This window comes from Neoarius graeffei, chromosome 24, assembly GCF_027579695.1.
Source record: "Neoarius graeffei isolate fNeoGra1 chromosome 24, fNeoGra1.pri, whole genome shotgun sequence".
Taxonomy (NCBI): Eukaryota; Metazoa; Chordata; class Actinopteri; order Siluriformes; family Ariidae; genus Neoarius; species Neoarius graeffei.
Window position 1 is genome coordinate 9,721,480 of NC_083592.1, and position 133,734 is coordinate 9,855,213.

The 133,734-nt window shown below is 46.2% G+C and overlaps 3 protein-coding genes across 7 annotated transcripts; all 3 read right to left on the bottom strand.

Moving 5' to 3' along the window:
* Positions 1–3,672: 3,672 nt before the first annotated feature.
* Positions 3,673–9,352, bottom strand: LOC132872889 (putative nuclease HARBI1). The gene is made up of 4 exons (XM_060908006.1): positions 9,340–9,352; positions 6,801–7,220; positions 6,603–6,712; positions 3,673–3,765 (listed from the first exon to the last, which is right to left on the bottom strand). Exons 1-4 carry the CDS (start codon positions 9,350–9,352, stop codon positions 3,673–3,675), a joined length of 636 nt encoding a protein of 211 aa, XP_060763989.1.
* Positions 9,353–20,642: 11,290 nt separating this feature from the next.
* On the bottom strand, positions 20,643–76,503 carry LOC132872930 (vesicle-associated membrane protein 1-like). Of its 4 annotated transcripts, XR_009651506.1 has the most exons (6): positions 34,158–34,284; positions 31,833–31,898; positions 30,925–31,086; positions 24,962–25,105; positions 23,007–23,137; positions 20,643–21,224 (listed from the first exon to the last, which is right to left on the bottom strand). XR_009651506.1 is itself a non-coding variant. In XM_060908067.1 (3 exons), the coding sequence occupies exons 1-3, from the start codon at positions 75,977–75,979 to the stop codon at positions 21,063–21,065; spliced, it is 309 nt and encodes a 102-aa protein (XP_060764050.1). In that variant the 5' UTR covers positions 75,980–76,503; the 3' UTR covers positions 20,643–21,062. The 4 variants fall into 4 exon arrangements, 2 of the variants coding, with proteins under 2 accessions (XP_060764050.1, XP_060764051.1); XR_009651507.1 differs by lacking the exon at positions 23,007–23,137 and having other exon boundaries at positions 34,158–34,280; XM_060908067.1 differs by lacking the exons at positions 23,007–23,137; positions 24,962–25,105; positions 30,925–31,086; positions 31,833–31,898; positions 34,158–34,284 and adding exons at positions 59,479–59,622; positions 75,977–76,503.
* Positions 76,504–103,588: 27,085 nt separating this feature from the next.
* Positions 103,589–118,208, bottom strand: LOC132872642 (vesicle-associated membrane protein 4-like). Of its 2 annotated transcripts, XM_060907599.1 has the most exons (3): positions 117,536–118,208; positions 106,889–107,032; positions 103,589–104,249 (listed from the first exon to the last, which is right to left on the bottom strand). In XM_060907599.1, exons 1-3 carry the CDS (start codon positions 117,674–117,676, stop codon positions 104,130–104,132), a joined length of 405 nt encoding a protein of 134 aa, XP_060763582.1. In that variant the 5' UTR covers positions 117,677–118,208; the 3' UTR covers positions 103,589–104,129. The 2 variants fall into 2 exon arrangements, 1 of the variants encoding a protein (XP_060763582.1); XR_009651465.1 differs by lacking the exons at positions 103,589–104,249; positions 106,889–107,032 and adding an exon at positions 115,134–115,652.
* Positions 118,209–133,734: the final 15,526 nt, after the last annotated feature.

A 133,734-nucleotide genomic window follows, 5' to 3' on the forward strand; every position in this document is an offset into this window, starting at 1 on the left:
CGGAACAAGTTACGCCTGGAACAAGTTACGCCTGGAACAAGTTGTGCTCAGAACAAGTTGCACTCTGAACAAGTTATTCTTGGAAAAGGTTGCACATAGAACAAGTTATGCCTGGAACAAGTTGCGCTCAGAACAAGTTATGCCTGGAACAAGTTGCACTCCGAACAAGTTGTACTCTGAACAAGTTATGTCTGGAACAATTTGTGCATAGAACAAATTGCACCCAAAAAAAGTTGCACTCGGAACAAGTTGTGCTCAGAACAAGTTACACTCAGAACAAGTTATGCCTGGAACAAGTTGCACCCAGAAAAAGTTGCACTCGGAACAAGTTACACTGGGAACAAGATGCGCACAGAACAAGTTGTACCTGGAACAAGTTACACCCAGAATAATTTGCACTCTGAACATGTTGCGCTTGGAACAAGTGGCGCCCGGAACAAGTTGCACATAGAACAAGTTGTACCCAGAAAAGTCACACTCTGTACAAGTTATGCCTGGAACAAGTTGCACTCAGAATAAATTACAACTGGAAAAAGTTGCACTCTGAACAAGTTGTTCCCGGAACAATTTGTGCCTGGAACAAGTTGCGCTCACTTTTTTCGTGTTTACATGCTCACTCTCTATGGGTGGCAAACCAGAGGTTAGAGAGATAAACACAAAACTGCACATGCGCAAATGAGTGATCAGAAGCTTGTTGTTAACTCACTTTATTGTCCTCTTGCTGCTCATTTCTGTTTAAACACTCGGTGATTTGGTGGTAAATCCAACTTTCACTTCCAGAAAAGTGATTGACTCTGAGTGATGTGTTGTTCAGGGAATGAATCGACTGTTTGGGTCAGCTCTTTCAGATGAATTTTAAATTGAAAAAGCAAACAATGATCTGTATGCCAGCACAACTAGATGAGGGTAAGAACTTCTTCTTCTTCTTTAGTCCAGTTATTACTGGAATTGGCTTAGGAATCACTCGACTCCATCTTGGCATACACATCAGCCAGGACCTGTCATGGACCACAAACACTTCAGCACTGGCTAAAAAAGGTCTTCAGAGGCTCCATTTCCTGAGGACCCTGAGAAAAACACAACTGCTTCAACAGCTGCTGCTGAACTTCTATACGTGCACCATAGAGTCAGTGATCACATACCGTACTGCATCACTGAGTGGTACTCGGGCTGCACTTTGGAGGATAAGAAGACCCTGCAGCACATCATAAAAACAGCTCAGCAGATCACAGGCACTCCACTTCCATCACTGGAAGAAATCCATCACACCTGGTGCACCCGAAGAGCCAAAAACATCATCAAGGACCCAACCCATCCTGGACACGGACTCTTTACGCTTCTGCCATCTGAAAAGTGCTACAGACCTGCACAACCTGGCTGAGGAATAGGTTTTACCCCATAGCTATCACATTACTGAACTCACAGCACTCACTGCCCCTCCCAACTAATCCACAGGTCTGAACAGCACACCTCCACTCACTCACTGCTGCTATACTACTGTGCAATACAGCCCATTGCATTTGACCGGTTCTGTATATTCATATATATTACTGTATATTCTGTGCTGTATATTACTATATCATTATTAGTGCAATGACATACTAGTACAATATTCCTCTACGTGAAATACTCATGCACTTTATCATACTTGTACCAGTGTTATAGTCGAGTCACTAAAACTCGAGTCCAAGTCCAGTCTCAAGTCCCCAGTGTTCAAGTCCGAGTCAGGTCCAAGTCATTAAAAAAATTGAGTCGAGTCCACTATTGATCCGAGTCGAGTCCAACACTCCAACCGCACCATTTGATGGTAGCTGTTTTAGCGCCATTAACATTAGTTTGTTCCTGAACATGACGTATGAACAGGTGAATGTGCTTCTCTTTGTCAGGGAGTGCGAAGTATTCTGTCAGAGATGGTTGGGAGACGGATGTAAGTGCAGAAGGTGTGTTTATTAATACAAGTGAAGACGGTAAACAATCCAGAACAGCAGGCAAAATCATAAAACAGTGAAACGGGCAACAGGTCGAGCGAGGCACAAACAGGCTATCGTAGACTCGGCAGAATCAAAGATGAGAAACAGGAAATCAGGGATCAGGAAACCAAACAAGGAAATAAGGCTCGGTAACGCGTCAGCAACGCAACTCAATACTTCGCAAAGTAAGTGTGTTTTCACAGTTTTTATATCAGTGCGCTGATTGCGCCTTAATCCTGTGCAGGTGCGAGTCGTTTATGGTACACGTGTGAGAGTCTGCTTGGCGCGCGCGCACTGTCCAGAGCGCGCCCGAGAGTCTATCTGATGCACATGTCAAGGCGCGCAGGTGTGACACTTTTGCACGAAATTAGTACGAAATTAATGTAGATATATTTATCTTATGCCAAAATGCTATGTTATGTTACAAAAAATAAAGAAAAAAATCAGAATCCTTGTCTCCAATTTCCGAGTCCTAATGCAGTTAGTGCACGAGTTCGAGTCCAAGTCATCAGTGCTCAAGTCCAAGTCGAGTCACGAGTCCTTAAAATTAGGGCACGAGTCGGACTCAAGTACTACAAGCCTGACTTGTACAATATTTCTCTATGTGCAATACTCATGCACTTTATCATGGACATAATCTTACTCCTTCGTTTGTACATCTCATCTCATCTCATTATCTCTAGCCGCTTTATCCTGTTCTACAGGGTCGCAGGCAAGCTGGAGCCTATCCCAGCTGACTACGGGCGAAAGGCGGGGTACACCCTGGACAAGTCGCCAGGTCATCACAGGGCTGACACATAGACACAGACAACCATTCACACACACATTCACACCTACGGTCAATTTAGAGTCACCAGTTAACCTAACCTGCATGTCTTTGGACTGTGGGGGAAACCGGAGCACCCGGAGGAAACCCACGCGGACACGGGGAGAACATACAAACTCCGCACAGAAAGGCCCTCGCCGGCCACGGGGCTCGAACCCGGACCTTCTTGCTGTGAGGCGACAGCGCTAACCACTACACCGCCGTGCCGCCTCGTTTGTACATATTACCTCAATAATTCTGTTCTACCTCAATAATTTTACTGTGTATATTTGTATTACTTTTTTATTGAAGTACTTTTATACTTTTATAAATACTTTTAGTAAATTTAACTGAGCATCTGCTGGCTTGTTCCAAATGACATCTCACTGTATTTGTACAGTGACAATAAAGGCATCTTGTATCTTTAAAGGCGGAGAAGTTTGACAAGAAAAAGCACTTGAGAAGAACTGATCATTGAATTTGCTGTAACGCGGTCTTGTCCAGATGATAAATGACCTGGATGAATGCTACTGCACACCCGTAAGCCGTCCTACTTGCCACCGATTGTGTTTAGGTGGTAAGTGGGAACAAGTTGCACCCAAAACAAGATGTTCTGGAACAAGTGGCACCACCTCGTAAAGTGACACAAGTTGCGCCCACCAGTGTCAAATTGGTCCGGAACAACTCATGTTTAGATGGGAATTTGCTCTGGGGCAACTTGTTCTGGTGCAAGTGCCAATGTAAAAGCAGCTTTATTGTTGTGGGATTTTTTTCTTTCTTTCAGAAAACCAGTCAATCTGGCAACCCTGTACTTCCCTTTGTCAGTGCCGAGGTGGAAAAACCCCAGCGAGGGGAATTTCAGCCGTTAAAGTAATCCCAATGGATCAGAGTATTACATCACTCTGGCATTTCCTCCAGTAAGAAGGGTTTAGAAACTATAACTTCCTGAAACGTCACTATATTCATCTTTATCTTCACATCACCTAATAGCTGATCACAGTTTACATCAGAATCATGACCACACGGGATTCTCCAGAGTTCTTCTCTCACAAGCACAGACTGCAGACTGCATCTGTGATAACCCTGGCTGTCATCTTCAATACCGGATCACTCAATCATGCCTGCCGACCACTTTTCCATCCTTCGCATGGACAGAACCGAGGATTCCGGGAAATCCAAGGGCAGGGTAGTTTATGACCAATAACAGGTGGTGTGAGCCGAGGAACATCACTGTTCTCTCCAATGCCTGTACTCCTAATTAGGAACACTTGTCTATCTTATGCAGACCACACTTCCTGCCCCGTGATTTCACAGCAGTTATTATGACTGCAGTTTATATCCCCCCAAGTGCAAGCACTGATATCGCCATATCTGGGCCCTGTACTACGAACGGAGGTTAATCTACCCAGAAGTAACCCAGGGTTCCCCTGCTAAACCGGGGTTGACAAAACCTGGTTATCTTGTTTGGGGTTAAACGGTACTACGACGCTAGTTATGAAGTTGATTTGTTGAACCTGGTTTAACCTAATCAGGGTTAATGCGCGTTCACGTTAAAGGGGAGGTTATCAGCGCAAATCACCACTGTTCACAATGGCACGGTCGCCGTACTTCACGGAGGAAGAATGCGGTGTCATAATGCAAAGCTACGAGGAGTTCAAAACAACATTAAGGCCCACTTTACACGGGGACGGTATAAAACAAAAACGCAAAAGTCCGTTTTCGTTCTCACTTTTTTCCGCGTCTACACGACCGTTTTCAAGGAGGAAATCTGCGTCTATACGGTGACGCATAAATGTCTCCGCTATGTCTGCACGCATGCACAACGTCTTCCGTCTTGTCTGATCTGCACATCTGCGCCGCTGTTCTGTCAAGTTATCCTACCAAGCCTACTACGCATGCGCGAAATCCAGGAGGGTAGGAAAATTCAACAGTAGTTTTGTCCCACCGATCAGCTGGGCTGATAGAAAATCGGTGAGAATTTCATGTATTTGCCGATTTTTATGTTTTGTGCGTATTGGTCGAGTCTTTGGCCGAGTCAAATAATTTGTAATGACTTGTTTTGAATAATAAAACGGTCTGTATGAGAACTTGCTAGGATAACTTTACAGAACACCGGTCCGGCTGAGGTACTGTAGTGCTCGAGGGAGGAGCAGGAGCAAACCGAAACTCTTTTAATCTGCCTTTATTAAGTAACACTCACTCTTGTTTCGGTGAAGAAGAGAAAAGGCAGTGTCCATCTCAGCAAAATAAACCCGTTCGGCTGCTAGTTTTGTTTTCAGTCTCGGGTTTATGGTTTCACGAGCGGCTTGAATAGGCGGCGCGCGCGTGCGTAACTTGGCAACACCAAACTGAGGAGCTCCAGCTGGGCGGGTGAGCAGGAAAACACATCTACTGCATTAAAACACAGAGCAGCTTGAAGGTCCGTTGGATCGATGTAATCAGACATGCTCTTACTTTTTTACTTACTTTCTTACTTCCCGGGCTGGCATGTACAGTATATGACACATGTATGACGTAAACGCGTACCCGACGTGAGCAGATCCGAGCGGAGTTTCGCGTATTGGTTAGTTTAGACGGATACGCAACGGGGGCCGTTTTTAAACTTATCCACTCTGGAAGGCGTTTTCAATTTTATCCGTTTTTCAGCCTCGGAAACGCCGTCCTCGTGTAAACGAAAGGCACTTCTGATAAAATATTTAGTCGTTTTTACCCGACAGCGTCCTCGTGTAAACGGGCCCTAAGAGCAAAATCTAACACAGCGGCTGCCAGTAAGGAGCGGCAAGCATGTTGGCAACGAATTGCCAATCGGGTAAATGCGCAAGTACATTCTCCCTTCTACATGCTCCAGAACAGAAGTATAGGATGAGAGAAAGCTTCATGATCAATCACAAGTCACAGAAAATGGTCCTTCGACGTGGCCCCAGTCATATATAGCTTGTTTAATGTCCGAAAAATCCTGAATAAAATTTGGTATGGTAAATTCATGGAGTAGCCTACTTAAGCTGATATGTGCACAGAGTCACATGAATTAGGATGACTGACTGACTGTTCAGTCCCTTTGACTAAGTTGGTGTATGTCCTGTGAACATTTCGGAGGCAACAGCAGTGCCAAACGCACCTGGCAACGGGTGAAAATGAAATATAAAAACATCATTCATAATGGTGTGTGTGTGTGTGTGTGTGTGTGTGTGCGTGCGCGCGTGCAAGCAACCATTCATTTGGCTTTTCTGTCTTTTCTTTTCAGGAACGGGAGAACTTGAATAGGCGGCACGGTGGTGTAGTGGTTAGCACTGTCGCCTCACAGCAAGAAGGTCCGGGTTCGAGCCCCGTGGCCGGCGAGGGCCTTTCTGTGCGGAGTTTGCATGTTCTCCCCGTGTCCGCGTGGGTTTCCTCCGGGTGCTCCGGTTTCCCCCACAGTCCAAAGACATGCAGGTTAGGTTAACTGGTGACTCTAAATTGAGCGTAGGTGTGAATGTGAGTGTGAATGGTTGTCTGTGTCTATGTGTCAGCCCTGTGATGACCTGGCGACTTGTCCAGGGTGTACCCCGCCTTTCGCCCGTAGTCAGCTGGGATAGGCTCCAGCTTGCCTGCAACCCTGTAGAACAGGATAAAGCGGCTAGAGATAACGAGATGAGAGAGAGAGAGAACTTGAATAAATAAATACAGTAGGAATGAGTGGTGATTTTGGCTTTTCTTTATTTTGTGTTACTGCCTGAAAAATTGACATCACCTAACGCAAAATGGGACCAGTACTGACAGGTTGATTTGAGGTATGGACATGACCTATTTGAATGTGGGCCTATATGAAGTAGACCTTTTCCCTGTACGTTGATGCTATGGAAGGATTTTCTATTCACATAATCCCCCTCATGCTCTCCCAGGGGTGCACTGATTCGGATGTGAGTGCAGTCAATGGCTCCTATTACTCTTGGGAAACCTGTATATTTTGTTAGTCATATCAATTGTCAGTCACAATTGTCTCTATGAGAGTAGGCAAACAGACACAATTTGATATTAGTAATTACCTGCGATTGCATAAAACCCTTCTTTGATCTGAAGTGCGGTTAAATGCCCAGGGAACACGACAAATGCATTCAACAGTTTGGTTAGGGCAAGTACCACTTTGCGAATCATACGACATACAGTGTTCTTACTGAGGTTTTCAGCATCACCGATGGAATACATATATTGTCCACTGGCAAAGTAATGCAATGACAAGTGCATAATTTGCTCGATTGTGAGGGCCTGGCTTCGGCGGGTTACATCGCGGACGTCTGCCTCGATCAGCTGGCAAAGGTAAGGAATTCCCTCAGCTGAGAATCTATATCGTTCATGAAGCACATCGTCCGGGTATGCCAGCGGATTCTGGCGGTCTCTAAATACCCTCGCCCTCCGGAGAGAGCCCCTCACAATCTGCGCTAGTGTTGTGACTCTTGAGTCTCGAGCTGGGGGAGCCGTTCTTTCTGTCGTTCTTTTTCTTTTCAGATGAAAAAGCTTTTGCCCAAGGACAAGAAGTAGGCTAAACAGCATTTGCCTTTTATTTATTCAAGTTTTATCTGTTTGCCTAATAGTTCAAACTCATCTCATCTCATCTCATCATCTCTAGCCGCTTTATCCTTCTACAGGGTCGCAGGCAAGCTGGAGCCTATCCCAGCTGACTACGGGCGAAAGGCGGGGTACACCCTGGACAAGTCGCCAGGTCATCACAGGGCTGACACATAGACACAGACAACCATTCACACTCACATTCACACCTACGGTCAATTTAGAGTCACCAGTTAACCTAACCTGCATGTCTTTGGACTGTGGGGGAAACCGGAGCACCCAGAGGAAACCCATGCGGACATGGGGAGAACATGCAAACTCCACACAGAAAGGCCCTCGCCGGCCCCGGGGCTCGAACCCAGGACCTTCTTGCTGTGAGGCGACAGCGCTAACCACTACACCACCGTGCCGCCAATAGTTCAAACTGTTTTGTATATAATTAGTTTATAATGTTGTGTGATATTAATGATAATATTGTGGGAAAACTACTTTGCACGGACGTTCATTTAATTTATTCTATCGTCTTTTTTTTGTTCTATTTTTGTGTATTTTATTTATCTGTTTGTCTAGTTGTATCTATTTTTCTAATAATATATTTTTTGCATTAATAGTTTGTTTTTTCCTATTAAAATAATCTTGTGTTCTTGTTAACTTTATCTATTTATCTGACTGTTTAGTCGTATCTATTGTTACAATTTCAATATTTTTAATATAGAAAGTTTGTTTTTTTCTATTAAAATGTTCTTGTGTGATAACTCGTTCTTGTGTTATATTTATTGTAGTTGTATCTATTTTGTATCTCAGACTTAAATATTTTTGTAAAACAAGTGTTTTTCTATAAAATATTCTTGCGTTCTTGATAACTATGTTCTTGAGTGGGTTCTTTTTTTTTTTTTTTTACAGAAAAGCCGTTCTGCATGGACATTCATTGAAGCCCTCATTTGTTTTTTAATGGTTATTTATGAGCGTTTAGGGGTTACAATAATGTAAGTCTAGGTTGCTTTATATAAAAGGTCTCATCTCATCTCATTATCTGTAGCCGCTTTATCCTTATACAGGGTCGCAGGCAAGCTGGAGCCTATCCCAGCTGACTACGGGCGAGAGGCGGGGTACACCCTGGACAAGTCGCCAGGTCATCACAGGGCTGACACATAGACACAGAAAACCATTCACACTCACATTCACACCTACGGTCAATTTAGAGTCACCAGTTAACCTAACCTGCATGTCTTTGGACTGTGGGGGAAACCGGAGCACCCGGAGGAAACCCACGCGGACACGGGGAGAACATGCAAACTCCGCACAGAAAGGCCCTCGCCGGCCACGGGGCTCGAACCCGGACCTTCTTGCTGTGAGGCGACAGCGCTAACCACTACACCACCGTGCCGCCCCTATATAAAAGGTATGTCCAGAAATAGTGATGTCACTGTCTAAGCAGAGGGATCTGGCTTCTTTAGACGCTGTCTTCTTAAAACTGAATAAATATTTAAAAAGAGCCAAATGAGCCAGTCTTTTGAACGGCTCTTTTCAAAGAACGGATCACAAAGATGCGGATCCCATCAAAGAGCCATAAATCCCATCTCTAATCTGCGCTCCGATATCGCACGGGTCATCCAGGTACGCTGGCATTGTCTCTAGAGGAAATGTCGGTGGAGAGGTGGTGTTTAAAAAGGGTTTGGTTAATCGGAAACCTCGGGTTAACCAAGAACATAACCTGAGACGAGCAGGTTTGGCAGCATACCTCGGTTTGAACATAGCCAACTTTCGTAGTATGGGTTAATCGGGAAGTTACGCTGCACGTGATCAAGTTACTCTCGAAGTTACCCTGGTAAGCCAGAAAACCCGCTTCGTAGTACAGGGCCCTTGCAGGAAGCACCAGTGACGAAAGCAGTACAACGTTGGACTGACCAATCAGAAATGTTGCTTCAAGACGCGCTAGAGAACACGGATTGGGAGATTTTCCGGGTATCTTCAAATGACATCAGTGAATATGCGGACGCGGTTGGGAGCTACATTTACTTGGGGGTGTCATGGCTCAGATGGCTAAGGCACCATACCATAAATCCGGGTTCAATTCCGACCCGAGGTCATTTCCCGATCCCTCCCCGTCTCTCTCTCCCGCTCATTTCCTGTCTCTCTACACTGTCCTATCTATAAAAAAAAAAAAGAGCTACATTTACTTCCTTATCAATGACATCATACAAACTGTCAAAATAAAAGTTTACCCAAATCAGAAACCCTGGGTAGATAAAACTGTGAGGAAAGCACTTTCAGCTCGAACTGCTTCATACAAGGCTGGTATTCTATCAGGGGACATGACAGGCTATAAATAAGCAGTTTATGGCCTAAGGAGGACTGTGAAGGCTGCAAAGCTCCGCTACAAGGACAGAGTGGAAGCTGACTTCCAGGCTGGTGATCCTGCCAGTGTGTGGAAGGGCCTTCGGGTCATGACAGATTTTAAAAACAAGCCCAGCTCCATGCATAGCTCTGACCCCTCACTTGCTGATGAGCTAAATACATTCTATGCTCGCTTTGACCTTGCTAACCCCATGGTAACTGTGACTGAAAAGTCTAGTGGTAACGGGACGCCTCCTTTCATTATCAGTGAGAGTGATGTGAGGGGAGTGTTCAGAGGCGTAAATGGGAGGAAAGCAACAGGCCCCGATCAGATCCCTGGCAGGATTCTGAGATCCTGCGCTGATCAGCTAGCCCCTGTTTATGCTGAGATCTTCAATATGTCACTGGCTGAAGCCGTGGTTCCATCTTGCTTTAAAAAATCAATCATTGTTCCTGTGCCTAAGAACAGCAAGCCAGCAGGCCTGAATGACTACCGCCCAGTGGCCCTTACATCAGCGGTAATGAAGTGCTTTGAGAGGCTTGTGAAAAAACACATATGCCACACCCTGCCCAGTTCTTTCGATCCTCACCAATTTGCCTACAGAGCAAACAGAAGTAGGGACGATGCCATCTCAAGCCTACTGCACACTACATTGGTCCATCTGGATGAGCGGAGGGGAAATTATGTGAGAATGCTGTTCATAGATTATAGTTCAGCATTTAACACCATAATCCCCCTTCGCCTGGCTGATAAGATGAGGGCGCTGGGATTTAACACCCAGTTGTGCAATTGGGTGCTCAGCTTCCTCACGGATCACCCCCAAGTGGTCAGAATAGGGGGGGGGTGTCACTTCAGGGAAGTTGACCCTCAACATTGGCTCACCCCAGGGTTGTGTTTTAAGTCCATTGCTCTATAACATCTACACACACGACTGCACAACCACCAGCAGTTCCACTTCCATCATCAAATTTGCTGACGACACCGTGGTACTGGGTCTCATCTCACAAAAAAACGAGCAGGCTTACCTGAAGGAGGTGGCTGACCTAGCACTGTGGTGCCAGTCCAACAACTTGGCCCTGAATGTCAGCAAGACAAAGGAAATGGTGGTGGACTTCAGGAAGGTGCAGAGCAGGACATATACACCACTCACCATTAGCGGGGAGCCTGTGGAGAGGGTCCCCAGCTTCAAGTACCTGGGGGTACATCTGACTGAGAACCTCTCCTGGTCACTACAAACACAACACCTCACAGCGAAATCCAGGCAGCGGCTGTACTTTCTCCGTCGACTGAGGAAGTTTAAGGTCTCCCCTTCCATCTTGACCACATTTTACTCCTCAGCGGTGGAGAGTGTCCTAACAGGCTGTATTATGGCCTGGTTTGGGAACTGTACAGCATGTGACCAGAAAGCACTGCAGAGAGTGGTGCGCTCTGCGGAACGGACAATCAATGCCCCCCTACCGAGTCTGATGGACATATACACAAAGAGGGTGGGAGCTAGGGCCAGGAAAATCATGCAGGATGCCTCACACCCAAACTCTAACCTCTTTACCCTGCTGAATTTGGGCAGACGACTACGAAGTCTCCATGCACGAACAGAGAGACTGAGGAAGAGTTTTTATCCACAGGCAGTTAGACTGCTAAACTCAGTACATTTTAAATAATCCCTTTTACTACAGTTTTTATATCAGTGTTAGAGGACTCATTTTCTTCTTTTTAACTGTGCACATTTCATTTTTATCTTGTTGTTATCCCCAGGCTATTTTAACTTACTCATTAGTATTTTAGACTTATTTTTTACATGTCATGCTTCAGGAGTCATCTTTTACTTTTCTAGTGCGGTTACTTATTTGCATATGTTGTTTTTATTCTTATTTATTTATTTATATGCTGAGCTGATGACCCCTTTAACATTTCACTACATGTAAAATGTATGTGACAAATAAAAGCACTTGACTTGACACGCTCATTATGTAATGGATAAAACACTCTGCCTCATCTCATCATCTCTAGCCGCTTTATCCTGTTCTACAGGGTCGCAGGCAAGCTGGAGCCTATCCCAGCTGACTACGGGTGAAAGGCAGGGTACACCCTGGACAAGTCGCCAGGTCATCACAGGGCTGACACATAGACACAGACAACCATTCACACTCACATTCACACCTACGCTCAATTTAGAGTCACCAGTTAACCTAACCTGCATGTCTTTGAACTGTGGGGGAAACCAGAGCACCCAGAGGAAACCCACGCAGACACGGGGAGAACATGCAAACTCCACACAGAAAGGCCCTCGCCGGCCACAGGGCTCGAACCTGGACCTTCTTGCTGTGAGGTGACAGCCCTAACCACTACGCCACCGTGCCACCACACTTTGCCTCATGCAGTTATAGGAAAATAATCAACAGTGGAAGATACCGAAGTCGACTGTGATTAATTTCCTATATCATCACATCCCAAAGGCTTTCATTCTCTTATACTACAGTCATTTGCCAATGATTACGATTTTAATGTAGCTATATAATATTTATAGTTATGTTTAATGTTTTGTGGAACATCTATGAAACAAGTTCATTTCTGTTCTCACCAGTGGCAGCTGGTAATCTTTCAAACAGTCGGTTTGGGGGCTGGTCGGTTACGTTATTTCCAGATTTTAAAAGAAAAAAGAAAAAACACATCAATTTTGCCCATACTCTTGGCTCTGATCTGGCTGATTGTTGGCAGGGTCACAAACTGTGAAATAACAGGTTCTTTTGGCCCATTAGCCTACTGTCCAATATACATGATGGTGGTGTTGGGGGGGTATATTTTAACATTTTATATTTTAAAATTGTGGCATGTTTAAAAATTGATCATTATTGAAAGCAGCTCTTTGTCAGGAACCTCAGCAGTAACAGCAGAGTGTTCTGGAATAGGCACAAGCACTGACCTTGGGGAGCCAAACATAGAGCTGGGTGCCACACATTTCATTCAATGACACTTTCCCTATATTTTACTTATTTTGACTGAGAAATGTTTTATTGACAATTTTGATAACCCTTCACTTTTAATCCAGGTCTGTAGTGTGAAATGTTCTCGGCAGTGTTTTTGTTTAAAAATGTTTTCCAAATTGTAGCTGTGCTTAATTCATATCCAGAAAAATATATATTCCAATATAATATACTCAGCATAAACATTTTAAATAGATTCTATATTTTTGGTCCATCCATGACATATTACTAAAGTAGCCTATTTACTGTTGTTGATGTGGGTCACTTGCTGTTAGCCAATTCACTTTCTCGTACCAGGAGAGCTGAAAGGAACGAGTATTATTCCCTACCTTTTTCACCAAGTCAATTTGAGGCGTTGGTCTACCCTGCTCTTTAATTTTAATTTTTTCCTTGAAAGGAAGACTGGCAAATGGCTTCGCCAAAATTAAATCAGCAATGCTTGGCATCCGTGCGCAGCTTTCTTGCTAGCTGACTAGCCCCCTCAAGTTCAAGTTCAGTCACTCAAATAAACGAAATTTCTGGAACTAAGATAGCAAACTTGACAACACTATATTTACACTTTATTTACAATGAAAATATATACAAACTAAAAAAGCTGGTAGAAACCGTATGTAATGAATGAAATTGAAATGTAAGCTGATCTTTTACAATACACCACAGCACTTGTGAATCCACATGGGACCGAACTGAAATTCGCCACTGCCTGTTTATATTTGAAACGAGCTATCAATCAAAGAAAATATCCGGCCGCTTTCACCAACCACCAGTTTCCTCGTGGAAACTGCCATGTCCCTCCCACTGTGAGGCTCGGAGTCCGTGGGCGGGCGTTTTCGCAGTATTTGTCCAATAACCGTCTTGCATTTTGAGATTGACAAGCGCATAGCTCCCAAATGCCATTGAAGTCCACTGAGGCTGGGAGTCCGCGGGCGGGCGTTTTCGCAGTATTTGTCCAATAATCGTCTTGCATTTTGATATTGAAAAGTGCAGGGCTCCCAATGCCATTGAAGTCCACTGAAGCTAGGCTGCATCGCGCTGTCACGAGGGGGAAAAACTCACGCACACATTAGGCGAACTGGGGAAAGTTATAACGGAATGATTTCGCACTGTAGTTGGGTTGAGCACATATATTTCTATGATTCTGGATCTGAAATAGCAATGTTATAAGGTCGGCTATAACATAAGCCTAGCGCAATTCATCCTACACGATGTTCGTCATTTTTAGAGGAGGCTGAGCCTCCCTCGTTGTCTTAGAGCAATCGCCCGTGGTTCTCACTTACACTAGATCATCTTTAAACAGACATTCACCTTCACCAGACTGTCAGACTGTCATGAAGTTAGAGCTTGTTAGTTATCTGGTTAGAACTCCAAGACGAGAATGACAATACCCATCATCCCCTGTACATATTAATGCATTTACATATTAATACGCAAACACACAAACAAAGACAGGACCAAACAGTAGAAAAACAACAACAACAACAACAACAACGTCGAATTTCACAAATAATCCCAAACAGTCTGAAATCTACAAGGAAGAAGAAGTCGTCCAAGTGGAATATTAGCTAATGTTTAATGTTTAAACTGTACGTTGGTTTAACCACAAAAAACCCCATCGCACCTCTTCAGATTCAGCATTATTCTGCAGTATCAGTTCTCCTTTTGACTTCTGCTCAAACTGATGCTGCGATATTACATGAGGAATAAATCAAACACTCCGGGTGGTGCTGTTACGGGAAAATAATCACAGAGTTACAGATTCTGCACCACTGTTGATGATTTTCCTAAAACAGTGCATCCTGGAGTGTTTTATTCCTCTTGTACTACATAAACTGAAAGTCATATTCCCTTCTTTTCTTTTAATCTGTACAGTTGTATTGTCATGACTGTCTATTCTATTTTAAAAACTAAATAGAATATGTATAGTATTTTGTCATATTCTTTTCTACGTCTTCAAAATGCTTTCTATTCTATTCTGTCATATTCCCTCCTTTTCTCTTATAATGCATTCTATTATATTGTCCTAATTGTCTATCCTATTCTATATTGTCATGTTTTCTACTGTTCTGTGACCATCAGGGCAGGAATTTCACGAGGGCCTCAAGGGCCATGGCCCTCGTGCCCTCTCAATTTGGCCTTGTGCCCTTGGAAAAAAATATCTGCCATAAGGCCACAGTGGCCTTGATGCCCCAGGGGCGTCGTAGAGGGGGGTAAAGTAGGACTGATTCACAGGGTCCTGACTACAGGGAGGGCCCCTGGCTGGGAGGTCCCCAAAAGGAGTCTATTTTTTCCCCTTTCGTTTTTTTTTTTCTCAATAATGTCAATGGTATTTCATGCAAATTCAATGTTCTCTGGGAATACATCGGTTGAAATGTATGTCCCAGCCTGCAAATAGTACCTATATCAGACACCCCCATTATCAATGCACATTGGTTTAGTCCGCCCTCTCACGGACTTTGGATTGTATGCGCAACGGATTTTTTCATGCTTCGGCATGAAACGCAGCAGGCAGTTCTTATACCAACAAGGATCAATGTCGTCAGGCTTTCAGAAAAGAAAGGCAAGAAAGGCAGAGGAAACAAGATGAAGGAAAGCAACTGCTTACTGATTTCTTTCCCAAGAAAGGTGAGCCCAAATGTGAAAATTAACAACAGCTAACTGGTTATCCTGTTCAGTTGCATACCACCATGATAGTAGCCTAAATCAAATAATTCGAAATGAAATAATCTGTCATTTTGTAGGCTACCACATAATTGTGATAGAAGCCCTATTCTTGTCTTAAATTTACAACCCCGATTCCAAAAAAGTTGGGACAAAGTACAAATTGTAAATAAAAACGGAATGCAATGATGTGGAAGTTTCAAAATTCCATATTTTATTCAGAATAGAACATAGGTGACATATCAAATGTTTAAACTGAGAAAATGTATCATTTAAAGAGAAAAATTAGGTGATTTTAAATTTCATGACAACAACACATCTCAAAAAAGCTGGGACAAGGCCATGTTTACCACTGTGAGACATCCCCTTTTCTCTTTACAACAGTCTGTAAACGTCTGGGGACTGAGGAGACAAGTTGCTCAAGTTTAGGGATAGGAATGTTAACCCATTCTTGTCTAATGTAGGATTCTAGTTGCTCAACTGTCTTAGGTCTTTTTTGTCGTATCTTCCATTTTATCATGCGCCAAATGTTTTCTATGGGTGAAAGATCTGGACTGCAGGCTGGCCAGTTCAGTACCCGGACCCTTCTTCTACGCAGCCATGATGCTGTAATTGATGCAGTATGTGGTTTGGCATTGTCATGTTGGAAAATGCAAGGTCTTCCCTGAAAGAGACGTCGTCTGGATGGGAGCATATGTTGCTCTAGAACCTGGATATACCTTTCAGCATTGATGGTGTCTTTCCAGATGTGTAAGCTGCCCATGCCACACGCACTAATGCAACCCCATACCATCAGAGATGCAGGCTTCTGAACTGAGTGCTGATAACAACTCGGGTCGTCCTTCTCCTCTTTAGTCCGAATGACACGGCGTCCCTGATTTCCATAAAGAACTTCAAATTTTGATTCGTCTGACCACAGAACAGTTTTCCACTTTGCCACAGTCCATTTTAAATGAGCCTTGGCCCAGAGAAGACGTCTGCGCTTCTGGATCGTGTTTAGATACGGCTTCTTCTTTGAACTATAGAGTTTTAGCTGGCAACGGCGGATGGCACGGTGAATTGTGTTCACAGATAATGTTCTCTGGAAATATTCCTGAGCCCATTTTGTGATTTCCAATACAGAAGCATGCCTGTATGTGATGCAGTGCTGTCTAAGGGGCCGAAGATCACGGGCACCCAGTATGGTTTTCCGGCCTTGACCCTTACGCACAGAGATTCTTCCAGATTCTCTGAATCTTTTGATGATGTTATGCACTGTAGATATGTTCAAACTCTTTGCAATTTTACACTGTCGAACTCCTTTCTGATATTGCTCCACTATTTGTCAGCGCAGAATTGGGGGGATTGGTGATCCTCTTCCCATCTTTACTTCTGAGAGCCGCTGCCACTCCAAGATGCTCTTTTTATACCAAGTCATGTTAATGACCTATTGCCAATTGACCTAATGAGTTGCAATTTGGTCCTCCAGCTGTTCCTTTTTTGTACCTTTAACTTTTCCAGCCTCTTATTGCCCCTGTCCCAACTTTTTTGAGATGTGTTGCTGTCATGAAATTTCAAATGAGCCAATATTTGGCATGAAATTTCAAAATGTCTCACTTTCGACATTTGATATGTTGTCTATGTTCTACTGTGAATACAATATCGGTTTTTGAGATTTGTAAATTATTGCATTCTGTTTTTATTTACAATTTGTACTATGTCCCAACTTTTTTGGAATCGGGGTTGTATTTTCATAATTACTATTATAGATACAGTGTGTGTCCCAAAAGCCTAACATAGGGTCGATGTTGGTTCAAAATGTTGTCCAAATATTAGGAAAGCTAATTTATAAAATGAATCCCACTCAGTTTCAGAAAATGTCACAGAACGTGATGATGCCCCAGCCGCAACAGGTGTCAAGAACTTGAGAGAAGGTGAGCCTATCTTAGCCTAGATGTAAGGAAAAGCACACTATAAACCTTCTCCACCGGTGTGCGATGCCGCGCGCCCTCCTCAGGGGTGCCATAGAAACGTGGCTGACACTAAGATATAAAATGAAATGTAATCTAAATGATTACATTTATTCAAATTATTTAAGGTCAACAATGAGCCAGGAGAGATTAAACAGCCTTGCCCTTCTCTCCATTGAAAGTGAATTAGCAAGACAACTGGACTTTAAGCACCTCATCTGTGATTTTGCCACCAAGAAGACCCGTCAGTGGGCATTTAGTGGAATATAAATTACAATTTTTCCTACAACTTGTGAAAGCCTGTTTTCTGTTTTTCCATGTTCTCAAAGAAAAAAGATCAGTCAGTTTAATCATTATTTCTTATCTTTTAATTGTGCTGTAAAAAAGCTTTTCATGATTGTGGAAATCAGACTGCCATTTGTTCTTTTTTGAGGAGTCCCCACTTCAATGTTGTACTGCCTCTGGTGTTAATTATATATATATTATGAATAAAGAAAATGAAACAAAAAACTGTGCATGTGCAATATTTTCTGAGGAATCAATGCAATTGCAGCGGGGGGGTCCACGGAACTGGTGGTTCCTGGGGCCCCAAATTTGGTGCTACGCCCCTGTGATGCCCTCCAGTTTTGCGGTTTTGTAGTCTGCCTCATGACTCCCAATAGGCTTTAACATCACCTGCGTCTATTAAGAAAAAAATATGTCTTTTGATGACATTCTGGATTCTTATTGGGCAACTCATCAGTGGTTGATCGGACTTGAGCCTGGCATGAACCGCTCTGATGCGCTATAATGGCACCAATCTATCACCAGCCAACCAGGAGACTTAATCAAACGCATCCCCCGCCCACTTGTGTCCGCATCTGAGATATTGAATTTTCACAGAAGGAGGGAAGAAGTTGACTGAGATAAGACTGTGTGATAAATTAACCAACGAATAAGACAGGAATTTCAACATATACCTGTAGGGCTTAAGTTTGTTACCGTTAAATAAGCATTGCTTGTACAGTAACGTTATGTCATTATAATGCTGACCCACTTTTAATGTGCCGAGTACCGACTGTAGCCGGTAACAAATGCTAATTAGCTTGCTGTCAAGTTTTTCCTTTGTCGAGCTTTAAGCGTAAGGTTGTGGATGTTACTACTGCTTGTTCCTGCCGGAATATGATATGTGATATGTGCTGTTGTCTGGTCATAGCCACTTTTTTAATCTATGCAGTTAGCATTGATTAAAAAAGTGGCTATGACCAGACAACAGCACATATCACGTATCATATTAGTCCAGTTATATAATTATTGGTTAACCAATTATAAGTTATTTATCAGTCCTCAGAAAGGGATGCCTTGGACAGAGCAACATGGCGAAGCATAGTTAGAAGCTCAGTGTCTAAAATTGAAGACAAGCATGAAAGGGAGTATACGAGAGCTCCTGAAACCAGACATTCCATAGCAGCTCAACCAGGACATTCATGCCACCACTGAGAATGACTCTGTCACTCTGGTATGGGCCTCGCAGCCCATCTGTGTTTCTGCGCATCCTAATGAAGCAGTCATCATCACTAGCGATGGACAGCGGACGACTACATCAACTATTATTTATTATTTATTAAACTTGTAATGAGATTACTTGCATTTAAATTGTATGAATTAAATGTATTTATCTCAGAGATTTTATTGGACCAAATAAACAAACAGAGGCTTCTCGTATAGCTGAGCATTCATGTTCTTTAAGAATTCACCCTGAATTTAGCCTGGCAAGCCAGACTAAATGTGAATATTTAGTCTGGTCTTGATCGTAGACATTTCCGAAGGGTGTGGGTAGGGACAACCCGTTGTCTTTCAAACTGTCTCTGTGCGTATAGGCCAATGCTCTGACCAATCAGCGCAACAGTGACTGTGACATAGTCAGAGCGACAGAAAGCAGTGGGGGAGGCCTTGAAATAAATAATTTTTCAAAATGCGTATTAATTAATAAACAGGTTCTAGATATTAAGAAGTTTGGAGATAATGACCACAAGTTTGGAGTCTGTACCACATACTTAACTTATTTTTTTTTCAAGTGTTTTTCAAGGGTTTCCTTAAACTGTTTTTGAGTTTTTATTTTTATTTAGTGGTGTTTGGTGAAATAATTTCCCTTAAATTTAAAATAACAGGAAAATAAGAAACAATCAAAAAGTAATGTTTCAAAGCTGTTTATTAATTCTTCGTACTGCACAAACTAGCCCCATCCTTTTGGGTACGAGCAGAGCCAGCTGGTAGATCAGACTTTTGCCATAGCCGGTCGGCAAAACAGCGAAAACGTCGTTCTTGAAAAGGAATGAGCGGAGAGCCTCTTCCTGCTCATGTTTCAACGAAAACTCCAAGCCTAATTCTTCTAAAACTGATTCCAAAGCGGAGTCAAACAAGCGCTGTTCACTAGCCGTAGCCATCTTTCCTGTTGTGCTTTCTCCAGCGTCGCGCGGCCTTGTCGTCACTCTTGCAAAAGCCTGCCGAAAGAATCCAAACAAAAATCTTGCGTTGTGATTGGCGGGCACGATTTGATGCCCGGGGTGTTTTGTTGATATGGTGCGAGGCTAGACCCACTCGTAGGCAAAAATATTTCTGGCCGCTAGGCGAGTGGGTTTAGTTTACTAGGCTACCCTGACTTAGGAAATAAAGAGGAAATGATTGATGGAAAAATTTCCAAAACATTTTTGAATCTGCTTAAACAGAAGATCTGCAAGAAGACATGTATTACTGCTTATGTGACCTTCTAGGATTTGATATGCAGGGTGCCCAAGGTCATTTGAGGTCACTCCTCAACTTGAAATTCTGTAAAACAAATAATCTATTCGAGGGAAACGGTATTACATGCAGTATTTAATACAAAAGTCAGCAAGTACATTTTTAAGGAACTAAAACAGATGTGCAGCAGCTTCTTTCCCCTAAAATACCTTGAGTTTATTGTAAAAACCCTGCAGTTTCCTTCAGGTTCTCAGGATTCCTTTCACTTCTCAAAAACATGCCAGGATATGGATGGCTTCATGCCAGAATTGCCCCTAGGTGTGGATGAATGTGTGCATGCTCTGGCATTCTGTTCAGTATGTATTCCCACCTCACATGCAGTGTTCCTAGGATAATCTCCAGGTTCACTGCTACCCTGATCAGGATAAAGCTCTGGCTACATGAGAAGTGAAAAAATACAACCTTCTGGAACGACTGAGCTCCAAACCCTGGAGTCACTGTCACAAGCTACAGCCGTGGTTCTGTTTTTTTTTTTTTTAATAAGTAAGATTTGCCATAAGCTTGGGGTTGAGTTAGATGATAGGGTTTGGGGTTTGTTTAGCAAAATGGGAAGCAAAATTTCACCAAGGGCAAGTTTCCTCCAGTGTAGTGACAAAGAGGCAAACAATGTAGTCGCTCTTAATCTTAAGTGTTTAATTCATTCATTCAGAGCATATTTTACAAAGACACTGGCTCATTTATTTGACTGACTGTTAGATCTATTAAAAAACAAAACAAACAACAACAACAAAAAAAAAAAACCCAAAAAACCCCCCAGAGGTGACAGTGACAAAGAAAAACTCCCTGAGACTTCAGGAGGGAAAAAACCTGACCAGGAAGTAGACTCAGACTCAAACAGTTATCAGTACCAGTACTTGTACATGCACAAGAGTAAACACAAAGAGTATGGCGTGTGAGCAGAAGTAGGCATGACATGATGTGTCCTTCAGACCTTTTTGTCTTTTGAACACATAACTTAGCCTTTAAGCCCATCACTTCTTCTTAATCTCCGGCTTTTCGGCTTTTTAACCAGAGTCTCTGCTGTGTCTGTCCTTACTGTAGCCGCGATAACACACTACTAATGATGATGATGATGACCAGAACAACTGCTCCGACAATGATCGTGGTCCTCTGCTCTTTCTTAAATCGCAGACATGTGTTCTCAGTTTCCATCTTTTCCGCCACTTTCCTCGTTGTCTTTTCAAACTGTTTGCTCTGTCAAAAACACAAACAGGATTAGGTATAGGCTAGTTACAGTTTCAATACTATGACAGCAATATTTTATTTGCTTTGTCTTTCCCTAGCTGTTTAGTGCACCAGTCCTTCGAATGTTCTGGATGGATTTGGTTACACCAATAGTGTGGTGTCCTGAGAATTTTTTCACATGGGCTGCATCCAAATACTCATCATTATCTCATCACCTGACATCCAGCAGGCCAGTGACTTGCAGAGAGATCTTTGCCCAGGCCTACCTGTCAGCCATAGCTGCCTTGAGGTGGTCACTCAATAGGCTTACTGTATGTCCTTTTCAAGTAGGGGAGAGCGGGGTAAGATGAGCCACCCCCTGTTTCTAAGAAACAGTAAACAAATGTGACCATGTGACCACATTCAAAGGGGGCCGGGACCATTTACTTACACTTGTGGAGAGGAGCACCACATGTCAAACTAGGTGAGGGAGATATTTATAAAAATGTGTTTTTGTGCTTTCTAAGTCAATTCCATGTTTGTCCACAGTGAAGATGATTTAGAGAAGACAAAAGTAGAATAATATTTAGACACATTAGGGTTAAGTTAGTGGCTTTCTAAGCTATGATATGAATGCTAATAAAAATAATTTTGATTAGCCTAATCCCCTTTATTAGCATTTTTCTACAAAATGGTGGCCATGGGGTAAGATAACCCATTAGATGTGGGGCAAGTTGAGCCACTGGCTCAACTTACCCCATTGGTGGCTGAGCTTACCCAATATGGATGACACTTAAGTTTTCACATTTACTGGTCATATATGACAACAACATATATATATATATATATATATATATATATATATATATATATATATATATATATATATATATATATATATGACATCAGATGAGGAAGACCAGTTGTTAGATGTGGGGGATTATGTTGTGGCAAAATACACGGGGAAGAAGAAAGTGCATTTCTTCATTGGCCAGATAATCAAATTGGATGTCTTCGAAATAGAGGCAAGATTTCTCAAAAGAAGCCAGTCATGCCATGGCTCTGCAAGAAAGCCAACCTTTGTCTTCAAAGAGAAAGATGAGGATGTCCTGTCAAGACAGGATATTGTGAAAAAATTGCCCCGCCCCTTTACTGTTGGGGGGACAGCACGGAGGGAGAGGCAAATGGTGTTCCCTTGCCATTTGAACGCTTGGAACATTGAATAATGATGAAATGATTGAATGATTGATGGAATGATTGCTGCATGTTTTAGCAATGTTTTAACCTACTGAAAGAAATAAGATTCTTTTGGCACTGTTCTACTGTTTTAGTAATTTCTATAATATAGTATATCTCTCATTCCCTCTCTAACCATCCCTCTTTCTATCTATCTACACATATATCTCTCTCTATCCATCTATCTATCCCTCCCTATCCCATCTCGTTCTATCACCTCTCTCTTCATCTCCCCTTCTCTATGCAACGGCCCTATCCCCCACTTGATTGACTTGACTTGATTCATTGATTGCATTTCTAATAATAAAAGTTGTTTACTTTGTTAACCTAACATGTTTTGTGTTGGCTCAATTTACCCCACACAGTGGCTCATCTTACCCCGTGCATGGGGTAAGTTGAGCCACTTGACATTTTTTTTTCAAGAGGTAATATCACTCTAACCATAAGAGCTTATCAATTATGTTTTGCTCAGATAGTAACAGTACACTTTGAAATTTGGTATGGTGTGTAGACTGGAAGCAAAAATGGCTTTAACATGTAGTTATGATGAAAAATGTAAAAAGTGGCTCATCTTACCCCACTCTCCCCTACCATCTTCAGAGTGGTACATGGCCGGCCAAACTTGCACTTTGTGTCAGGCTCCCAGAGCAACACTTGCACCGCAGGTTGGTCGTGCCACATAATGTGATCGCAAAAAGCATCACTTCCTGATGATACATGAGAGGCGGGGTAAGTTGTCAGAGAGCTGATTATTGGACCAGTGATCATGCCAGGATACATTTAGGATTCTTCACAGCATACTAGTATAAGTACAATCCAGGGACTTTTCCTGAGCTTTGGTCAAGGACCCAAATTCTGAGCCATATAACAATATGGACTCGACTGACGCATTAAAAACCCTAATCTTAGTTTCCCTGGTCAGAGGTTCAACACAGACTTTGTATAGGGCATTAAGGGCACCCACTGATTTGGCTTTTTGACTTTCAATATCATGGGGCATACTTGTCCAACTGTCCAGGGACTTAAAGTCATTGACTTTCTCTATACTCGAGTTGTCAAGAGCATGAAGGGGGTTATTAGTCAAGGGGTTCAGGTGCATCACTTTGGTTTTCTTTGCATTTAGCTGGAGACCAACAGCCTGAGAAGCCAACTCGAGACAATGAAGAAGAGCCTCGACAGAACTGACAGTGTCTTCAAGGAGTGCGATGTCATCGGCGAAGTCTAAGTCGACAAGGTGGACTGTAGAGTGACGGGAGCTTCGTCTGCACTAAAGTACACATACTTCCATATGATTAGTATGCTAAAAGCAGTATTACTCTCTATATAAGTAGGGTGTCCGAATACTCAGTAGGCACCTGGATGATCTACTACATCTGTAGTATGCAAATGTACCACACTATGCTGTCCCATAATTCAGCTGAAATCTCTGATAACCAAAGAAGAAGAATTTCCATGGGGAAAAATATCCAGGTCAGAGGACAGGTAAGATGATGGTGATGGAGTTCATCCGAATTGTGTCCTTACTACTTGCTTGCATACTTATAGAACGTACCACAGTTACACTCGGGTACATAATGAGCATTGGGGTGCAGCCATGGGCAAATTTGGGCATTTTCTACTTTACATAGTTCTCAAATATGTTTTTGTTTTGCCAGTCTAGCAAACCTGAAAAATTATAATTCAAGATTTCGTTCCAGTTCCACTGAAAGACACCCTGCGGTCCTACCTGCACATTTTAATCTAATCTACCTTAGGAAAAACAACTTTACTGGCAACCTGTAAAGAAAAAATAAGAAGTTTATAAGATCATATCTCCTGAGATAAAAGTCACTTGATGCATTTAAAGACGTATCTCATTGTCATTTCTTCGCGCCACTGATCTCTGTATTGCAACATCTGGAACGTCATTCAAATGGTGGGACAATAAGTGCTGATTCATTCACTCACTTCTGTTCTGTTGACTGAATTCCTTGTTCTGTTTTGTCTCATCTAATTATCTGTAGCCGCTTTATCCTGTTCTACAGGGTCGCAGGCAAGCTGGAGCCTATCCCAGCTGACTATGGGCGAAAGGCGGGGTACACCCTGGACAAGTTGCCAGGTCATCACAGGGCTGACACATAGACACAGACAACCATTCACACTCACATTCACACCTACGGTCAATTTAGAGTCACCAGTTAACCTAACCTGCATGTCTTTGGACTGTGGGGGAAACCGGAGCACCCGGAGGAAACCCATGCGGACACGGGGAGAACATGCAAACTCCGCACAGAAAGGCCCTCGCCGGCCACGGGGCTCGAACCCGGACCTTCTTGCTGTGAGGCGACAGCGCTAACCACTACACCACCGTGCCGCCCCTGTTATGTTATGTATTTATATATATTTATATATTTTAAATCACTTAATAGGAGCATGGTGCAGGAGCAGAAATATGACTACACTTAAAGTCGAAATTGGGTCAAAATCATGTACACGGTACATTCTACAGCTAATGATATTTATGCATGAACATTCAGAAAGTTCATATTTACTTTCATCAGCAGTATTTCAGCTCTGTCGTCCAGTTCCTCTAGTTTGCCCTCGCGCTCTCCGACCCTGGTGAAATTCTCCTGCATGATGGTCCGAACCTCCTCCACATTCTCCTGAACCTGCTGCAGCTGGCTTTCTCCTTTTTTCTGAACACACACACACACACACACACACACACCCCTCAATGCTGAGTATCTGAGTATGCACAAAAAATGTCTGCCATTTTCACACACATGCAACAATCGTTTGATAAACAAGGTGCTGGTTAATATTCCATTATATTCCATCATATTTGAAATATATAGAGGATATTACATGGTTGTGCAAAGATATGAAGTTTATCTTCGAGTGGTGAACATATTCACGAGTGAATGAAGTGAACGAGTGAAAATATTTTTAACACAAGAAGATAAACTTCATATCTTCGTGCCACCATGTAAAGTTCTTTATATTGTATGGACACATCTACAAAAAAATATGCAAGTTAATCAAAAGAATTTTAATTTTGAACCGGTTTGCCATTTTGACAGCGTGCATCTAGTCAGCGGGAAAACACTGGGAGTGACATGATCGGAGTGAAATATCGGGAATTATTATCCATCCAGGACACTTTTTCCATGGAATAAAAACATGTATTCTATTCCCTTCGAGTGGGTTTATTGATGGCATGCAATAGTGTTATCATATCGCTTATGCTACATGTACTATGCCACTCTCCCCAATAAGCATGCAATATTGTTACAATATTGCACGTTGTCAAGACGACACGACATCACGTCAGCACTCGTGAAGATCCAATGACAAAATGTTTCTGCTGCGCGTGCGCACAATCATTTCTTTGCCCGTTGGGAAAGAGAGAAGACGAGGCTAATCCAGTGCTACTGCTAGGATTAGCTATGCTATAATTAAGTGCTAACTAAATAAACTAAAAACTGAAACTGAAGATGTGCTGAACACTCGAAAGTCTACCAAAACTTAATTATATATTCTTCACGCATATTTACAAGAGAAAAACATACCAAACCTGGACATCGAAAACCTGGAAAAGAGACGCGTCAGAGATGTAAAACTTTTGCGCTAGCGAGTGACTGTGATAGTTTGTAAATGAACATGGCTGTGAGGTTTGCTTTGTTAAAAGCAGATTTTGAGAGAGTTTTGGCTGCCAGGTCGCTCCGTTGTGTGTCGCTGTCGATGTTGATTTTAAAAGTAACTAAGTAAATTACACAGGGAAAATAATAATAATAATAATAATAATATTTGCTAACACTATACTGGCTGGAAGGTAACCGAACTGCCGCACTAACAGCACCGAGTCGCGGGTAAGCTAATTCATTCGAGAGTGCTGATATGAAGATAGTGTGTATGTATAATAATAATAATAATGACTTTTTTTTTCTGTTTCCGTTTCCGGTTGAGAGTACGTTGTGCGCATTCTGGCTGCTGCTTGTCACTAGAGCTTTTTATTTTATTTTCTCTCCTTTTTTTATTTTTATTTTTTCTTTTTTTGTGTGTTTGTGTAGTTTGATGTTTGTTTGAGTGTTTTGTCCGCCAGTTGTGGTGTAGCTCCGGACCCAGTTTTGGGCGTCGGTTCCCTCCAGGCCTTGGTTCGCTGTGGGTGATGCCTGTGCTCCCAGCTATGGACTGCAGTGAGCTTGTTGCTCATTTTAACATCGTGGTTGTCCAGCGCTCTGTGCTTTAGTGCTTGGCATGATGTTCTGAGTGATGTTGCTCGGTGGTGTCGCAGCGGCTGTGCAGGTGGTTTGGGACGTACCAGCGCTCTGCTTGCTTTGTGGATCCATGGCGTGGTGTTCTGAGTGATGTTGCCATGCGGTGGCGCAGCGGCTGTGCTGGCGGTGTGGGACTTGTTTTCGTGCACCTTTTGGTGGGACTGTGGCTGCTACACCACTGGAATGACATCCTGACCTTTATTTGGTGGACTTTTTCTGCCTATAATTGTAAAGCGACCTTGGGTTTTGAGAAAGGCGCTATATAAATCGAACTTATTATTATTATTATTATTGGCTGGCTTCTTTTTTTTGTGGTCTATCAGATATATTCCATTCAGCTACTCATCTTCTCGTTCAGTATCATGCTAGCTGAATGGAATATATCTGATATACCACTCAACGCCAGCCAATATTATTTAAATATGTCACTCAGATCTGTGTTCCCTTTTGTATGAAAAATGTGAGTTTTTCAACACGACAAGATAAACGTCATACGTATCTTCAAGCCAACATGTGATTTCTTTTTATTATATCGACACATTCACAAACAAAAAGTCCCCAAATTTATCAAAAAAATGTATTGATTTCCTCACGAGTGACATATAGAGGTTTATGTCACAGTTTTGGTTCTCCATGTCCCGGATGGAGCTCGGATGAAAATTAGGAGTGATGTATTTCCCAGTAAAACACTCGTGTCCATATAAGAAATATACAGTGTGTCAAATAGACTAACCGTATACTAATATATAGTATATGAAATATCGGATCTTTAACAGTGTCCAGTATTTAAAGGACATATACAGTACAGTATGTGTAAAATGTCTGGGTTTTTTTTCAATGTCTTGTCCACTATTCATTTCGTAATGAAAGACTGAACCTGAGCCCAGGTAGAGAAACCATCCCCATCTATCTCCCCGGGGGAAATTTGTGAACTTCTGATGTCGTAACACATCAGGACTGGCTGTCAATCAATCAATCAATCAATCAATCAATCAATCAATCAATCAATCAATCACAGGTTTCATTGAGAGAAAGTGAAAAGCGCCTCCTTCAGGCAGAAAAAATGTTTTGCTAGCTATTCATTTATCATCAAGGCCAAAAAATAATTACTTTATAAAATATTAACTACTCACTATGAGGACACTGAGGTTCAGTTTTGTTTCTTTTTTTAATTTAACCCCCCATGTGAAATTTTACTTTCAGATCAATATACAAACAATGACTTCCTGATAATGTGGGGGCAGAATGATGTCTGTGATGTGGAATAACCTGCATTTCAAGATCCAAGCTGCAGTGGTGATTCGTGCTGAAGATGAATTTTGGGTTTATATTTAATTACGTATTTCGTATTATTATACAATATCTGACCAAATATCTGACGTAGCTCTGAGATAGATATGCAAAAACATATGATATAAATGTGAGTGTTTCTGAGAGTTTGTAAAATGCAATCCTCGGTTTGTTTTATTTACTTAAAGTACTCATGAGAATGCAAACTAGTTCAGTTTGCTGACTGTAGTAATGTTAACTATTTGTTTATTTTCACATTTTTACCTCCGTCAGTGTGGTGTAGTGGTTAGCGCTGTCGCCTCACAGCAAGAAGGTCCGGGTTCGAGCCCTGTGGCCGGTGAGGGCCTTTCTGTGTGGAGTTTGCATGTTCTCCCCGTGTCCGCGTGGGTTTCCTCCGGGTGCTCCGGTTTCCCCCACAGTCCAAAGACATGCAGGTTAGGTTAACTGGTGACTCTAAATTGACCGTAGGTGTGAATGTGAGTGTGAATGGTTGTCTGTGTCTATGTGTCAGCCCTGTGATGACCTGGCGACTTGTCCAGGGTGTACCCCGCCTTTCGCCCGTAGTCAGCTGGGATAGGCTCCAGCTTGCCTGCGACCCTGTAGAACAGGATAAAGCGGCTAGAGATAATGAGATGAGATGAGACCTCCGTCAGCAGTGTTGGAGGAGGTTATGTTTTCGCCTTTGTTTGTTTGCCTGTTCCCAACATAACTCAAAAAGTAGTGAATGGATTTTGATGAAATTTGGAGGAAAAGTGAGCCATGGGCCAAGGAACAGTTGATTTTCGATTTTGATCCAAATCCGGATATGTATGCAGACCCAGGATTTTTTTATCTGTTCCCAACATAACTCAAAAATTAGTGAACAGGTTTGGATGAAATTTGGTGGAAATCTTTAGTATTATCTTAGGTTCAAGTGACTTCATTCGGATGTTGATAATTCTGTATGTGCCTTGGTGGAGGTATGTGCTCGACTCAGTGCCCTTCGAGTTCATTCATTTTTTTACATATAATTTTTTTCACATGCTTCATTTATTTGATCATGATTCATTTGTCATTGGATTCATCTTTTTACTTCACGTGATTTTTGACAAGATTCAAATATGAACAGGTTCACGGGTGTGCTTGTGTTTCCTCTTCATTGAGAAATTATCTGTGGTTTGTAAAACTGAATTTTATATTGCTTGAATTCCCCAACATTGTGTCTGTGGCCAAAATGAACATGATGAGCATGGATGCATCATGTGCAGAAAGTGTCAGGAGGTATATGACTGGTTACCAAGTGGCCAGTGTCAAGACCCGTTCTAGATGGAATTGGAATTTATTAAACCAGTGCTCATTTTCTGAACAAGCTCGCTCAATCAATTTTGCAGGAGGAGTTACTTGAGAAAAAACAGGGTGGCACTGTGGTGCAGTGGTTATCACTGTCACCTCACAGCAAGAAGGTTCTGGGTTCGAGCCAAACGGCCAACGAGGGCCTTTCTGTGTGGAGTTTGCATGTTCTCCCCGTGTCTGCATGGGTTTCCTCCGGGTGCTCCAGTTTCCCCCACAGTCCAAAGACATGCAGTTAGGCTAACTGGTGGCTCTAAATTGACCGTAGGTGTGGATGTGAGTGTGAATGGTTGTTTGTCTCTGTGTGTTAGCCCTGCGATGACCTGGCGACTAGTCCAGGGTGTACTCCGCCTCTTGCCCATAGTCAGCTGGGATAGGCTCCAGCTTGCCTGTGGCCGTGTACAGGATAAGTGGCTACAGATAATGGATGAATGGATGGATGGATAAACCAGTGCCCGTTTTCTGAACAAGATCGCTTAATCAATGACTTTATTTTGAAGGAGGAGTTACTTGAGAAAAAACAGGGTGGCACTGTGGTGCAGTGGTTATCACTGTCACCTCACATGCCTCTTTTCCACAAAAGCAGTTCCAGGGCTGGTTCGGGGCCAGTGCTTAGTTTGGAACCGGGTTTTCTGTTTCCACTGACAAAGAACTGGCTCTGGGGCCAGAAAAAACATTTCCAGGCTAGCACCAACTCTCTGCTGGGCCAGAGGAAAGAACCGCTTATGTCAGCGGGAGGGCGGCGTTGTTAAGACCAACAACAATAACAAGACCATGAAAGATCGCCATTTTTAAGCGACGAGAAGCAGCAGTTGTACAAACGCGAAGTAATTTATTATTATTGTTGTTGTTGCTGCTGCTTCCGCGTTGTTTTTGCTTCGATATTCGCACCAAGGTTTATGCCAACATAGCGACGCAACTGACGTATACAGCGACGTAATGACGTGGCTTCCCTTAGCACCACGAGCTATGGAAAAGCAAACTGGTTCTCAGCTGGTTCGCAAGTTGAACGAGTTATGAACCAGCACCAGCACTGTCCCCGAACCAGCCATGGAACTGATTTGGTGGAAAAGGGGTAACAGAAAGAAAGTTCTGGGTTTGAGTCTCACAGCCGACGGGGGCCTTTCTGTGTAGAATTTGCATGTTCTCCCCGTGTCTGCGTGGGTTTCCTCCCACAGTTCATAGACATGCAGATTAGGTAAAATACCCAGCAACTGGGGTTGTACAAGCCAGTGCATACTTGATGCCGGGCCCAAGCCTGGATAGATTGGGGAAGGTTGGATCAGCAAGGGCATCCGGTGTAAACACTTATGCCAAATCAAGTATGCAGAACAGATCTGCTGTGGTGACCCCTAATGGGTGCAGCCAAAAGAAGAAGTAACTTGAGAAAAAAAACACTACATTTTTTAAAGGCAGTTTAAAATCCAAGACAACAAACAAAACGTCTCAAGTCCGGACTTGAGTACTCCACCCCTGCTTAATCAGTTGTACAGAAAACAGTGGATCAGGTATTGACAGTGAGATACAGACCTGCACAGGTCTGTATGCACAATTATGAAGCGTAGAAGTAGAGAAAGTGATCCTAAAGTAAAAAGGATATTATAAAATTATTACTTTACCATGTTGGTTCTTGTCTTGACACGTTCTTCTAAAAGATGATCCTGGTTTCTGTCCCTTGTTTCCCTTCAGCTCTTCTCTCAGATCTCTCTCCCAGTCTTCTGAACTCACAGCTTTCTTTGTTCTTTAAAATAACCGTTTTTTTTAATCCTCTGGTTCTCCACCTACGCACATCACAGGTTGCCAGATTGAAGGTCGCAAATTGGAATCAAATGATCATCAGATTGCCAAGGTCACTTGTGTGATTTATTAGTTTGACTACCACACAGGGGCGTAGCACCAAATTTGGGGCCCCAGGAACCACCGGTTCCGTGGACCCCCCGCTGCAATTGCATTGATTCCTCAGAAAATATTGCACATGCACAGTTTTTTGTTTCATTTTCTTTATTCATAATATATAAAATTAACACCAGAGGCAGTACAACATTGAAGTGGGGACTCCTCAAATAAGAACAAATGGCAGTCTGATTTCCACAATCATGAAAAGCTTTTTTACAGCACAATTAAAGATAAGAAATAATGATTAAACTGACTGATCTTTTTTTCTTTGAGAACATGGAAAAACAGAAAACAGGCTTTCACAAGTTGTAGGAAAAATTGTAATTTATATTCCATTAAATGCCCACTGACGGGTCTTCTTGGTGGCAAAATCACAGATGAGGTGCTTAAAGTCCAGTTGTCTTGCTAATTCACTTTCAATGGAGAGAAGGGCAAGGCTGTTTAATCTCTCCTGGCTCATTGTTGACCTTAAATAATTTGAATAAATGTAATCATTTAGATTACATTTCATTTTATATCTTAGTGTCAGCCACGTTTCTATGGCACCCCTGAGGAGGGCGCGCGGCATCGCACACCGGTGGAGAAGGTTTATAGTGTGCTTTTCCTTACATCTAGGCTAAGATAGGCTCACCTTCTCTCAAGTTGTTGACACCTGTTGCGGCTGGGGCATCATCACGTTCTGTGACATTTTCTGAAACTGAGTGGGATTCATTTTATAAATTAGCTTTCCTAATATTTGGACAACATTTTGAACCAACATCGACCCTATGTTAGGCTTTTGGAACACACACTGTATCTATAATAGTAATTATGAAAATACAACCCCGATTCCAAAAAAGTTGGGACATAGTACAAATTGTAAATAAAAACGGAATGCAATAATTTACAAATCTCAAAAACCGATATTGTATTCACAGTAGAACATAGACAACATATCAAATGTCGAAAGTGAGACATTTTGAAATTTCATGCCAAATATTGGCTCATTTGAAATTTCATGACAGCAACACATCTCAAAAAAGTTGGGACAGGGGCAATAAGAGGCTGGAAAAGTTAAAGGTCCAAAAAAGGAACAGCTGGAGGACCAAATTGCAACTCATTAGGTCAACTGGCAATAGGTCATTAACATGACTGGGTATAAAAAGAGCATCTTGGAGTGGCAGCGGCTCTCAGAAGTAAAGATGGGAAGAGGATCACCAATCCCCCTAATTCTGCGCTGACAAATAGTGGAGCAATATCAGAAAGGAGTTCGACAGTGTAAAATTGCAAAGAGTTTGAACATATCATCTACAGTGCATAATAGCATCAAAAGATTCAGAGAATCTGGAAGAATCTCTGTGCGTAAGGGTCAAGGCCGGAAAACCATACTGGGTGCCCGTGATCTTCGGGCCCTTAGACGGCACTGCATCACATACAGGCATGCTTCTGTATTGGAAATCACAAAATGGGCTCAGGAATATTTCCAGAGAACATTATCTGTGAACACAATTCACCGTGCCATCCGCCATTGCCAGCTAAAACTCTATAGTTCAAAGAAGAAGCCGTATCTAAACATGATCCAGAAGCGCAGACGTCTTCTCTGGGCCAAGGCTCATTTAAAATGGACTGTGGCAAAGTGGAAAACTGTTCTGTGGTCAAACGAATCAAAATTTGAAGTTCTTTATGGAAATCAGGGACGCCGTGTCATTCGGACTAAAGAGGAGAAGGACGACCCAAGTTGTTATCAGCGCTCAGTTCAGAAGCCTGCATCTCTGATGGTATGGGGTTGCATTAGTGCGTGTGGCATGGGCAGCTTACACATCTGGAAAGACACCATCAATGCTGAAAGGTATATCCAGGTTCTAGAGCAACATATGCTCCCATCCAGATGACATCTCTTTCAGGGAAGACCTTGCATTTTCCAACATGACAATGCCAAACCACATACTGCATTGATTACAGCATCATGGCTGTGTAGAAGAAGGGTCCAGGTACTGAACTGGCCACCCTGCAGTCCAGATCTTTCACCCATAGAAAACATTTGGTGCATCATAAAATGGAAAATACGACAAAAAAGACCTAAGACAGTTGAGCAACTAGAATCCTACATTAGACAAGAATGGGTTAACATTCCTATCCCTAAACTTGAGCAACTTGTCTCCTCAGTCCCCAGACGTTTACAGACTGTTGTAAAGAGAAAGGGGATGTCTCACAGTGGTAAACATGGCCTTGTCCTAACTTTTTTGAGATGTGGTGTTGTCATGAAATTTAAAATCACCTAATGTTTCTCTTTAAATGATACATTTTCTCAGTTTAAACATTTGATATGTCATCTATGTTCTATTCTGAATAAAATATGGAATTTTGAAACTTCCACATCATTGCATTCCATTTTTATTTACAATTTGTACTTTGTCCCAAGGGCGGCACGGTGGTGTAGTGGTTAGCGCTGTCGCCTCACAGCAAGAAGGTCCTGGGTTCGAGCCCCGGGGCCGGCGAGGGCCTTTCTGTGTGGAGTTTGCATGTTCTCCCCGTGTCCGGGTGCTCCGGTTTCCCCCACAGTCCAAAGACATGCAGGTTAGGTTAACTGGTGACTCTAAATTGACCGTAGGTGTGAATGTGAGTGTGAATGGTTGTCTGTGTCTATGTGTCAGCCCTGTGATGACCTGGCGACTTGTCCAGGGTGTACCCCGCCTTTCGCCCGTAGTCAGCTGGGATAGGCTCCAGCTTGCCTGCGACCCTGTAGAAGGATAAAGCGGCTAGAGATAATGAGATGAGATGAGACTTTGTCCCAACTTTTTTGGAATCGGGGTTGTAAATTTAAGACAAGAATAGGGCTTCTATCACAATTATGTGGTAGCCTACAAAATGACAGATTATTTCATTTCGAATTATTTGATTTAGGCTACTATCATGGTGGTATGCAACTGAATAGGATAACCAGTTAGCTGTTGTTAATTTTCACATTTGGGCTCACCTTTCTTGGGAAAGAAATCAGTAAGCAGTTGCTTTCCTTCATCTTGTTTCCTCTGCCTTTCTTGCCTTTCTTTTCTGAAAGCCTGACGACATTGATCCTTGTTGGTATAAGAACTGTCTGCTGCGTTTCATGCCGAAGCATGAAAAAATCCGTTGCGCATACAATCAAAAGTCCGCGAGAGGGCGGACTAAACCAATGTGCATTGATAATGGGGGTGTCTGATATAGGTACTATTTGCAGGCTGGGACATATATTTCAACCGATGTATTCCCAGAGAACATTGAATTTGCATGAAATACCATTGACATTATTGAAAGAAAAAAAAAAACGAAAGGGGAAAAAATAGACTCCTTTTGGGGACCTCCCAGCCAGGGGCCCTCCCTGTAGTCAGGACCCTGTGAATCAGTCCTACTTTACCCCCCTCTACGACGCCCCTGCTACCACATAAACTTCACCTAAAATAGCAGCGAAAAATGATCCACTAATTTGCAGATGTTGACACAAGGAGAATTTCTACCATTCTCAGTCCTGCAAAAAATGTTCGATGTCCCATGATACATTGCGTTTACTGTAAACCAATGCACTGCTCTAAAACACTTTTCACAAACATGATGAGGCTGTCCTGGTTTTATTCACAGAAACAACAGCAAGTCCAATCGGCAATGTGCTGAAAAGTGTGCCAGGTTCTCCAAGCTGCAGAGACAACTTACCAACTGGTTTCCTCTTTAAAACTATGCATTTTGTTATTCACTGCACATAATTTTCTCTCATGGTTACCACCCAGTTGATACATTTCTTGCTTGGTGGCATATTTGGAAATCAGGAAGCTATTATCTTAACTGTCTCTGAATGCAGGTTGGAATGTGGAAGAACTCAAGGATGAAGGTGATGAGCTGGTGGAGTGTGACTCTTCCAAGCCACTCTCATGAACTACTGTAGAGTCGCTTTTGTACCATGAAGTGGTTGTTATAAACCTCAAACAGCACTCCATTTAACCCTGAGGAAGACCATGCTGTGGTCACAACCGAAGTAATCTTGCTCCACCGAGGAGATGTAGTATCGCTGGGGAAGTTAGGTTTTCTTCGAGGCTGTATATGGGGGAAGCTATGGCCTAATGGTTAGAGAAGCAGCTTTGGGACCAAAAAGTTGCTGGTTTGATTCCAAGAATGGCCGAAGTGCCCTTGAGCAAGGAACATAACCTCTGGATAAGAGCATCTGCTAAATGCCTGTAATGTACCATAACGTAACATGCTTGGTGGAGTGTTCTTGCCTGAGTCCACTACATGGCTCCTTGAGCTCCTCCCTTGCAATCTCCAGCTTGCTTCTTTTCTTCTTCTCCAGCAGTAGGAGTAGGGCGGGAGTAGCTCTGAATGGCTGTGTGAGTATCGCGAGAACTCAGAGGTGAGATTGAACATGGCGGCTTGCAGTTGTTGACAAAGGGGAGATACAGCACTAAAGATCCTACCAAAATAAACCCTTTTTTTTCGGACTAAATCAAACTAATACTCAGCGACTTTTTCTCATACATAATCCAACTTGTATTCCGATTACACTCTGGATGAATTAACGGAATTGGAGGCTTTCATCGAAGACCATTGTCTACATCTTCAGACAACTATGAACCCGGACCAGATTCACTCAACTCCGAATGCAACTCAGCCCGACTCCAAAAGAAGGAAAAGAGACTCTGCAACAGACACAACCGATTTAACAACCCAGGAAGTCGAGGTCAGTGTACTTACAAACATCAATAAAAAGCTGGACATGCTAATCACTATACACGAAGAGCTGAACGATATCTGTAACAGTCTCGAATTAGCACACAGTCAAATCACAATATTACAGATTTCAAACCAAGAGCTTCGAATTTTGGTAACTTCACTCACTCAACAAATGGAATATGTCACCGCCGAAAACAAAGTAATGAAAGAAACCATACTGGACATTCAAACACGTTCAATGCGTGACAACCTCATATTCTCAGGCATCCCGGAACCCAAAGACCCCGTTAAAACACCCGACAATCCAGAGCTACTCATAAAAGACTTCATGCTAACACAACTCAAACTGGCCAAGGACACTGTCAATCTAATCACATTCCATCGAGTTCACCGTCTTGGCAAGCAGCAAAAGGACAAACCCAGACCCATCATTGCAAAGTTCGAACACTACAATCAGAAAGAAATGGTAAAAAACAAAGGAAAAGAACTCAAAGGCACCAACTACGGAATGAACGACCATTTTCCCCGTGAGATCAATGAAAGAAGAAAGATTCTATACCCAATTGTGGCAGCGGGGGCGTGGTCAAGCACCGGTCTGTGACAGAAGGGTGGAGTCAGGGAAGGTGAGTGGCAGAATCACTACACCTGATGGCAAATAACCTGTGTTTGTGTGTCTTCCCAGTAACCGCGCCCTATTTAAGGAGGCAGAGGGAGAGCTTCCCCGGATGAGACTACAGTGTTTGTGTCTGTCTCTGATTGCTATTTGAATTGTCTACTGAAAAGTGCGGCAATAAAGCCTCCGTTGAACTCTGATCTCTGTCCTGCCGTCCTCTGTGCTCCACCCACCCATAGGGAACTTACTACAGTGGTGCCGAAACCCAGGACAGTGGAGCACCAACCCAGCAGCCCCATGGAATCCTCCCCATTCGCCGACCTGGTCCACGCCCTCGCCACGGCTCAGCAAAGCCAGCACCAGGCGCTCGTCACACTCCGAAAGGAACAAGAGCGGCGCTTCGAAGCCCTGGTGCTGGCCCAGCAGGAAGATCGCGAGGCGTTCCGGCATCTCCTCGCGTCAGCGGGGTCCACCAGCGCTCCGGCCGAGGGTCCGTCCCCCCTCACTGTCACCAAGATGGGCCCGCAGGACGACCCCGAGGCGTTCCTCACGTTGTTTGAACAGGTCGCCGAAGCCTCGGGGTGGCCGATGGAGCAGCGCACGGTGCGCCTCCTCCCCCTGCTAACGGGAGAGGCACAGCTGGCCGCGCTACAGCTCGCCACCGACCGCCGGCTGGCCTACGCGGACCTCCGCCGGGCCGTCCTCCAGCACGTGGGGTGCACACCAGAACAACAGCGCCAGCGCTTCCGCGCGCTGCGTTTGGAGGAAGTCGGCCGGCCGTTCGCGTTCGGCCAGCAGCTCCGGGACGCCTGCTGGCGGTGGTTGAGGGCCAACGATCGCGACGCCGAGGGAATCGTCGACCAGGTGGTACTGGAACAGTTCATTGCCCGCCTACCAGCAGGAACCGCGGAGTGGGTCCAGTGCCACCGCCCGGCGTCGCTGGATCAGGCAGTCGGGCTGGCGGAGGATCATTTGGCGGCTGTTCCGGCGGCAGGACAGCCGAAGACGTCAACCCTTCTCTCCTCTTCTCTCTCTCTCTCTCTCTCTCTCTCCCCCCTTCCTTCTGTGTCCCGTCCTCACCCCATTCCCCCACCGCGGAGACGGGGGCCGGCTCCACCCCAGCCGGCCTGCCGCACCCATGGTGCTCTCCCATTTCTCCCTTCTGTGTCTGTCTCTCCCCCCCCCTCAGGTGAGTGAGCCCCAGAGCACCGGTGCAGAGGGAAAGCCCGGGCCGGTTTGCTGGCGCTGCGGGGAGCCGGGCCACCTGCAACAACAATGCATGGCAATGGAAGTGGGCGCGGTGGTACAGATCCCCGACGCACCAGAGGCTGCCCTCGATCGGGCCGGAGCGTATTGCATACCGGTGAGTGTCCAAGGGGCTCCATATCAGGCGTTGGTGGATTCTGGTTGCAATCGGACCTCAATCCGCCAAAGCCTGGTTCAAGACGAGGCATTGGGGGGAGCACAGGCAGTGAAGGTGTTGTGTGTGCACGGGGATGTTCACAGCTACCCTTTGGTGTCGGTCCACATATTTTTCAGAGGGGAAAAATCTATAGTGAAGGCGGCGGTTAATCCTCGCCTTACCCACTCTTTAATTTTGGGGACTGATTGGCCGGGATTTCGGGGTTTAATGACGTGCCTAGTAAAGAGTGGGTCCTGCCTTGTGACAGGGGGAGGTCCCGGTGTCGCTTTGGTGGGAGCAGCTGTCGCAGAGCCGTCTACATCATCTTCGCGTCAGAGTGAGGAGCCGCCGGCTCCTCCTCTCTCTATTGGGGAATCCCTCGCGGATTTCCCATTAGAACAATCGTGAGACGAGACTCTTCAGCATGCGTTTGATCAAGTGAGAGTAATCGATGGTCAAACGCTCCAGCCGAACGCCACCCCATTCTTCCCCTACTTCGCAGTTATGAAGGATAGATTATACCAAGTGACGCAGGACACTCAAACTAAAGAGTGAGTCACACAGCTGTTAATTCCGAAGAGCCGCCGGGAATTGGTATTCCAGGTGGCTCACTTTAATCCCATGGCTGGACACTTAGGGCAGGATAAAACACTAGCCCGAATAATGGCCCGATTCTATTGGCCGGGGATTCGCGGCGATGTCCGTAGGTGGTGTACGGCATGCTGCGAATGCCAGTTAGTAAAACCAGCGGCCATTCCAAAAGCGCCTTTGCGCCCTCTTCCGTTAATCGAGACCCCGTTCGAGAGAATTGGGATGGATCTCGTCGGGCCATTAGATCGGTCAGCACGAGGTACCGCTTTATATTAGTTCTGGTGGACTATGCAACGCGATACCCGGAAGCAGTGCCTCTGCGCAATATCTCAGCACGCAGTATTGCGGAGGCACTCTTCCGCGTCATCTCCCGAGTTGAAATCCCGAAAGAGATTCTGACTGATCAAGGCACCTCGTTTATGTCACGTACACTGAACGAACTGTATGGATTGTTGGGGATTAAGCCGATACGCACCAGTGTGTATCACCCACAAACGGACGGTTTAGTAGAACGGTTCAACCGCACCCTCAAAAATATTATTAAAAAATTTGTGAGTGAGGACGCACGTAATTGGGATAAGTGGCTCGAACCCTTGCTGTTCTCAGTGCGAGAGGTCCCCCAAGCCTCCACGGGGTTCTCCCTGTTCGAATTATTATATGGGCATAAGCCGCGCGGCATCCTAGATGTGCTGCGGGAAAATTGGGAGGAGGGACCTTCACAAAGCAAAAACGAAATTCAGTATGTTATGGACCTGCGCGCAAAACTCCACACACTCACCCACCTAACTCAGGAGAATTTGCAGTAGGCCCAGGAACGGCAAGCCCGCCTGTACAACAAGGGTATGCGCCTTAGAGAGTTCACTCCGGGAGATAAGGTACTCATACTGTTGCCCACGTCGAGCTCCAAATTGATCGCCAAGTGGCAAGGACCCTTTGAGGTCACACGGCGAGTCAGGGACGTCGAATATGAGGGGAGGCGAATGGACAGGGGTGGGGCGCTACAGATTTACCACCTCAATCTGCTTAAACTCTGGAACGAGGAGGTCCCCGTGGCGTTGGTGTCGGTAGTTCCGGAGAAGGCGGAGCTGGGGCCAGAGGTTCAAAAAGGGACATTGGCATCACGTACCTCTCTGGTCCCCTGTGGAGACCACCTCTCCCCGACCCAACTCACGGAGGTCGCCCAGTTGCAGACCGAGTTTTCGGATGTGTTCTCGCCCCTGACCGGTCGCACTAACCTCATAGAGCACCATATAGAGACGCCCCCGGGGGTGGTAGTGTGTAGCCGCCCTTACAGGCTACCCGAACACAAAAAAAAGGTGGTTCGGGAAGAACTTCAGACCATGCTCGAAATGGGCATCGTCAAGGAGTCCCACAGTGACTGGAGCAGCCCGGTGGTCTTGGTACCCAAGGCCGACGGGTCGGTCCGGTTCTGTGTGGACTATAGAAAAGTCAACGTGGTTTCTAAATTCGACGCATACCCAATGCCTCGTATTGACGAGCTGCTCGATCGACTAGGCACGGCTCGCTTTTATTCGACACTGGATTTGACGAAGGGATATTGGCAGATCCCCATGACTCCATTATCCCGGGAAAAAACGACCTTTTCCACACCGTTCAGCTTGCACCAATTTGTCACACTTCCTTTTGGGCTGTTTGGGGCGCCTGCTACGTTTCAGCGGCTGATGGACAAGGTCCTCCGCCCCCACGCCACCTATGCGGCCGCATACCTGGATGATATAATAATTTATAGTAACGACTGGCAGCGGCACTTACAACATCTGAGGGCCATCCTTAGGTCGCTGAGGCGAGCGGGTCTCACTGCCAACCCGAAGAAGTGTGCGATTGGGCGGGTGGAAGTACGGTATCTGGGCTTCCACTTGGGCAACGGGCAGGTGCATCCCCAAATTAACAAGACAGCAGCAATTGCGGCCTGCCTGAGGCCCAAGACCAAAAAGGGGGTGAGACAGTTCCTGGGGCTGGCTGGCTACTATCGTAGGTTTATACCTAATTATTCGGACGTCACCAGCCCGCTGACTGATCTCACTAAAAAGGAAAGCCTCCGTTGAACTCTGATCTCTGTCCTGCCGTCCTCTGTACTCCACCACCCATAGGGAACTTACTACACCAATACTTAAAGAAAACAGGAAAAAAAAAAAACATCCACGCAACTCTGACAGTCAACAAACTCTACCTAAACGGACAGTTATTCAGGAATCCCGACACAACTCCTTGGCTTTTCTCAGTATACACACCCATGCCATAATCTACATTAATTCTATAATCCCTCCACACCTCTTTAATAACCAGCTCCCCACTAGCCCATACAAGTGCACTACATATCTGTGTTATTGTATTCTTCGTTAACGTTGGTTTTTTTCATGTCATTGATAATTATGTTTCTGTTGGTACTTGTCATCTTGTCCACTCTGCCCCATGTTACCCTCCTCTCCCTATCCTGTTTTACATTCCAGCCTACACATTCACACTCACTTAGCACCACTACACACATACCCCCATTTGCATCATTTCACCAATACATCTCTCTCATTTACCACAATCAGACATTAACCATATTAGCATGTCCAAGCTAACCTTCCTAACTTGGAATGTCCGCAGCATTGGATCTCAGGCAAAGAGGGCCAAGGTATTTGACCAACTTAGTAAATTACAAGCAGATATTTGCCTCCTTCAAGAAACCCATCTGTCAGAATTTGACCGCAACAAAATCAAATCTGCCCAATATAATCAAGCATTTTCAGCTAATTATAACTCAAAACAACGAGGTGTTTGCATATTAATTCATAAAAAAAACTCATTTATTCACAATACTACCATTTCCGATCCAGAAGGACGCTTTATTATCATTAACATCTCAATTAACAATAGCCCAATTACAATCGGAAACGTGTATGGCCCAAACTCAGATAATCCAGCTTTTTTTCAATCCTTCTTTTCTTCAATAGCAAATATGACCGATTGCCCAGTAATAATTGCAGGAGATTTCAATACTGTCTTAGACTCAACAATTGACCGCTCTAATAATTCAAAAAACAAACAAATTTGGCAATCCACCTCAACTATCAAGCAGTTCATGAGTGATTTTGGTCTTGCCGACAGCTGGCGCATACAACACCCATACAACAGAGAATACTCATTCTTCTCGTCCGTCCACCGCTCCTACTCCCGTCTGGACTTTTTTCTTACAAGTAACTCCCTTATTCCCAATATTTCTCAATCAATAATCCACCCAATCATCATCAGTGACCATGCCCCTGTAACAATTAACTGGTCTATGAATCAACCACACAGATCAATCCCCAGTTGGCGCTTTAACATATCACTCCTCCAAGATCCACATTTTGACACCCTTATCAGGAGAGAGTGGGCACTCTTTCTAGAGATGAATGACTCCCCCAAGTCATCACCTTCTCTTCTGTGGGAAACAGGAAAAGCAGTGCTTAGAGGAGTTATCATCTCATTTTCCGTCTTCAAAAAAAATAGAAAAGCAAAAGGAAACTCAATTGGAAGAAGAAATTAAACATTTAGAGAATATTAATATGACAAATGCATCAGTCGAAATTCAAAACAGATTAGATAAATACAAATCAGAACTCAATGAAATCATCAACAAACGGACCCAGTTTTTAATACACCGACTAAGACAGGAACATTTTCACCATGACAATAAATCTGGCAAATAGCTGGCAAACCAAATTCAAAGAAACAAAGAAACATCTACAATCACAATGTTACAGGACTCAGCAGGGAAGCTTACTCACTCACCAACTGAAATCAATCAGATTTTCTACCAATTCTATGACAAGCTCTATTCATCAGAAAAAAACCCAGATAGTAAAGACATTAATCATTTTCTGGACCACATCCAACTACCAATAATTGACAATGACCAAAAAAATCGCATTAGAAACCCCGATATTCGAAGATGAATTACATGCTGCACTAAAGACAATGTCAAATAACAAGGCCCCCGGTCCAGATGGCTTCCCTGCTGAGTTCTATAAACATTTCTGGTCAACTTTAGCTCCACTTTTCTACCGGATGATCTATGAATCAAAACACAACCCCAGACTTCCGCCATCCTCTAATAGTGCTTCCATCTCACTTCTACTCAAACCCAATAAGGACCCAATGTTACCATCAAGTTACAGGCCAATATCGCTAATCAATGTTGACACTAAAATTATCACCAAAGCCCTTGCAATCAGATTAGAAAAAGTTATTCCCTCTATAATTCATCCAGATCAAACAGGATTCGTGAAAGGCAGGTTATCTTCAAGTAATACACGCAGGTTATTTAACGTAATGCACCACTCAATAACTCAGGAAAACAATACAGTCATCGTTACATTAGATGCAGAGAAAGCATTTGACAGAGTCAATTGGTGTTAGGGTTTTGCTGGGATTCGAACCTGGTTCGTTGGTGTGATAATCCAGCAAACCCCCACTAGGCCACCAGGGGGATGACTCAAATGCAGAGGCGTGAGGCGGAAGTAGAAAAAGTATCAAAAGGTTTATTTATACTATATACACTATACACAATCCAGAGCAAAACAAAAAAAAACAAAAAAAAAAAACAGAGTATAATCCAACACTGGGAAGACAAAGGGAAAAATAAAATATCCAAAAGTTCAAAGTCCAAAAAGGAAAAGGCAAAAATGCAAAAGCTCAGAAGATCCAAAAACACAGTCACTACTAAATCCAAAAGAAAAGCAAAGTGCAAAACAAAGAACACAGTACAGAGGAAACTGGAGATAAACATAACAGCACAAAGACTCCGTGACAAGAGGACTGAACTCAGGGGTATAAATACACAAACCAAATTGAACACAGGTGAAAATAATCAGGACTAAACAGGCAATTAACCCAAACACAAAACACAAGAACAGTGGCGGCCTCTAGAGGCCAAAACAAACATGACACGAAAAGGAAATAACAGCGGCCTCTAGAGGCCAAAACAGTCCCAGTCCTAACAGGACCCCCCTCTCTAGGAGCGTCTCCTGACGTTCCCAGGGCGATCCGGATGGGCCGAATGGAAGTCCCGACACAGTTCTTTATCTAGGACAGTGATTCTCAAACTGTGGTACGCGTACCACTAGTGGTACGTGGGCTCCATTCTAGTGTTACGCCAAAGAATCACTTAATTAAATATAAATAAAATTTAAAAAATAAAATAAAACGTGAAATACTATCCATAATATCTGAATGGATGAAAAATATCTTATCAACTGATGACAAGAAAATGAAAGGAGATACAAATTAAGTTAATAATTTTAAAAAGTTTGCAAGTGCTTCTGGGTAGCCATACGTAGCGTACGTACTCATTCCCGCCGGTTCCGCTGACAGGCGGTTATCTGCCATTGGTAGACTAGGCTGTGATGGGAAAAGGTGGAGGTGGCTTTGCTAATTATGACGAGTACGACAAAATTACTGTCGTGGCTTAAATCCGCGAATGGGAGCGTGGATCAGGAGAGAGGGAGAACTGAAGAGGACGTGTGTGAGCCGAGCGCAGATGCTAACGACAGTGGCAAAACCAGCCCCAGAACTGCTAGGAAATGGCAGAAACCAGTGAGGAGGAAGTATGACGAAAAATACATAAAACTGGGATTCATTTGGAGTGGGACAGAGGAGCTGCCCAGGCCGCAGTGTGTTGTATGCGGGGACGTTCTGAGCAATGAGTCCATGAAACCATCGCATCTCAAACGGCATCTTACAACCAAACACACAGCACTAAAGGACAAACCAATGGATTTTTTTTTTTACAAAAACGTGATGAACTGAAGCAGTCCAAGTCTACCATTCTGTCCTATGGTACACCTGTAGCCAAAGCACAGGAAGCTTCATATCGTGCCAGCCTCCTGATCGCCAGAGCCGGTAAGCCGTACACAATCGGGGAACTGCTGTGTTTACCATTAGTCAAAGAGATGACACGTATCATGTGTGGAGAGAAAGCTGCCAGAGAGTTAAACTTGGTGCCGCTTTCAAATGACACCGTGTCAAGGAGAATAAATGACATGGCTGACGATGTTAAAAAGACACTGATTGAGTGCATTGAGAACAGTAGATATTTTACCATACAGCTTGATGAGACTACAGATGTTGCAGATTTGGCCAATTTATTTGATTCATTATTTAAGTACAGTGTTTTATTTTCCTATATTTAAACAGTGTTACTGTTCAAAGTACTGTGTGTAATGTTACAGTGGCCAACAATATTAAATATACTTGTTAAATAAAACCTCCGCCTTGTTTTTAATGAATACTTAGGTCTACTACGCTACTGTATTTTAATGTTGGTCATTATGGTGGTACTTGGAGAGCCAAATATTTTCTGAGGTGGTACTTGGTGAAAAAAGTTTGAGAACCACTGATCTAGGACATCCCGAGCAGGAACCCAGCAGCGCTCCTCAGGACCATAGCCCTCCCAGTCCACCAGATATTGCAGCCCACCGCGGACCCGGCGGGAGTCAAGCAGGCGATGCACAGTGAACACAGTCTGACCCTGGAAGATGCAGGGGGGTGGGGGGTTCCTAGGGGCAGGGGCATATGTAGACGTCAGTACGGGCCGCAACAGGGAAACATGGAAAGTGGGGTTGATCCTCAGAGTCCGGGGCAACTGGAGCCAGTAGGAGACAGGGTTCACCCTGCGCACCACCTTGAAGGGGCCAATGTAGCGAGGAGCAAGCTTGCGGTTCTCCACCCACAGCGGAAGGTCCTTAGTGGACAGCCAAACCCGCTGCCCAGGGCGGAAAGCGTGTGCAGGTCTTCTATGGCGGTTGGCCTGAGTCTGGTTGGTTCTGGAGGTCTGTATGAGGGTCTTCCTGACCTTGCTCCAGGTCTTGCGACACCGTCTCACATATTGGTTGACCGAGGGCACCCCCGTGTCCTCCTCCTGGTCCAGGAACAGAGGTGGCTGGAACCCGAATTGGCACTGGAATGGCGACAGCTTGGTGGCTGATGACTGCAGGGTGTTGTGGGTGTACTCAGCCCATGGCAGCCAGGTGCTCCACGATGTCGGGTTATCCATAGCCAGGCCTCGCAGGGTGGTTTCCAGGTCCTGGTTGAGCCTCTCCGTCTGACCATTGGACTGTGGGTGAAACCCAGAGGAGAGGCTGGCAGTGGCTCCGATGACCTTGCAGAACCCGTGCCACACTCGGGAGGAGAACTGGGGCCCTCGGTCTGAGACGATGTCCTGTGGGAGACCAAAGACTCGGAAGACATGATTAAACATAAGTTTCGCTGTTTCAAGAGCAGAGGGGGAGTATGCACAGTGGCATGAAGCGGCAGGCCTTGGAGAATCTGTCAACTATGACCAAAATGACCGTGTTACCTTGTGACTCAGGGAGACCCGTGATGAAGTCGACTGCCACGTGGGACCAGGGATGCCGGGGAATGGTCAGAGGATGCAGGAGACCCTGGGGACGCTGTCATGGGTTCTTGGTTCTGGTGCAAACCTCACAGGACAGGACAAATGACCTTACTTCCTTCTCCATGTTAGGCCACCAGAAGCGTCTTTTCAGGAAGTCCAGGGTCCTCCGAGCTCCCGGTTGGGCGGTGAGAGGGGAAGAGTGACACCACTGGAGAACCTTGGCTCGGGCTTGATGTGGGACGCACAAGAGGCCCGGTGGCCCCGTCCCAGGACCGGGGTCCTGGCATTGGGCTCGTCGGACAGCCTCCTCAATACCCCAGCGGACAGGGGCCACAATCCGGGACACAGGGATAATAGGCCCGACTTCACTCTCCCTGTTAGTGGCAGAGAACAGCCTGGACAGTGCGTCAGGTTTGGTGTTCTTGGAGCCAGGGCGGTATGAGAGGGTGAAGTCAAACCGACTGAAAAACAGGGCCCACCTAGCCTGTCGAGGGTTCAGTCTCTTGGCTTGCTGGAGGTACTCCAGGTTCTTGTGGTCAGTCCAAACCAGGAATGGATGTTGCACTCCCTCCAGCCAGTGCCTCCACTCCTCAAGGGCCAGTTTGACCGCTAGCAGTTCTCGATCCCCCACATCGTACCGGGACTCCGCAGGACTCAGGCGGTGGGAGAAGTAAGCGCAGGGGTGCAGCTTTCCTTCCGAACGTTGAGAGAGCACCGCGCCGACACCACTGTCCGAGGCGTCCACCTCCACGATGAATGGTTGGGAGGTGTCCGGGAGGACCAGAATGGGTGCCGTGCAGAAGCGGTCCTTGAGGTCTTTGAACGCCTTTTCCGCCTGAGGAGACCAGACATAAGATCCACCTGTCCCTTTGGTGAGGTCCGACATGGGTGCTGCTACAGAACTGAAGTTCCTGATGAACTTGCGATAGAAGTTAGCGAATCCTAAGAACCGCTGAACCTCCTTAACGGACTTGGGAGTAGGCCAGTCCCGGACGGCCAGGGTCTTGGCAGGGTCCATTTGGAGTTGGCCTGTCCGTACAATAAATCCCAGAAAGGAGACCTCGGGAACATGAAATTCGCATTTCTGGGCCTTGGCGAACAGATTGTTCTGTAGCAGCCTCTGGAGAACCTGGCGGACATGGTGGCGGTGCTCCTGCACAGTCTTGGAAAAGATAAGGATGTCGTCGAGGTAGACAAAAACGTACAGGTTAATCATGTCCCTTAAGACGTCGTTGATTAGGGCCTGAAAAACAGCTGGTGCATTGGTGAGTCCGAAGGGCATCACCTGGTATTCGTAGTGCCCAGATAGGGTGTTAAAGGCAGTCTTCCACTCGTCTCCCTGTCGGATACGGATGAGGTGGTATGCGTTCCGTAGGTCCAACTTGGTGAAGACGGTGGCGCCTTGGAGCAGGTCGAAAGCTGTGGACATCAGCGGAAGGGGATATCGGTTGTGCACAGTGATCTTGTTCAGGCCCCTGTAGTCAATACATGGTTGGAGCCCCCCCATCCTTCTTGCCGACAAAGAAGAAGCCGGCACCAGCAGGTGAGGTGGAGGGTCGAATGAACCCAGAGACCAGGGCGTCTTTGAGGTATTCCTCCATGGCCTTGCGTTCTGGCTGAGAGAGGGAAAACAGTTTGCCACGAGGAGGGGTAGTCCCAGGTAGCAAGTCGATGGCACAGTCGTAGGCCCGGTGCGGAGGAAGAACGGCGGCCCTGCTCTTGCTGAAGACCTCTTTGAGATCCCAGTACTCTGTGGGAACTTGAGATAACTCGGTGAGATCAGGGGGCTCAGCAGGAGACACAGGAGAGCTAGAGAGCAGACAAGAGGCATGGCATGCAGGGCCCCATTCCACAACCTGGCTTGTTACCCAGTCTATGCGAGGGTTGTGGCGAGTTAGCCAAGGAAGGCCTAGAACAGGGGTGTCCAAACTGATCCATAAAGGGCCGTGTGGCTGCAGGTTTTCATTCCAGCCATGCAGCAGCACACCTGATTTGGCTTATTCAATCAACTGACACACCCACCCTTTAATCAAGGGTGGGTGTGGCTGCAAGTATTTGACTGTGTGAAGACAGTTCAGTTGATTGAATGAGCCAAGTCAGGTGTGCTGCTGCATGGCTGGAATGAAAACCTGCAGCCACACGGCCCTTTATGGATCAGTTTGGACACCCCTGGCCTAGAATAACTGGGAACTCAGGTGAAGGAATCAGGTGCAGGGATATTTCTTCCTTGTGACCTTGAGACTGGAGGAAAACTGGAGAAGTAACTTGGGTGACTCTTCCATCACCTAACGCTTGGCCATCGAGGGCAGACACAGACAGTGGGACTTCAAGAGGTGCAGTCGGAACATTGATACTTTGGGCGAAGTGAATATCCATAAAGTTCCCAGCCGCCCCTGAGTCTAACAAAGCTTGACAAGAATGGACAGACTCACCCCAGGAGATGGAGACCGGGATGTAGATTCCTTGGCCAGGGAGTCCGGGAGAGAGGGTAGGCCCCGTCACAACCCTCCCTCGGCTGGACGGGGTGGTCCTTTTCCCGAGAGTTCGGGACATGATGCTCGGAAGTGACCAGGCTTGCCACAGTAGATGCAGCACTTGTCCCTCCTTCTGCGCTCCCTCTCAGATGCGGAGAGGCGAGTACGACCCACTTGCATGGGTTCTGGACGGTCACTGAAGGAGGTAGATGGGTTCCACGTAGAGGTAGGGAGGCTGGGGGGGCTCAAGACTTGGCGGCGTTCTCTAATCCTGTTGTCCAGATGAATAGCATGTGAGATGAGAGTTTCGAGGTCACTTGGGCATCCAATAGAGGCCAGACCGTCCTTGATGGGGTCAGACAGACCATGGTGGAAGGCTGACACCAGGGCAGTCTCGTTCCATCCACTTACTGCTGCGAGCGTCCGGAACGAGATGGCGTAATCTGCGACGCTTCCTCCTTGCCGGATGGACATGAGCTTTTGGGCTGCGTCGGTACTAATGTCTGCCTGATCAAAGACCCTAAGCATCTCTTCAGAAAACAGCTGGAAATCAAGGCACTCAGGTCCCTGTCTTTGCCAGATAGCAGTAGCCTAGGCTCGCGCCTTACCAGCTAATAAGGTTATCACAAAGGCAATCTTGTGGCGATCCGTAGTGTAGGTGGTAGGCTGAAGCTCAAAGGTGAGTTGACACTGGGTAAGGAACTCTCGGCACTCACTGTGCTTGCCGTCATACCTCTGTGGTGCAGGATGGCTGGGTTCACGAGGTGAAGAAGGCAGCATGGCAGGAGGCACTGGAGCAGGAGATGCAGGTAGAGATGTCAGCTGTGCCAGGGTTTTCCCAATTTGCTGAAGCAGTTCCTCGTGGCGAGCAAGGGCCTCACGTTGGCTGGTGAGCGTACGTCCATGGTCGCTCCGAAGCGTGTCAAAGCTGCCATAATTCCCTGAAGGTTGGCCGGGTAGACAGTTGAAGCAGCCTCTGCTGAGTCGGTCATGACGGAGTCTTTCTGTTAGGGTTTTGCTGGGATTCGAACCTGGTTCGTTGGTGTGATAATCCAGCAAACCCCCACTAGGCCACGAGGGGGATGACTCAAATGCAGAGGCGTGAGGCGGAAGTAGAAAAAGTATCAAAAGGTTTATTTATACTATATACACTATAGGGCGGCACGGTGGTGTAGTGGTTAGCGCTGTCGCCTCACAGCAAGAAGGTCCTGGGTTCGAGCCCCGTGGCCGGCGAGGGCCTTTCTGTGTGGAGTTTGCATGTTCTCCCCATGTCCGCGTGGGTTTCCTCCGGGTGCTCCGGTTTCCCCCACAGTCCAAAGACATGCAGGTTAGGTGAACTGGTGACTCTAAATTGACCGTAGGTGTGAATGTGAGTGTGAATGGTTGTCTGTGTCTATGTGTCAGCCCTGTGATGACCTGGCGACTTGTCCAGGGTGTACCCCGCCTTTCGCCCGTAGTCAGCTGGGATAGGCTCCAGCTTGCCTGCGACCCTGTAGAAGGATAAAGCGGCTAGAGATGAGATGAGATATACACTATATACAATCCAGGGCAAAACAAAAAACAAAAAAAACCCCAAAGAGTATAATCCAACACTGGGAAGACAAAGGAAAAATAAAATATCCAAAATGTCAAAGTCGAAAAAGGAAAAGGCAAAAATGCAAAAGCTCAGAAGATCCAAAAACACAGTCACTACTAAATCCAAAAGAAAAGCAAAGTGCAAAACAAAGAACACAGTACAGAGGAAACTGGAGATAAACATAGCACAAAGACTCCGTGACAAGAGGACTGAACTCAGGGGGTATAAATACACAAACTAAATTGAACACACGTGAAAATAATCAGGACTAAACAGGGAATTAACCCAAACACAAAACACAGGAACAGTGGCGGCCTCTAGAGGCCAAAACAAACATGACACGAAAAGGAAATAACAGCGGCCTCTAGAGGCCAAAACAGTCCCAGTCCTAACAATTGGAAATTCCTGTTTTCCATATTAGAGCGGTTTGGCTTTGGGGACTCATTCATCAACTGGGTCAAACTGCTATACAATTCACCATTAGCCACCGTCACTACAAATGGGTTAGTTTCCCAAAACTTCACTTTGCACAGGGGGACTAGACAAGGATGCCCACTCTCCCCCTTATTATTCACTATTTTCATTGAACCTCTAGCTGCAGCCATATGCCAAAACACGCTAATCACAGGTATTCAGACTAAAACCATGCATCATAAAATAAGCCTCTACGCAGATGATATTCTACTTTTTCTTCAAAACCCAGTAAGTTCATTACAAGAAACAATAAAAACAATAAATTCATTTGCCAATTTTTCAGAATACTCAGTCAACTGGAATAAATCATCAGCTCTCCTTCTAAAACCACAAAGTGGGAATGCAGCAGCCAACACCCTTCCTATCTCACTATGCACCGATCACATCACCTATTTAGGAATAAGAGTTTCCCCCAGGCTGTCTGATCTATTCACTCTAAACTTTTCCCCCCTTTTAAAAACAATTCAGGATGATTTGCAACGCTGGACAAACCTTCCACTCTCCATCATGGGCCGTATATCTGCTATCAAAATGATAATTCTACCCAAAGTTAATTACCTCTTTTCAATGATCCCAATACAACCACCCATATCCTGGTTTAAATCTCTAGATTCAGCAATCACAAAATTCTATTGGAAAAACAAGACACCCAGAATTAAACTAGCAACCCTTCAAAAACCCAAGTCCCTAGGAGGATTAGAAGCACCAAATTTCATTCTATATAGTTTGGCAAATCATCTCCAATATGTGCACACATGGACCCATCATAACCAATCTGATACTATCTGGCTGGATTTAGAACAGACAATTTGCAATGACCTTCTGATTTCAGATCTGCCATTCCTTACTCCAACAATCAAAAAACACCCCCGTTTCAAAGCCCCTACCATCTGTTTGGGTCTGACAGCCTGGTGGAAATTCCACAACATCACTAACACAAAGCACTCACTCTCAAAGCTCACCCCGATTTGGAATAACCCAGATTTAATTTGCAACAAACGAACACTTAATTTCTGCACCTGGAAAGATAAAGGCATTACACACCTACAGCACTTGTTTACGAACAGCAAATTTTCCACATTTGCGGACTTGGTCCAGAAATTCGGCATCACCAGCAAGCACTTTCTACAATACCTACAGATCAAATCAACAATCACATCCACAATGAATACCTCAACACCCAATTTAGAACTCACTACACCCATCTCAAATGTTATTAATATATCTTCTTCAAAAAAGCTATTATCCAAAATTTATAAGTTATTGATACAAACTGATACCAGTATGAGCTTACCATCTGCCAAATGGGATTTAGATCTCTCTATCTCTACTGATGCCAATTTCTGGACTCAAGTCTGCAAAAATACCTTTCTCATGACCAAAAATACCAACCTACAATTAATCCAATACAAGATTATCCACAGGACTCATCTCACGGGCCACAAATTGTTTTGCATGGGTTTTTCCACAGACATCTGCCCTCACTGTACTCAAAACTGCCCGGACACCTATATTCACACACTCTGGCACTGTACCCCCATCAAACAATTTTGGGAGAAGGTAACAGATCTACTTTCTATTTTCTTTGGCTGCTACATCCCAACCTCTCCATCGCTCTGTTTGCTTGGAGATACCACTGTATCCACCTTGAATCACTTTAACAACATCATCCTATTGGTTGAGCTAGCTGTCGCCAAGAAAACTATCCTCATGAACTGGAAATCAAAGAACAAAATTCACATATCTGCCTGGAAAAACTTACTGGACCACATATCATTAGAAACCTCTAATATCCCATCTAATAATAACCTAACCTGGTCATCACTTTCCAATTTCTTACAGTTATAACTGCTCTGCTGGCCCTCTCTGCCTGAGACAGGATGAGACCCCCCCTCCCCCCAATCCCCCCGCCCACCCCCACCCCCCCTTTTCCATTGTTTATCTATCCCCCCCCGCGCCCCCCATCTAAAACACAACATAACATCAGTCTCTCCTCTGTACTGCTCTGGCTTCCAGGGGTCGGGGGCTGGCTGACTTGTGTGGGGGGTTCTGGCCATGGTGGGGCCGTGGTGGGGCCTCTCCCCCACTGCCTCTGCTGCGGACCCCATGCTCCCCGGGAATGGACCGGGCTGCCTCCACTCTGGGTGTCTCACTTTTTAACGCTCCACATTAGCTGACTTGGAAGGTACATTCCCACTCAATAATACAAACAACTCCAGTAAGTAAGGGCCGAGGTGGGGCGCTCTGTAGAGTGGCCTGTAAAAAGGCCCGAATCAGCTTGCGCCTCACTTCTTTTAATGCATCACATCTTAGAAAAATCACAATCTCAATTTATAGGACAGGTGGGGGTGGGTCGGGGGGGGAGTCTTTAGTAAGGCTCTCTCTCTGCTCTGCCCCCCCTCTTTTTAATGCATTTAGACATTAGATAAAACACATCATAGGGCCAGTGAGGCGCGTGGATTGGGAGGGCCTTGGACTCCTGTTCTGTTCGGGATGGTGGGGGCCGGGGGTGGGGGTGGGGGTGGTCTGGGGGGCTCTGTGGCGGCCCTTTCCTGTCCTCTCCTCCCACTAGGGTTCAGCTTGTACCTCTGATGCACTGGGGCTTGGAGTGGTCAGAGGAAGTCATCTTACCACCACCCCCTCCATTTTATTTTATTTATTTAATTTTTCTTTTGGGGGTGTAATTGTGTCTGGGGGTGGTGCGTCAGTTTGCCCGAAGTCTGCTTCTCCCTCCCTTGTCTCTTCCTCCCTTCCTCCACTTCCTCCCAGTGGGACTCATCCTAATCCCCCATGCCCCAGACTTTTCTGCTTACATATAATTTACATAATTGCTAAACTGATAATATACATATGTATTCATGTACACACACACACACACACACACACACATACACTCACGCATACACAAATACCCCCCTCACACCCACACTCAAACATCCCCCTCTAACACACACACACACACACACACACACACACACACACACACACACACTCTAATACCCCCCCCCCCCCCCCCCCCGTACCATGTCCCTAGCCCTTATTGAATGTCCTATGTCCTGGTTCACTAATGTTGGATGTTTTTTGTTATATTGTTTGTTACACACATCTTGGTTTTGTAAAAAATAAAAAAAGGGGAAAAAAAAAGAAGCTCAGTGTCTAAAATTGAAGACAAGCATGAAAGGGAGTATACGAGAGCTCCTGAAACCAGACATTCCATAGCAGCTCAACCAGGACATTCATGCCACCACTGAGAATGACTCTGTCACTCTGGTATGGGCCTCGCAGCCCATCTGTGTTTCTGCGCATCCTAATGAAGCAGTCATCATCACTAGCGATGGACAGCGGACGACTACATCAACTATTATTTATTATTTATTAAACTTGTAATGAGATTACTTTCATTTAAATTGTATGAATTAAATGTATTTATCTCAGAGATTTTATTGGACCAAATAAACAAACAGAGGCTTCTCGTATAGCTGAGCATTCATGTTCTTTAAGAATTCACCCTGAATTTAGCCTGGCAAGCCACACTAAATGTGAATATTTAGTCTGGTCTCGATTGTAGACATTTCCGAAGGGTGTGGGTAGGGACAACCCGTTGTCTTTCAAACTGTCTCTGTGCGTATAGGCCAATGCTCTGACCAATCAGCGCAACAGTGACTGTGACGTAGTCAGAGCGACAGAAAGCAGTGGGGGAGGCCTTGAAATAAATAATTTTTCAAAATGCGTCTCGTCTCGTCTTCTTCCGCTTTATCCGGGACCGGGTTTGCGGAGGCAGCAGTCTAAGCATGGAAGCCCAAACTTCCCTCTCCCCAGACACCTCGGTCAGCTCCTCGGGAAGAACACCGAGGCGTTCCCAGGCCAGCCGAGAGACATAGTCCCTCCAGCGTGTCCTGGGTCTTCCCCAGGGCCTCCTCCCGGGGGGACATGCCTGGAACACCTCCCCAGGGAGGCATCCAAGAGACATCCGAAAAAGATGCCCGAGCCACCTCAGCTGGTTCCTCTCGATGTGGAGGAGCAGCGGCTCTACTCCGAGCTCCTCCCGAGTGACTGTGCTTCTCACCCTATCTCTAAGGGAGCGCCCAGCCACCCTGCGAAGGAAACTCATTTCGGCCGCTTGTATCCGCGATCTTGTTCTTTCGGTCATTACCCACAGCTCATGACCATAGGTGAGAGTCGGAACATAGATCGACCGGTAAATTGAGAGCTTCGCCTTTTGGCTCAGCTCCTTCTTCACCACGACGGACCGGTAAAGCGACCGCATCACTGTGGAGGCTGCACCGATCCGCCTGTCGATCTCACGCTCCATCCTTCCCTCACTCGTGAACAAGATCCCGAGATACTTAAACTCTTCCACTTGAGGCAGGACTTCTCCACCAACCTGGAGAGGGCAAGCCACCCTTTTCCGGTCGAGAACCATGGCCTCGGACTTGGAGGTGCTGATTCTCATCCCAGCCGCTTCACACTCAACTGCAAACCACCCCAGTGCATGCTGGAGGTCCCGGTTTGAAGAAGCCAACAGGACAACATCATCCGCAAAAAGCAGAGATGAAATCCTGTGGTTCCCAAACAGGATTCCTTCCGGCCCCTGGCTGCGCCTAGAAATTCTGTCCAGAAAAATTATGAACAGAACCGGTGACAAAGGGCAGTCCTGCCGGAGTCCAACATGCACTGGGAACAGGTCTGACTTACTGCCGGCAATGCGAACCAGACTCCTGCTCCATTCGTACAAAATGCGTATTAATTAATAAACAGGTTCTAGATATTAAGAAGTTTGGAGATAATGACCACAAGTTTGGAGTCTGTACCACATAACTCATTTTTTTTCAAGTGTTTTTCAAGGGTTTGCTTAAACTGTTTTTGAGTTTTTATTTTTATTTAGTAGTGTTTGGTGAAATAATTTCCCTTAAATTTAAAATAACGGGAAAATAAGAAACAATCAAAAACTAATGTTTCAAAGCTGTTTATTAATTCTCCGTACTGCACAAACTAGCCCCATCCTTTTGGCTACAAGCGGAGCCAGCTGGTAGATCAGACTTTTGCCATAGCCGGTCGGCAAAACAGTGAAAACGTCCTTCTTGAAAAGGAATGAGCGGAGAGCCTCTTCCTGCTCATGTTTCAATGAAAACTCCAAGTCTAATTCTTCTAAAACTGATTCCAAAGCGGAGTCAAACGAGTGCTGTTCTCTAGCCGTAGCCATCTTTCCTGTTGTGCTTTCTCCAGCGTCGCGCAGCCTTGTCGTCACTCCTGCAAAAGCCCGCCCAAAGAATCCAAACAAAAACCTTGCTTTGTGATTGGCGGGCACGATTTGATGCCCGGGGTGTTTTGTTGATATGGTGCGAGGCTAGACCCACTCGTAGGCAAAAATATTTTTGGCCGCTAGGCGGGTGGGTCTAGTTTACTAGGCTACCCTGAATTAGGAAATAAAGAGGAAATGATTGATGGAAAAATTTCCAAAACATTTTTGAATCTGCTTAAACAGAAGATCTGCAAGAAGACATGTATTACTGCTTATGTGACCTTCTAGGATTTGATATGCAGGGTGCCCAAGGTCATTTGAGGTCACTCCTCAACTTGAAATTCTGTAAAACAAATAATCTATTCGAGGGAAACGGTATTAGATGCAGTATTTAATACAAAAGTCAGCAAGTACATTTTTTAAGGAACTAAAACAGATGTGCAGCAGCTTCTTTCCCCTAAAATACCTGGAGTTTATTGTAAAAACCCTGCAGTTTCCTTCAGGTTCTCAGGATTCCTTTCACTTCTCAAAAACATGCCAGGATATGGATGGCTTCATGCCAGAATTGCCCCTAGGTGTGGATGAATGTGTGCATGCTCTGGCATTCTGTTCAGTATGTATTCCCACCTCACATGCAGTGTTCCTAGGATAATCTCCAGGTTCACTGCTACCCTGATCAGGATAAAGCTTTGGCTACATGAGAAGTGAAAAAATACAACCTTCTGGAATGACTGAGCTCCAAACCCTGGAGTCACTGTCACAAGCTACAGCCGTGGTTCTGTTTTTTTTTTTTTTATAAGTAAGATTTGCCATAAGCTTGGGGTTGAGTTAGATGATAGGGTTTGGGGTTTGTTTAGAAAAATGGGAAGCAAAATTTCACCAAGGGCAAGTTTCCTCCAGTGTAGTGACAAAGAGGCAAACAATGTAGTCGCTCTTAATCTTAAGTGTTTAATTCATTCATTCAGAGCATATTTTACAAAGACACTGGCTCATTTATTTGACTGACTGTTAGATCTATTAAAAAACAAAACAAAACAAACAACAACAACAACAACAACAACAACAAAACCCCCCCAGAAAAACTCAGAGGTGACAGTGACAAAGAAAAACTCCCTGAGACTTCAGGAGGGAAAAAACCTGACCAGGAAGTAGACTCAGACTCAAACAGTTATCAGTACCAGTACTTGTACATGCACAAGAGTAAACACAAAGAGTATGGCGTGTGAGCAGAAGTAGGCATGACGATGTGTCCTTCAGACCTTTTTGTCTTTTGAACACATAACTTAGACTTTAAGTCCATCACTTCTACTTAATCTCCGGCTTTTCGGCTTTTTAACCAGAGTCTCTGCTGTATCTGTCCTTACCGTGGCCACAATAACACACAACTAATGATGATGATGATGACCAGAACAACTGCTCCGAGAATGATCATGATCCTCTGCCATTTCTTAAATCGCAGACATGTGTTCTTTTCCGCCACTTTCCTCTTTGTCTTTTCAAACTGTTTGCCCTGTCAAAAACACAAACAGGATTAGGTATAGGCTAGTTACAGTTTCAATACTATGACAGCAATATTTTATTTGCTTTGTCTTTCCCTAGCTGTTTAGTGCACCAGTCCTTCGAATGTTCTGGATGGATTTGGTTACACCAATAGTGTGGTGTCCTGAGAATTTTTTCACATGGGCTGCATCCAAATACTCATCATCATTATCTCATCACCTGACATCCAGCAGGCCAGTGACTTGCAGAGAGATCTTTGCCCAGGCCTACCTGTCAGCCATAGCTGCCTTGAGGTGGTCACTCAGTAGGCTTACTGTATGTCCTTTTCAAGTACCATCTTCAGAGTGGTACATGGCCGGCCAAACTTGCACTTTGTGTCAGGCTCCCAGAGCAACACTTGCGCCACAGGTTGGTCGTGCCACATAACGTGATCGCAAAAAGCATCACTTCCTGGTGATACATGAGAGGCGGGGTAAGTTGTCAGAGAGCTGATTATTGGACCAGTGATCATGCCAGGATACATTTAGGATTCTTCACAGCATATTAGTATAAGTACAATCCAGGGACTTTTCCTGAGCTTTGGTCAAGGACCAAAATTCTGAGCCATATAACAATATGGACTCGAATGACGCATTAAAAACCCTAATCTTAGTTTCCCTGGTCAGAGGTTCAACACAGACTTTGTATAGGGCATTAAGGACACCCACTGATTTGGCTTTTTGACTTTCAATATCATGGGGCATACTTGTCCAACAGTCCAGGGATTTAAAGTCATTGACTTTCTCTATACTCGAGTTGTCAAGAGCATGAAGGGAGTTATTAGTCAAGGGGTTCAGGTGCATCACTTTGGTTTTCTTTGCATTTAGCTGGAGACCAACAGCCTGAGAAGCCAACTCGAGACAATGAAGAAGAGCCTCGACAGAACTGACAGTGTCTTCAAGGAGTGCAATGTCATCGGCGAAGTCTAAAGGCCAATTTATGCTGATAACCCAGTCCTCGCAGATGGCGTCGCAGATGGCGTCTGCGAAGCCCCCCCCTTCGCAGATGCTCTGCGCGCACCTCCCAAAAATTGTGACCACCGCAGACAGCCTCGCAGACAGCATCGCAGACAAGAGGGCTCTGATTGGTCCACTCTACATCCGCTGTACACGCACTTCTGCTTCCCTACTTTCCCGGTTTGTTTTGTTTTCACGACCGCCATTTTTAAAAACCCGAGCGAAGATGGAGCAGCACGAAGAGCGGTTGATCGAGGAAGTGAGGGAGTACGTACATCTATACGACTTCAGTTCTAGTCATTATAAGTAACCGGAGGATAAACACTCCACTAACCACACCCACCAACTACTCCTAGCTATTTTGTGACTTTGCACCCCCTTGCGTTGTGGCGGTGAATAACATCGCGCACGCCTATTACTCCCCGCTCAACGATAAATTACAGCTGTCTGTGAAAAGCTATCTGCGAAAGCCTTGTCGCAAGAGCATGCAGAGCCCCTAAATCGACAAGGTGGACTGCAGAGTGACGGGAGCTTCATCTGCACCAAGGTACACATACTTCCATATTATTAGTATGCTAAAAGCAGTATTACTCTCTATATACGTAGGGTGTCCGAATACTCAGTAGGCACCTGGATGATCCACTACATCTGTAGTATGCAAATGTACCACACTATGCTGTCCCATAATTCAGCCGGAATCTCTGATAACCAAAGAAGAAGAATTTCCATGGGGAAAAATATCCAGGTCAGAGGACAGGTAAGATGATGGTGATGGAGTTCATCCGAATTGTGTCCTTACTACTTGCTTGCATACTTATAGAACGTACCACAGTTACACTCGGGTACATAATGAGCATTCAGGTGCAGCCATGGGCAAATTTGGGCATTTTCTATTTTACATTGTTCTCAAATATGTTTTTGTTTTGCCAGTCTAGCAGACTTGAAAAATTATAATTCGAGATTTAATTCCAGTTCCATTGAAAGACAGCCTGCGGTCCTACCTGCACATTTTAATCTAATCTACCTTAGGAAAAACAACTTTACTGGCAACCTGTAAAGAACAAATAAGAAGTTTATAAGATCTCTGTATTGCAACATCTGGAACGTCATTCAAATGGTGGGACAATAAGTGCTGATTCATTCACTCACTTCTGTTCTGTTGACTGAATTCCTCGTTATGTTATGTATTTATATATATTTATATATTTTAAATCACTTAATAGGAGCATGGTGCAGGAGCAGAAATATGACTACACTTAAAGTCGAAATTGGGTCAAAATCATGTACATGGTACATTCTACAGCTAATGTTTTTTATGCATGAACATTCAGAAAGTTCATATTTACTTTCATCAGCAGTGTTTCAGCTCTGTCGACCAGTTCCTCTAGTTCGGCCTCGCGCTCTCTGACCCTGGTGACATTGTCATTCATGATGATCTGAACCTCCTCCACATTCTCCTGAACCTGCTGCAGCTGGCTTTCTCCTTTTTTCTGAACACACACACACACACACACACACACACACACACACACACACACACACACACACCCCTCAATGCTGAATATGCACAAAAAATGTCTGCCATTTTCACACACATGCAACAATCGTTAGGTAAACAAGGTGCTGATGGAAGGAACCGAAGGAACAAACCAACAGCCCTGCTGTGGAGGACACTGCTGCGAAACAAACTAAGAAGTCCTGGCCAACTAAAATCCGAAAATATGAGGCAGCATACATTAAGTATGGCTTTACAGCCATACAGAAAAATGGCCATGATTGCCCGAAATGCGTCCTCTGTCTGGAGACCCTGTCAAACGAGTGCTTAAAACCTTCGAAACTTCAGCGTCACTTGGTACAAAGACATCCGACAGATGCCGAAAAAACAGTAGATTTCTTCAGACGCAAAGAAGAGCATTTGGTCAGGCAATCTGCTGCATTCACCCAGCAAGCTACTGTCCCCGAGCGGGCCCTGAAGGCATCATTTTTAGCCTTGTACCACATTGCTCGGGCTAAAAAAACTCACTCAATTGGAGAAGATTTGATTTTACCAGCCACCAAAGACATTGTCTGAGAATTGCTTGGTGAGGATGCTGCCAAAAAAATCGATGCTGTCCCACTCTCTGATAACACTGTGAGCCGACGGATTGGTGACATGGCTCAAGACGTATCTGCTCAGCTGTTGGAGCAGGTGAGAGCCAGCGAATACTTCGCACTTCAGCTGGATGAGAGCACAGATTTATCCAATGAGGCCCAACTGCTTGTGTACATCAGATTTATTTCACAGGAAAGATTTGTGGAGGAAATACTATTTTGTAAAGCACTTGAAAGAAGAACTACTGGGAAAGACATTTTTCAAGTTTTGGACGATTACATCGGGTCTAACGGATTGGACTGGACCCGTTGTGTGGGGGTGTGTTCGGATGGAGCCGCGGCAATGACCGGGAAGATCAGTGGAGTGACCGCGCTCATTAAGCAGAAGGCCCCGCATGTAGTGGCCACACACTGCATGCTCCATCGCGAGGCACTGGTCGCAAAAAGGATGGATAACGAGTTGAATCAGGTACTACAGGAGGTTATACGGTTTATTGTTCAGTGCGAAAATATTTGTGTTGAAAACATGTTAGTTAATAATATTCTTATGCTAAACAAATGTAACAATTATTGACTATTGAATAAAAGTAAGAGAAAACATTCTAAAAGTTGATGTTTCTTTGCATATTTTGTAGCATTGTCTGTGGGTTTGCAAAGGGGGTCCCCGGCCAGAAGCTAATGCTGTTTGGGGCGCCTTGGCATGGAAAAGTTTGGGAACCCCTGAATAGAGGATATTACATGGTTGTGCAAAGATATGAAGTTTATCTTCGAGTGGTGAACATATTCAGGAGTGAATGAAATGAACGAGTGAAAATATTTTCAACACAATAAGATAAACTTCATATCTTTGTGCCACCGTGTAAAGTTCTTTATATTGTATGGACACATCTACAAAAAAATACGCAAGTTAATCAAAATAATTTTAATTTTGAACCGGTTTGCCATTTTGACAGCGTGCATCTAGTCAGCGGGAAAACACTGGGAGTGATATCATCGGAGTGAAATATCAGGAATTATTATCCATCCAGGACACTTTTTCCATGGAATAAAAACATGGATTCTATTCCCTTCTAGTGGGTTTATTGATGGCATGCAATATTGTTATCATATCGCTTCTGCTACATGTATTACGCCACTCTCCCCAATAAGCATGCAATATTGTTACAATATTGCACGTTGTCAAGACAACACGACATCACATCAGCACTCATGTGAAGATCCAATGACAAAATGTTTCTGCTGCGCGTGCGCACAATCATTTCTTTGCCCGCTGGGAAAGAGAGAAGACGAGGCTAATCCAGTGCTACTGCTAGGATTAGCTATGCTATAATTAAGTGCTAAATAAATAAACTAAAAACTGAAACTGAAGATGTGCTGAACACTCGAAAGTCTACCAAAACTTAATTATATATTCTTCACGCATATTTACAAGAGAAAAACATACCAAACCTGGACATCGAAAACCTGGAAAAGAGACGCGTCAGAGATGTAAAACTTTTGCGCTAGCGAGTGACTGTGATAGTTTGTAAATGAACATGGCTGTGACGTTTGCTTTGTTAAAAGCAGATTTTGAGAGAGTTTTGGCTGCCAGGTCGCTCCGTTGTGTGTCGCTGTCGATGTTGATTTTAAAAGTAACTAAGTAAATTACACAGGGAAAATAATAATAATAATAATAATAATAATAATAATAATAATAATATTTGCTAACACTATACTGGCTGGAAGGTAACTGAACTGCTGCACTAACAGCACCGAGTCACAGGTAAGCTAATTCATTCGAGAGTCCTGATATGAAGAGAGTGTGTATGTATAATAATAATAATAATGACTTTTTTTTCTGTTTCCGTTTCCGGTTGAGAGTACGTTGTGCGCATTCTGGCTGCTGCTTGTCACTAGAGCGTTTTATTTTATTTTCTCTCCTTTTTTTATTTTTCTTTTTTCTTTTTTTGTGTGTTTGTGTAGTTTGATGTTTGTTTGAGTGTTTTGTCTGCCAGTTGTGGTGTAGCTCCGGACCCAGTTTTGGGCGTCGGTTCCCTCCAGGCCTTGGTTCGCTGTGGGTGATGCCTGTGCTCCCAGCTATGGACTGCAGTGAGCTTGTTGCTCATTTTAACATCGTGGTTGTCCAGCGCTCTGTGCTTTAGTGCTTGGCATGATGTTCCGAGTGATGTTGCTCAGTGGTGTCGTGGCGGCTGTGCAGGCGGTTTGGGACGTACCAGTGCTCTGCTCGCTTTGTGGATCCATGGCGTGGTGTTCTGAGTGATGTTGCCTGGCGGTGGCACGGTGGCTGTGCTGGCGGTGTGGGACTTGTTTTCGTATGCCTTTTGGTGGGACTGTAGCTGCTACACCACTGGAATGACATCCTGACCTTTATTTGGTGGACTTTTTCTGCCTATAATTGTAAAGCGACCTTGGGCTTTGAGAATGGCGGTATATAAATTGAAATTATTATTATTATTATTGGCTGGCTTCTTTTTTTTTGTGGTCTATCAGATATATTCCATTCAGTTACTCATCTTCGACTCGTTCAGTAACATGCTAGCTGAATGTAATATATCTGATATACCACTCATCGCCAGCCAATATTATTTAAATATATCACTCAGATCTGTGTTCTCTTTTGTATGAAAAATGTGAGATTTTCAACACGACAAGATAAACGTCATACGTATCTTCAAGCCAACATGTGATTTCTTTTTATTATATCAACACATTCACAAACAAAAAGTCCCCAAATTTATCAAAAAAATTTATTGATTTCCTCACGAGTGACATATAGAGGTTTATGTCACAGTTTTGGTTCTCCATGTCCTGGATGGAGCTCGGATGAAAACTACGAGTAATGTATTTCCCAGTAAAACACTCGTGTCCATATAAGAAATATACAGTGTGTCAAATAGACTAACCGTATACTAATATATAGTATATGAAATATCGGATCTTTAACAGTGTCCAGTATTTAAAGGACATATACAGTACAGTATGTGTAAAATGTCTGGGTTTTTTTTCAATGTCTTGTCCACTATTCATTTCGTAATGAAAGACTGAACCTGAGCCCAGGTAGAGAAACCATCCCCATCTACCTCCCCGGGGAAATTTGTGAACTTCTGATGTCGTAACACATCAGGACTGGCTGATAAAATCAATCAATCAATCAATCAATCAATCAATCAATCAATCAATCAATCAATCAATCAATCAATCAATCACAGGTTTCATTGAGAGAAAGTGAAAAGCGCCTCCTTCAGGCAGAAAAAATGTTTTGCTAGCTATTCATTTATCATCAAGGCCAAAAAATAATTACTTTATAAAATATTAACTACTCACTATGAGGACACTGAGGTTCAGTTTTGTTTCATTTTTTATTTAACCCCCCATGTGAAATTTTACTTTCAGATCAATATGCAAACAATAACTTCCTGATAATGTGGGGGCGGAATGATGTCTGTGATGTTGAATAACCTGCATTTCAAGATCCAAGCTGCAGTGGTGATTCGTGCTGAAGATGAATTTTGGGTTTATATTTAATTACGTATTTCGTATTACTATACAATATCTGACCAAATATCTGACGTAGCTCTGAGATAGATATGCAAAAACATATTATATAAATGTGAGTGTTTCTGAGAGTTTGTAAAATGCAATCCTCGGTTTGTTTTATTGACTTAAAGTACTCATGAGAATGCAAACTAGTTCAGTTCGCTGACTGTAGTAATGTTAACTATTTGTTTATTTTCACATTTTTACCTCTGTTAGCGTGGTATAGTGGTTAGCGCTGTCGCCTTACAGCAAGAAGGTCCGGGTTCGAGCCCCATGGCCGGCGAGGGCCTTTCTGTGTGAAGTTTGCATGTTCTCCCCATGTCCGCGTGGGGGTGCTCCGGTTTCCCCCACAATCCAAAGACATCAGAATCAGAAACACTTTTATTGCCAGGTGTGCGAACACACACGAGGAATTTGACTCCGGTACCACTTAGCTTTCATAGTACAGTACAACACAGATAAAAGCGTACACACAAAACAAACAAACAAAACACAGGAATGGTGCAATAGTAGGGAATAATAGGAAATACAGAGAGAAGGTCTAACTGCAGTGATCTTCAGGGGAAGATTGTTGCTCCAGCAATGACCTTGAGGCAGTGCTGGCTGGGAGAGCCAAAGATAAGATTGGAATTTGTTTAGGCTTGAAACGGGTAGATGTGGCAGACTACCCCTTTCGTCCATTCTGGCCACTAAAATGATCCATATCTCTCTGCAAAGCCATCAACTTCTCCAATATCGAATCCACTGAGCGGCTCAAGTTTTTAAATAGCCACAGTCTGAGTGCCAACAGCTCTGCCCACCGCTTCAATCATGTCGTGCAGCTTTATGGGGCTTTGAACAGCTGTCACCGTTTTCTGATTTCCTCGATACACTAGGGCAATGCCTAGTCCAATCAGCAAAAGTCCTGTGATCATGGTTCCGAATAAGTAAATATCCTCAATGTCCTCCACAGAAAGAACCGCCAGGCACACGACACGACACTTCTCCCAAGCGTCCATCTTATATCCAGCTGTGAACGTTCCGGCAGGACAGGCCGGTTCCCCCGAACCCAGGCTTCTCGTCGAGAAGATTGTGTCAATTGCGTGAAGAGACCAGTTTCTCAAATTCATGAATTCTGATTTGAAGAACAATGTAGAAAGGGTCTCTCAGACAAGACGAGTCAGCAGAGCAGAAGCAGGAAAGCTCAGGGGAGGAGAGGCAGAGCAATACGAGATGAGAGGAAAAAAACACCTCTGCATTATGCTCCTATCAGGAGCACTATGTGGAAACATTTAAAAAACCTCAGCGCAGCAGCTTTCCGTGAAAGCACGAAGAAGAATTAACACAACAATTACACAAAACATAGAAAGTACGAGAGAGCGAAGTCCCGAGGCAGCCGTCCGCAGCGCCATCTTGGATGGAAAAAAAAAACATGCAGGTTAGGTTAACTGGTGACTCTAAATTGACCATGAGTGTGAATGGTTGTCTGTGTCTATGTGTCAGCCCTGTGATGACCTGGCGACTTGTCCAGGGTGTACCCCGCCTTTCGCCTGTAGTCAGCTGGGATAGGCTCCAGCTTGCCTGCGACCCTGTAGAACAGGATAAAGCGGCTAGAGATAATGAGATGAGATGAGACCTCAGTCAGCAGGGTTGGAGGAGGTTATGTTTTCGCCTTTGTTTGTTTGCCTGTTCCCAACATAACTCAAAAAGTAGTGAATGGATTTTGCTGAAATTTGGAAGAAAAGTGAGCCATGCACCAAGGAACAGCTGATTTTCAATTTTGATCCAAATCCAGATATGTATGCAGACCCAGGATTTTTTTGTCTGTTCCCAGCATAACAAAAAGTAGTGAACAGGTTTGGGTGAAATTTGGTGGGAATCTTTAGTATTATCTTAGGTTCAAGTGACTTCATTCGGATGTTGATAATTCTGTATGTGCCTTGGTGGAGGTATGTGCTCGACTCAGTACCCTTTGAGTTAATTGATTTTTTTTACATATAATTTTTTTCACATGCTTCATTTATTTGATCTTGATTCATTTGTCATTGGATTCATCTTTTTACTTCACGTGATTTTTGACAAGATTCAAATATGAACAGGTTCACGGGTGTGCTTGTGCTTCCTCTTCATTGAGAAATTGTCTGTGGTTTGTAAAACTGAATTTATATTGCTTGAATTCCCCAACATTGTGTCTGTGGCCAAAATGAACATGATGAGCATGGATGCATCATGTGCAGAAAGTGTCAGGAGGTATATGACTGGTTACCAAATGGCCAATGTCAAGACCCGTTCTAGATGGAATTGGAATTTATTAAACCAGTGCTCATTTTCTGAACAAGCTCGCTCAATCAATTTTGCAGGAGGAGTTACTTGAGAAAAAACAGGGTGGCACTGTGGTGCAGTGGTTATCACTGTCACCTCACAGCAAGAAGGTTCTGGGTTCGAGCCAAACGGCCAACGAGGGCCTTTCTGTGTGGAGTTTGCATGTTCTCCCCGTGTCTGCATGGGTTTCCTCCGGGTGCTCCGGTTTCCCCCACAGTCCAAAGACATGCAGTTAGGCTAACTGGTGGCTCTAAATTGACCGTAGGTGTGGATGTGAGTGTGAATGGTTGTTTGTCTCTGTGCGTTAGCCCTGCGATGACCTGGCGACTAGTCCAGGGTGTACCCCGCCTCTTGCCCATAGTCAGCTGGGATAGGCTCCAGCTTGCCTGTGGCCGTGTACAGGATAAGTGGCTACAGATAATGGATGAATGGATGGATGGATAAACCAGTGCCCGTTTTCTGAACATGCTCGCTTAATCAATGACTTTATTTTGAAGGAGGAGTTACTTGAGAAAAAACAGGGTGGCACTGTGGTGCAGTGGTTATCACTGTCACCTCACATGCCCCTTTTCCACCAAAGCAGTTCCAGGGCTGGTTCGGGGCCAGTGCTTAGTTTGGAACAGGGTTTTCTGTTTCCACTGACAAAGAACTGGCTCTGGGGCCAGAAAAAACAGTTCCAGGCTAGCACCAACTCTCTGCTGGGCCAGAGGAAAGAACCGCTTACGTCAGCGGGGGGGTGGAGTTGTTAAGACCAACAACAATAACAAGACCGTGAAAGATCGCCATTTTTAAGCAATGAGAAGCAGCAGCTGTACAAACGTGAAGTAATCCATTATTATTATTGTTGTTGTAGCTGCTGCTGCTTCCACATTGTTTTTGCTTCGATATTCGCGCCAAGGTTTATGCCAATGTAGCGGTGCCCTGCACTTTAAGCTGATGTCATCAGAGTGCGCAGTTACATTGACGTCATTACGTGATTTAATTCTAGCTCTTTAAAAGTGCGACGCTATGGCAGCCAAGCAAGCGAGTTGTCTGCTTCATTGGCTGTTGTTTGTGGTTTGAGCTGCTTGTCTTTTGGCCGCGTTTGATGTGGCTACATCTACAGCGCAGATGCAAAATATTGCAGGCTCTGTTGTCTGCAGTCATCCGTTGTCTGCTTAAGATCTCTGCCCGTGTCTTCCGTTGCCTGCTTAGATCTCTACCTGTGGCGCTCCGTGTAACGCATTTCGAGCCATCTGCGTCGTGTCCGTGGTGACTGGCTTATTTGTTCCTGCGACAGGTTATTGGCTTCTGTGCGCCCGGTCGGAAGGTGCAGCTAACCTCCCTCCATCATTACCTGGACCTGGCTGTGCAAGTTGCTTCACCAGCTGCTGTTTTGTCGCTATTCATTCTCTGTTTATTATGGCATTTTAACAATTTGAGTCTATTGAAGACCCTGCTAATTGTGCGCCTTGGTGGTCCTAATTGAAAGGGGCTACGCACAACGGCAGCGTGCAAGTGTACGTTGTTGGTTTGGTTTTTATTTTTGTATTTTCTATTTCCTTTCTCCTTTTGGCAGGATCAGGGACGGCCAGTAGGGGGCCCCGAGCATTTGGTGGTGGGTATTTGGTGTCCTTCACTTTTTATTTGCAGTGTAGTGTCACTTGGGTGGTCAGTGTAGCATTCGTGTGTGTGTGGTCCTTTAGACCCACTTCCTTGCTGGAGTCTCCCCCTGGTAAGCCCTTCCTGCTAGTTTGTTTTTTTTTACATTTATTTTGCTTATTGTGTTTTTGTATGATTTAGGTTGGCTGGTACAACCTGCTATTCACCCCACAACTGGTGCGTGTCTGTGATTCCGTGTATGTGTGTGATTGCGTGTATGTGTGTGAATGTGTAATTGTTGGCATGTGTGTGAATGTGCGACTGCTTGTAGGTGTGTGAATGCGGGAATGTGTGCATGGGTGTGAATGCGTATGCCAATTTTTAAATTTCACTTTCTGAACATTGTTACTAAATTTACATTGTTAATAAATAAACATTTGTATGATTGGAAATAGAACTCCTTGTCTCTGATTCATCTTTGCACGAACCTGGTTGCCTTTTGTTGATGTGAAAAGACATGGTGATTGATAACTTGGTGTCTGAGCACCAGTAATTGCTCAGGTGGAGATTAGATCTCCCGTGGGTGGCGTAGTCGACATAAATTAAACTCTCCTTACTGCCGCTTACTACATTTTGGCTTATGGTCGGCAGGATTAGCATAAAAGAACAGAGACTGGTGTTCTATTTTTGTAAACTCTGTTTTTCATTTTAGTAACATAGTTTTGCTGTATGGGTGTTGTATTTATCTTGTATGAGTGTTGAGTGAGTGGCATCAGTTCTTTTTTTCTACCTAGAGACAAAGCAGCAGCTGGCTTTGGAAGTCTACAGCCATCTGGAGGTCCTTCCAGCCTCATCCTGTGAGTTGCTTAAATTCTAAAATCCGTTTCCACGCCTTTTGTGTTAGTATGTCTGAGGAGATGCAAGAACTTAGGGACCTAGTAGCCCAGCTAAGAACTGAGAACGAACGTTTGAAAACTATGCACTCAGGGCAAGGTTCGAGTGCAGATGCCCCTGGCCCTAGTGTGCCAGCCGTACCAACTGAACGGTTAGTCTTTATCCCTCGGGAAAAGAAGTGCCCCACTTTTAGGGGAAGTGTAGGTATAGGCATTGAAGAGTGGAAAGAGGAAGCGGTTGCCTGTATGCGGGCTCGGCACCTGTCTACAATCGAAAAGGCCTATTTTCTTTTTGATCATCTCGAGGGTGAGGCTCGGGAAGAGATTCGGTATAGGCCAAGGGAGGAGAGGGAGAATCCAGAGAAGATATTAGAAATCTTGCAGGAGTTATATGGTTGCCCCCAATTGTATGTCGCCTTGCAGGAGGCGTTCTTTTCCAGAAAACAGCAGGAGGAGGAGTCCTTGCTTGAGTTTTCGATCACGTTAATGACCCTAATGGATAAGGTCAAACGGCATGCGCCAGAGGGGATCATTAATGCAGATGTTCTGCTGCGTGACCAATTCGTGGAGCATGTAAGAGAGGGTGCCTTGCGCCGTGCCCTGAAAAGCTTCATTCATACCAAACCATTGGCTACTCTTATTGAGCTTCGTAACGAAGCCATTCGTTGGGAGCGTGAGGGTTCTGTCGAACCTATACGGCTGCGTAGTTTCTCCTTACCATCTAGCACCGATAGAATCTTTGGGGTCTCTGGTACATTCTGTGCAGTGACCAGTGGCCCTCAGGGCGGGCCCCTACCAAGGTCTGACCTGGAGAAATTAAAATCTGACATGGAGAAGCTAATGGGAATGGTACAGCAGCAGCAGATGCAGTTGCAAAATCTTTCCCGTAGTGTGGCCACACAGGAGGAGCCGCGGAGGCGTGGTCGGTCCCCCCGGCAGGGGCCCATTATCTGCAGGCGTTGCCAGCAGCCTGGTCATTATGCAGGGGATTGCGATGGGGAGAGAGTAGTGCGGCCTCCACCGGTTCCTTCTAATGGAGGCTTGATGCCTCTTGAGAGTAGACCCTCCTGCTTGAACCGGCCATTGGAAAACTAATGCCCGCCGGACTGAAGGGCCACAGTCCGGAGGGGGCACTCCTTGGCTCGGTTATCTCGTCTGGTTCTCTTACTGTTGCTGATGGCTTATTGTCCAACTGTCCGCATTTGCTTGTTTCGATGGGCGGGGTTAGTGTTCCCTGCCTTATTGACACAGGGTCTATGGTGTCTACGATAACCGAGAGTTTCTTCTTGGCACATTTTGAGCCTTTGGGCCAGGAATGTTTGCAATCGTGCCACTGGCTACAGCTTTGTGCTGCTAATGGCCTCGAAATTCCATACTTGGGCTATTTAGAGCTGGATGTAGAATTGTGCGGTAAATGCATGCATAACTGTGGTGTCTTGGTTGTTCGGGACCCCCAGGGTGCTTGCCAGCTTATGTTCCGGGGGTTCTGGGAATGAACGTGATGAGTAAGTGCTATCAGGAATTTTTTGGGCAACATGGCCCCACCCTGTTTGACCTTCCATCTGTCTCCACAGCGCCACAGCCAGTGGTAAGGGCACTGCAACATTGTTATCAGGCTGAACTTCAGCCTGCTGGCAAAACCAGCAGCCCAGTCAAGGTTGGTGGTCGAAGGCCATGGCGAGTTCCAGGGGGAACTATAAAAATGGTCGCCGCGACCTGTTCCGAGCAGTATGTAGGGTGTGGCATGCTGTTTGAGCCAACTGATCGGGGGCTGCCCGGGGGATTGTTGGTTTCCCCAGCCCTTGTACAGGTGGCTCAAGGCTCAGTGCATATTCCAGTTGTAAATGTCGGTTTTACTGACATTTTACTTTACCCGCGTACTATGCTCGGACAGCTGAGCAGGGTTTCAATGGTTAGCTTGCCGCGGGGTGTGGTAGAGGTTCGATCTGTTGCTGCCACTGCTGGCTGTCAACCCTCGGTTCCGTCGCCAGTGGAGGAGCAAATTAAGGTTATTGATTTGTCGCCCCTGTTTGACGTGGAGCAAACACAGGTCCGTGCACTGCTATTGAAGTATTCATCTGTCTTTTCTGCCCATGAAGGAGATTTGGGTTGTACTACCCTTATTTCCCATGACATCCCATTATTGGATCAGGCCCCAGTTCGCCAGCGCTATAGGCGCATCGCCCGTTCTGATTATGAAGCAGTTAAATCTCACATACACCAGCTTCTCCAGGCCAAGGTCATTAGGGAGAGCAGCAGTCCCTTTGCATCACCTCTGGTCCTGGTCAAGAAGAAGGATGGGAGCTTAAGGCTCTGTGTAGACTATCGTCTGCTGAACGCCAGGACACGGAAGGATGCCTTCCCTCTTCCTCGAATCGAGGAGACGCTGGACATGTTGGTAGGTGCCCGCTGGTTCTCCACTATGGACTTAGCCAGCGGGTACAACCAAGTCCCTGTGTCAGAGGGTGATCAGGCTAAAACGGCATTCTGTACACCGTTCGGATTGTTCGAGTGGAACAGAATGCCGTTTGGTCTTTGCAATGCACCTAGCACCTTCCAGCGCCTGATGCAACGCATGTTCGGTGACCAACAGTGTCATTCTGTCCTGCTGTATCTTGACGATATTGTAATTTTCTCATCCACCGTAGCACAACATCTGCAGCGACTGGAGATGGTCTTGACCCGGTTACAGATGGAAGGTCTCAAGGCCAAGTTAGGGAAGTGTGCCTTCTTCAAACCGGAGGTACGATATTTGGGCCATGTTATTTCTCAGCACGGCGTCTCTACTGATCCTGAGAAGGTGGACGCAGTCTCAAAATGGCGTCGGCCTACCAACGTGTCGGAGCTCTGCTCTTTCCTTGGCTTTGCGAGCTATTACCGGCGGTTTGTGGAAGGCTTTGCAAGAGTGGCAGCCCCTTTACACCGACTGGTGGCTGAATTGAGTGGAGGTGGGTCCAGACGGGTGTCAGGATGGATGATCCAGGAAGCCTGGTCTGAGGAATGCGAGGCCAGTTTTGAGGGACTTAAAGAAAAGCTTGTCTCCTCACCAGTACAGGCTTATGCAGACTTCAGCCGGCCGTTCATCCTTGAAGTGGATGTGAGCCATTGTGGCTTAGGGGCAGTGCTGTCGCAGGAGGCGGACGGTAAGGTCCGGCCTGTAGCGTACGCTAGTAGAGCCCTGCGACCAACCGAATGCAATATGACCAATTATAGCTCCATGAAGCTCGAATTTCTTGCCCTGAAGTGGGCGATTACCGAGAAATTCAGGGAGTATTTAATTGGTCAGAAGTGCATAGTCTATACAGACAACAACCCCTTGAGCCACCTCTCCTCTGCAAAGTTAGGGGCAGTAGAACATCGCTGGGCTGCTCACTTGGCGTCTTTTGACTTCAAATTAAAGTATCGATCTGGGAGGTCAAATCGCAATGCTGACGCCCTTTCGCGGCAATACCAACCTGAAGGGGAGGGGGTATGTGATTTGGCTTCAGGGACGGCGGTCCCTAAACTGCTGCAACAGGTAGCAGCCCAGGGAGAGGGCATTCGAGCCACTCAACTGGTAGTCTCTGTGCTACCGTCTCATGCTCCGGCGGATTTGCGCTCTTTACAGGAGAATGACCCCATTATTCGGTCGGCCCTCGTCTTTTGGAGGGACCAGTGCCGTCCGACTCGTGAAGAGAGACAGGCCCTGTCACCCTTGGTGCTTATTTTATTGCGCCAATGGGACCGACTAGTTGACAATGAGGGAGTGCTTTATCGACGCGTCCTTCACCCCAACGGTGGGGAAGAGTGCCGTCAGCTGATTCTGCCATCTGCTTTACGCTCTGAGGTTTTGCAGCAACTCCACCAGCAGCATGGTCACCAAGGAGTCAATCGCACCCTGGAGTTGGTCCGTCAGAGGTGATACTGGCCGCGAATGTTTGCGGAGGTTCACCAGTGGTGTGAGGAGTGCCCTCGATGTCAGGTAGCTAAGGAGACAGCCCCCCCTGCCTCCACATTCATGGGTCACCTGTTGGCATCACGCCCTAATGAGACTGTGGCGGTGGACTTTACCGTTTTGGAGCCCACCATCGGTGGGGTCGAGAACGTCTTAGTCATAATTGACGTCTTCAGCAAATATTCTGTTGCAGTCCCCACACGGGATCAGCGGGCCTCGACTGTGGCCCAGGTTTTGGTAACGGAGTGGTTTTATCGATATGGCATCCCTAGCCGGCTTCATTCTGATCAGGGGCGCTGCTTCGAGAGTAACTTGATCCAGCAACTCTGCACCATGTATGGTGTTCAGAAGTCGCGAACAACTCCGTATCACCCAGCTGGGAATGGCCAATGTGAGCGGTTTAACCGTACACTCCATAACCTGCTTCGTACATTGCCGGCCTCTTGCAAACGGGACTGGGCCACTTGTTTGCCCCATGTACTTTTCTGCTACAACACCACTCCACACCAGGCTACGGGAGAATCCCCTCATTTCCTGATGTTTGGGCAGGAACCGCAGCTGCCAGTGGACTTCCTTCTCGGCCGAGTTCGAGTGCCGGCCCATGGTCAGGTGTGCGATTGGGTACAGGAACACCAGGCCCGGCTCCAAGTAGCGTTCGATGGGGCTAGGGAACGCCTTGCAGCTGCGGCAGAATATCGCAAAGATAGGCATGACCCCCAGGTGCGGAGCCCTGCTTTAGAAGTGGGACGGTTGGTGTATGTGCGCGACCTTGGGGTACGGGGCCGTAATAAAATCCAGGACCAGTGGAATTCTCTGGTACACACAGCGGTGCGGGCTCCTTTGGAAGGTGGCGCCGTATATACAATTGCCCCAGTTAGTGATCCGACTAAGCTGAAAAACGTGCATCGCAGCATGCTGAAAGGATTGTTGGGACCTCACCCCTCAGACAATCCTCTAGGGTTAACGCGACGAGAACCAACCGCCGCTGACCAAAGAGAGCTATCTAGTGAGGAGGATGTCCTCCTTGAGGAACAGATCAGGAGTACTGGCCCCTACATGTCGGTCAGGACTGACACCCTTCAAGAACATGCTCAAAGTGAAATTGAGGGGTCAGGTAGGAGTACTCAGGACCCTCCTTCCACTAGCTTGGCTGTCCCGCCATTGGTACCCAGCCTTAGCAGTGGTGAGCAGCCTCCACGTCGCAGTACTCGAGTCACAGCGGGTCAGCATTCTAACCCCCACCGACTACCGTGTGGGTTGAAGGCCAGTACCTCTTGATGGGCCTCCAATTGCCTCTGACTCATTTTTTTTTTTGCTGTATCGTCGGGTCGACGATACAAGAAGCGGGGGGTAGATTGTAGCGGTGCCCTGCACTTTAAGCTGACATCATCAGAGTGCGCAGTTACATTGACGTCATTACGTGATTTAATTCTAGCTCTTTAAAAGTGCGACGCTATGGCAGCCAAGCAAGCGAGTTGTCTGCTTCATTAGCTGTTGTTTGTGGTTTGAGCTGCTTGTCTTTTGGCCGCGTTTGATGTGGCTACATCTACAGCGCAGATGCAAAATATTGCAGGCTCTGTTGTCTGCAGTCATCCGTTGTCTGCTTAAGATCTCTGCCCGTGTCTTCCGTTGCCTGCTTAGAGCTCTACCTGTGGTGCTCTGTGTAACGCATTTCGAGCCATCTGCGTCGTGTCCGTGGTGACTGGCTTATTTGTTCCTGCGACAGGTTATTGGCTTCTGTGCGCCCGGTCGGAAGGTGCAGCTAACCTCCCTCCATCATTACCTGGACCTGGCTGTGCAAGTTGCTTCACCAGCTGCTGTTTTGTCGCTATTCATTCTCTGTTTATTATGGCATTTTAACAATTTGAGTCTATTGAAGACCCTGCTAATTGTGCGCCTTGGTGGTCCTAATTGAAAGGGGCTACGCACAACAGCAGTGTGCAAGTGTACGTTGTTGGTTTGGTTTTTATTTTTGTATTTTCTATTTCCTTTCTCCTTTTGGCAGGATCAGGGACGGCCAGTAGGGGGCCCCGAGCATTTGGTGGTGGGTATTTGGTGTCCTTCACTTTTTATTTGCAGTGTAGTGTCACTTGGGTGGTCAGTGTAGCATTCGTGTGTGTGTGGTCCTTTAGACCCACTTCCTTGCTGGAGTCTCCCCCTGGTAAGCCCTTCCTGCTAGTTTTTTTTTTTTTTCACATTTATTTTGCTTATTGTGTTTTTGTATGATTTAGGTTGGCTGGTACAACCTGCTATTCACCCCACAACTGGTGCGTGTCTGTGATTCCGTGTATGTGTGTGATTGCGTGTATGTGTGTGAATGTGTAATTGTTGGCATGTGTGTGAATGTGCGACTGCTTGTAGGTGTGTGAATGCGGGAATGTGTGCATGGGTGTGAATGCGTATGCCAATTTTTAAATTCCACTTTCTGAACATTGTTACTAAATTTACATTGTTAATAAATAAACATTTGTATGATTGGAAATAGAACTCCTTGTCTCTGATTCATCTTTGCACGAACCTGGTTGCCTTTTGTTGATGTGAAAAGACATGGTGATTGATAACTTGGTGTCTGAGCACCAGTAATTGCTCAGGTGGAGATTAGATCTCCCGTGGGTGGCGTAGTCGACATAAATTAAACTCTCCTTACCGCCACTTACTACACCAACGTAGCGACGCAACTGACGTATACAGCGACGTAATGACGTATACAGAGACGTAATGACGTGGCTTCCCTTAGCACCACGAGCTATGGAAAAGCAAACTGGTTCTCAGCTGGCTCGCAAGTTGAACGAGTTATGAACCAGCACCAGCACTGGCCCCGAACCAGCCATGGAACTGATTTGGTGGAAAAGGGGTAACAGAAAGAAAGTTCTGGATTTGAGTCTCACAGCCGATGGGGGCCTTTCTGTGTAGAATTTGCATGTTCTCCCCGTGTCTGCGTGGGTTTCCTCCCATGGTTCATAGACATGCAGATTAGGTAAAATACCCAGCAACTGGAGTTGTACAAGCCAGTGCATACTTGGTGCCGGGCCCAAGCCTGGATAGATTGGGGAAGGTTGGGTCAGCAAGGGCATCCGGTGTAAACACTTATGCCAAATCAAGTATGCAGAACAGATCTGCTGTGGTGACCCCTAATGGGTGCAGCCAAAAGAAGAAGTTACTTGAGAAAAAAAACAACACTACATTTTTTAAAGGCAGTTGTACTCAGTCAAGACCAACTAGAATATTTGGCGAGACCAATGGTCAAGACGAGACAAGTCAGAGTGCAAATACTGTACCAAGGAGTCCAAGACAAATCCAAGACAACAAACAAAATGTCTCAAGTCCGGACTTGAGTACCCCACCCCTGCTTATCAGTTGTACAGAGAACAGTGGATCAGGTATTGACAGTGAGATACAGACCTGCACAGACCTGTGTATATTCAGTTTACTATGCACAATTATGAAGTGTAGAAGTAGAGAAAGTGATCCTAAAGTAAAAAGGATATTATAAAATTATTACTTTACCATGTTGGTTCTTGTCTTGACACGTTCTTCTAAAAGATGATCCTGGTTTCTGTCCCTTGTTTCCCTTCAGCTCTTCTCTCAGATCTCTCTCCCAGTCTTCTGAACTCACAGCTTTCTTTGTTCTTTAAAAGAACCGTTTTTTTTAATCCTCTGGTTCTCCACCTACACACGTCACAGGTTGCCAGATTGAAGGTCGCAAATTGGAATCAAATGATCATCAGATTGCCAAGGTCACTTGAGTGATTTATTAGTTTGGCTACCACATAAACTTCACCTAAAATAGCAGCGAAAAATGATCCACTAATTTGCAGATGCTGACACAAGGAGAATTTCTACCATTCTCAGTCCTGCAAAAAATGTTCGATGTCCCATGATACATTGCGTTTACTGTAAACCAATGCACTGCTCTAAAACACTTTTCACAAACATGATGAGGCTGTCCTGGTTTTATTCACAGAAACAACAGCAAGTCCAATCGGCAATGTGCTGAAAAGTGTGTCAGGTTCTCCAAGCTGCAGAGACAACTTACCAACTGGTTTCCTCTTTAAAACTATGCATTTTGTTATTCATTGCACATAATTTTCTCTCATGGTTACCGCCCAGATGATACATTTCTTGCTTGGTGGCATATTTGGAAATCAGGAAGCTATTATCTTAACTGTCTCCGAATGCAGGTTGGAATGTGGAAGAACTCAAGGATGAAGGTGATGAGCTGGTGGAGTGTGACTCTTCCAAGCCACTCTCATGAACTACTGTAGAGTAGCTTTTGTACCATGAAGTGGTTGTTATAAACCTCAAACAGCACTCCATTTAACCCTGAGGAAGACCATGCTGTGGTCACAACCGAAGTAATCTTGCTCCACCGAGGAGATGTAGTATCGCTGGGGATGTTAGGTTTTCTTCGAGGCTGTATATGGGGGAAGCTATGGCCTAATGGTTAGAGAAGCAGCTTTGGGACCAAAAAGTTGCTGGTTTGATTCCAAGAATGGCCGAAGTGCCCTCGAGAAAGGAACATAACCTCTGGATAAGAGCATCTGCTAAATGCCTGTAATGTACCATAACGTAACATGCTTGGTGGAGTGTTCTTGCCTGAGTCCACTACATGGCTCCTTGAGCTCCTCCCTTGCAATCTCCAGCTTGCTACTTTTCTTCTCCTCCAGCAGTAGGAGTAGGGCGGGAGTAGCTCTGAATGGCTGTGTGAGTATCGCGAGAACTCAGAGGTGAGATTGAACATGGCGGCTTGCAGTTGTTGACAAATGGGAGATACAGCACTAAAGATCCTACCAAAATAAACCCTTTTTTTCGGACTAAATCAAACTAATACTCAGCGACTTTTTCTCATACATAATCCAACTTGTATTCCGATTACACTCTGGATGAATTAACGGAATTGGAGGCTTTTATCGAAGACCATTGTCTGCATCTTCAGACAACTATGAACCCAGACCAGATTCACTCAACTCCGAATGCAACTCAGCCCGACTCCAAAAGAAGGAAAAGAGACTCTGCAACAGACACAACCGATTTAACAACCCAGGAAGTTGAGGTCAGTGTACTTACAAACATCAATAAAAAGCTGGACATGCTAATCACTATACGCGAAGAGCTGAACGAAATCCGTAACAGTCTCGGATTAGCACACAGTCAAATCGCAATATTACAGATTTCAAACCAAGAGCTTCGAACTTCGGTAACTTCACTCACTCAACAAATGGAATATGTCACCGCCGAAAACAAAGTAATGAAAGAAACCATACTGGACATTCAAACATGTTCAATGCGCGACAACCTCATATTCTCAGGCATCCCGGAACCCAAAGACCCCGTTAAAACACCCGACAATCCAGAGCTACTCATAAAAGACTTCATGCTAACACAACTCAAACTGGCCAAGGACACTGTCAATCTAATCACATTCCATCGAGTTCACCATCTTGGCAAGCAGCAAAAGGACAAACCCAGACCCATCATTGCAAAGTTCAAACACTACAATCAGAAAGAAATGGTAAAAAACAAAGGAAAAGAACTCAAAGGCACCAACTACGGAATGAACGACCATTTTCCCTGTGAGATCAACGAAAGAAGAAAGATTCTATACCCAATTGTGGCAGCGGGGGCGTGCTCAAGCGCCGGTCTGTGACAGGAGGGCGGAGTCAGGGAAGGTGAGTGGCAAAATCAGTACACCTGATGGCAATTAACCTGTGTTTGTGTGTCTTCCCAGTAACCGCGCCCTATTTAAGGAGGCAGAGGGAGAGCTTCCCCGGACGAGACTACAGTGTTTGTGTCTGTCTCTGTCTCTGATTGCTATTTGAATTGTCTACTGAAAAGTGCGGCAATAAAGCCTCCGTTGAACTCTGATCTCTGTCCTGCCGTCCTCTGTGCTCCACCCACCCATAGGGAACTTACTACAGTGGTGCCGAAACCCGGGACAGTGGAGCACCACCCCAGCAGCCCCATGGAATCCTCCCCGTTCGCCGAGCTGGTCCACGCCCTCGCCACGGCTCAGCAAAGCCAGCACCAGGCGCTCGTCACACTCCAAAAGGAACAAGAGCGGCACTTCGAAGCCCTGGTGCTGGCCCAGCAGGAAGATCGCGAGGCTTTCCGGCATCTCCTCGCGTCGGCGGGGTCCACCAGCGCTCCGGCCGCGGGCCCGTCCCCCGTCACTGTCACCAAGATGGGCCCGCAGGACGACCCCGAGGCATTCCTCACATTGTTTGAACAGGTCGCCGAAGCCTCGGGGTGGCCGACGGAGCAGTGCGCGGTGCGCCTCCTCCCCCTGCTAATGGGAGAGGCACAGCTGGCCGCGCTACAGCTCCCCGCTGACCGCTGGCTGGCCTACGCGGACCTCCGCCGGGCCGTCCTCCAGCATGTGGGGTGCACACCGGAACAACCGCGCCAGCGCTTCCGCGCGCTGTGTTTGGAGGAAGTCGGCCGGCCGTTCGCGTTCGGCCAGCAGCTCCGGGACGCCTGCTGGCGGTGGTTGAGGGCCAACGATCGCGATGCCGAGGGAATCGTTGACCAGGTGGTACTGGAACAGTTCATTGCCCGCCTACCAGCAGGAACCCCGGAGTTGGTCCAGTGCCACCGCCCGGGGTCGCTGGATCAGGCAGTCGGGCTGGCGGAGGATCATTTGGCGGCTGTTCCGGCGGCAGGACAGCCGAAGACGTCAACCCTTCTCTCCTCTTCTCTCTCTCCCCTTCCTTCTGTGTCCCGTCCTTGCCCCATTCCCCCACCGCGGAGACGGGGGCCGGCTCCACCCCAGCCGGCCCGCCACACCCGTGGTGCCCTCCCATTTCTCCCTTCTGTGTCTGTCTCTCCCCGCCCTCAGGTGAGTGAGCCCCAGAGCACCGGTGCACAGGGAAAGCCCGGGCTGGTTGGCTGGTGCTGCGGGGAGCCGGGCCACCTGCAACAACAATGCACGGCAATGGAAGTGGACGCGGTGGTACGGATCCCCGACGCACCAGAGGCCGCCCTCGATCGGGCCGGAGTGTATCGCATACCGGTGAGTGTCCAAGGGGCTACATATCAGGCGTTGGTGGATTCTGGTTGCAATCAGACCTCAATCCGCCAAAGCCTGGTTCAAGACGAGGCATTGTGGGGAGCACAGGGGGTGAAGGTGTTGTGTGTGCACGGGGATGTTCACAGCTACCCTTTGGTGTTGGTCCACATATTTTTCAGAGGGGAAAAATCTATAGTGAAGGCGGCGGTTAATCCTCGCCTTACCCACTCTTTAATTTTGGGGACTGATTGGCCAGGATTTCGGGGTTTAATGACGCGCCTAGTAAAGAGTGGGTCCTGCCATTTGACAGGGGGAGGTCCCAGTGTCGCTTTGGCGGGAGCAGCTGTCACAGAGCCGTCTACGTCATCTTCGCGTCAGAGTGAGGAGCCACCGGCTCCTCCTCTCTCTATTGGGGAATCCCTCGTGGATTTCCCATTAGAACAATCGCGAGACGAGACTCTGCAGCATGCGTTTGACCAAGTGAGAGTAATTGATGGTCAAACGCTCCAGCCAAACGCCACCCCATCCTTCCCCTACTTCGCCGTTATGAAGGATAGATTATACCAAGTGACGCAGGACACTCAAACTAAAGAGCGAGTCACACAGCTGTTAATTCCGAAGAGCCGCCGGGAATTGGTATTCCAGGCGGCTCACTTTAATCCCATGGCTGGACTCTTAGGGCAGGATAAAACACTAGCCCGAATAATGGCCCGATTCTATTGGCCGGGGATTCGCGTCGATGTCCGTAGGTGGTGTATGGCATGCCGCGAATGCCAGTTAGTAAAACCAGCGGCCATTCCAAAAGCGCCTTTGCACCCTCTTCCGTTAATTGAGACCCCGTTCGAGAGAATTGGGATGGATCTCGTCGGGCCATTAGATCGGTCAGCACGAGGGTACCGCTTTATATTAGTTCTGGTGGACTATGCAATGCGATACCCGGAAGCATTGCCTCTGCGCAATATCTCAGCACGCAGTATTGCGGAGGCACTCTTCCGCGTCATCTCCCGAGTTGGAATCCTGAAAGAGATTCTGACTGATCAAGGCACCTCGTTTATGTCACGTACACTGAACGAACTGTATGGGTTGTTGGGGATTAAGCCGATCCGCACCAGTGTGTATCACTCACAAACGGACGGTTTAGTAGAACGGTTCAACCACACCCTCAAAAATATTATTAAGAAATTTGTGAGTGAGGACGCACGTAATTAGGATAAGTGGCTCGAACCCTTGCTGTTCTCAGTGCGAGAGGTCCCCCAAGCCTCCACGGGGTTCTCCCCGTTCAAATTATAATATGGGCGTAAGCCGCGCGGCATCCTAGATGTGCTGCGGGAAAATTGGGAGGAGGGACCTTCACAAAGCAAAAACGAAATTCAGTACGTTATGGACCTGCGCGCAAAACTCCACACACTCACCCACCTAACTCAGGAGAATTTGCGGCAGGCCCAGGAACGGCAAGCCCGCCTGTACAACAAGGGTACGCGCCTTAGAGAGTTCACTCTGGGAGATAAGGTACTCATACTGTTGCCCACGTCGAGCTCCAAATTGATCGCCAAGTGGCAAGGACCCTTTGAGGTCACACGGCGAGTCAGGGACGTCGACTATGAGGGGAGGCGAACGGACAGGGGTGGGGCGCTACAGATTTACCACCTCAATCTGCTTAAACTCTGGAACGAGGAGGTCCCTGTGGCGTTGGTGTCGGTTGTTCCGGAGAAGGCGGAGCTGGGGCCGGAGGTTCAAAAAGGGACATTGGCATCATGTACCTCTCCGGTCCCCTGTGGAGACCACCTCTCCCCGACCCAACTCACGGAGGTTGCCCAGTTGCAGACCGAGTTTTCGGATGTGTTCTCGCCCCTGCCCAGTCGCACTAACCTCATAGAGCACCACATAGAGACGCCCCCGGGGGTGGTAGTGCGTAGCCGCCCTTACAGGCTACCCGAACACAAAAAAAAGGTGGTTCGGGAAGAACTTCAGACCATGCTTGAAATGGGCATCGTCGAGGAGTCCCACAGTGACTGGAGCAGCCCGGTGGTCTTGGTACCCAAGGCCGACGGGTCGGTCCGGTTCTGTGTGGACTATAGAAAAGTCAACGCGGTGTCTAAATTCGACGCGTACCCAATGCCTCGTATTGACGAGCTGCTCGATTGACTAGGCAAGGCTCGCTTTTATTCGACACTGGATTTGACGAAGGGATATTAGCAGATCCCCTTGACTCCATTATCCCCGGAAAAAACGGCCTTTTCCACACCGTTCGGCTTGCACCAATTCGTCACACTTCCTTTTGGGCTGTTTGGGGCGCCTGCTACGTTTCAGCGGCTGATGGACAGGGTCCTCCGCTCCCACGCCACCTATGCGGCCGCATACCTGGATGATATAATAATTTATAGTAACGACTGGCAGCGGCACTTACAACACCTGAGGGCCGTCTTTAGGTCGCTGAGGCGAGCGGGTCTCACTGCCAACCCGAAGAAGTGTGCGATTGGGCGGGTGGAAGTACGGTATCTGGGCTTCCACTTGGGCAACGGGCAGGTGCGTCCCCAAATTAACAAGACAGCAGCAATTGCGGCCTGCCCAAGGCCCAAGACCAAAAAGGGGGGTGAGACAGTTCCTGGGGCTGGCTGGCTACTATTGTAAGTTTATATCTAATTATTCGGACGTCACCAGCCCGCTGACTGATCTCACTAAAAAGGGGGCACCAGATCCGGTCCAGTGGACGGAGCAGTGCCAGCGGGCTTTCTCTGAGGTAAAGGCTGCACTGTGTGGGGGGCCACTATTACACTCCCCTGACTTTTCTCTCCCTTTTGTGTTGCAGACCGATGCGTCAGACAGAGGGCTGGGGGCGGTGTTTTCCCAGGAAAGGGAGGGGGAGGACCGCCCCATCCTGTACATCAGCAGGAAGCTGTCGGTGCGTGAGGGGCGCTACAGCACCATAGAAAAAGAATGTCTAGCGATCAAGTGGGCGGTCCTCGCCCTCCGTTACTACCTGCTGGGGCGCCCTTTCACCCTCTGTTTGGACCACGCGCCCCTTCAGTGGCTCCACTGCATGAAAGATGCCAACACGCGGATCACCCGTTGGTATCTGGCACTCCAACCCTTCAATTTCAAGGTGGTCCACAGGCCGGGGGTGCAGATGGTCGTGGCAGACTTCCTCTCCCATCAGCGGGGGGGGGGAGAGTCGGCTGCAGGCCGGAAGGCCGCCCAGCCTGAGTCGGGCGGTGGGGCTATGTGGCAGCGGGGGCGTGGTCAAGCGCCGGTCTGTGACAGGAGGGTGGAGTCAGGGAAGGTGAGTGGCAGAATCACTACACCTGACGGCAATTAACCTGTGTTTGTGTGTCTTCCCAGTAACCGCGCCCTATTTAAGGAGGCAGAGGGAGAGCAGAGGGAGAGCTTCCCCGGACGAGACTACAGTGTGTGTGTCTGTCTCTGTCTCTGTCTCTGATTGCTATTTGAATTGTCTACTGAAAAGTGCGGCAATAAAGCCTCCGTTGAACTCTGATCTCTGTCCTGCCATCCTCTGTGCTCCACCCACCCATAGGGAACTTACTACACCAATACTTAAAGAAAACAGGAAAAAAAAAATCCACGCAACTCTGACAGTCGACAAACTCTACCTAAATGGACAGTTATTCAGGAATCCCGACACAACTCCTTGGCTTTCCTAAGTATACACACCCATGCCATAATCTACATTAATTCTATTATCCCTCCACACCTCTTTAATAACCAGCTCCCCACTAGCCCATACAAGTGCACTACATATCTGTGTTATTGTATTCTTCGTTAACGTTGTTTTTTTCATGTCATTGATAATTATGTTTCTGTTGGTACTTGTCATCTTGTCCACTCTGCCCCATGTTACCCTCCTCTCCCTATCCTGTTTTACATTCCAGCCTACACATTCACACTCACTTAGCACCACTACACACATACCCCCATTTGCATCATTTCACCAATACATCCCTCTCATTTACCACAATCAGACGTTAATCATATTAGCATGTCCAAGCTAACCTTCCTAACTTGGAATGTCCGCGGCATTGGATCTCAGGCAAAGAGAGCCAAGGTATTTGACCAAATTAGTAAATTACAAGCAGATATTTGCCTCCTTCAAGAAACCCATCTGTCAGAATTTGACCGCAACAAAATCAAATCTGCCCAATATAATCAAGCGTTTTCAGCTAATTATAACTCAAAACAACGAGGTGTTTGCATATTAATTCATAAAAAATCTCATTTATTCACAATACTACCATTTCCGATCCAGAAGGACGCTTTATTATCATTAACATCTCAATTAACAATAGCCCAATTACAGTCGGAAACATGTATGGCCCAAACTCAGATAATCCAGCTTTTTTTCAATCCTTCTTTTCTTCAATAGCAAATATGACCGATTGCCCAGTAATAATTGCAGGAGATTTCAATACTGTCTTAGACTCAACAATTGACCGCTCTAATAATTCAAAAAACAAACAAATTTGGTAATCCACCTCAACTATCAAGCAGTTCATGAATGATTTTGGTCTTGCCGACAGCTGGCGCATACAACACCCATACAACAGAGAATACTCATTCTTCTCATCCGTCCACCGCTCCTACTCCCGTCTGGACTTTTTTCTTACAAGTAACTCCCTTATTCCCAATATTTCTCAATCAATAATCCACCCAATCATCAGTGACCATGCCCCTGTTGTTAGGACTAGGACTGTTTTGGCCTCTAGAAGCCGCTGTTATTTCCTTTTCGTGTCATGTTTATTTTGGCCTCTAGAGGCCGCCACTGTTCCTGTGTTTTGTGTTTGTGTTAATTGCCTGTTAATCCTGATTATTTTCACCTGTGTTCAATTTAGTTTGTGTATTTATACCCCCTGAGTTCAGTCCTCTTGTCACGGAGTCTTTGTGCTGTTATGTTTATCTCCAGTTTCCTCTGTACTGTGTTCTTTGTTTTGCACTTTGCTTTTCTTCTGGATTTAGTAGTGACTGTGTTTTTGGATCTTCTGAGCTTTTGCATTTTTGCCTTTTCCTTTTTGGACTTTGAACTTTTGGATATTTTATTTTTCCCTTTGTCTTCCCAGTGTTGGATTATACTCTTTGGTTTTTTTTTTTGTTTTTTTTTCCCCCTGGATTGTATATAGTGTACATAGTATAAATAAACCTTTTGATACTTTTTCTACTTCCGCCTCACGCCTCTGCATTTGAGTCATCCCCCTGGTGGCCTAGTGGGGGTTTGCTGGATTATCACACCAATGAACCAGGTTCGAATCCCAGCAAAACCCTAACAGAAAGACTCCGTCATGACCGACTCAGCAGAGGCTGGTTCAACTGTCTACCCCGCCAACCTTCAGGGAATTACGGCAGCTTTGACACGCTTCAGAGCGACCATGGATGCTCATGGACGTACGCTCACCAGCCAATGTGAGGCCCTTGCTCGCCACGAGGAACTGCTTCAGCAAATTGGGAAAACCCTGGCACAGCTGACATCTCTGCCTGCATCTCCTGATCCAGCTCCCACTCCTGCTCCTGTGCCTCCTGCCATGCTGCCTTCTTCACCTCGCGAACCCAGCCTTCCTGCACCACAGAGGTACGACGGCAAGCACAGTGAGTGCCGAGCGTTCCTTACCCAGTGTCAACTCACCTTTGAGCTTCAGCCTACCACCTACACTACGGATCGCCGCAAGATTGCCTTTGTGATCACCTTATTAGCTGGTAAGGCGCGAGCCTGGGCTACTGCTATCTGGCAAAGACAGGGACCTGAGTGCCTTGATTTCCAGCTGTTCTCTGAAGAGATGCTTCGGGTCTTCAATCAGGCGGACATCAGTACCGACGCAGCCCGAAAGCTCATGTCCATCCGGCAAGGAGGAAGCGTCGCAGATTACGCCATCTCGTTCCGAACGCTCGCAGCAGTAAGTGGATGGAACGAGACTGCCCTGGTGTCAGCCTTCCACCATGGTCTGTCTGACCCTATCAAGGACAGTCTGGCCTCTATTGGATGCCCAAGTGACCTCGAAACCCTCATCTCACATGCTATTCGTCTGGACAACAGGATGAGAGAACGCCACCAAGCCTTGAGCCCCCCCAGCCTCCCTACCTCTACCTGGAAACCGTCTACCTCCTTCAGTGACTGTCCAGAACCCATGCAAGTGGGTCGTACTCGCCTCTCCGCATCTGAGAGGGAGCGCAGAAGGAGGGACAAGTGCTGCATCTACTGTGGCAAGCCTGGTCACTTCCGAGCATCATGTCCCGAACTCTTGGGAAAAGGACCGCCCCGTCCAGCCGAGGGAGGGTTGTGACAGGGCCTACCCTCTCTCCCGGACTCCCTGGCCAAGGAATCTACATCCCGGTCTCCATCTCCTGGGGTGAGTCTGTCCACTCGTCAAGCTTTGTTAGACTCAGGGGCGGCTGGGAACTTTATGGATATTCACTTCGCCCAAAGCATCAATATTCCGACTGCACCTCTTGAAGTCCCACTGTCTGTGTCTGCCCTCGATGGCCAAGCATTAGGTGATGGAAGAGTCACCCAAGTTACTTCTCCAGTCTTCCTCCAGTCTCAAGGTCACAAGGAAGAAATATCCCTGCACCTGATTCCTTCACCTGAGTTCCCAGTTATTCTAGGCCTTCCTTGGCTTACTCGCCACAACCCTCACATAGACTGGGTAACAAGCCAGGTTGTGGAATGGGGCCCTGCATGCCATGCCTCTTGTCTGCTCTCTAGCTCTCCTGTGTCTCCTGCCGAGCCCCCTGATCTCACCGAGTTATCTCAAGTTCCCACAGAGTACTGGGATCTCAAGGAAGTATTCAGCAAGAGCAGGGCCGCCGTTCTTCCTCCGCACCGGGCCTACGACTGTGCCATCGACTTGCTCCCTGGGACTACCCCTCCTCGTGGCAGACTGTTTTCCCTCTCTCAGCCAGAACGCAAGGCCATGGAGGAATACCTCAAAGACGCCCTGGTCTCTGGGTTCATTCGACCCTCCACCTCACCTGCTGGTGCTGGCTTCTTCTTTGTCGGCAAGAAGGATGGGGGGCTCCGACCATGTATTGACTACAGGGGCCTGAACAAGATCACTGTGCGCAACCGATATCCCCTTCCACTGATGTCCACTGCTTTCGACCTGCTCCAAGGCGCCACTGTCTTCACCAAGTTGGACCTATGGAACGCATACCACCTCATCCGTATCCGACAGGGAGACAAGTGGAAGACTGCCTTTAACACCCCGTCTGGGCACTACGAATACCAGGTGATGCCCTTCGGACTCACCAACGCACCAGCTGTTTTTCAGGCCCTAATCAACGACGTCTTAAGGGACATGATTAACCTGTACATTTTTGTCTACCTCGACGACATCCTTATCTTTTCCAAGACTGTGCAGGAGCACCGCCACCATGTCCGCCAGGTTCTCCAGAGGCTGCTACAGAACAATCTGTTCGCCAAGGCCCAGAAATGCGAATTTCATGTTCCCGAGGTCTCCTTTCTGGGATTTATTGTATGGACAGGCCAACTCCAAATGGACCCTGCCAAGACCCTGGCCATCTGGGACTGGCCTACTCCCAAGTCCGTTAAGGAGGTTCAGCGGTTCTTAGGATTCGCTAACTTCTACCGCAAGTTCATTAGGAACTTCAGTTCCGTAGCAGCACCCATGTCAGACCTCACCAAAGGGACAGGTGGATCTTATGGCTGGTCTCCTCAGGCGGAAAAGGTGTTCAAAGACCTCAAGGACCGCTTCTGCACGGCACCCATTCTGGTCCTCCCGGACACCTCCCAACCATTCATCGTGGAGGTGGACGCCTCGGACAGTGGTGTTGGCGCGGTGCTCTCTCAACGTTCGGAAGGAAAGCTGCACCCCTGCGCTTACTTCTCCCACCGCCTGAGTCCTGCGGAGTCCCGGTACGATGTGGGGGATCGAGAACTGCTAGCGGTCAAACTGGCCCTTGAGGAGTGGAGGCACTGGCTGGAGGGAGCGCAACATCCATTCCTGGTTTGGACTGACCACAAGAACCTGGAGTACCTCCAGCAAGCCAAGAGACTGAACCCTCGACAGGCTAGGTGGGCCCTGTTTTTCAGTCGGTTTGACTTCACCCTCTCGTACCGCCCTGGGTCCAAGAACACCAAACCTGACGCACTGTCCAGGCTGTTCTCTGCCACTAACAGGGAGAATGAAGTCGGGCCTATTATCCCTGTGTCCCGGATTGTGGCCCCTGTCCGCTGGGGTATTGAGGAGGCTGTCCGACGAGCCCAACGCCAGGACCCCGGTCCTGGGACGGGGCCACCGGGCCTCTTGTACGTCCCACATCAAGCCTGGGCCAAGGTTCTCCAGTGGGGTCACTCTTCCCCTCTCACCGCCCACCCGGGAGCTCGGAGGACCCTGGACTTCCTGAAAAGACGCTTCTGGTGGCCTAACATGGAGAAGGAAGTAAGGTCATTTGTCCTGTCCTGTGAGGTTTGCACCCGAACCAAGAATCCACGACAGCGTCCCCAGGGTCTCCTGCATCCTCTGACCATTCCCCGGCATCCCTGGTCCCACGTGGCAGTCGACTTCATCACGGGTTTCCCTGAGTCACAAGGTAACACGGTCATTCTGGTCATAGTTGACAGATTCTGCAAGGCCTGCCGCTTCATACCACTGTGCAAACTCCCCTCTGCTCTTGAAACAGCGAAACTTATGTTTAATCATGTCTTCCGAGTCTTTGGTCTTCCACAGGACATCGTCTCAGACCGAGGGCCCCAGTTCTCCTCCCGAGTGTGGCACGGGTTCTGCAAGGTCATCGGAGCCACTGCCAGCCTCTCCTCTGGGTTTCACCCACAGTCCAATGGTCAGACGGAGAGGCTCAACCAGGACCTGGAAACCACCCTGCGAGGCCTGGCTATGGATAACCCGACATCGGGGAGCACCTGGTTGCCATGGGTGGAGTACGCCCACAACACCCTGCAGTCATCGGCCACCAAGCTGTCGCCATTCCAGTGCCAATTCGGGTTCCAGCCACCTCTGTTCCCAGACCAGGAGGAGGACGCGGGGGTGCCCTCAGTCAACCAATATGTGAGACGGTGTCGCAAGACCTGGAGCAAGGTCAGGAAGACCCTCATACAGACCTCCAGAACCAACCAGACTCAGGCCAACCGCCATAGAAGACCTGCACACGCTTTCCGCCCTGGGCAGCGGGTTTGGCTGTCCACTAAGGACCTTCCGCTGTGGGTGGAGAACCGCAAGCTTGCTCCTCGCTACATTGGCCCCTTCAAGGTGGTGCTCAGAGTGAACCCTGTCTCCGACCGGCTCCAGTTACCCCGGACTCTGAGGATCAACCCCACTTTTCATGTTTCCCTGTTGCGGCCCGTACTGACGTCTACGTATGCCCCTGCCCCTAGGAACCCCCACCCCCCTGCATCTTCCAGGGGCAGACTGTGTTCACTGTGCATCGCCTGCTTGACTCCCGCCGGGTCTGCGGCGGGTTGCAATATCTGGTGGACTGGGAGGGCTATGGTCCTGAGGAGCACTGCTGGGTTCCTGCTCGGGATGTCCTAGATAAAGAACTGTGTCGGGACTTCCATTCGGCCCATCCGGATCGCCCTGGGAACGTCAGGAGACGCTCCTGGGGGGGGGGGGTGTCCTGTTAGGACTAGGACTGTTTTGGCCTCTAGAGGCCGCTGTTATTTCCTTTTCATGTCATGTTTATTTTGGCCTCTAGAGGCCGCCACTGTTCCTGTGTTTTGTGTTTGTGTTAATTGCCTGTTTAGTCCTGATTATCTTCACCTGTGTTCAATTTAGTTTGTGTATTTATACCCCCTGAGTTCAGTCCTCTTGTCACGGAGTCTTTGTGCTGTTATGTTTATCTCCAGTTTCCTCTGTACTGTGTTCTTTGTTTTGCACTTTGCTTTTCTTCTGGATTTAGTAGTGACTGTGTTTTTGGATCTTCTGAGCTTTTGCATTTTTGCCTTTTCCTTTTTGGACTTTGAACTTTTGGATATTTTATTTTTTCCTATGTCTTCCCAGTGTTGGATTATACTCTTTGTTTTGTTTTGTTTTTTCCCTGGATTGTATATAGTGTACATAGTATAAATAAACCTTTTGATACTTTTTCTACTTCCGCCTCACGCCTCTGCATTTGAGTCATCCCCCTGGTGGCCTAGTGGGGGGTTGCTGGATTATCACACCAATGAACCAGGTTTGAATCCCAGCAAAACCCTAACACCTGTAACAATTAACTGGTCTATGAATCAACCACACAGATCAATCCCCAGATGGCGCTTTAACATATCACTCCTCCAAGACCCACATTTTTACACCCTTATCAGGAGCGAGTGGGTACTCTTTCTAGAGATGAATGACTCCCTGGAGTCATCACCTTCTCTTCTGTGGGAAACAGGAAAAGCAGTGCTTAGAGGAGTTATCATCTCATTTTCCGTCTTCAAAAAAAAAATAGAAAAGCAAAAGGAAACTCAATTGGAAGAAGAAATTAAACATTTAGAGAATATTAATATGACAAATGCATCAGTCAAAATTCAAAACAAATTAGATAAATACAAATCAGAACTCAATGAAATCATCAACAAACGGACCCAGTTTTTAATACACTGACTAAGACAGGAACATTTTCACCATGACAATAAATCTGGCAAATAGCTGGCAAGCCAAATTCAAAGAAACATAGAAAAATCTACAATCACAACGTTACAGGACTCAGCAGGGAAGCTTACTCACTCACCAACTGAAATCAATCAGATTTTCTACCAATTCTATGATAAGCTCTATTCATCAGAAAAAAACCCAGATAGTAAAGACATTAATCATTTTCTGGACCACATCCAACTACCAATAACCCTCATCCTACCATGCTATTTCACACCTTAATCTTACCATGTGGGGTCCGTTTGGACCCCAATACTTTTCTTTAAAATTAAAGCTTATAAAGACAAAATCACCAGATAAGTTTTGTTCAGAACATCTTGTATTAATAACAGCAATACACTAAAGGGCCCAAGGCATAAAGAACACACTTAACCTTCATCCTACCAGCCAATTTTACATACACAAACTACCAGGCGGGGTCCGTATGGACCCCAGGAGGGAATACCTTGAAATCAATGCAGTAAGAACCAATTCAATGCAGCAAACAGACATAACTTTATTGAAGAACAAAATCCACTATGGCTGAATATCAATGATGTATTATAAATGCAATAACATTGCAATAATATTGCAATAACAAGCATGCATGTAGCAAATTATAGCGCCACAAAAAAATTGGCATTATATAAATGATTTTTACAGCTCATGCAGCTGTAAAACATTCTGGATTACAACTTAGGTCTTTTCTTACAGAATTTAAAACAAAAAAGTAATTGTAAAATAATTTAGGGCTTTTGTTTTGCAGCCTGTGCTTATTGCAGCAGTGGGGTCCACATGGACCCCAAGAAGGAATGCCTTGGTAGTTTCATTATAGAACATAAAAGAAATAAAAGAAGTTAACTTTCAGTGTGCTATTCAATTATAAAATGAAAGACAGATAACCTTTACTCTGGGGTCCGGTTGGACCCCAGTAACAAATTAATTATACCTTCACAATGCAAAAAGCTGATCTTCCAGTGCTTTAGTGTTTTAATTAAGACATAAATTCAGACAAAATCATAAAACGGTGAGGCAGTATGTCAGATATTTTTAAAATGGCAAACAACCATATAGGTGAGGGGTCCAGATGGACCCCACTTGGTAGGATGAAGGATAATTGACAATGACCAAAAAATCGCATTAGAAACCCTGATATTCGAAGACGAATTACATGCTGCACTAAAGACAATGTCAAATAACAAGGCCCCCAGTCCAGATGGCTTCCCTGCTGAGTTCTATAAACATTTCTGGTCAACTTTAGCTCCACTTTTCTACCGGATGATCTATGAATCAAACACAACTCCAGACTTCCGCCATCCTCTAATAGTGCTTCCATCTCACTTCTACTCAAACCCAATAAGGACCCAATGTTACCATCAAGTTACAGGCCAATATCGCTAATCAATGTTGACACTAAAATTATCGCCAAAGCCCTTGCAATCAGATTAGAAAAAGTTATTCCCTCTATAATTCATCCAGATCAAACAGGATTCGTGAAAGGCAGGCTATCTTCAAGTAATACACGCAGGTTATTTAACGTAATGCACCACTCAATAACTCAGGAAAACAATCCAGTCATCGTTACATTAGATGCAAAGAAAGCATTTGACAGAGTCAATTGGAAATTCCTGTTTTCCATATTAGAGCGGTTTGGCTTTGGGGACTCATTCATCAAATGGGTCAAACTGCTATACAATTCACCATTAGCCACCGTCACTACAAATGGGTTAGTTTCCCAAAACTTCACTTTGCACAGGGGGACTAGACAAGGATGCCCACTCTCCCCCTTATTATTCACTATTTTCATTGAACCTCTAGCTGCAGCCATACGCCAAAACACGCTAATCACAGGTATTCAGACTAAAACCATGCATCATAAAATAAGCCTCTATGCAGATGATATTCTACTTTTTCTTCAAAACCCAGTAAGTTCATTACAAGAAACAATAAAAACAATAAATTAATTTGCCAATATTTCAGAATACTCAATCAACTGGAATAAATCATCAGCTCTCCTTCTAAAACCACAAAGTGGAAATGCAGCAGCCAACACCCTTCCTATCTCACTATGCACCGATCACATCACCTATTTAGGAATAAGAGTTTCCCCCAGGCTGTCTGATCTATTCACTCTAAACTTTTCCCCCCTTTTAAAAACAATTCAGGATGATTTGCAACGCTGGACAAACCTTCCACTCTCCATCATGGGCCGTATATCTCATCTCATTATCTCTAGCCGCTTTATCCTTCTACAGGGTCGCAGGCAAGCTGGAGCCTATCCCAGCTGACTACGGGCAAAAGGCAGGGTACACCCTGGACAAGTCACCAGGTCATCACAGGGCTGACACATAGACACAGACAACCATTCACACTCACATTCACACCTACGGTCAATTTAGAGTCACCAGTTAACCTAACCTGCATGTCTATGGACTGTGGGGGAAACCGGAGCACCCGGAGGAAACCCACACGGACAGAATATGCAAACTCCGCACAGAAAGGCCCTCGTCGGCCCCGGGGCTCAAACCCAGGACCTTCTTGCTGTGAGGCAACAGCGTTAACCACTACACCACCGTGCCGCCCTGGGCCGTATATCTCCTATCAAAATGATAATTCTACCCAAAGTTAATTACCTCTTTTCAATGATCCCAATACAACCACCCATATCCTGGTTTAAATCTCCAGATTCAGCAATCACAAAATTCTGTTGGAAAAACAAGACACCCAGAATTAAACTAGCAACCCTTCAAAAACCCAAGTCCCTAGGAGGATTAGAAGCACCAAATTTCATTCTATATAGTTTGGCAAATCATCTCCAATATGTGCACAGATGGACCCATCATAACCAATCTGATACTATCTGGCTGGATTTAGAACAGACAATTTGCAATGACCTTCTGATTTCAGATCTGCCATTCCTTACTCCAACAATCAAAAAACACCCCCGTTTCAAAGCCCCTACCATCTGTTCGGGTCTGACAGCCTGGTGGAAATTCCACAACATCACTAACACAAAGCACTCACTCTCAAAGCTCACCCCGATTTGGAATAACCCAGATTTAATTTGCAACAAACGAACACTTAATTTCTGCACCTGGAAAGATAAAGGCATTACACACCTACAGCACTTGTTTACGAACAGCAAATTTTCCACATTTGCGGACTTGGTCCAGAAATTCGGCATCACCAACAAGCACTTTCTACAATACCTACAGATCAAATCAACAATCACATCCACAATGAATACCTCAACACCCAATTTAGAACTCACTACAATCATCTCAAATTTTATTAATATATCTTCTTCAAAAAAGCTATTATCCAAAATGTATAAGTTATTGATACAAACTGATACCAGTATGAGCTTACCATCTGCCAAATGGGATTAAGATCTCTCTATCTCTACTGATGCCAATTTCTGGACTCAAGTCTGCAAAAATACCTTTCTCATGACCAAAAATACCAACCTATAATTAATCCAATACAAGATTATCCACAGGAGTCATCTCACGGGCCACAAATTGTTTTGCATGGGTTTTTCCACAGACATCTGCCCTCACTGTACTCAAAACTGCCCGGACACCTATATTCACGCACTCTGGCACTGTACCCCCATCAAACAATTTTGGGAGAAGGTAACAGATCTACTTTCCACTTTCTTTGGCTGCTGCATCCCAACCTCTCCATCGCTCTGTTTGCTTGGAGATACCACTGTATCCACCTTGAATCACTTTAACAACATCATCCTATTGGTTGCGCTAGCTGTCGCCAAGAAAACTATCCTCATGAACTGGAAATCAAAGAACAAAATTCACATATCTGCCTGGAAAAACTTGTTACTGGACCACATATCATTAGAAACCTCTAATATCCCATCTAATAATAAAACACCTGGTCATCACTTTCCAATTTCTTACAGTTATAACCGCTCTGCTGGCCCTCTCTGCCTGAGACAGGATGAGACCCCCCAATCCCCCCTGCCCACCACCCCTTTTCCATTGTTTATCTATCCCCCCCGCGCCCCCCATCTAAAACACAACATAACATCAGTCTCTCCTCTGTACTGCTCTGGCTTCCAGGGGTCGGGGGCTGGCTGACTTGTGTGGGGGGTTCTGGCCATGGTGGGGCCATGGTGGGACCTCTCCCCCGCTGCCTCTGCTGCGGACCCCATCCTCCCCTGGAATGGACCGGGCTGCCTCCACTCTGTGTTAGGGTTTTGCTGGGATTCGAACCTGGTTCGTTGGTGTGATGATCCAGCAAACCCCCACTAGGCCACCAGGGGAATGACTCAAATGCAGAGGCGTGAGGCGGAAGTAGAAAAAGTAACAAAAGGTTTATTTATACTATGTACACTATATACAATCCAGGGCAAAACAAAAAAAACAAAAACAAAGAGTATAATTCAAAAAGAAAAAGGCAAAAATGCAAAAGCTCAGAAGATCCACAAAACACAGTACAAAGGAAACTGGAGATAAACATAACAGCACAAAGACTCCGTGACAAGAGGACTGAACTCAGGGGTATAAATACACAAACTAATTAAGGACACAGGTGAAGATAATTAGGACTAACAGGCAATTAACAAAAACACAAAACACAGGAACAGTGGCGGCCTCTAGAGGCCAAAATAAATAAGACACGAAAAGGAAATAACAGCGGCCTCTAGAGGCCAAAACAGTCCAAGTCCTAACAGGACCCCCCCCCAGGAGCGTCTCCTGACGTTCCCAGGGCGATCCGGATGGGCCGAATGGAAGTCCCGACACAGTTCTTTATCTAGGACATCCCGAGCAGGAACCCAGCAGCGCTCCTCAGGACCATAGCCCTCCCAGTCCACCAGATATTGCAACCCGCCGCGGACCCGGCGGGAGTCAAGCAGGCGATGCACAGTGAACACAGTCTGCCCCTGGAAGATGCGGGGGGGTGGGGGGTTCCTAGGGGCAGGGGCATACGTAGACGTCAGTACAGGCCGCAACAGGGAAACATGGAAAGTGGGGTTGATCCTCAGAGTCCGGGGCAACTGGAGCCGGTAGGAGACAGGGTTCACCCTGCGCACCACCTTGAAGGGGCCAATGTAGCGAGGAGCAAGCTTGCGGTTCTCCACCCGCAGCGGAAGGTCCTTAGTGGACAGCCAAACCCGCTGCCCAGGGCGGAAAGTGTGTGCAGGTCTTCTGTGGCGGTTGGCCTGAGTCTGGTTGGTTCTGGAGGTCTGTATGAGGGTCTTCCTGACCTTGCTCCAGGTCTTGCGACACCGTCTCACATATTGGTTGACCGAGGGCACCCCCGCGTCCTCCTCCTGGTCCGGGAACAGAGGTGGCTGGAACCCGAATTGGCACTGGAATGGCGACAGCTTGGTGGCCGATGACTGCAGGGTGTTGTGGGCGTACTCTGCCCATGGCAGCCAGGTGCTCCATGATGTCGGGTTATCCATAGCCAGGCCTCGCAGGGTGGTTTCCAGGTCCTGGTTGAGCCTCTCCGTCTGACCATTGGACTGTGGGTGAAACCCAGAGGAGAGGCTGGCAGTGGCTCCGATGACCTTGCAGAACCCGTGCCACACTCGGGAGGAGAACTGGGGCCCTCGGTCTGAGACGATGTCCTGTGGAAGACCAAAGACTCGGAAGACATGATTAAATATAAGTTTCGCTGTTTCAAGAGCAGAGGGGAGTTTGCACAGAGGTATGAAGCGGCAGGCCTTGGAGAATCTGTCAACAATGACCAAAATGACCATGTTACCTTGTGACTCAGGGAGACCCGTGATGAAGTCGACTGCCACGTGGGACCAGGGACGCCGGGGAATGGTCAGAGGATGCAGGAGACCCTGGGGACGCTGTCGTGGGTTCTTGGTTCTGGTGCAAACCTCACAGGACAGGACAAATGACCTTACTTCCTGCTCCATGTTAGGCCACCAGAAGCGTCTTTTCAGGAAGTCCAGGGTCCTCCGAGCTCCCGGGTGGGCGGTGAGAGGGGAAGAGTGACCCCACTGGAGAACCTTGGCCCGGGCTTGATGTGGGACGTACAAGAGGCCTGGTGGCCCCGTCCCAGGACCGGGGTCCTGGCGTTGGGCTCGTCGAACAGCCTCCTCAATACCCCAGCGGACAGGGGCCACAATCCGGGACACCGGGATAATAGGCCCGACTTCATTCTCCCTGTTAGTGGCAGAGAACAGCCTGGACAGTGCGTCAGGTTTGGTGTTCTTGGAGCCGGGACGGTACGAGAGAGTGAAGTCAAACCGACTGAAAAACAGGGCCCACCTAGCCTGTCGAGGGTTCAGTCTCTTGGCTTGCTGGAGGTACTCCAGGTTCTTGTGGTCAGTCCAAACCAGGAATGGATGTTGCGCTCCCTCCAGCCAGTGCCTCCACTCCTCAAGGGCCAGTTTGACCGCTAACAGTTCTCGATCCCCCACATCGTACCGGGACTCCGCAGGACTCAGGCGGTGGGAGAAGTAAGCGCAGGGGTGCAGCTTTCCTTCCGAACGTTGAGAGAGTACCGCGCCGACACCACTGTCCGAGGCGTCCACCTCCACGATGAATGGTTGGGAGGTGTCCGGGAGGACCAGAATGGGTGCCGTGCAGAAGCGGGCCTTGAGGTCTTTGAACGCCTTTTCTGCCTGAGGAGACCAGCCATAAGATCCACCTGTCCCTTTGGTGAGGTCTGACATGGGTGCTGCCACAGAACTGAAGTTCCTGATGAACTTGCGGTAGAAGTTAGCAAATCCTAAGAACCGCTGAACCTCCTTAACGGACTTGGGAGTAGGCCAGTCCCGGACGGCCAGGGTCTTGGCAGGGTCCATTTGGAGTTGGCCTGTCTGTACAATAAATCCCAGAAAGGAGACCTCAGGAACATGAAATTCGCATTTCTGGGCCTTGGCGAACAGATTGTTCTGTAGCAGCCTCTGGAGAACCTGGCGGACATGGTGGCGGTGCTCCTGCATGGTCTTGGAAAAGATAAGGATGTCATCGAGGTAGACAAAGACGTACAGGTTAATCATGTCCCTTAAGACGTCGTTGATTAGGGCCTGAAAAACAGCTGGTGCGTTGGTGAGTCCGAAGGGCATCACCTGGTATTCGTAGTGCCCAGACGGGGTGTTAAAGGCAGTCTTCCACTCGTCTCCCTGTCGGATACGGATGAGGTGGTATGCGTTCCGTAGGTCCAACTTGGTGAAGACGGTGGCGCCTTGGAGCAGGTCGAAAGCAGTGGACATCAGCGGAAGGGGATATCGGTTGCGCACAGTGATCTTGTTCAGGCCCCTGTAGTCAATACATGGTCGAAGCCCCCCATCCTTCTTGCCGACAAAGAAGAAGCCGGCACCAGCAGGTGAGGTGGAGGGTCGAATGAACCCAGAGACCAGGGCGTCTTTGAGGTATTCCTCCATAGCCTTGCGTTCTGGCTGAGAGAGGGAAAACAGTCTGCCACGAGGAGGGGTAGTCCCAGGGAGCAAGTCGATGGCACAGTCGTAGGCCCGGTGCGGAGGAAGAACGGCGGCCCTGCTCTTGCTGAATACTTCCTTGAGATCCCAGTACTCTGTGGGAACTTGAGATAACTCGGTGAGATCAGGGGGCTCGGCAGGAGACACAGGAGAGCTAGAGAGCAGACAAGAGGCATGGCATGCAGGGCCCCATTCCACAACCTGGCTTGTTACCCAGTCTATGCGAGGGTTGTGGTGAATAAGCCAAGGAAGGCCTAGAATAACTGGGAACTCAGGTGAAGGAATCAGGTGCAGGGATATTTCTTCCTTGTGACCTTGAGACTGGAGGAAGACTGGAGAAGTAACTTGGGTGACTCTTCCATCACCTAACGCTTGGCCATCGAGGGCAGACACAGACAGAGGGACTTCAAGAGGTGCAGTAGGTATATTGATGCTTTGGGCGAAGTGAATATCCATAAAGTTCCCAGCCGCCCCTGAGTCTATCAAAGCTTGACAAGAGTGGACAGACTCACCCCAGGAGATGGAGACCGGGATGTAGATTCCTTGACCAGGGAGTCCGGGAGAGAGGGTAGGCCCCGTCACAACCCTCCCTCGGCTGGACGGGGCGGTCCTTTTCCCAAGAGTTCGGGACATGATGCTCGGAAGTGACCAGGCTTGCCACAGTAGATGCAGCACTTGTCCCTCCTTCTGCGCTCCCTCTCAGATGCGGAGAGGCGAGTACGACCCACTTGCATGGGTTCTGGACAGTCACTGAAGGAGGTAGATGGTCTCCAGGTAGAGGTAGGGAGGCTGGGGGGGCTCAAGGCTTGGTGGCATTCTCTCATCCTGTTGTCCAGACGAATAGCATGTGAGATGAGGGTTTCGAGGTCACTTGGGCATCCAATAGAGGCCAGACCGTCCTTGATGGGGTCAGACAGACCATGGTGGAAGGCTGACACCAGGGCAGTCTCGTTCCATCCACTTACTGCTGCGAGTGTTCGGAACGAGATGGCGTAATCTGCGACGCTTCCTCCTTGCCGGATGGACATGAGCTTTCGGGCTGCGTCGGTACTGATGTCTGCCTGATCGAAGACCCGAAGCATCTCTTCAGAAAACAGCTGGAAATCAAAGCACTCAGGTCCCTGTCTTTGCCAGATAGCAGTAGCCCAGGCTCGCGCCTTACCAGCTAATAAGGTGATCACAAAGGCAATCTTGCGGCGATCCGTAGTGTAAGTGGTAGGCTGAAGCTCAAAGGTGAGTTGACACTGGGTAAGGAACTCTCGGCACTCACTGTGCTTGCCGTCATACCTCTGTGGTGCAGGAAGGCTGGGTTCGCGAGGTGAAGAAGGCAGCATGGCAGGAGGCACTGGAGCAGGAGTGGGAGCTGGATCAGGAGCAGGAACTGGATCAGGAGCAGGAGATGCAGGCAGAGATGTCAGCTGTGCCAGGGTTTTCCCAATTTGCTGAAGCAGTTCCTCGTGGCGAGCAAGGGCCTCACGTTTGCTGGTGAGCGTACGTCCATGAGCGTCCATGGTCGCTCCGAAGCGTGTCAAAGCTGCCATAATTCCCTGATGGTTGGCCGGGTAGACAGTTGAAGCAGCCTCTGCTGAGTCGGTCATGACGGAGTCTTTCTGTTAGGGTTTTGCTGGGATTCGAACCTGGTTCGTTGGTGTGATGATCCAGCAAACCCCCACTAGGCCACCAGGGGAATGACTCAAATGCAGAGGCGTGAGGCGGAAGTAGAAAAAGTAACAAAAGGTTTATTTATACTATGTACACTATATACAATCCAGGGCAAAACAAAAAAAAACAAAAACAAAGAGTATAATTCAAAAAGAAAAAGGCAAAAATGCAAAAGCTCAGAAGATCCACAAAACACAGTACAAAGGAAACTGGAGATAAACATAACAGCACAAAGACTCCATGACAAGAGGACTGAACTCAGGGGTATAAATACACAAACTAATTAAGGACACAGGTGAAGATAATTAGGAATAACAGGCAATTAACAAAAACACAAAACACAGGAACAGTGGCGGCCTCTAGAGGCCAAAATAAACAAGACACGAAAAGGAAATAACAGCGGCCTCTAGAGGCCAAAACAGTCAAAGTCCTAACACTCTGGGTGTCTCACTTTTTAATGCTCCACATTTGCTGACTTGGAAGGTACATTCCCACTCAATAATACAAACACCTCTAGTAAGTAAGGGCCGAGGTCGGGCGCTCTGTAGAGTGGCCTGTAAAAAGGCCCGAATCAGCTTGTGTCTCACTTCTTTTAATGCATCACATCTTAGAAAAATCAAAATCTCAATTTATAGGAAAGGTGGGGGTGGGTCGGGGGGGAGTCTTTAGTAAGGCTCTCTCTCTGCTCTGCCCCCCCTCTTTTTAATGCATTTAGACATTAGATAAAACACATCATAGGGCCAGTGAGGCGTGTGGATTGGGAGGGCCTTGGGCTCCTGTTCTGTTCGGGATGGTGGGGGCCGGGGGTGGGGGTGGTCTGGGGGGCTCTGCGGTGGCCCTTTCCTCTCCTCTCTTCCCACTAGGGTTCGGCTTGTACCTCTGATGCACTGGGGCTTGGAGTGGTCAGAGGAAGTCATCTTACCACCCCACCCCCCCATTTTATTTTATTTATTTAATTTTTCTCTTGGGGGTGTGATTGTGTCTGGGGGGGGTGTGATTGTGTCTGGGGGGGGTGCGTCAGTTTGCCCGAAGTCTGCTTCTCCCTCCCTTGTCTCTTCCTCCCTTCCTCCACTTCCTCCCAGTGGGACTCATCCTAATCCCCCATGCCCCAGACTTTTCTGCTTACATATAATTTACATAATTGCTAAACTGATAATATACATATGTATTCATGTACACACACACACACACACACACACACACATATACACACACGCATACACAAATACCCCCCTCACACCCAAACATCCCCCTCTAACACACTCACAGATACACACACACACACACACACACACACACACACACACATACATTCTAATACCCCCCCCCCCCCCCCCCCCCCCAGTACCATGTCCCTAGCCCTTATTGAATGTCCTATGTCCTGGTTCACTAATGTTGTATGTTTTTTGTTATATTGTTTGTTACACACCTTGGTTTTGTGAAAAAAAAGGAGAAAAAAAAAGAAGCTCAGTGACTAAAATTGAAGACAAGCATCAAAGGGAGTATACGAGAGCTCCTGAAACCAGACATTCCATAGCAGCTCAACCAGGACATTCATGCCACCAGTGAGAATGACTGTCACTCTGGTATGGGCCTCGCAGCCCATCTGTGTTTCTGCGCATCCTAATGAAGCAGTCATCATCACTAGCGATGGACAGCAGATGACTACATCAACTATTATTTATTATTTATTAAACTTGTAATGAGATTACTTGCATTTAAATTGTATGAATTAAATGTATTTATCTCAGAGTTTTATTGGACCAAATAAACAAACAGAGGCTTCTCATATAGCTGAGCATTCATGTTCTTTAAGAATTCACCCTGAATTTAGCCTGGCAAGCCAGACTAAATGTGAATATTTAGTCTGGTCTCGATCGTAGACATTTCCGAAGGGTGTGGGTAGGGACAACCCGTTGTCTTTCAAACTGTCTCTGTGCGTATAGGCCAATGCTCTGACCAATCAGCGCAACAGTGACTGTGACGTAGTTAGAGCGACAGAAAGCAGTGGGGGAGGCCTTGAAATAAATAATTTTTCAAAATGCGTCTCGTCTCATCTCGTCTTCTTCCGCTTTATCCGGGACCGGGTCGCAGAGGCAGCAGTCTAAGCATAGAAGCCCAAACTTCCCTCTCCCCAGACACCTCGGTCAGCTCCTCGGGAAGAACACCGAGGCGTTCCCAGGCCAGCCGAGAGACATAGTCCCTCCAGCTTGTCCTGTGTCTTCCCCAGGGCCTCCTCCCGGGGGGACATGCCTGGAACACCTCCCCAGGGAGGCGTCCAGGAGGCATCCGAAAATGATGCCCGAGCCACCTCAGCTGGTTCCTCTCGATGTGGAGGAGCAGCGGCTCTACTCCGAGCTCCTCCCGAGTGACTGCGCTTCTCACCCCATCTCTAAGGGAGCGCCCAGCCACCCTGCGAAGGAAACTCATTTCGGCCGCTTGTATCCGCGATCTTGTTCTTTCGGTCATTACCCAAAGCTCATGACCATAGGTGAGAGTCAGAACATAGATCGACCGGTAAATTGAGAGCTTCGCCTTTTGGCTCAGCTCCTTCTTCACCACGACGGACCGGTAAAGCGACCGCATCACTGTGGAGGCTGCACCGATCCGCCTGTCGATCTCACGCTCCATCCTTCCCTCACTCGTGAACAAGATCCCGAGATACTTAAACTCTTCCACTTGAGGCAGGACTTCTCCACCAACCTGGAGTGGGCAAGCCACCCTTTTCCGGTCAAGAACCATGGCCTCGGACTTGGAGGTGCTGATTCTCATCCCAGCCGCTTCACACTCGACTGCAAACCGCCCCAGTGCATGCTGGAGGTCCCGGTTTGAAGAAGCCAGCAGGACAACATCATCCGCAAAAAGCAGAGATGAAATCCTGTGGTTCCCAAACAGGATTCCTTCCGGCCCCTGGCTGCACCTAGAAATTCTGCCCATAAAAATTATGAACAGAACCGGTGACAAAGGGCAGCCCTGCCGGAGTCCAACATGCACTGGGAACAGGTCTGACTTACTGCCGGCAATGCGAACCAGACTCCTGCTCCGATCGTACAAAATGCGTATTAATTAATAAACAGGTTCTAGATATTAAGAAGTTTGGAGATAATGACCACAAGTCTGGAGTCTGTACCACATACTTATTTTTTTTCCAAGTGTTTTTCAAGGGTTTGCTTAAACTGTTTTTGAATTTTTATTTTTATTTAGTAGTGTTTGGTGAAATAATTTCCCTTAAATTTAAAATAAGGGGAAAATAGGAAACAATCAAAAACTAATGTTTCAAAGCTGTTTATTAATTCTTCATACTGCACAAACTAGCCCCATCCTTTTGGCTACAAGCGGAGCCAGCTGGTAGATCAGACTTTTGCCATAGCCGGTCGGCAAAACGGCAAAAACGTCCTTCTTGAAAAGGAATGAGCAGAGAGCCTCTTCCTGCTCATGTTTCAACGAAAACTCCAAGTCTAATTCTTCTAAAACTGATTCCAAAGTGGAGTCAAACGAGTGCTGTTCTCTAGCCGTAGCCATCTTTCCTGTTGTGCTTTCTCCAGCGTCGCGCAGCCTTGTCGTCACTCCTGCAAAAGCCCACCCAAAGAATCCAAACAAAAACCTTGCGTTGTGATTGGCGGGCACGATTTGATGCCCGGGGTGTTTTGTTGATATGGTGCGAGGCTAGACCCACTTGTAGGCAAAAATATTTTTGGCCGCTAGGCGGGTGGGTCTAGTTTACTAGGCTACCCTGAATTAGGAAATAAAGAGGAAATGATTGATGGAAAAATTTCCAAAACATTTTTGAATCTGCTTAAACAGAAGATCTGCAAGAAGACATGTATTACTGCTTATGTGACCTTCTAGGATTTGATATGCAGGGTGCCCAAGGTCATTTGAGGTCACTCCTCAACTTGAAATTCTGTAAAACAAATAATCTATTCGAGGGAAACGGTATTACATGCAGTATTTAATACAAAAGTCAGCAAGTACATTTTTTAAGGAACTAAAACAGATGTGCAGCAGCTTCTTTCCCCTAAAATACCTCGAGTTTATTGTAAAAACCCTGCAGTTTCCTTCAGGTTCTCAGGATTCCTTTCACTTCTCAAAAACATGCCAGGATATGGATGGCTTCATGCCAGAATTGCCCCTAGGTGTGGATGAATGTGTGCATGCTCTGGCATTCTGTTCAGTATGTATTCCCACCTCACATGCAGTGTTCCTAGGATAATCTCCAGGTTCACTGCTACCCTGATCAGGATAAAGCTCTGGCTACATGAGAAGTGAAAAAATACAACCTTCTGGAACGACTGAGCTCCAAACCCTGGAGTCACTGTCACAAGCTACAGCCGTGGTTCTGTTTTTTTTTAATAAGTAAGATTTGCCATAAGCTTGGGGTTGAGTTAGATGATAGGGTTTGGGGTTTGTTTAGCAAAATGGGAAGCAAAATTTCACCAAGGGCAAGTTTCCTCCAGTGTAGTGACAAAGAGGCAAACAATGTAGTCGCTCTTAATCTTAAGTGTTTAATTCATTCATTCAGAGCATATTTTACAAAGACACTGGCTCATTTATTTGACTGACTGTTAGATCTATTAAAAAACAAAACAAACAACAACAACAACAACAACAAAAAAACCCCCAAAACCCCCCAGAGGTGACAGTGACAAAGAAAAACTCCCTGAGACTTCAGGAGGGAAAAAACCTGACCAGGAAGTAGATGCAGACTCAAACAGTTATCAGTAACAGTACTTGTACATGCACAAGAGTAAACACAAAGAGTATGGCGTGTGAGCAGAAGTAGGCATGACATGATGTGTCCTTCAGACCTTTTTGTCTTTTGAACACACAACTTAGCCTTTAAGCCCATCACTTCTTCTTAATCTCCGGCTTTTCGGCTTTTTAACCAGAGTCTCTGCTGTGTCTGTCCTTACCGTGGCCGCAATAACACACTACTAATGATGATGATGATGACCAGAACAACTGCTCCGACAATGATCATGATCCTCTGCCATGATCCTCTGCCATGATCCTCTGCCATTTCTTACATCGCAGACATGTGTTCTCAGTTTCCATCTTTTCTGCCACTTTCCTCGTTGTCTTTTCAAACTGTTTGCTCTGTCAAAAACACAAACAGGATTAGGTATAGGCTAGTTACAGTTTCAATACTATGACAGCAATATTTTATTTGCTTTGTCTTTCCCTAGCTGTTTAGTGCACCAGTCCTTCGAATGTTCTGGATGGATTTGGTTACACCAATAGTGTGGTGTCCTGTGAATTTTTTCACATGGGCTGCATCCAAATACTCATCATTATCTCATCACCTGACATCCAGCAGGCCAGTGACTTGCAGAGAGATCTTTGCCCAGGCCTACCTGTCAGCCATAGCTGCCTTGAGGTGGTCACTCAGTAGGCTTATGTCCTTTTCAAGTACCATCTTCAGAGTGGGGGCAGCACGGTGGTGTAGTGGTTAGCGCTGTCGCCTCACAGCAAGAAGGTCCTGGGTTCGAGCCCCGGGGCCGGCGAGGGCCTTTCTGTGTGGAGTTTGCATGTTCTCCCCGTGTCCGCGTGGGTTTCCTCCGGGTGCTCCGGTTTCCCCCACAGTCCAAAGACATGCAGGTTAGGTTAACTGGTGACTCTAAATTGACCGTAGGTGTGAGTGTGAATGGTTGTCTGTGTCTATGTGTCAGCCCTATGATGACCTGGTGACTTGTCCAGGGTGTACCCCGCCTTTCGCCCATAGTCAGCTGGGATATGCTCCAGCTTGCCTGCGACCCTGTAGAAGGATAAAGCGGCTAGAGATAATGAGATGAGATCTTCAGAGTGGTACATGGCCGGCCAAACTTGCACTTTGTGTCAGGCTCCCAGAGCAACACTTGCGCCGCAGGTTGGTCGTGCCACATAATGTGATCGCAAAAAGCATCACTTCCTGATGATACATGAGAGGCGGGGTAAGTTGTCAGAGAGCTGATTATTGGACCAGTGATCATGCCAGGATACATTTAGGATTCTTCACAGCATACTAGTATAAGTACAATCCAGGGACTTTTCCTGAGCTTTGGTCAAGGACCAAAATTCTGAGCCATATAACAATATGGACTCGACTGACGCATTAAAAACCCTAATCTTATTTTCCCTGGTCAGAGGTTCAACACAGACTTTGTATAGGGCATTAAGGGCACCCACTGATTTGGCTTTTTGACTTTCAATATCATGGGGCATACTTTTCCAACTGTCCAGGGACTTAAAGTCATTGACTTTCTCTATACTCGAGTTGTCAAGAGCATGAAGGGGGTTATTAGTCAAGGGGTTCAGGTGCATCACTTTGGTTTTCTTTGCATTTAGCTGGAGACCAACAGCCTGAGAAGCCAACTCGAGACAATGAAGAGCCTCGACAGAACTGACAGTGTCTTCAAGGAGTGCTATGTCATCGGCGAAGTCTAAGTCGACAAGGTGGACTGCAGAGTGACGGGAGCTTCGTCTGCACCAAAGTACACATACTTCCATATGATTAGTATGCTAAAAGCAGTATTACTCTCTATATAAGTAGGGTGTCCGAATACTCAGTAGGCACCTGGATGATCTACTACATCTGTAGTATGCAAATGTACCACACTATGCTGTCCCATAATTCAGCCGGAATCTCTGATAACCAAAGAAGAAGAATTTCCATGGGGAAAAATATCCAGGTCAGAGGACAGGTAAGATGATGGTGATGGAGTTCATCCGAATTGTGTCCTTACTACTTGCTTGCATACTTATAGAACGTACCACAGTTACACTCGGGTACATAATGAGCATTGGGGTGCAGCCATGGGCAAATTTGGGCATTTTCTACTTTACATAGTTCTCAAATATGTTTTTGTTTTGCCATTCTAGCAAACCTGAAAAATTATAATTCAAGATTTCATTCCAATTCCACTGAAAGACACCCTGCGGTCCTATCTGCACATTTTAATCTAATCTACCTTAGGAAAAACAACTTTACTGGCAACCTGTAAAGAAAAAATAAGAAGTTTATAAGATCATATCACCTGAGATAAAAGTCACTTGATGCATTTAAAGACGTATCTCATTGTCATTTCTTCGCGCCACTGATCTCTGTATTGCAACATCTGGAACGTCATTCAAATGGTGGGACAATAAGTGCTGATTCATTCACTCACTTCTGTTCTGTTGACTGAATTCCTTGCTATGTTATGTCTCATCTCTCATCTCATTATCTGTAGCCGCTTTATCCCGTTCTACAGGGTCGCAGGCAAGCTGGAGCCTATCCCAGCTGACTATGGGCGAAAGGCGGGGTACACCCTGGACAAGTTGCCAGGTCATCACAGGGCTGACACATAGACACAGACAACCATTCACACTCACATTCACACCTACGGTCAATTTAGAGTCACCAGTTAACCTAACCTGCATGTCTTTGGACTGTGGGGGAAACCGGAGCACCCGGAGGAAACCCACGCGGACACGGGGAGAACATGCAAACTCCGCACAGAAAGGCCCTTGCCGGCCACGGGGCTCGAACCCGGACCTTCTTGCTGTGAGGCGACAGCGCTAACCACTACACCACTGTGCCGCCCCTGTTATGTTATGCATTTATATATATTTATATATTTTAAATCACTTAATAGGAGCATGGTGCAGGAGCAGAAATATGACTACACTTAAAGTCGAAATTGGGTCAAAATCATGTACACGGTACATTCTACAGCTAATGATATTTATGCATGAACATTCAGAAAGTTCATATTTACTTTCTTCAGCAGTATTTCAGCTCTGTCGTCCAGTTCCTCTAGTTTGCCCTCGCGCTCTCCGACCCTGGTGAAATTCTCCTGCATGATGGTCTGAACCTCCTCCACATTCTCCTGTACCTGCTGCAGCTGGCTTTCTCCTTTTTTCTGAACACACACACACACAAACACACACACACCTCAATGCTGAGTATCTGAGTATGCACAAAAAATGTCTGCCATTTTCACACACATGCAACAATCGTTTGATAAACAAGGTGCTGGTTAATATTCCATTATATTCCTTCATATTTGAAATATATAGAGGATATTACATGATTGTGTGTAGGTATCATACCGCCATCTTGTGTCAGAACTACAATTCCCAGTCCACTTCCGTGTGACCTACGTCACGCGTGGGCGGGATCATCTACGTCATCATACAAGGAAACATAAAACAATGGGACAACGCTTCCATCTTTGCTCTCTCACGTTTGGCTTCCGATGGATCTGGATGTATAAAGAGGCGCTCTCCACCCCAAAAAGACGTCTTCTTTCTTGCAAGATCCATCACTCAGCGCGATTTTCTTTCTTACCCTTGGCAAAGGTAAACTCTAGAGTCGCGCGATCCTTAAACTCAACCCGAGTTACAACCGGTTTACTTGCATTAGAAGTGACGTCACGACTGCAGCCCAGGCAGCTCAAAAGTTAAGAAGCGATTGAATCCTTTTTAACTCAAAAGCGCTGTGCATCTTATTCTGATCAGAGACTTTTCCTCACGAACGCTGAGATTCGGACCAAGAACCCTCTGCTTTCCACGGGAACCACCCAAGTGCTCCGCTGGACCCGAAAGTTTCTACGCCTCCATCACGAGCGGCTCACGTGCTCCCACGGCGAGGCCCGAGACTACACCGGCGAATAGTTCTTCATATCTTGCTAAAGGCAGGATTAAGTAAGATTTTGGCATTTGGGCATAATTAGGATAGTCTTAGGAATTTGCTTTTATTTGAAATAGTGTGAATTTAAACCCAGGTTTATCTGTTACACTGTTAGACACGCAGCGTGTTGATTTATTTTGTTCTATGTTCTCTCAATTGTTTAATAGATAGGCTGCGCATGCTTCTCTCTCTCTCTCTCTCTCTCTCTCTCTTATTCTGACTAACACTAATTTCTTTATCATACATTTTGACCTTATCAAGGTTTCAGTGAGTTTGGTAATGTTATGAGTGTGGAATCTTTTTGTTACTGAGAACACGTGCTCACCAGGCCTGACCAGGCCTGATACACTTTAGATAGCTTCCCTTTGTCTTTAGCCACACGTGCTCAGTAGGCCTCACCAGGCCTAACAAACACACTTTAGCTAGGCCATAGGGCCTTTCACAAACACACTAGCAACACAAGGCTAATCTAGGCCTCCACCACGTGTAGTTAGCTACACGAGGCTCAACACAGAGCTAATCCTTTGTTCTGTTTAGATAACATTCTTTTGTTTAGCTACCAACAAGCTAGGCCTCCACCACGTGTAGTTAGCAACACGAGGCTAAACACATGGTCAAGTCCTTCACACTCACTCTCTCTCACACACACACACACACACACACACACACACACACACACACACACACACACACCTCACGGCTTGTATATATTGATTTATTGATTTATCTTTTTATCTTTGTATAATAAATTCATTTATTAAACAAACTGTTTATTTGTGTGAACAACAATATCTGAAGTCCCCAATTTTCTCAAGGAATTCAAAAAGGGTGCGTATGTTATGTAATATGGTAAGTGATCGTAATAATTTGAAATGTACCATAATTTAGCTGTTTGGTAACTTATTATTAAGCACCAGGATTAATGGTATGATTCACTAAACGATTCATTGAATGATTCACCAAATGATTCACTAAACGATTCATTGAACGATTCACTAAATGATTCACTGAATGAGACTGATTCTATGGTATGATTCACTTCAAGTGAGTCAAAGTAAATGATTCAATGGGATTGATTCATTTTAATTATTAACCTTCAAAATTTAATGAGACTGATTTAACGAGATTGATCACTTAATTTCAATAATTAACTGATTGCACCCACATGTGCAAAGATATGAAGTTTATCTTCAAGTGGTGAACATATTCACGAGTGAATGAAGTGAACGAGTGAAAATATTTTCAACACAAGAAGATAAACTTCATATCTTCGTGCCACTATGTAAAGTTCTTTATATTGTATGGACACATCTACAAAAAAATACGCAAGTTAATCAAAAGAATTTTAATTTTGAACCGGTTTGCCATTTTGACAGCGTGCATCTAGTCAGCGGGAAAACACTGGGAGTGACATCATCGGAGTGAAATATCGGGAATTATTATCCATCCAGGACACTTTTTCCATGGAATAAAAACATGTATTCTATTCCCTTCTAGCGGGTTTATTGAGGGCATGCAATAGTGTTATCATATCGCTTATGCTACATGTATTATGCCACTCTCCCCAATAAGCATGCAATATTCTTACAATATTGCACGTTGTCAAGACGACACGACATCACGTCAGCACTCATGTGAAGATCCAATGACAAAATGTTTCTGCTGCGCGCGTGCACAATCATTTCTTTGCCCGCTGGGAAAGAGAGAAGACGAGGCTAATCCAGTGCTACTGCTAGGATTAGCTATGCTATAATTAAGTGCTAAATAAATAAATTAAAAACTGAAACTGAAGATGTGCTGAACACTCGAAAGTCTACCAAAACTTAATTATATATTCTTCACGCATATTTACAAGAGAAAAACATACCGAACCTGGACATCGAAAACCTGGAAAAGAGACGCGTCAGAGATGTAAAACTTTTCGCGCTAGCGAGTGACTGTGATAGTTTGTAAATGAACATGGCTGTGAGGTTCGCTTTGTTAAAAGCAGAAGATTTTGAGAGAATTTTGGCTGCCAGGTCGCTCCGTTGTGTGTCGCTGTCGATGTTGATTTTAAAAGTAACTAAGTAAATTACACAGGGAAAGTAATAATAATAATAATAATATTTGCTAACACTATACTGGCTGGAAGGTAACTGAACTGCCGCACTAACAGCACCGAGTCGCGGGTAAGCTAATTCATTCGAGAGTGCTGATATGAAGATAGTGTGTATGTATAATAATAATAATAATGACTTTTTTTCCTGTTTCCGTTTCCGGTTGAGAGTACGTTGTGCGCATTCTGGCTGCTGCTTGTCACTAGAGCTTTTTATTTTATTTTCTCTCCTTTTTTTCTTTTTTCTTTTTTTGTGTGTTTGTGTAGTTTGATGTTTGTTTGAGTGTTTTGTCCCCCAGTTGTGGTGTAGCTCCAGACCCAGTTTTGGGCGTCGGTTCCCTCCAGGCCTTGGTTCGCTGTGGGTGATGCCTGTGCTCCCAGCTATGGACTGCAGTGAGCTTGCTGCTCATTTTAACATCGTGGTTGTCCAGCGCTCTGTGCTTTAGTGCTTGGCATGATGTTCTGAGTGATGTTGCTCGGTGGTGTCGCGGCGGTTGTGCAGGCGGTTTGGGACGTACCAGCGCTCTGCTCGCTTTGTGGATCCATGGCGTGGTGTTCTGAGTGATGTTGCCTGGCGGTGGCGCAGCGGCTGTGCTGGCGGTGTGGGACTTGTTTTCGTTCACCTTTTGGTGGGACTGTGGCTGCTACACCACTGGAATGACATCCTGACCTTTATTTGGTGGACTTTTTCTGCCTATAATTGTAAAGCGACCTTGGGTTTTGAGAAAGGCGCTATATAAATTGAACTTATTATTATTATTATTACTGGCTGGCTTCTTTTTTTTGTGGTCTATCAGATATATTCCATTCAGCTAGTCATCTTCGACTCGTTCAGTATCATGCTAGCTGAATGGAATATATCTGATATACCACTCAACGCCAGCCAATATTATTTAAATATGTCACTCAGATCTGTGTTCTCTTTTGTATGAAAAATGTGAGTTTTTCAACACGACAAGATAAACGTCATACGTATCTTCAAGCCAACATGTGATTTCTTTTTATTATATCAACACATTCACAAACAAAAAGTCCCCAAATTTATCAAAAAAATGTATTGATTTCCTCACGAGTGACATATAGAGGTTTATGTCACAGTTTTGGTTCTCCATGTCCCGGATGGAGCTCGGATGAAAATTACGAGTGATGTATTTCCCAGTAAAACACTCGTGTCCATATAAGAAATATACAGTGTGTCAAATAGACTAACCGTATACTAATATATAGTATATGAAATATCGGATCTTTAGCAGTGTCCAGTATTTAAAGGACATATACAGTACAGTATGTGTAAAATGTCTGGGTTTTTTTTCAATGTCTTGTCCACTATTCATTTCGTAATGAAAGACTGAACCTGAGCCCAGGTAGAGAAACCATCCCCATCTACCTCCCCGGGGAAATTTGTGAACTTCTGATGTCGTAACACATCAGGACTGGCTGATTCAATCAATCAATCAATCAATCAATCAATCAATCAATCAATCAATCAATCAATCAATCAATCAATCAATCACAGGTTTCATTGACAAAGTGAAAAGCGCCTCCTTCAGGCAGAAAAAATGTTTTGCTAGCTATTCATTTATCATCAAGGCCAAAAAATAATTACTTCATAAAATATTAACTACTCACTATGAGGACACTGAGGTTCAGTTTTGTTTCATTTTTTAATTTAACCCCCATGTGAAATTTTACTTTCAGATCAATATACAAACAATGACTTCCTGATAATGTGGGGGCAGAATGATGTCTGTGATGTGGAATAACCTGCATTTCAAGATCCAAGCTGCAGTGGTGATTCGTGCTGAAGATGAATTTTGGGTTTATATTTAATTACGTATTTCGTATTATTATACAATATCTGACCAAATATCTGACGTAGCTCTGAGATCGATATGCAAAAACATATTATATAAATGTGAGTGTTTCTGAGAGTTTGTAAAATGCAATCCTCGGTTTGTTTTATTTACTTAAAGTACTCATGAGAATGCAAACTAGTTCAGTTTGCTGACTGTAGTAATGTTAACTATTTGTTTATTTTCACATTTTTACCTCCGTCAGTGTGGTGTAGCGGTTAGCGCTGTCGCCTCACAGCAAGAAGGTCCGGGTTCGAGCCCTGTGGCCGGTGAGGGCCTTTCTGTGTGGAGTTTGCATGTTCTCCCCGTGTCCGCGTGGGTTTCCTCCGGGTGCTCCGGTTTCCCCCACAGTCCAAAGACATGCAGGTTAGGATAACTGGTGACTCTAAATTGACCGTAGGTGTGAATGTGAGTGTGAATGGTTGTCTGTGTCTATGTGTCAGCCCTGTGATGACCTGGCGACTTGTCCAGGGTGTACCCCGCCTTTCGCACGTAGTCAGCTGGGATAGGCTCCAGCTTGCCTGCGACCCTGTAGAACAGGATAAAGCAGCTAGAGATAATGAGATGAGATGAGACCTCCGTCAGCAGTGTTGGAGGAGGTTATGTTTTCGCCTTTGTTTGTTTGCCTGTTCCCAACATAACTCAAAAAGTAGTGAAGGAATTTTGATGAAATTTGGAGGAAAAAAGTGAGCCATGGGCCAAGGAACAGTTGATTTTCGATTTTGATCCAAATCCGGATATGTATGCAGACCCAGGATTTTTTTATCTGTTCCCAACATAACTCAAAAAGTAGTGAACAGGTTTGGGTGAAATTTGGTGGGAATCTTTAGTATTATCTTAGGTTCAAGTGACTTCATTCGGATGTTGATAATTCTGTATGTGCCTTGGTGGAGGTATGTGCTCGACTCAGTGCCCTTCGAGTTCATTCATTTTTTTACATATAATTTTTTTCACATGCTTCATTTATTTGATCATGATTCATTTGTCATTGGATTCATCTTTTTACTTCACATGTGATTTTTGACAAGATTCAAATATGAACAGGTTCACGGGTGTGCTTGTGTTTCCTCTTCATTGAGAAATTATCTGTGGTTTGTAAAACTGAATTTTATATTGCTTGAATTCTCCAACATTGTGTCTGTGGCCAAAATGAACATGATGAGCATGGATGCATCATGTGCAGAAAGTGTCAGGAGGTATATGACTGGTTACCAAGTGGCCAATGTCAAGACCCGTTCTAGATGGAATTGGAATTTATTAAACCAGTGCTCATTTTCTGAACAAGCTCACTCAATCAATTTTGCAGGAGGAGTTACTTGAGAAAAAACAGGGTGGCACTGTGGTGCAGTGGTTATCACTGTCACCTCACAGCAAGAAGGTTCTGGGTTCGAGCCAAACGGCCAACGAGGGCCTTTCTGTGTGGAGTTTGCATGTTCTCCCCGTGTCTGCATGGGTTTCCTCCGGGTGCTCCGGTTTCCCCCACAGTCCAAAGACATGCAGTTAGGCTAACTGGTGGCTCTAAATTGACCGTAGGTGTGGATTTGAGTGTGAATGGTTGTTTGTCTCTGTGTGTTAGCCCTGCGATGACCTGGCGACTAGTCCAGGGTGTACCCCGCCTCTTGCCCATAGTCAGCTGGGATAGGCTCCAGCTTGCCTGTGGCCGTGTACAGGATAAGTGGCTACAGATAATGGATGAATGGATAAACCAGTGCCCGTTTTCTGAACAAGCTCGCTTAATCAATGACTTTATTTTGAAGGAGGAGTTACTTGAGAAAAAACAGGGTGGCACTGTGGTGCAGTGGTTATCACTGTCACCTCACATGCCTCTTTTCCACAAAAGCAGTTCCAGGGCTCGTTCGGGGCCAGTGCTTAGTTTGGAACCGGGTTTTCTGTTTCCACTGACAAAGAACTGGCTCTGGGGCCAGAAAAAACAGTTCCAGGCTAGCACCAACTCTCTGCTGGGCCAGAGGAAAGAACCGCTTACGTCAGCGGGAGGGCGGAGTTGTTAAGACCAACAACAATAACAAGACCGTGAAAGATCGCCATTTTTAAGCGACGAGAAGCAGCAGTTGTACAAACGCGAAGTCATTTATTATTGTTGTTGTTGTTGTTGTTGCTGCTGCTGCTGCTGCTGCTTCCGCGTTGTTTTTGCTTCGATATTCGCGCCAAGGTTTATGCCAACATAGCGATGCAACTGACGTATACAGCGACGTAATGACGTATACAGCGACGTAATGACGTGGCTTCCCTTAGCACCACGAGCTATGGAAAAGCAAACTGGTTCTCAGCTGGCTCACAAGTTGAACGAGTTATGAACCAGCACCAGCACTGGCCCCGAACCAGCCATGGAACTGATTTGGTGGAAAAGGGGTAACAGAAAGAAAGTTCTGGGTTGGAGTCTCACAGCCAACGGGGGCCTTTCTGTGTAGAATTTGCATGTTCTCCCCGTGTCTGCGTGGGTTTCCTCCCACAGTTCATAGACATGCAGATTAGGTAAAATACCCAGCAACTGGGGTTGTACAAGCCAGTGCATACTTGATGCCGGGCCCAAGCCTGGATAGATTGGGGAAGGTTGGGTCAGCAAGGGCATCCGGTGTAAACACTTATGCCAAATCAAGTATGCAGAACAGATCTGCTGTGGTGACCCCTAATGGGTGCAGCCAAAAGAAGAAGTTACTTGAGAAAAAAAACAACACTACATTTTTTAAAGGCAGTTTAAAATCCAAGACAACAAACAAAACGTCTCAAGTCCGGACTTGAGTACTCCACCCCTGCTTATCAGTTGTACAGAAAACAGTGGATCAGGTATTGACAGTGAGATACAGACCTGCACAGAGCTGTGCAGGTCTGTATGCACAATTATGAAGCGTAGAAGTAGAGAAAGTGATCCTAAAGTAAAAAGGATATTATAAAATTATTACTTTACCATGTTGGTTCTTGTCTTGACACGTTCTTCTAAAAGATGATCCTGGTTTCTGTCCCTTGTTTCCCTTCAGCTCTTCTCTCAGATCTCTCTCCCAGTCTTCTGAACTCACAGCTTTCTTTGTTCTTTAAAATAACCGTTTTTTTTTTAATCCTCTGGTTCTCCACCTACGCACATCACAGGTTGCCAGATTGAAGGTCGCAAATTGGAATCAAATGATCATCAGATTGCCAAGGTCACTTGTGTGATTTATTAGTTTGACTACCACACAGGGGCGTAGCACCAAATTTGGGGCCCCAGGAACCACCAGTTCTGTGGACCCCCCCGCTGCAATTGCATTGATTCCTCAGAAAATATTGCACATGCACAGTTTTTTGTTTCATTTTCTTTATTCATAATATATAAAATTAACACCAGAGGCAGTACAACATTGAAGTGGGGACTCCTCAAAAAAGAACAAATGGCAGTCTGATTTCCACAATCATGAAAAGCTTTTTTACAGCACAATTAAAGATAAGAAATAATGATTAAACTGACTAATCTTTTTTCTTTGAGAACATGGAAAAACAGAAAACAGGCTTTCACAAGTTGTAGGAAAAATTGTAATTTATATTCCACTAAATGCCCACTGACGGGTCTTCTTGGTGGCAAAATCACAGATGAGGTGCTTAAAGTCCAGTTGTCTTGCTAATTCACTTTCAATGGAGAGAAGGGCAAGGCTGTTTAATCTCTCCTGGCTCATTGTTGACCTTAAATAATTTGAATAAATGTAATCATTTAGATTACATTTCATTTTATATCTCAGTGTCAGCCACGTTTCTATGGCACCCCTGAGGAGGGCGCGCGGCATCGCACACCGGTGGAGAAGGTTTATAGTGTGCTTTTCCTTACATCTAGGCTAAGATAGGCTCACCTTCTCTCAAGTTCTTGACACCTGTTGCGGCTGGGGCATCATCACGTTCTGTGACATTTTCTGAAACTGAGTGGGATTCATTTTATAAATTAGCTTTCCTAATATTTGGACAACATTTTGAACCAACATCGACCCTATGTTAGGCTTTTGGGACACACACTGTATCTATAATAGTAATTATGAAAATACAACCCCGATTCCAAAAAAGTTGGGACATAGTACAAATTGTAAATAAAAACGGAATGCAATAATTTACAAATCTCAAAAACCGATATTGTATTCACAGTAGAACATAGACAACATATCAAATGTCGAAAGTGAGACATTTTGAAATTTCATGCCAAATATTGGCTCATTTGAAATTTCATGACAGCAACACATCTCAAAAAAGTTGGGACAGGGGCAATAAGAGGCTGGAAAAGTTAAAGGTACAAAAAAGGAACAGCTGGAGGACCAAATTGCAACTCATTAGGTCAATTGGCAATAGGTCATTAACATGACTGGGTATAAAAAGAGCATCTTGGAGTGGCAGCGGCTCTCAGAAGTAAAGATGGGAAGAGGATCACCAATCCCCCTAATTCTGCGCTGACAAATAGTGGAGCAATATCAGAAAGGAGTTCGACAGTGTAAAATTGCAAAGAGTTTGAACATATCATCTACAGTGCATAATATCATCAAAAGATTCAGAGAATCTGGAAGAATCTCTGTGCGTAAGGGTCAAGGCCGGAAAACCATACCAGGTGCCCGTGATCTTCGGCCCCTTAGACGGCACTGCATCACATACAGGCATGCTTCTGTATTGGAAATCACAAAATGGGCTCAGGAATATTTCCAGAGAACATTATCTGTGAACACAATTCACTGTGCCATCCGCCATTGCCAGCTAAAACTCTATAGTTCAAAGAAGAAGCCGTATCTAAACATGATCCAGAAGCGCAGACGTCTTCTCTGGGCCAAGGCTCATTTAAAATGGACTGTGGCAAAGTGGAAAACTGTTCTGTGGTCAGACGAATCAAAATTTGAAGTTCTTTATGGAAATCAGGAATGCCGTGTCATTCGGACTAAAGAGGAGAAGGACAACCCAAGTTGTTATCAGCGCTCAGTTCAGAAGCCTGCATCTCTGATGGTATGGGGTTGCATTAGTGCGTGTGGCATGGGCAGCTTACACATCTGGAAAGACACCATCAATGCTGAAAGGTATATCCAGGTTCTAGAGCAACATATGCTCCCATCCAGATGACATCTCTTTCAGGGAAGACCTTGCATTTTCCAACATGACAATGCCAAACCACATACTGCATCGATTACAGCATCATGGCTGCGTAGAAGAAGGGTCCGGGTACTGAACTGGCCAGCCTGCAGTCCAGATCTTTCACCCATAGAAAACATTTGGCGCATCATAAAACGGAAAATACGACAAAAAAAGACCTAAGACAGTTGAGCAACTAGAATCCTACATTAGACAAGAATGGGTTAACATTCCTATCCCTAAACTTGAGCAACTTGTCTCCTCAGTCCCCAGACGTTTACAGACTGTTGTAAAGAGAAAAGGGGATGTCTCACAGTGGTAAACATGGCCTTGTCCCAACTTTTTTGAGATGTGGTGTTGTCATGAAATTTAAAATCACCTAATTTTTCTCTTTAAATGATACATTTTCTCAGTTTATTTGATATGTCATCTATGTTCTATTCTGAATAAAATATGGAATTTTGAAACTTCCACATCATTGCATTCCGTTTTTATTTACAATTTGTACTTTGTCCCAACTTTTTTGGAATTGGGGTTGTAAATTTAAGACAAGAATAGGGCTTCTATCACAATTATGTGGTAGCCTACAAAATGACAGATTATTTCATTTCGAATTATTTGATTTAGGCTACTATCATGGTGGTATGCAACTGAATAGGATAACCAGTTAGCTGTTGTTAATTTTCACATTTGGGCTCACCTTTCTTGGGAAAGAAATCAGTAAGCAGTTGCTTTCCTTCATCTTGTTTCCTCTGCCTTTCTTGCCTTTCTTTTCTGAAAGCCTGATGACATTGATCCTTGTTGGTATAAGAACTGCCTGCTGCGTTTCATGCCGAAGCATGAAAAAATCCGTTGCGCATACAATCCAAAGTCCGTGAGAGGGCGGACTAAACCAATGTGCATTGATAATGGGGGTGTCTGATATAGGTACTATTTGCAGGCTGGGACATACATTTCAACCGATGTATTCCCAGAGAACATTGAATTTGCATGAAATACCATTGACATTATTGAAAAAAAAAAGGAAAGGGGAAAAAATAGACTCCTTTTGGGGACCTCCCAGCCAGGGGCCCTCCCTGTAGTCAGGACCCTGTGAATCAGTCCTACTTTACCCCCCTCTACGACGCCCCTGCTACCACATAAACTTCACCTAAAATAGCAGCGAAAAATGATCCACTAATTTGCAGATGTTGACACAAGGAGAATTTCTACCATTCTCAGTCCTGCAAAAAATGTTCGATGTCCCATGATACATTGCGTTTACTGTAAACCAATGCACTGCTCTAAAACACTTTTCACAAACATGATGAGGCTGTCCTGGTTTTATTCACAGAAACAACAGCAAGTCCAATCGACAATGTGCTGAAAAGCGTGCCAGGTTCTCCAAGCTGCAGAGACAACTTACCAACTGGTTTCCTCTTTAAAACTATGCATTTTGTTATTCACTGCACATAATTTTCTCTCATGGTTACCGCCCAGTTGATACATTTCTTGCTTGGTGGCATATTTGGAAATCAGGAAGCTATTATCTTAACTGTCTCTGAATGCAGGTTGGAATGTGGAAGAACTCAAGGATGAAGGTGATGAGCTGGTGGAGTGTGACTCTTCCAAGCCACTCTCATGAACTACTGTAGAGTAGCTTTTGTACCATGAAGTGGTTGTTATAAACCTCAAACAGCACTCCATTTAACCCTGAGGAAGACCATGCTGTGGTCACAACCGAAGTAATCTTGCTCCACCGAGGAGATGTAGTATCGCTGGGGAAGTTAGGTTTTCTTCGAGGCTGTATATGGGGGAAGCTATGGCCTAATGGTTAGAGAAGCAGCTTTGGGACCAAAAAGTTGCTGGTTTGATTCCAAGAATGGCCGAAGTGCCCTTGAGCAAGGAACATAACCTCTGGATAAGAGCATCTGCTAAATGCCTGTAATGTACCATAACGTAACATGCTTGGTGGAGTGTTCTTGCCTGAGTCCACTACATGGCTCCTTGAGCTCCTCCCTTGCAATCTCCAGCTTGCTTCTTTTCTTCTCCTCCAGCAATAGGAGTAGGGCGGGAGTAGCTCTGAATGGCTGTGTGAGTATCGCGAGAACTCAGAGGTGAGATTGAACATGGCGGCTTGCAGTTGTTGACAAACAGGAGATACAGCACTAAAGATCCTACCAAAATAAACCCTTTTTTTTCGGACTAAATCAAACTAATACTCAGCGACTTTTTCTCATACATAATCCAACTTGTATTCCGATTACACTCTGGATGAATTAACAGAATTGGAGGCTTTCATCGAAGACCATTGTCTACATCTTCAGACAACTATGAACCCGGACCAGATTCACTCAACTCCGAATGCAACTCAGCCCGACTCCAAAAGAAGGAAAAGAGACTCTGCAACAGACACAACCGATTTAACAACCCAGGAAGTCGAGGTCAGTGTACTTACAAACATCAATAAAAAGCTGGACATGCTAATCACTATACACGAAGAGCTGAACGATATCTGTAACAGTCTCGAATTAGCACACAGTCAAATCGCAATATTACAGATTTCAAACCAAGAGCTTCGAACTTCGGTAACTTCACTCACTCAACAAATGGAATATGTCACCGCCGAAAACAAAGTAATGAAAGAAACCATACTGGACATTCAAACACGTTCAATGCGTGACAACCTCATATTCTCAGGTATCCCGCAACCCAAAGACCCCGTTAAAACACCCGACAATCCAGAGCTACTCATAAAAGACTTCATGCTAACACAACTCAAACTGGCCAAGGACACTGTCAATCTAATCACATTCCATCAAGTTCACCGTCTTGGCAAGCAGCAAAAGGACAAACCCAGACCCATCATTGCAAATTTCGAACACTACAATCAGAAAGAAATGGTAAAAAACAAAGGAAAAGAACTCAAAGGCACCAACTACGGAATGAACGACCATTTTCCCCGTGAGATCAATGAAAGAAGAAAGATTCTATACCCAATTGTGGCAGCGGGGGCGTGGTCAAGCGCCGGTCTGTGACAGGAGGGCGGAGTCAGGGAAAGTGTGTGGCAGAATCACTACACCTGATGGCAAATAACCTGTGTTTGTGTGTCTTCCCAGTAACCGCGCCCTATTTAAGGAGGCAGAGGGAGAGCTTCCCCGGACGAGACTACAGTGTTTGTGTCTGTCTCTGATTGCTATTTGAATTGTCTACTGAAAAGTGCGGCAATAAAGCCTCCGTTGAACTCTGATCTCTGTCCTGCCGTCCTCTGTGCTCCACCCACCCATAGGGAACTTACTACAGTGGTGCCGAAACCCAGGACAGTGGAGCACCAACCCAGCAGCCCCATGGAATCCTCCCCATTCGCCGACCTGGTCCACGCCCTTGCCACGGCTCAGCAAAGCCAGCACCAGGCGCTCGTCACACTCCGAAAGGAACAAGAGCGGCGCATCGAAGCCCTGGTGCTGGCCCAGCAGGAAGATCGCGAGGCGTTCCGGCATCTCCTCGCGTCGGCGGGGTCCACCAGCGCTCCGGCCGAAGGTCCGTCCCCCCTCACTGTCACCAAGATGGGCCCGCAGGACAACCCCGAGGCATTCCTCACGTTGTTTGAACAGGTCGCCGAAGCCTCGGGGTGGCCGATGGAGCAGCGCGCGGTGCGCCTCCTCCCCCTGCTAACGGGAGAGGCACAGCTGGCCGCGCTACAGCTCCCCGCCGACCGCCGGCTGGCCTACGCGGACCTCCGCTGGGCCGTCCTCCAGCACGTGGGGTGCACACCGGAACAACAGCGCCAGCGCTTCCATGCACTGCGTTTGGAGGAAGTCGACCGGCCGTTCGCGTTCGGCCAGCAGCTCCGGGACGCCTGCTGGCGGTGGTTGAGGGCCAACGATCGTGACGCCGAGGGAATCGTCGACCAGGTGGTACTGGAACAGTTCATTGCCCGCCTACCAGCAGGAACCGCGGAGTGGGTCCAGTGCCACCGCCCGGCGTCGCTGGATCAGGCAGTCGGGCTGGCGGAGGATCATTTGGCGGCTGTTCTGGCGGCAGGTCAGCCGAAGACGTCAACCCTTCTCTCCTCTTCTCTCTCTCTCTCTCTCTCCCCTTCCTTCTGTGTCCCGTCCTCACCCCATTCCCCCACCGCGGAGATGGGGGCCGGCTCCACCCCAGCCGGCCCACCGCACCCATGGTGCCCTCCCATTTCTCCCTTCTGTGTCTGTCTCTCCCCCCCCCTCAGGTGAGTGAGCCCCAGAGCACCAGTGCAGAGGGAAAGCCCGGGCCGGTTTGCTGGCGCTGCGCGGACCCGGGCCACCTGCAACAACAATGCATGGCAATGGAAGTGGGCGCAGTGGTACAGATCCCCGACGTGCCAGAGGCCGCCCTCGATTGGGCCGGAGCGTATTGCATACCGGTGAGTGTCCAAGGGGCTACATATCAGGCGTTGGTGGATTCTGGTTGCAATCGGACCTCAATCCGCCAAAGCCTGGTTCAAGACGAGGCATTGGGGGGAGCACAGGCGGTGAAGGTGTTGTGTGTGCACGGGGATGTTCACAGCTACCCTTTGGTGTCGGTCCACATATTTTTCAGAGGGGAAAAATCTATAGTGAAGGCGGCGGTTAATCCTCGCCTTACCCACTCTTTAATTTGGGGGACTGATTGGCTGGGATTTCGGGGTTTAATGACACACCTAGTAAAGAGTGGGTCCTGCCATTTGACAGGGGGAGGTCCCGGTGTCGCTTTGGTGGGAGCAGCTGTCGCAGAGCCGTCTACATCATCTTCGCATCAGAGTGAGGACCCGCCGGCTCCTCCTCTCTCTATTGGGGAATCCCTCGCGGATTTCCCATTAGAACAATCGCGAGACGAGACTCTGCAGCATGTGTTTGATCAAGTGAGAGTAATCGATGGTCAAACGCTCCAGCCGAACGCCACCCCATCCTTCCCCTACTTCGCAGTTATGAAGGATAGATTATACCAAATGACGCAGGACACTCAAACTAAAGAGTGAGTCACACAGCTGTTAATTCCGAAGAGCCGCCGGGAATTGGTATTCCAGGCGGCTCACTTTAATCCCATGGCTGGACACTTAGGGCAGGATAAAACACTAGCCCGAATAATGGCCCGATTCTATTGGCTGGGGATTCGCGGCGATGTCCGTAGGTGGTGTACGGCATGCCGCGAATGCCAGTTAGTAAAACCAGCGGCCATTCCAAAAGCGCCTTTGCGCCCTCTTCCGTTAATCGAGACCCCGTTCGAGAGAATTGGGATGGATCTCGTCGGGCCATTAGATCGGTCAGCACGAGGGTACCGCTTTATATTAGTTCTGGTGGACTATGCAACGCAATACCCGGAAGCAGTGCCTCTGCGCAATATCTTAGCACGCAGTATTGCGGAGGCACTCTTCCGCGTCATCTCCCGAGTTGAAATCCCGAAAGAGATTCTGACTGATCAAGGCACCTCGTTTATGTCACGTACACTGAACGAACTGTATGGATTGTTGGGGATTAAGCCGATCCGCACCAGTGTGTATCACCCACAAACGGACGGTTTAGTAGAACGGTTCAACCGCACCCTCAAAAATATTATTAAAAAATTTGTGAGTGAGGACGCACGTAATTGGGATAAGTGGCTCGAACCCTTGCTGTTCTCAGTGCGAGAGGTCCCCCAAGCCTCCACGGGGTTCTCCCCGTTCGAATTATTATATGGGCGTAAGCCGCGCGGCATCCTAGATGTGCTGTGGGAAAATTGGGAGGAGGGACCTTCACAAAGCAAAAACGAAATTCAGTACATTATGGACCTGCGCGCAAAACTCCACACACTCACCCACCTAACTCAGGAGAATTTGCGGCAGGCCCAGGAACGGCAAGCCCGCCTGTACAACAAGGGTACGCGCCTTAGAGAGTTCACTCCGGGAGATAAGGTACTCGTACTGTTGCCCACGTCGAGCTCCAAATTGATTGCCAAGTGGCAAGGACCCTTTGAGGTCACACAGCAAGTCAGGGACGTCGACTATGAGGGGAGGCGAATGGACAGGGGTGGGGCGCTACAGATTTACCACCTCAATCTGCTTAAACTCTGGAACGAGGAGGTCCCCGTGGCGTTGGTGTCGGTAGTTCCGGAGAAGGCGGAGCTGGGGCCGGAGGTTCAAAAAGGGACATTGGCATCACGTACCTCTCCGGTCCCCTGTGGAGACCACCTCTCCCCGACCCAACTCACGGAGGTCGCCCAGTTGCAGACCGAGTTTTCGGATGTGTTCTCGCCCCTGCCCGGTCGCACTAACCTCATAGAGCACCACATAGAGACGCCCCCGATGGGTGGTAGTGTGTAGCCGCCCTTACAGGCTACCCGAACACAAAAAAAAGGTGGTTCGGGAAGAACTTCAGACCATGCTCGAAATGGGCATCGTCGAGGAGTCCCACAGTGACTGGAGCAGCCCGGTTGTCTTGGTACCCAAGGCCGACGGGTCGGTCCGGTTCTGTGTGGACTATAGAAAAGTCAACGCGGTGTCTAAATTCGACGCGTACCCAATGCCTCGTATTGACGAGCTGCTCGATCGACTAGGCATGGCTCACTTTTATTCGACACTGGATTTGACGAAGGGATATTGGCAGATCCCCTTGACTCCATTATCCCGGGAAAAAACGGCCTTTTCCACACCGTTCAGCTTGCACCAATTCGTCACACTTCCTTTTGGGCTGTTTGGGGCGCCTGCTACGTTTCAGCGGCTGATGGACAGGGTCCTCCACCCCCATGCCACCTATGCGGCCGCATACCTGGATGATATAATAATTTATAGTAACGACTGGCAGCGGCACTTACAACATCTGAGGGCCATCCTTAGGTCGCTGAGGCGAGTGGGTCTCACTGCCAACCCGAAGAAGTGTGCGATTGGGCGGGTGGAAGTACGGTATCTGGGCTTCCACTTGGGCAACGGGCAGGTGCGTCCCCAAATTAACAAGACAGCAGCAATTGCGGCCTGCCTGAGGCCCAAGACCAAAAAGGGGGTGAGACAGTTCCTGGGGCTGGCTGGCTACTATCGTAGGTGTATACCTAATTATTCGGACGTCACCAGCCCGCTGACTGATCTCACTAAAAAGGGGGCACCAGATCCGGTCCAGTGGACGGAGCAGTGCCAGCGGGCTTTCTCTGAGGTAAAGGCTGCACTGTGTGGGGGGCCACTATTACACTCCCCTGACTTTTCTCTCCCTTTTGTGTTGCAGACCGACGTGTCGGACAGAGGGCTGGGGGCGGTGTTGTCCCAGGAGGTGGAGGGGGAGGACCGCCCCATCCTGTACATCAGCAGGAAGCTGTCGGTGCATGAGGGGCGCTACAGCACCATAGAAAAAGAATGTCTAGCGATCAAGTGGGTGGTCCTCGCCCTTCGTTACTACCTGCTGGGGCGCCCTTTCACCCTCTGTTCGGACCACGCGCCCCTCCAGTGGCTCCACCGCATGAAAGATGCCAACGCGCGGATCACCCGTTGGTATCTGGCACTCCAACCCTTCAATTTCAAGGTGGTCCACAGGCCGGGGGCGCAGATGGTTGTGGCGGACTTCCTCTCCCGTCAAGGGGGGGGGGGGGGGGGGGAGTCGGCTGCAGGCCGGACGGCCGCCCGGCCTGAGTCAGGCGGTGGGGGTATGCGGCAGCGGGGGCGTGGTCAAGCACCAGTCTGTGACAGGACGGCGGAGTCAGGGAAGGTGAGTGGCAGAATCACTACACCTGACGGCAATTAACCTGTGTTTGTGTCTTCCCAGTAACCGCGCCCTATTTAAGGAGGCAGAGGGAGAGCAGAGGGAGAGCTTCCCCGGACGAGACTACAGTGTGTGTGTCTGTCTCTGTCTCTGATTGCTATTTGAATTGTCTACTGAAAAGTGCGGCAATAAAGCCTCCGTTGAACTCTGATCTCTGTCCTGCCGTCCTCTGTACTCCACCACCCATAGGGAACTTACTACACCAATACTTAAAGAAAACAGGAAAAAAAAAACATCCGCGCAACTCTGATAGTCGACAAACTCTACCTAAACGGACAGTTATTCAGGAATCCCGACACAACTCCTTGGCTTTTCTAAGTATACACACCCATGCCATAATCTACATTAATTCTATTATCCCTCCACACCTCTTTAATAACCAGCTCCCCACTAGCCCATACAAGTGCACTACATATCTGTGTTATTGTATTCTTCATTAACATTGTTTTTTTCATGTCATTGATAATTATGTTTCTGTTGGTACTTGTCATCTTGTCCACTCTGCCCCATGTTACCCTCCTCTCCCTATCCTGTTTTACATTCCAGCCTACACATTCACACTCACTTAGCACCACTACACACATACCCCCATTTGCATCATTTCACCAATACATCTCTCTCATTTACCACAATCAGACATTAACCATATTAGCATGTCCAAGCTAACCTTCCTAACTTGGAATGTCCGCAGCATTGGATCTCAGGCAAAGAGGGCCAAGGTATTTGACCAACTTAGTAATTTACAAGCAGATATTTGCCTCCTTCAAGAAACCCATCTGTCAGAATTTGACCGCAACAAAATCAAATCTGCCCAATATAATCAAGCATTTTCAGCTAATTATAACTCAAAACTTGCCGACAGCTGGCGCATACAACACCCATACAACAGAGAATACTCATTCTTCTTGTCCGTCCACCGCTCCTACTCCCGTCTGGACTTTTTTCTTACAAGTAACTCCCTTATTCCCAATATTTCTCAATCAATAATCCACCCAATCATCATCAGTGACCATGCCCCTGTAACAATTAACTGGTCTATGAATCAACCACACAGATCAATCCCCAGATGGCGCTTTAACATATCACTCCTCCAAGATCCACATTTTGACACCCTTATCAGGAGAGAGTGGGCACTCTTTCTAGAGATGAATGACTCCCCGGAGTCATCACCTTCTCTTCTGTGGGAAACAGGAAAAGCAGTGCTTAGAGGAGTTATCATCTCATTTTCCGTCTTCAAAAAAAAATAGAAAAGCAAAAGGAAACTCAATTGGAAGACGAAATTAAACATTTAGAGAATATTAATATGACAAATGCATCAGTCGAAATTCAAAACAAATTAGATAAATACAAATCAGAACTCAATGAAATCATCAACAAACGGACCCAGTTTTTAATACACCGACTAAGACAGGAACATTTTCACCATGACAATAAATCTTGCAAATAGCTGGCAAACCAAATTCAAAGAAACAAAGAAAAATCTACAATCACAACGTTACAGGACTCAGCAGGGAAGCTTACTCACTCACCAACTGAAATCAATCAGATTTTCTACCAATTCTATGATAAGCTCTATTCATCAGAAAAAAACCCAGATAGTAAAGACATTAATCATTTTCTGGACCACATCCAACTACCAATAATTGACAATGACCAAAAAATCGCATTAGAAACCCCGATATTCGAAGACGAATTACATGCTGCACTAAAGACAATGTCAAATAACAAGGCCCCCAGTCCAGATGGCTTCCCTGCTGAGTTCTATAAACATTTCTGGTCAACTTTAGCTCCACTTTTCTACCGGATGATCTATGAATCAAAACACAACTCCAGACTTCCGCCATCCTCTAATAGTGCTTCCATCTCACTTCTACTCAAACCCAATAAGGACCCAATGTTACCATCAAGTTACAGGCCAATATCGCTAATCAATGTTGACACTAAAATTATCGCCAAAGCCCTTGCAATCAGATTAGAAAAAGTTATTCCCTCTATAATTCATCCAGATCAAACAGGATTCGTGAAAGGCAGGCTATCTTCAAGTAATACACGCAGGTTATTTAACGTAATGCACCACTCAATAACTCAGGAAAACATTACAGTCATCGTTACATTAGATGCAGAGAAAGCATTTGACAGAGTCAATTGGAAATTCCTGTTTTCCATATTAGAGCGGTTTGGCTTTGGGGACTCATTCATCAACTGGGTCAAACTGCTATACAATTCACCATTAGCCACCGTCACTACAAATGGGTTAGTTTCCCAAAACTTCACTTTGCACAGGGGGACTAGACAAGGATGCCCACTCTCCCTCTTATTATTCACTATTTTCATTGAACCTCTAGCTGCAGCCATACGCTAAAACACGCTAATCACAGGTATTCAGACTAAAACCATGCATCATAAAATAAGCCTCTACGCAGATGATATTCTACTTTTTCTTCAAAACCCAGTAAGTTCATTACAAGAAACAATAAAAACAATAAATTCATTTGCCAATATTTCAGAATACTCAATCAACTGGAATAAATCATCAGCTCTCCTTCTAAAACCACAAAGTGGGAATGCAGCAGCCAACACCCTTCCTATCTCACTATGCACCGATCACATCACCTATTTAGGAATAAGAGTTTCCCCCAGGCTGTCTGATCTATTCACTCTAAACTTTTCCCCCCTTTTAAAAACAATTCAGGATGATTTGCAACGCTGGACAAACCTTCCACTCTCCATCATGGGCCGTATATCTGCTATCAAAATGATAATTCTACCCAAAGTTAATTACCTCTTTTCAATGATCCCAATACAACCACCCATATCCTGGTTTAAATCTCTAGATTCAGCAATCACAAAATTCTGTTGGAAAAACAAGACACCCAGAATTAAACTAGCAACCCTTCAAAAACCCAAGTCCCTAGGAGGATTAGAAGCACCAAATTTCATTCTATATAGTTTGGCAAATCATCTCCAATATGTGCACAGATGGACCCATCATAACCAATCTGATACTATCTGGCTGGATTTAGAACAGACAATTTGCAATGACCTTCTGATTTCAGATCTGCCATTCCTTACTCCAACAATCAAAAAACACCCCCGTTTCAAAGCCCCTACCATCTGTTCGGGTCTGACAGCCTGGTGGAAATTCCACAACATCACTAACACAAAGCACTCACTCTCAAAGCTCACCCCGATTTGGAATAACCCAGATTTAATTTGCAACAAACGAACACTTAATTTCTGCACCTGGAAAGATAAAGGCATTACACACCTACAGCACTTGTTTACGAACAGCAAATTTTCCACATTTGCGGACTTGGTCCAGAAATTCGGCATCACCAACAAGCACTTTCTACAATACCTACAGATCAAATCAACAATCACATCCACAATGAATACCTCAACACCCAATTTAGAACTCACTACACCCATCTCAAATGTTATTAATATATCTTCTTCAAAAAAGCTATTATCCAAAATTTATAAGTTATTGATACAAACTGATACCAGTATGAGCTTAGCATCTGCCAAATGGGATTTAGATCTCTCTATCTCTACTGATGCCAATTTCTGGACTCAAGTCTGCAAAAATACCTTTCTCATGACCAAAAATACCAACCTACAATTAATCCAATACAAGATTATCCACAGGACTCATCTCACGGGCCACAAATTGTTTTGCATGGGTTTTTCCACAGACATCTGCCCTCACTGTACTCAAAACTGCCCGGACACCTATATTCACGCACTCTGGCACTGTACCCCCATCAAACAATTTTGGGAGAAGGTAACAGATCTACTTTCTATTTTCTTTGGCTGCTGCATCCCAACCTCTCCATCGCTCTGTTTGCTTGGAGATACCACTGTATCCACCTTGAATCACTTTAACAACATCATCCTATTGGTTGAGCTAGCTGTCGCCAAGAAAACTATCCTCATGAACTGGAAATCAAAGAACAAAATTCACATATCTGCCTGGAAAAACTTGTTACTGGACCACATATCATTAGAAACCTCTAATATCCCATCTAATAATAACCTAACCTGGTCATCACTTTCCAATTTCTTACAGTTATAACCGCTCTGCTGGCCCTCTCTGCCTGAGACAGGATGAGACCCCCCCTCCCCCAATCCCCCACCCACCCCCACCCCCCCTTTTCCATTGTTTATCTATCCCCCCCCCCCGCGCCCCCCATCTAAAACACAACATAACATCAGTCTCTCCTCTGTACTGCTCTGGCTTCCAGGGGTCGGGGGCTGGCTGACTTGTGTGGGGGGTTCTGGCCATGGTGGGGCCATGGTGGGGCCTCTCCCCCGCTGCCTCTGCTGCGGACCCCATGCTCCTCGGGAATGGACCGGGCTGCCTCCACTCTGGGTGTCTCACTTTTTAACACTCCACATTAGCTGACTTGGAAGGTACATTCCCACTCAATAATACAAACACCTCCAGTAAGTAAGGGCCAAGGTGGGGCGCTCTGTAGAGTGGCCTGTAAAAAGGCCCGAATCAGCTTGCGCCGCACTTCTTTTAACATCACATCTTAGAAAAATCACAATCTCAATTTATAGGAAAGGTGGGGGTGGGTCGGGGGGGGAGTCTTTAGTAAGGCTCTCTCTCTGCTCTGCCCCCCCTCTTTTTAATGCATTTAGACATTAGATAAAACACATCATAGGGCCAGTGAGGCGCGTGGATTGGGAGGGCCTTGGGCTCCTGTTCTGTTCGGGATGGTGGGGGCCGGGGGTGGGGGTGGGGGTGGTCTGGGGGGCTCTGTGGCGGCCCTTTCCTTTCCTCTCCTCCCACTAGGGTTCGGCTTGTACTTCTGATGCACTGGGGCTTGGAGTGGTCAGAGGAAGTCATCTTACCACCCCCCCTCCATTTTATTTTATTTATTTAATTTTTCTTTTGGGGGTGTGATTGTGTCTGGGGGGGTGCGTCAGTTTGCCCGAAGTCTGCTTCTCCCTCCCTTGTCTCTTCCTCCCTTCCTCCACTTCCTCCCAGTGGGACTCATCCTAATCCCCCATGCCCCAGACTTTTCTGCTTACATATAATTTACATAATTGCTAAACTGATAATATACATATGTATTCATGTACACACACACACACACACACACACACACACACACACATACACACACGCATACACAAATACCCCCCTCACACCCACACTCAAACATCCCCCTCTAACACACTCACAGATACACATTTGAATTCTTTTATTTGAACCCACAATTTAAAATATATATACAGGATTCAAATAGTTGTCAGAGGCAACACACAGAAAATCATGGGTACAAATAGCATCACCTACGCCACACAGCAAGGCTACCTATTGCAGCTGATATTGAGCAAAATTTTGCAAGCTGTTTTGCTCTTGCTTTAGGAAGCCCCACCATTCTCAGTCCACTTACAGTTTGTTTATGCACATGCCCCAGGCTACCAAATATTAGGACAATAAGTCTGCAGGAGTAGCCACTACTGGTGATGGTTGTCAGTAGGGGCTGATATTTGGCCATTTTATCCTGAAAAGCCATGTCCATATATGTGTCAAAGACACAACCTACTTCCAGTAGTACAGCCTGCCTTCTGTCCATATCCTGAAACACAATGTCTGGTGTGTTAGGGATGTCATTAAACACATCTTCAGTGCTGTTGAACCACTCTGCCATTATGCGTGAGTGTTTGTGCATGGCAACATTGCTTGGGAAGAGTGGTCCAACAGCACTGGCAATAAGATCCACAATGCGGTCATGGCGTGCAATGTAGAGCGGTTTATACATGCTGCATCCATTCATGATATGGGCAACTGATTCAGGGTGCACGTCATGCCCAGGGTGCATAATGCAGTGTGGTTGATGGTGGTCTGGGTACCACACTGCCAAGTTGTATTTTGTTGGTAGCACCTGCAGCCTGGCCTTGACTATGAAACAAAGGATGTCCTCCCCCACAGAGGCGTTCCTGTACATACAATGGGACACAGAGTGGTCAGCAGAGTCAAGGGCAGCCAGCTTTCCCTGCATCCTCAATCCTGCCCAGCGCTGTTTTATTGACATCTGCTTGTTGTTGAGGAGAACTCTCCTCGCTGATGTTGTATGGAGAATTTGATGTAATCCATCATTGTAGACAGAGGCCTCCACAGAGATGGATGGGTCTGTGACCACTGTGTCAGGTGGCCCAGCTTGGTTGTTAATACCCTCTGTCCATTTCAGATTGACGTCCATCCTGTTGCACAGGTCATTTAGGTCCGGCCAGTCAGAGCGGACCCCAAAACCTGTGGCCTGTGTGTCAAGTTTCCCATTGTTTTTCCTCCTGAAACCAAGGAAGCCATCTTGGCTGCCCATAGCTGGGGGCACCTTTCTCTTCCGTAGGTCCAGGAGGAGGGAGGATCTTGCTAACTCTCTCACTGCAGCATCATCATTATTGAGCATGCTGAGGAGATGTGTCAGCCTTGTTGCACTGTATATCCACTCAACATTAGGCACACCAAGGCCCCCCTCCCTGTGAGACAGATGGATAATGTCCCACGTGGTGTGTGTGTTTAATCCCAGCCATTTCCTGACAGCACTCACAGTTGTATTGTCCAGGTCTTTCAGGACATTTTGGGGAATGTGGACATTAGCAAACAGGTGTTGAATCTTTGCGAGGGCCCCCCCCCCCCCCCCAGTACCATGTCCCTAGCCCTTATTGAATGTCCTATGTCCTGGTTCACTAATGTTGTATGTTTTTTGTTATATTGTTTGTTACACACATCTTGGTTTTGTAAAAAATAAAAAAAGGAGAAAAAAAAAAGAAGCTCAGTGTCTAAAATTGAAGACAAGCATCAAAGGGAGTATACGAGAGGTCCTGAAACCAGACATTCCATAGCAGCTCAACCAGGACATTCATGCCACCACTGAGAATGACTGTCACTCTGGTATGGGCCTCGCAGCCCATCTGTGTTTCTGCGCATCCTAATGAAGCAGTCATCATCACTAGCGGTGGACAGCGGACGACTACATCAACTATTATTTATTATTTATTAAACTTGTAATGAGATTACTTTCATTTAAATTGTATGAATTAAATGTATTTATCTCAGAGATTTTATTGGACCAAATAAACAAACAGAGGCTTCTCGTATAGCTGAGCATTCATGTTCTTTAAGAATTCACCCTGAATTTAGCCTGGCAAGCCAGACTAAATGTGAATATTTAGTCTGGTCTTGATCGTAGACATTTCCGAAGGGTGTGGGTAGGGACAACCCGTTGTCTTTCAAACTGTCTCTGTGCGTATAGGCCAATGCTCTGACCAGTCAGCGCAACAGTGACTGTGACGTAGTCAGAGCGACAGAAAGCAGTGGGGGAGGCCTTGAAATAAATAATTTTTCAAAATGCGTCTCGTCTCGTCTCGTCTTCTTCCGCTTTATCCGGGACCAGGTCGCGGAGGCAGCAGTCTAAGCATGGAAGCCCAAACTTCCCTCTCCCCAGACACCTCGGTCAGCTCCTCGGGAAGAACACCGAGGCGTTCCCAGGCCAGCCGAGAGACATAGTCCCTCCAGCGTGTCCTGGGTCTTCCCCAGGGCCTCCTCCCGGGGGGACATGCCTGGAACACCTCCCCAGGGAGGCCTCCAGGAGGCATCCGAAAAAGATGCCCAAGCCACCTCAGCTGGTTCCTCTCGATGTGGAGGAGCAGCGGCTCTCCTCCGAGCTCCTCCCGAGTGACTGTGCTTCTCACCCTATCTCTAAGGGAGCGCCCAGCCACCCTGCGAAGGAAACTCATTTCGGCCGCTTGTATCCGCGATCTTGTTCTTTCGGTCATTACCCACAGCTCATGACCATAGGTGAGAGTCAGAACATAGATCGACCGGTAAATTGAGAGCTTCGCCTTTTGGCTCAGCTCCTTCTTCACCACGACGGACCGGTAAAGCGACCGCATCACTGTGGAGGCTGCACCGATCCGCCTGTCGATCTCACGCTCCATCCTTCCCTCACTCGTGAACAAGATCCCGAGATACTTAAACTCTTCCACTTGAGGCAGGACTTCTCCACCAACCTGGAGAGGGCAAGCCACCCTTTTCCGGTCGAGAACCATGGCCTCGGACTTGGAGGTGCTGATTCTCATCCCAGCCGCTTCACACTCGACTGCAAACTGCCCCAGTGCATGCTGGAGGTCCCGGTTTGAAGAAGCCAGCAGGACAACATCATCCGCAAAAAGCAGAGATGAAATCCTGTGGTTCCCAAACAGGATTCCTTCCGGCCCCTGGCTGCGCCTAGAAATTCTGTCCATAAAATTATGAACAGAACCGGTGACAAAGGGCAGTCCTGCCGGAGTCCAACATGCACTGGGAACAGGTCTGACTTACTGCCGGCAATGCGAACCAGACTCCTGCTCCATTCGTACAAAATGCGTATTAATTAATAAACAGGTTCTAGATATTAAGAAGTTTGGAGATAATGACCACAAGTTTGGAGTCTGTACCACATACTTAACTCATTTTTTTTCAAGTGTTTTTCAAGGGTTTGCTTAAACTGTTTTTGAGTTTTTATTTTTATTTAGTAGTGTTTGGTGAAATAATTTCCCTTAAATTTAAAATAACGGGAAAATAAGAAACAATCAAAAACTAATGTTTCAAAGCTGTTTATTAATTCTCCGTACTGCACAAACTAGCCCCATCCTTTTGGCTACAAGCAGAGCCAGCTGGTAGATCAGACTTTTGCCATAGCCGGTCGGCAAAACAGCGAAAACGTCCTTCTTGAAAAGGAATGAGCGGAGAGCCTCTTCCTGCTCATGTTTCAATGAAAACTCCAAGTCTAATTCTTCTAAAACTGATTCCAAAGCGGAGTCAAACGAGTGCTGTTCTCTAGCCGTAGCCATCTTTCCTGTTGTGCTTTCTCCAGCGTCGCGCAGCCTTGTCGTCACTCCTGCAAAAGCCCGCCCAAAGAATCCAAATTGTGATTGGCGGGCACGATTTGATGCCCGGGGTGTTTTGTTGATATGGTGCGAGGCTAGACCCACTCGTAGGCAAAAATATTTTTGGCCGCTAGGCGGGTGGGTCTAGTTTACTAGGCTACCCTGAATTAGGAAATAAAGAGGAAATGATTGATGGAAAAATTTCCAAAACATTTTTGAATCTGCTTAAACAGAAGATCTGCAAGAAGACATGTATTACTGCTTATGTGACCTTCTAGGATTTGATATGCAGGGT

Bases quoted from the DNA above. Each gene is read 5' to 3' on its own strand.
- LOC132872642 (XM_060907599.1), bottom strand. From the start codon at position 117,676: ATGCTTCGGCATGAAACGCAGCAGGCAGTTCTTATACCAACAAGGATC. The intron at 107,033-117,535 runs GTGAGCCCAAAT...GTGTGTGTTCAG, and splicing joins TGATTTCTTTCCCAAGAAAG to AAAAAAGGAGAAAGCCAGCT. The intron at 104,250-106,888 runs GTAAATATGAAC...TGTTTTTGACAG, and splicing joins CTGAAATACTGCTGAAGAAA to AGCAAACAGTTTGAAAAGAC.
- LOC132872889 (XM_060908006.1), bottom strand. The intron at 6,713-6,800 runs GTAATTACTAAT...CAAAATATACAG, and splicing joins AGGGTTTTATGCAATCGCAG to GTTTCCCAAGAGTAATAGGA. The intron at 3,766-6,602 runs GTACAGGGAAAA...AACTGTGATCAG, and splicing joins AATCCTTCCATAGCATCAAC to CTATTAGGTGATGTGAAGAT.
- LOC132872930 (XM_060908067.1), bottom strand. The intron at 21,225-59,478 runs GTAAATATGAAC...TGTTTTTGACAG, and splicing joins CTGAAACACTGCTGATGAAA to AGCAAACAGTTTGAAAAGAC.